Consider the following 144179-nt stretch of genomic DNA (forward strand, 5'->3'; position numbering starts at 1 on the left):
TATCATGGTTTGGTTGTGATCTTTTATATTTTTTCCCTTTTTACCATTTAATTCATTTGAAATATCTAGTGTTTTCATTATGCTAAAATTTTAAATGATATATCATTTCAGATTTCATTTTCCTTGGGTCCAGGATATATTGATCTAATTTTTATATTTTAATAATGTCTAGTTTTTCTTCATTGTGCCTAGAGACATAACATTTTTAAAGTAAATGTTTTCTTTGCAGTTTATCAAATCGGTAATGTTATACTGATATAACATTTGGTAAAGCTGATACAGCTACTCTTTTATATATATTACTTATATCTCTCTAACACTTCCCTATTTGATCTACCAAAGCTCAAAGACATCTGTTGAAAACTATTAATATTTTGTGATAAATATCTAAATTATTTTTTACATGTTTGGAATCTTTTAGTTTAACAAAAAAAAGATTCAAAACTACTATAACTCAATAGAAAGTTAATTTTAACATTATACTAAAGGCTTGCTTTACCTATAAACATAATTTTAAAATCTTAAATTTTAAGTTACAGTTAACCAAACATTATATGGATGGGGAAAATTGATATTGTAGGAATACACGGTTTAGCATCAGAAAATTCATCACTGACACTCAGCATGAACATAATATAAAGTTTAAAAAACCCTATGATAATTCTAACTGGTGGAAAAAGCAATTTGATGAGTTTTAACACCCCCTGATTGTAGGCATGTTTATCTGGATTCCTCAAATGCAGAGCCTGAGGCAGGGACTTAGAGACAGGATATTTATTTAGGAGGTGATCCCAGGAAGAAAGAATGAGAGAGTGGAGAAAGTAAAACCCCAAGTAGGGAAAACTAGTAAAGAATGTGTTTTGAAGCTGATTAATGGCATTTACAACTGGGAATCCTAGGCCTTTTCTGAGGAATCTGACTCAGAATAGTTCCTGCAAGAGATGAGAGACTGTGACAAAAGAGTTTTTAAGCTTTTAACAATTTCCCATGCTACTAAAATGTGAAAGATATCCTTTCATTAAGTTGAGACTAATAAAATAAAATCTATTATGGAATGATGTAGCACATCACAATATGTTAAATCAACAATTCTATGTGATCTCTGAACATGAGAAGATCCCTTTCACTGAAAAGAGTCTCATCCTTTGAAGGAGAAAAATAGAACCTTTCATACAGTTGCATGTTTGTTTCAGAAACCAATTTTAAGATTAAACAAATGCTCTGACATTTCTAACAAATTATATCAGTTATCACAAGTAGCTGAATGGAGATGATTTTTATGACATCAATACAATTTCTTTTAAAGAGAAAATGTTGGCATGACTATCTAAATAAATCAACATCCTGTTTTCAGCTGATTTTTGTGATGAAACAAATATGGCTATGAAACCGATGTGAATATTTGAAACCTAATATAGATTATTTTTCATCTCACCAATAGCAGTGTTTGGTCTTTTTTTTTTTTTTTTCATAGTTTTCATGTGTTTTAAAGCTGCATGTGGCATTTTGTGTAATGTGCCTGAAGAGAGGTTGCAATGATAGAAAATAAGGAGCATATAAAGCTAAAGCAGTTACACAAAAAGTGGTAAAGAATTAGAAAGAGAAAGAAAGAGAAACAAGAAAAAGAAAACAAATACAGATCTTCCTTGACTTACAATGAAGTTATATCCCAATAAACCCATCTTCCTTGACTTACAATGAGGTTATATCCCAATATAAGTTGAAAATATCTTAAGTCAAAAATGCACTTAAGCGGGGGGACCTTCAAGATGGTGGAGGAGTAAGACGTGGAGATCACCTTCCTCCCCACAAATACATCAAAAATACATCTACATGTGGAACAACTCCTACAGAACACCTACTGAACCCTAGCAGAAGACCTCAGACTTCCCCAAAGAGAAGAAACTCCCCACATACCAGGGTTGGGCAAAAGAAAAAAGAAAAAAGAGAGACAAAAGAATAGGGACAGGACCTGCACCTTTGGGAGGGAGCTGTGAAGGAGGAAATGTTTCCACACACTAGGAAGCCCCTTCACTGGCGGAGACAGGGGAAGGGCGGGGTGGGGGGGAAGCTTTGGAGCCACAGAGGAGAGAGCAGCAACATGTGTGCAGAGGGCAAAGCGGAGAGATTCCCGCACAGCGGTGAGTGCCAACCAGCACTCACCAGGCTGAGAGGCTTGTCTGCTCACCCACTGGGGCGGGTGGGGGCTGGGAGGTGAGGCTCAGCCTTCAGAGGTCAGATTCCAGGGAGAGGACTGGGGTTGGCTGCGTGAACACAGCCTGAAGAGGGCTAGTGCACCACAGCTAGCCGGGATGGAGTCCGGGAAAAACTCTGGACCTGCCTAAGAGTCAAGAGACCATTGTTTCAGGGTGCCAAAGGACAGGGGATTCCTTCCCTATCTGCCCACAGAGGCAGAGCACCACCTAAATGAGCTCGAGCCTCGGCTATAAGCGAGGACCCCAGAGATGGGCATGAAATGCTAACGCTACTGCTGCAGCCCCAAGAACCCTGTGTGCAAGCACAGGTCACTATCCACATGCCTCCCCCTCACCCTGGCAGCCTGTGCAGCCCACCACTGCCAGCGTCCTGTGATCCAAGGACAACTTCCCCGGGAGAACACACGGCGCACCTCAGGCTGTTGCAATGTCACTCCAGCCTCTGCCACTGCAAGCTCGTCCTACATTCCAGTTATAACTCCCATAGCCCTCCCGCCTCCTGGCATGAGTGAGCCAGAGCCCACTAATCAGCCACTGCTTTAACCCCATCCTGTCTGGGCAGGAACAGAAGCCTGAAGGCAACTTACATGCAGAGATGGGGGCAAAACCAAAGCTGAACCACAGGAGCTGTGCAAACAAAGAAGAGAAAGGGAAATTTCTCCATGCAGCCTCAGGAGCAGTGGATTAAATCCCCACAATCAACCTGAGATACACTGCATCTGTAGTATACCTGAATAGACAATGAATCAACCCCAAATTGAGGTGGTGGACTTTGGCAGCAACTGTACACTTGGGTTTTGCTGTCTGTGACTGACTTGTTTCTGATTTTTATGTCTATCTTAGTATAGTTTTTAGCACATGTTATCACTGGTGGCTTTGTTTACTTGTTTGGTTGCTCACTTCTTTTTTCATTTTTTTAACTAATTTTTAATTTTTTTATTTTAATAATTTTCCTTATTTATTTTATTTTATTTTTTATTTATTGTTTCCTCCCTTTTCTTCTGAGCCATGTGGCTGACAGGGTCTTGGTGCTCCAGCCTGGTGTCAGGCCTGAGCCTCTGAGATGGGAGAGCAGAGTTCAGGATATTGGACCACAAGAAACCTCCCAGTACCACATAATATCAATAGGTGAAAGCTCTCCTAGAGATCTCTGTCTCATCGCTAAGACCCAGCTCCACTCAACAGCCAGCAAGCAACAGTGCTAGACGCCCCATGCCAAACAACAAGCAAGGCAGGAACACAACCCCACCCATTAGCAGAGAGGCTTCCTAAATCATACTAAGTTCACAGACACCCCAAAACACACTACCGGATGCAGCCCTATGCACCAAAAAGACAAGATCCAGCCCCACCCACAAGAACACAGGCACCAGTCCCTTCCACCAGGAAGCATACACAAGCCACTGAACAAAACTTGCCCACTGGGGGCAGACACCAAAAACAATTGGAACTACGAACCTGTAAGCCTGTGAAAAGGAGACCCCAAACACAGTAAGTTAAGCAAAATGAGAAGACAGAGAAATATGCATCAGATGAAGGAGCAAGGTAAAAACCCACCAGACTAAACAAATGAAGGAGAAATAGGCAGCCTACCTGAAAAAAAATTCAGAGTAATGATAATAAAGATGATCCAAAATCTTGGAAGTAGAATGGAGAAAATACAAGAAACGCTTAACAAGGACCTGGAAGAACTAAAGAGCAAACAAAAAATGATGGACAACACAATAAATGAAATTAAAAATTCTCTAGAAGGAATCAATAGCAGAATAACAGATGCAGAAAAACGGATAACTGACCGGGAAGATAAAAGAGTGGAAATAACTACTGCAGAGCAGAATAAAGAAAAAAGAATGAAAAGAATTGAAGACAGTCTCAGAGACATCTGGGACAACATTAAATGCACCAACATTGGAATTATAGGGTTCCCAGAAGACGAAGAGAAAAAGAAAGGGTCTGAGAAAATATTTGAAGAGATGATAATTGAAAACTTCCCTAATATGGGAAAGGAAATAGTCAATCAACTCCAGAAAGCACAGAGAGTCCCATAAAGGGTAAATCCAAGGAGAAACATGCCAAGACACATATAAATCAGACTATCAAAAATTAAATACAAATAAAATATATTAAAAGCAGTAAGGGAAAAGCAACAAATAACATACAAGGGAATGCCCATAAGGTTAACAGCTGATCTGGCAGCAGAAACTCTGCAAGCCAGAAGGGAGTGCCAGCGCATACTTAAAGTGATGAAAGGCAAAGACCTACAACCAAGATTACTCTACCCATCAAAGATTTCATTAAGATTCAAAGGAGAAATTAAAACCTTTACAGATAAGCAAAAGCTAAGAGAATTCAGCACCACCAAACCAGCTTTACAACAAATGCTAAAGGAACTTCTCTAGGAAGGAAACACAAGAGAAGGAAAACACTTACAATAACAAACCCAAAACAATTAAGAAAATGGTAATAGAAACATACATATCGATAATTATCTTAAATGTAAATGGATTAACTGCTCCAACCAAAACACATAGACTGGCTTAATGGATACAAAAACAAGACCCTTATGTATGTTGTCTACAAGAGACCTACTTCAGACCTAGGGACACAAACAGACAAAGTGAGGGGATGAAAAAGATATTCCATGCCAATGGAAATCAAAAGAAAGCTGGAGTAGCAATTCTCATATCAGACAAAATAGACTTTAAAATAAAGACTATTACAAGAGACAAAGGACACTGCATAATGATCAAGGGATCAATCCAAGAAGAAGATATAACAGTTGTAAATATTTATGCACCCAACATAGGAGCACCTCAATAAATAAAGCAAATGCTAACAGCCATAACGGGAAATAGACAGAAACAAAATAACAGTAGGGGACCTTAACACCCCACTTACACCATTGGACAGATCATCCAAGATGAAAATAAATAAGGAAACACAAGCGTTAAATGACACATAAGACAAGACGAACGTAGTTGATATTTATAGGACATTCCATCCAAAAACAACAGAATACAGTTTCTTCTCAAGTGCTCATGTAACACTCTCCGGGATAGATCATATCTTGGGTCACAAATCAAGCCTTGGTAAATTTAAGAAAACTGAATTCATATCAAGTATCTTTTCCGACCACAACGCTATGAGACTAAATATCAATTACAGGGAAAAAAATGTAAAAAATACAAACACATGGAGGCTAAACAATATGCTACTAAATAACCAAGAGATCACTGAAGAAATCAAAATGGAAATCAAAATATACCTAGAAACAAATGACAATGAAAACTTGATGACCCAAAACCTACGGGATGCAGCAAAAGCAGTCCTAAGAGGGAAGTTTATAGCAATAAAATCCTACCTCAAGAAACAAGAAAAATCTTAAATAAACAACCTAAACTTACACCTAAAGAAATCAGAGAAAAAAAAAAAAAAAAAACCCAAAGTTAGCAGAAGGAAAGAAATCATAAAGATAAGATCAGAAATAAATGAAAAAGAAATGAAGGAAGCAACAGCAGCAAAGATCAATAAAATTAAAATCTGGTTCTTTGAGAAGATAAATAACATTGATAAACCACTAGCCAGACTCAACAAGAAAAAAAGGGAGAAGACTCAAATCAACAGAATTAGAAATGAAAAGAAGTAACAATCGACACTGCAGAAATACAAAGGATCATGAGAGATTACTATAAGCAATTATATGCCAATAAAATGGAAAACCTGGAAGAAATGGACAAATTCTTAGAAAAGCACAACTTTCTGAGACTGAACCAGGTAGAAACAGAAAATATAAACAGACCAATCACAAGCATTGAAATTGAGACTTTGATTAAAAATCTTCCAACAAACAAAAGCCCAGGACCAGATGGCTTCACAGGCGAATTCTATCAAACATTTAGAGAGGAGCTAACACCTATCCTTCTCAAATTCTTCCAGAATATGGCAGAGGGAGGAACACTCCCAAGCTCATTCTACGAGGCCACCATCACCCTGATACCAAAACCAGACAAAGATGTCACAAAACAAGAAAACTACAGGCCAATATCACTGAAGAACATAGATGCAAAAATCCTCAACAAAATACTAGCAAACAGAATTAAGCAGCACATTAAAAGGATCATACACCATGATCAAGTGGGGTTTATCCCAGGAATGCAAGGATTCTTCAGTATATGCAAATCAATCGATGTGATACACCATATTAATTAATTGAAGGATAAAAACCATATGATAATCTCAATAGATGCAGAGACGCTTTCGACAAAATTCAACACCCACTTATAATAAAAACTCTCCATAAAGTAGGCATAGAAGGAACTTACCTCAACATAATAAAGAACAAATATGACAAACCCATAGCCAACATCGTTCTCAATGGTGAAAAACTTAAACCATTTCCTCTAAGATCAGGAACAAGGCAAGGATGCCCACTCTCCACCCTATTATTCAACATAATTTTGGAAGTTTTAGCCACAGCAATCAGAGATGAAAAAGAAATAAAAGGAATCCAAATCGGAAAAGAAGAAGTAAAGCTGTCACCGTTTGCAGATGACATGATACTATACATAGCGTATCCTAAAGATGCCACCAGAAAACTACTAGAGCTAATCAATGAATTTTGTAAAGTAGCAGGATACAAAATTAATGCCCAGAAATCTCTTGCACTCCTATACACTAATGACGAAAAATCTGAAAGAGAAATTAAGGAAACACTCCCATTTACCATCGCAACAAAAAGAAAAAATATGTAGGAATAAACCTACCTAAGGAGAAAAAAGACCTGTACGCAGAAAACTATGACACTGTTGAAAGAAAAGATGATACAAACAGATGGAGAGATATAACATGTTCTTGGATTGGAAAAATCAACATTGTGAAAATGACTCTACTACCCAAAGCAATCTACAGATTCAATGCAATCGCTATCAAACTACCACTGGCATTTTTCACAGAACTAGAACAAAAAATTTCACAATTTGTATGGAAACACAAAAGACCCCGAATAGCCAAAGCAATCTTGAGAATGAAAAATGGAGCTGGGGGAATCAGGCTCCCTGACTTCAGACTATATTACAAAGCTACAGTAATTAAGACAGTTTGGTACTGGCACAAAAACAGAAATATAGATCAATGGAACAGGATAGAAAGCCCAAAGATAAACCCACGCACATATGGTCACCTTATCTTTGATAAAGGAGGCAAGCATATACAGTGGAGAAAAGACAGCCTCTTCAGTAAGTGGTGCTGGGAAAACTGGACAGGTGCATGTAAAAGTATGAAATTAGAACACTCCCTGACACCATACACAAAAATAAACTCAAAATGGATTAAAGACCTAAATGTCAGGCCAGACACTATCAAACTCTTAGAGGAAAACATAGGTAGAATGCTCTATGACATAAATCACAGCAAGATCCTTTTTGACCCATCTCCTAGAGAAATGGAGATAAAAACACAAATAAACAAATGGGACCTAATGAAACCTAAAAGCTCTTTCACAGCAAAGGAAACTATAAATAAGACGAAAAGACAACACTCATCGTGGGAGAAAATATTTGCAAACGAAGCAACTGACAAAGGATTAATCTCCAAACTATACAAACAGCTCATGCAGTTCAATATCAAAAAGATAAACCACCCAATCCAAAAATGGACGGAAGATCTAAATAGACATGTCTCCAAAGAAGATATACAGATTGCCAGCAAACACATGAAAGGATGCTCAACATCACTAATCATTAGAGAAATGCAAATCAAAACTACAATGCGTTATCACCTCACACAGGTCAAATTGGCCATCATCAAAAAATCTACAAACAATAAATGCTGGAGAGGGTGTGGAGAAAAGGGAACCCTCCTGCACCGTTGGTGGGAATGTAAATTGGTACAGTCACTATGGAGAACAGTATGGAGGTTCCTTAAAAAACTAAAAATAGCACTACCGTATGACCCAGCAATCCCACTACTGGGCAAATATCCTAAGAAAAGCATAATTCAAAAAGAGTCATGGACCACAATGTTCACTGCAGCACTATTTACAGTAGCCAGGACATGGAAGCAACCTAAGTGTCCATCGACAGATGAATGGATAAAGAAGATGTGGCACATATATACAATGGAATATTACTCAGCCAAGAAAGGAAACAAAATTGAGTTATTTGTAGTGAGGTGGATGGACCTAGAGTCTGTCGTACAGAGTGAAGTATGTCAGAAAGAGAAAAACAAATACCTTATGTTAACACATGTATATGGAATCTAAAAAATAAAATGGTTCTGATGAACCTAGGTGCAGGACAGGAATAAACACACAGACATAGAGAATGTACTTGAGGACATGGGGAGGGGGACGGGTAAGCTGGGACAAAGTGAGAGAGTAGCACTGACATATTTACAGTACCAGATGTAAAACAGATAGCTAGTGGGAAGCAGCTGCATTGCACAGGGAGATCAGCTCGGTGCTTTGTGACCACCTAGAGGGGTGGGATATGGAGGGTGGGAGGGAGACGCAAGAGGGAGGGGATATGGTGATATATGTATACATATAGCTGATTTCCTTTGTTATACAGCAGAAATGATCACAACATTGTAAAGCAATTTTAGTCCAATAAAGATGTTAAAAAAAAAAAAAAAAGAGTGCCTATCTTACACTGAGAGACCTGAATTCAAAGTTCAGTCAATAGCAGTGTAAACTTAGAGAAAATATTTAATTTTCTAGAACCTCAATTTCTCCATCCAAAATTTAAAAATGACACCTACAAAACAGGTCATGTTGAAAGGGAAATGAGATAAAGATTATAAAATGCCATGTATACAGTGTTTGCTCCATTCATATTAATTCCTCAGCCAACTAATATGAATAAGTATATGTTTACGTTAAGCCATGATTTCTCTCAATGACACAGCTCTGTTCAGGCCTCCTGAGAGGAATCTCCATTTGTGGAATCATTACTGGCATTCCCCTCATGGCTTCTGCTTGCTCAATATTGGGATCATCTTATTACTCATTGCTTATTTAATTTATCAGTGCATTTATGATCTTTTATGCCAGTAATTTGTAATGATTAAATACGGTATTAAAAGGACATCATTGCTACCAGTGTTAAACAGTTGAAATGAATTTCCTTTCGTGATCATGTCTACTTCAATTATTTGAAATTTCTTTCTAGTAGCTACAGTCAGTGCTCTTGACCAGATCATCCAGAACCCCCTTAATGGTTCTGTACACCAGATGCCCACAGAGTCAGATGCCCCCAAAGATAACTGTGCCTGGAATTTCAGCTCTCCCACCCCCAAAATTGCCTGGCATAGGATTGTGAAAGCAATTGTGAAAGTCCAGCTCCCTCACCTCAATGGAGAACAAAGCAGTGATTTTTACGATCCTGATCCCTGCTTCATCAGCAGAAGCATCACCTGATGGTTCTTCCCCCTTCCCCATCCTGCTTTCCTCCACTCTCTTACCAATTCTCCTTGGAGCATTTTTTAAATAACTCATTTCCATAAGAAATGATTCTGCTCCAGGAGACCATTAGACACTATTCACACTGTTAAAATACCGTGATCTAACACATTTAAAGAGAAACGTTCTCTTTAAATTATAAGCCATAATCAAACCACTGGAAGGTTATACCTTTTTGCAAAGATCTCAGTGATTCCACATCTATTCACCAAAAATAGTGAGCATAATATTTATAAAATTTGTTCGTAACTGTGTGCTTAATATATTATAGGTGATATGATTTTACTTCACCAGGAAGTATCTCATTATTATTAGCCACTGGAAGAGGCAACACAAATTATATCCACCTCACAATTACAAATTTATACAAATAATTTAACCTGACTAAAGTTTTCTGGAGGCCTTGCTTATATTTATTTATCATTGGCTTTACAAATTCGGTAGCTCCACCTTCTTTATTATTTTTATTCTTTTTTGTTACTCTCTTTTACTGATATGGTATAAATATTTGCTGTATTCATGCCAGACAAAAGACATAGCACAAGGATTTGTGTTTATGGATTCATTTATAAATATAAAATGAATATAAGTTCTTCAATAATTTTATAGAATTTTAAAAAATGCATTTAATACATCTAACATATCAAACATCATAGCTGAGCCTAGTCTACCTTAAACGTGCTCAGAACATTTACATTAGCCTACAGTTGGGCAAAATCATCTAACACAAAGCCTATTTCATAAAAAAGTGTTGAATATCTCATGTAATGTATTGAATACTACACTAAAAGTGAAAAACAGAATGGCTGTAAGTGTATCAGTTCTTCACCCTTGTGATGGCGTGGTGGACTAGGACCTGAAACTTGCGGCCACTGATAGTTCACGTGATAGCATCATGAGATAGTACCTACCACATGTCACTAGCTTGGGAAAAGATCAAAATTCAAAATTTGAAGTACGCTTTCTACTGAATGTATATTATTTTTGCATCATTGTAAAGTTGAGAAATTGTAAGTCAGACCGTAATAGGTCAGAGACTGTCTGTATTTGTGGTAGGAGAACTTTGAATTCATCAAAATATAACATTAAACTGAAACTGCTTTTTTTAAAAGTCTTAAAACAAACAAACAAACAAACAAACAACAACAAACCCAGAGATATTAAATACTGTGTGTGGCAGCATAACTCCAATTTCTGCCTCTGTCTTGGTATTCTCTTTTTGTCTCTTTTTTCACATGGCCATCTTCTTATGAGGACACCAGTAATATTGAGTTAGGGGTCCATCCTACTTTAGTATGGCCTCATCTGAACTTAATTAATTATATCTGTGGCAATCTTATTCCAAATAAGGTCACATTCAACGTAACAGGGGCTATAACTTCAACATATGATGATGGGGGTGCAATTCAACCCATAACAATTGTTAAATATATTTTAGAAAAAAGATATGGTTGCTCAGTGAGACTACAAAATTGAAAATAAGTTGCACTATATATCTGCAGAAAACCAGGTGTTCCCTTTACAGGCTCCTCCTTTTCAGTCTGAACTCCGAATGTTAGAATGCCTCAGGACTCCATCCTTAGCCCTCAATTCATTCCTATCCACCCTTTCTCCCTAGTTAATCTCATCATTGCTGATGACCACTGGACTGAACTCATTCTGTTGCATATGTCTAATTGTTCTTAGGTTTAAACGAACATCTGTGGAACATTTGCCGGTACATTGGGAGTGTTAGATGAGGTTAGGTGATTATTATTACTTTTCAGTATAAAAGAGTTCAACTTAAGTGACATTTTAAAAATGAAACTTAAGAGACTAGTTCAATTAATTCTAAATCAATTGAGATTTCTCACTCTCTAATACTGTCTCTTCCAAATAAACTCAGTGTCAAAAAAGTATTCTGTGAAGTAGATAGGTGTCACCTGATGTGATACAATAAACACGAACAGAAGTGATATTCACCAAAAAAGCAGAGTGTGAGTCCTTCATTTGAAGAGCTAGAAAATTAGGGCACATAAATTAATGTAGTAGTGCTTTATAAAAGTGGTAATAGTTAAGAAGGGGAAAAAAAACAACAAACCAAGTTTTCTCCATAAAATTACTGAACGCTTTACAACACATGAATTTTACAAGTCAGTAAGACTATTAGTGAGGGGAAAGCTTTTGTCTTTCCTTGTAGTTGAATTTTTTAATTGATCGGCAAACTTTACTACTATGAAGTTTGGGTTTAGGTTTATCAACCACCCCACTAGCTCTACCCCGCCACTGTGGATGCATGCATGCATGCATGCATACACACACACATACAGACATTTTTAATTGAGAATCAAAAAATTTGATACAGGCATACCTAATTTTATTGTGCTTTGTTTTACTGTGCTTCGCAGATATTGTGCTTTTTACAAATTGAAGGTTTGTGACAACCTTGCATCAAGCAAGTCTATTCATGCCATTTTCCCAACAGCATTATTTTTTAATTAAGGTATATACATTTTTTTATACATGATGCTATTGCACATGTATTTGGCTACAATAGAGTGTAAATAAAACTTTTATATGCACTGAGAAACCAAAATATTTGTGTGACTCGTTTTATTGCCATATTCACTTTATTGCAGTGGTCTGAAACCAAACCCACAATATCTCTGAGGTATGCTTGTATTTATATGAGTTTTATTATTTAAGACTGTGGAATGAAGAATGTTGAATGACAGCGGGAAATCATTGGAGACGATAAAGTCCCTGAGAAAAAGCTTCATCTGCTAGCTTAGTGGGGTTCCTGACTGTGGGTAAAGGAGAGGAAAGATAACGTGAGAGGTTGATGTGAGACAGAGACAGAGAGAAAAAGAGAAAGAGAAAGAGAGGCAGAGAGAGAAAGAATAGAAAAAGAAGGAGGAGGAGGAACAATGCTATTTTTTAATGTACTACATTCACCTTGCTGTAATATGTGGTCAACAATCTGAAGACTGATCTATATTTTTCACAATTCAGATAAATCATTTCCTCCAATGAGATTAATAGCAAAGCTAAAAAAATGCTATTTTTATTCTAAGAAAATTTTACTAAGGACACGAGAGAAGTAAATTAAATTTCCCTCTAAATGTGTATTATCAAACACGATACAGATAAATTGTGAGTGTTGTCTTGTTTCAATAAAAAGAGAATGAAGGAAAACAAACATTTAAAAACTCCACCTATACTTGTCTTAACAATGATTTATAGTAGGTAAAATGTCTTCTACAATTACTTATTTTCTAGTCAACTACTGAAAAGTTAAATTTAACTGGAGAAAATAGATAATAAATTGTGATAAATCTCAGCTTAACTCTTTAAATAAAAGACCTGGCTAAGTTATAAACACTGTTTATTCTAAATTAAGAAGAAAATTTTGAAAACGTATTTATGGTCTACATTATATATTTCATATATAAATATGTCCATATAATTCAAATTAAATACTCTGTAGCCCTTTACACTTTATAAAGCTTAACTTATGCTAATGCCTGGCTCAGAGAATCAAGTAAATTAAATGTAGCTCAACGTTCCTATTTAAGATAAGAAAACTAGATCTTAATGAGTTTATGTAACTTAAATCAGATACAAATAATCTTCTAGAACATGACCCCCATTTTTTTCCCCCCACTGTTTAGAGTGTGTGTGTGTTTACCTGTATTTGTGTGTAATAAAGAAAGGTAAATGTATTTTGGTCAGACCTGGGAACACATGAGAATGATGATTATGAGCCTGATGATGATAGGAGTATGGCTACGATATAACAAAAATAACTCAAAGTGGATTTGCCCAAACTGGCTGAGTTTTCATGTAAGAAACCTGAAATGGTGCTACCCATCCTAACAAAGTGGAGAAAAATATCTTCTCTGAAAAACAAAGTCATTCAGAAAATATACAGGACAAGGAGAATAACTTTGACTTTTGGAGTACAAAATGCACATATTTAAGAATAATGATGTATAATTGAGCGGACAGAAAGAAACCATGCTCAGAGTAGCATTTAAAGCAAGCAACCATTATCTTGCAGAAAAGAGAGACACACACCAGGTGAGAGATTGTATATTCCTCCTTGACTTATGAAAAAGGCCATATTGGACTCTCCTTCCCAGCAACTCGTCCAGTTTAATACACCTGTATAAATGAAGCCAGGTGAAATCAGCAAAGAAACAATTCAACCAACACACACAATAATAAGAAATAAGAAATAGCTATTGTTTATAGCCACTAAGTTTTAGGCTCCTTGGTTTAGTAGCAATTGAAAACCAATACACTGACTAAGCCAGGCATGGAGTGAGAATAATGTAATTTATGGAGACATCCTTTAATAAATGTATGTTGGCCACCTACATTCTCTGTGATTATCACTGATTATACAACAACATAAACTAGAGAGACTTCCTGCCCCCATAGAACTACCATATAAACCCGCAATTCCACTTTTGGGTGTACATTTAAAGAAAACAAAAACAATGTGTTGAAGAGATATCTGCACCCCCTGTGCATTATAAGTTTATTTATAATAGCCAAGACATGAACATAACTTAAGTATCCATCAGTGGATGAATGGATAAAGAAGTTGTGGTATATTCAATAGAATATCATTCAGCCATAAAAAAGAAGGAAATTCTGCCAATCACAACAACATGGATGGACCTTGAGGGCATTATGCTAAGTGAAAAGTCAGACAGAGAAAGACAAATACTATATGATCTCACTTATATGTGGAATCTAAAACAAACAAAAAAACTCATAGAAAAAGAGATCAAATTTCAGATTTGCGGTTATCAGAGGCAGAGGATGGGGGGAGAGTTCAATGAAGGTAATCAAAAGCTGCAAACTTTCAGTTACAAGGTAAGGACTGGAGTTATAATGTACAACATGATGAATTATAGTTAACACTGCTGTATGGTTAATTTACGAGCTATTATGAGAGTAGATCCTAAGAGTTCTCATCACAAGGAAAAACCATTTTTCCCTTTTTTGGTATATATATGAGATGATGGATATTAACTAAACTTATAATATATATGTCATTATACTGTACATCTTAAACTTATCCAGTGATGTCTATCAGTTATTTCTCAATAAAACTGGGAAAAAAAGAACTGAATAAAATTTAATAGCCAATGAAGAAGAGGTCTTGGTGGAGGTGGTTCCCTTCCTTGTGTCACATTTACAGTTTTACCAGAGTTCTGTTTTTGACAGATGGCCAAAGAAGACACCTGTTGTTCCAGATAGGGGTAAAATTTCTTCACCGATGTTGGTGGTAGAGTGGATTTTGTTTCTCCCTTACACGTTGAGTGATATTGTAAAGGCCAGAGAGTAAACTTTGGGTGAGGGAGCCAAATGGCCATCTGGGTGTCTCCAAAGTACATCTGGGTGGATGGAACATCCAGCTTGTTTCCAGTTGATCTTTTCATATTCAGGGCTTTCAATTGGGAGATTTTAAATTCCTCAATTAGGGGGTCAGTGGGTAAGTAGAGTAGATTCAAGATCTTGCCTGATTGTGATGAGGTTGGAATGGATTTATGAGCTCCGGCTTAGCATATTTGTCAGAGGCTGAATTTCCTTTTACTTTGGGAGTTTCTACCTTATGTATAGCTAACTCCTTCGAAAATTTTTAAAAACCCAAAAATTTTTAAGAAGACAGATGCCTGTGGGGAAAAGAGAAGCCTGACCCAAATTTAGTGAATACAAGGCAAAAGGTAACAAATGGGCAGTAGTGAACACTTAGAGTTCTTACAGTAAAGGGGACCAAGGATGCAGTGACTAGTAATTTCTTTATATTCTAAAAAAAGTCTCATGGAAAGGGGGTGAAAGTTGTAACGCTTTCACCCAAATATGGTTCGTTCAAATTAGAGATTTTAATTGAATCAAGAAAGGGAGAGAGATGGGAGAGCAGGTGAGATAGTAAAGAACCACAGCAATCTAAGAAGCAGGCTGGAAAGGAATTGTGATTATTTATTATTACTTTACATGTTATATCCATCCTGACCTCCTTATAGCTATCAAAATTCTCATTTAGAATTCAAAACTCAGTGCATATTTCATTTCATCTGGAAACCATTCCCTGTACCCAAGTTTTATCTATTTTTTTCGTCCTCAGAACTTCTGTAACTCTGTGAATAACTTAAAAAATTTATTGGATTAACTGGTTTAGATTTTTTTTCTTTCTCTCAGTAGACTTGATTCCTTGGAATAAAAAACCACTATTTTCTCAACTTTATCCTAGGGGCTGACACCTTGACATGCAATATATGTCAGGTTTTGCTCTTGTTTTTGACAACCCTTACATTGTTGTCTTCATAAAGTTGAGGAAAACATTTTTATTGAAAATACCCATACAGGGAGCACTACGTACATTGTAATTTCTCGCATTTATTATTAAACAAGAAATATACCTTCTAGAATGTGACTTTAACAAGAAAGATTTCCATCTGGGTTTTTTTATATATTAAAAATTCACTTAGGTAATTATGTTATACTTTCTACTACTATCAAATTGAATGCAGGGGAGTAATCTAGGAATTATTTTTGTCACCAGAAATCAAAGACTTTCTTTTGCAGAAATAACATATGCCCTGCTCTAGTCTAGCCGCATGACCCTTGTGGATGCTTGGTTATTTGCAGATAGATGTAGAAGGATACAGGGGTATGCTGGTTTCAGCAGTTCTACTATGGTCATTCCTTACCTAAGACTTTCTTCCTTTACAGAGAATTTCAACCATTCTGGATCCTGTGCCTGTGATCCTAGCAGTAAGCACAAGGCTGAGCACAAAATACAACTCCAGTGAGTAGATCTGAACTGTAGAAATGATTGCAACTTTATTACTTATACTTAAGAGACTTGTCTATTCCCAAATACTTATATTTCACGTAGGGCATAAATTACTATAAATGGTGTTTTTAGTATATTAAAACTTAGAGATCTCTCTAGTATTTTACACATTTTTCTTTTATCCTTATATATTATGCCTAAATCACAAGGAAATCAATAATTATTAATAAATGCTATTAATTTCAGGCAAAAATTAGATGAAATCCCTTATTCCACATTGCATAAATGTAGAATGTGGAACCATGTATTTAAATGTTATTTTCCTGTTAGCTTATTTCTGTGAGTTTTGCTTTTCTAAGCGTTTTTTTTCTACCTATTCTGCTTCATCAAAGGATCACTTTGAAAATTAGTTCTACTTCTGTAAATATGATTTAAATTCCTTAGGGAGAAAGCACTCAGAAAATGGAATATGTAATATATTTATTCAGTAAATTGTTATATCAAATCATAATCCAAAGAGCTGTTTATTGAGTTTGCAAAGTGCAGAAACCATAAATATATCATCTTAAAATAAAATCTTATAAAAACCATTTAAGAGAAAATCATCCACCACCAATATTACCCTAATAAAGCCTCTATTTTATACTATCTTTAGTAGCTACTGTCCATTTATATTTGCAATTCCAATTACATAATTTGGATTAAACTGATTATATTTTAATTTTGGTATATTAGTGATTTTCCCTAAGAATGGTATACAGTGATATTCCTTGCCTTTCACAAACACAATTATTATACCTTTCTCTAGCTTTATAAACATTTCCAACTTATGATGCCTAAATAGAGAGCTTTCTTCCTCAAAATGAAATTGTAGACGAAATTTAAGTATTCACTGTAGTACTAAAAATGTTATTAGCTTATTACGAGCAAACCACAGGCACAAAAACATCTCCATATATAAAAATCATGAAACCAGAATGAATGTAAAACTCGATAAAGCTGGTTAACTAACAGCCTTATGTCAGACAAACAAAAGACCTCAGAATAAAGTAGCTTGTAGCCTGAACAATAGCCAGAATAACTCAAGGAGTGGGAAACGGACCCTGGAATACTGGTGTAATTACTTGGTTAATTAATTTAAAGACTGTGGAGTAATGGATTCCATCCCTTCTCTCAGAAGTGCCAGCACCCAGCATTTTCTAGAGGGCTAAAGCTACAGGCCACTTCCTAAAGGGTCAGTTTTGAAAAGGGAGAAGTAGTACAATGTCCCAGGTAACCTAAAACACTGTCAAAGCAAATAATCTTCACTCCCAGAATATTATCTCACTAACAGTAAACTTGCTTAGCCATACATACAGCAACAGATATCACTTAACTTCTCATAGGTATCTATATTTTTCCTCAGGGAAACAGAGATTATCATCTGTGGATGACCAAACACAATTGTTACCAATAATAGTCAAACTAGATGGTTATTTATAAATGTGAATACCCAATATGGCTGAAAAACATATATAAATATATAAAATGCAAATGCACTATTTATATTTGATTTGCTTTAATGAGATTAGACTATCAAGTTATCTGTTTAAATACAAAAAATACATAACCATATGTTTTGACTTTTGCCTCTTTCCATGAGGAAAATAATGTGTCAATGATCTACTTCTGATTTAAAAAATAAATCTCATAACTGCTTAAACTTTTCAGAAAAGAGATCTTAGTTTAATTTTTAATAACAACATATTCTTAAGGCGACCAAACAAATTATAGACTTATTAGGGCTTAAAAATTACCCATAAAACAAAGATATAACATTATATTTTGAGTGCATCTCAAGACTGTCGTTAGAAATAATTTCTATAAGAATAGCTCTATAATGTTGAATAGTATGTATCTTTCTGCAGCTGTATGAGGAAAAGGAACTATTTCTTATTTTAATCTTGTGAGATATCTTTCACAAGGAGGTATAGAAAGCCTATGGCTTTCAAAAACCTCAAAATTCTGGGATTCCATGAGTTAGCAATGAGAGTCAAACAAAATATGACTAAGAAATTCAGAAACTAACATATGAAGAGAAGAGAAGCAGAATCAGTCTATGAGCAAATGGATTATAGAAAATGGAATGTTTTACACACCTAGCCTTTGAAAGCCTTTGCTAAAAACTTAAATAGGTGGGTGGTATTCTTCCGAGGATTAATTTTAAGCTTCAACCTAGTCACTGAATATTCAAAAGGAGACTTTTAAAGCTAAGTTTGATAGTAAAAACTGGAGAAAGCTGTGTTTCTCTACATAATATTTGGGCACAGCTTTTTTAGGGGATGTCTTTGCTTTTATTTCTGAAGGAGGGGAGTTAGAAATCATGGATAGAGTCAGAGGAGGAAAGAGGGAATATCAGAAAGCTAAGAAATCTGATAGGAAGTTTGAACCTGCTGGGAGAAATTGCCAAAAGAATTTCTAAAAACTAGGATACTTAATAGTAAGATTCAGTTGTTTCTTGCCTAAAGATCTTTCTGAAGGTGAAGGGTTTGGCCATCATGATGACCTGCTTTCAAATCCCAGCTCTGCTACTTAGCTCCATGACCCTGGGAGAGCCATTTAACCTCTCTCTGATCAATTCTCTCATCTATAAGATGATGATAATACTAGGACCTAATTCATAGAATTGTTGTGAGGACTAATTGACCTAATACATTTAAAAATCTTAGACTGGCACCTCTAAACATTTGGAAGATATGCATACTGCTTTGAATTCCATAAATCCTTGGTGCTGAGCTTGCAGAGTAAGTACACTCTTACTTAGTTGAGTAAGATACTTTGTAATAGGGATTGGGGGATACTAGGTAATAGGGATGCGGTAAACAGACTGCCGTCTAATCCCCCTTTGGCATCAGTGCTGGGAAAAAAGGATTTCAGCCTCTGACTACTTCAGAAGCCTTATATGTTTAGTGGTTCTTGCTCTTAGATTCAAATATATACCTTTTATCTTTACACTAAACTCTTCTTGAGCTAGCTTGTTTATGGCCTTAATGACTATTTATCATGTGTTAATTTGAGCCATCCAATATACAGATAAGGACAATAAGTATGATCATTTTTTTCTGGATATTAAAGGATATTTCAATAGGAATACGAGAAGATGTAAAATTTTGCAATACATATGCTTCCAAGTGTTGCTTTTCTGTTGAATTCTGTTTATATATAGAAGCACATCCATCAGCAGTTTTGTATTGATTGCTCAGTTTTCTGCTGACAATGTCTGTGACGGAGCCAAAATGACTAAGCTAATACATGCAGTAGAAACAGGTGATACATATCTAGATATATGTTTTTTAAAAAAACATGTGTCTTGAAGATTTAGCTTAAGTTCTGTCTGTTCCCTCACTAATTTGAAAAGGGCTGTGGTTGGGGGGACACTGAGTAAAAGCTGATAGTAATAAAAATAACAACAACACTTGTTTTGCTTTTGGCATCAAACCATTAAGATTCATGATACCCAAACTCTAAGAAAACCAATGTACATCACTATCCAACACCTAACTTGAAAATAATTCTATGTACTGGTTAATATCCTAAGTACTCCTAAAAAAATAAGAGCAAAAGTTCCTCTATACGGTGTTGATTTTCATGTTTTGGAGAATTTGTATGTATCCAGCTACAGTGAATATATATATAGATATATATATTCCGACATTCAGGATGAAGGGAAACTATGATGACTTTGGAAGAAAAAGTTAAATAAAATGTGCTAAGGGAAGATCTACACATATACAAGAATTCAATCTCACAGGTCAAAGATTTGCATAATATTTCAGGGATTCAGAGATTCTCTTCCTCCTTCAGCCTTTCTATGGATCACCTTGGAATAACCTCCAGAGGATTAAATTTCCTGCATCCAAATCCAAAGAAACTAGAAAATTGTTTAATTGTGGGTAACATACAACCCGACAAACTCTTGGTCTGTTGCGATGTTACCTCTAAGTACTGAATATGAGGCTGTGAACCTTGTCCTATAAAAATTATGGGACCCAAACAGGAAAAGTACCTGAATTAAGACCATTTCAAATGGAAGTAAGTTGAGCGATTACAGGCTCAAAGCCAAAACAGGCACAACTGTTGCTTCTTTCATTATGTACAGTTGAATTCACAGTCAAGTTTTATCTCAGAATATACCTAGAATCATGTTAGCCTGGAAAATATTTAAAGGATACTTAACCAAATGACCTGAAATAATAAAACAAAATATCTGCTGGGTATCAAATCTTGGCCAACATAACTAACCTATTTACCATCCAAGGTAAAGTAAAGGTAATATGTGCCTATGTAAATTAGGGTTTTCCTTTATAGAGCTATGTACTATAAACCGCTTAAAAATTGGGAGATACAGCTATGCTGGAAAACAGTTTGGCAGTTTCTTGTAAGGTTAAAAGTGCATTTGCATGAGATCTAGAAATTGCACTTGTGGTTATTTATCCTAGAGAAATGAAAACTTATGTTCACATAAAAACCTGTACATAAAGGTTCATAGAAATTTAACTGGTTAGGAAAGAAACCAAATGGCCTTCAATGGTGAATGGATGAACACACTATGATACGGTGATACAAAAGAATACTACTCAGTAGTAAAAAGGTACAAAGTATGGTTATATGTAACAACTTGGATAGACCTCAAGGGGATTATGCTGAGTAAAAAGACAATCTAAAAGGCTACTTATTGTATTATTCCATTTATTTATAACAAGTCCTTAAGGTAACAAAACTAACAGTGATGGAAAACAAATCCATGGTTGCCAAGTGGTTAAGGTTAGAGGGAGATTGTGACTATGGAACAATAACATGAAGGAATTATTTTGTGACAAAATCTGTATCCTGACTGTGGTGATGGTTACATAAATAAATATATGGAATAAAATTTCATTAACTATAACCTCTCCTCTTTAAAAAAAAATGAGTGCATGTAGAAACCGGTAAAATCAAAATAAGGTTTTTAGTTGAGTTAATAGCAGTGTACTGATGCAAGTTTCCTGATTTTGCTAATATACTTTAGTAGTGTAAGGTGTTATCATTGGGGGAAGCTGAATAAAAGGTACAAGTGAACACTGTAAAATTTTTAACTATGAGGATAAACTACTTAAAAAGAAAGTACCAGTCCCTCCCATCAGGAAACTTGCACAAACCTCTTAGATAGTCTCATCCAGCACAGGGCAGACCGCAGAAGCAAGAAGAACTACAATACTGCAGCCTGTGGAACACAAACCACATTCACAGAAAGAGAGACAATACGAAAAGACAGAGAGCTATGTACCAGACGAAGGAACAAGATAAAACCCCAGAAAAACAGCTAAATGAAGTGGAGATAGGAAACCTTGCAGAAAAAGAATTCAGAATAATTATAGTGAAGATGATCCAGGAACTCGGAAAAAGAATGGAGGCAAAGATTGAGAAGATGCAAGAAATGTTTAATAGAGACCTAGAAGAATTAAAGAACAAACAGAGATGAACAATACAATAATTGAAATAAAAACTACACTAGAAGGAATCAATAGCAGACTAACCTGGAATAATAAGTGACCTGGAAGACAGAATGGTGGAATTCACTGCTGAGGAACAGAATAAAGAAAAAAGAATGAAAAGAAATGAAGACAGCCTAAGAGACCTCTGGGACAACATTAAATGCAACAACATTCGCATTATAGGGGTCTGAGAAGGAGAAGAGAGAGAGAAAGGACCAGAGAAAATATTTGAAGAGATTATAGTCAAAAACTTCCCTAACATGGGAAAGGAAATAGCCACCCAAGTCCAGGAGGCGCAGAGAGTCCCATACAGGATAAACCAAAGGAGAAACAAGCCGAGACACATAGTAATCAAATTGGCAAAATTTAAAGACAAAGAAAAATTACTGAAAGTAGCAAAGGAAAAACAACAAATAAAAGTGATGAAAGGGAAGAACGTACACCCAAGATTACCCCGCAAGGATCTCATTCACATGCGATACAGAAATCAAAAGCTTTACAGACAAGCAAAAGCTAAGAGAATTCAGCACCACCAAACCAGCTCTACAACAAATGCTAAAGGAACTTCTATTAGTGGGAAACACAAGAGAAGAAAAGGACCTAAATAAACAAACCCAAAACAATTGAGAAAATGGTCATAGGAACATACATCTCGATAATTGCCTTAAACGTGAATGGTTTAAATGCTCCAATGAAAAGACATAGGCTTGCTGAATGGATACAAAAACAAGACCCATATATATGCTGTCTACAAGAGACCCACTTCAGACCTAGGGACACATACAGACTGAAAGTGAGGGAATGGAAAAAGATATTCCATGCAAATGGAAATCAAAAGAAAGCTGGAGTAGCTATACTCATATCAGATAAAATAGACTTTAAAATAAAGAATGTTACAAGAGACAAGGAAGGACACTACATAATGATCAAGGGATCAATCCAGGAAGAAGAGATAACAAATATAAGTATATATGCACCCAACATAGGAGCACCTCAATACATAAGGCAACTGCTAACAGCTCTAAAAGAGGAAATCGACAGTAACACAATAATAGTGAGGGACTTTAACATCTCACTTACACCAATGCACACATCATGCAAAATCAAAATAAATAAGGAAACAGAAGCTGTAAATGACACAATAGACCAGATAGATTTAACTGATATTTATAGGACATTCCATCCAAAAACAGCAGATTACACTTTCTTCTCAAGTGCGCACGGAACATTCTCCAGGATAGATCACATCTTGGGTCACAAATCAAGCCTCAGTAAATTTAAGAAAATTGAAATCATATCAAGCATCTTTTCCGACCACAACGCTATGAGATTAGAAATGAATCACAGGGAAAAAAAGGTAAAAAACACAAACACATGGAGGCGAAACAATACATTACTAAATAACCAAGAGATCACTGAAGAAATCAAAGAGGAAATCAAAAAATACCTAGAGACAAATGACAATGAAAACACCCATCCATCTCTAGCTCTGCCAAAAAACTGCAGAGGAAGGAAAACTCCAAACTCATTCTATGAGGCCACTATCACCCTGATACCAAAACCAGAGAAAGATACTACAAAAAAAGAAAATTACAGACCAATATCACTGATGAATATAGATGCAAAAATCCTCAACAAAATACTAGCAAACAGAATCCAACAACACATTAAAAGGATCATACACCATGATCAATTGGGATTTATCCCAGCGATGCAAGGATTCTTCAATATATGCAAATGAATCAATGTGATACACCATATTAACAAATTGGAGAATAAAAACTATATGATCACCTGAACAGATGCAGAAAAAGCTTTTGACAAAATTCAACACCCATGTATGATAAAAACTCTCCAGAAAGTGGGCATAGAGGGAAACTACCTCAACATAATTAAGGCCATATATGACAAACCCACAGCCAACATCATTCTCAATGGTGAAAAACTGAAAGTATTTCCTCTAAGATCAGGAACAAGACAAGGATGTCCACTCTCGCGACTGTTATTCAACAGAGTTTTGGAAGTCTTAGCCACAGCAATCAGAGAAGAAAAAGAAATAAAGGAATACAAATTGGAAAAGAAGAAGTAAAACTGTCACTGTTTGCAGATGACATGATACTATACATAGAGAATAATAAAGAAGCCACCAGGAAACTACCAGAGCTAATCAATGAATTTGGTAAAGTTGCAGGATACAAAAGTAATGCACAGAAATCTCTTGCATTCCTATACATTAATGAGAAATCTGAAAGAGAAATTAAGGAAACACTCCCATTTACCATTGCAACAAAAAGAATAAAACTCCTAGGAATTAACCTACCTAGGGACACAAAAGACCTGTATGCAGAAAACTATAAGACACTGATGAAAGAAATTAAAGATGATACCAACAGATGGAGAGATATACCATGTTCTTGGATTGGAAGAATCAACACTGTGAAAGTGACTATACTACCCAAAGCAATCTACAGATTCAATGCAATCCCTATCAAACTACCAATGGCATTTTTTACGGAACTAGAACAAAAAATCTTAAAATTTGTGTGGAGACACAAAAGATCCTGAATAGCCAAAACAGTCTTGAGGGAAAAAAACGGAGCTGGAGGAATCAGACTCCCTGACTTCAGACTATACTACAAAGCTACAGTAATCAAGACAATATGGTGCTGGCAAAAAAACAGGAATATAGATCAATGGAAAAAGATAGAAAGCGCAGAGATAAACCCCCGCACCTATGGTCAACTAATCTATGACAAAGGAGGCAAGGATATACAATGCAGAAAAGACTGTATCTGCAATAAGTGGTGCTGGGAAAACTGGACAGCTACATGTAAAAGAATGAAATTAGAACACTCCTTAACGCCATACACAAAAATAAACTCAAAATGGATTAGAGTCCTAAATGTAAGACAGGACACCATAAAACTCTTACACGAAAACATAGGAAGAACACTCTTTGACATAAATCACAGCAAGATCTTTTTTCATCCACCTCCTAGAGTAAATAAAATAAGTAAGTAAATAAAAACAAAAATAAACAAATGGGACCTAATGAAACTTAAAAGCTTTTGCACAGCAAAGGAAACCATAAACAAGATGAAAAGACAACCCTCATAATGGGAGAAAATATTTGCAAATGAATCAATGGACAAAGGATTAATCTCCAAAATTTATAAACAGCTCATGCAGCTCAATATTAAAAAAACAAACAACCCAATCCCCAAATGGGCAGAAGACCTAAATAGACATTCCTCCAAAGAAGACATACAGATGGCCAAGAAGCACATGAAAAGTTGCTCAACATCACTAATTATTAGAGAAATGTGAATCAAAATGACAATGAGGTATCACCTCACACCAGTTAGAATGGGCATCATCGGAAAATCTACAAACAACAAATGCTGGAGAGGGTATGGAGAAAAGAGAACCCTCTTGCACTGTTGGTGGGAAGGTAAATTGATACAGCCACTATGGAAAACAGTACGGAGGTTCCTTAAAAAACTAAAAATAGAATTACCATAAGATCCAGCAATCTCACTACTGGACGTATACCCAGAGAAAACCATAATTCAGAAAGGGACATGCATCCCAATGTTCATTGCAGCACTATTTACAATAGCCAAGTTATGGAAACAACCTAAATGCCCATCAACAGATGAATGGATAAAGAAGTTGTTAAACATATATACAATGGAATATGACTTAGCCATAAAAAGGAACGAAATTGGGTCATTTGTTGAGACGTGGATGGATCTAGAGACTGTCATACAGAGTGAAGTAAGTCAGAAAGAGAAAAACAAATATTGTATATTAACACACGTATGTGGAACCAAGAAAAATGGTACAGATGAACCGGTTTGCAGGGCAGAAGTTGAGACACAGATGTAGAGAACAAACGTATGGACACCAAGGGGGGAAAGCCACAGGGGGGTGGGGATGATGGTGTGCTGAATTGGGTGATTGGGATTGACATGTATACACTGATGTGTATAAAATTGATGACTAATAAGAACCTGCTGTATAAAAAAATAAATGAAATTAAATTTAAAAATTAAAAAATTAAAAATAAAATAAAATAAAAAGAAAGTATAAACATTAAGAATGTATGTGTAACTGTCTCTAGGTCCATCCACGTCTCTGTCATACAGAGTGAAGTAAGTCAGAAAGAGAAAAGCAAATATCATATAATAACGTTTATATGTGGAATCTAGAAAAATGGTACAGATGAACTTATTTGCAAAGCAGAAATAGGGTCACAGATGTAGGGAACAAACTTATGGTTACCAAGGGGAGAAGGGGTGGGTGGGACGAACTGGGAGATTGGGATTGACATATATACACCACTACGTATAAAATAGATAAGTAATGGGAACCTACTGTATAGCACAGGGAACTCTACTCAATGATCTGTGGTGACCCAAATGGGAAGGAAATCTAAGAAAGAGCGGATATATTTATATGTATAACTGAATCACTATGCTGTACAGCAGAAACTGACACAACATTGTAAAGCAGCTATACTACAATAAAAAGATGTATGTGCCAAAATTAATTTTAGAATGATTAGTCTGAACTATTGCTGGCTCTAGTTAGATTTTAGTGTCAATTTATTATTGACACAGTTTCTAGTTTATGGCAATAAAACCAAAGCATAAGCATATGACCATTGTGTCCTTTTGTTGTTGTTGCTGTTTTCCATTAAAAGGTAGCAAAAGTGGGATGGAAGACCTCCAAATATTGCATGGAGGGTGTACTACCACGTGGTTCAGATAATTAAAGATATCTCTTGGGTGTTGGTGGGAATATACTATATCAAATATATTCCAGCATAAAAGCTTTTTTTGGTAAAAAATGTGGGTATCATGAAAATATTGATGGGTATGGGAAAGAAGGTATTTGTGAATAATTTCTGGAAATCATCCTGCTGTGTCTCAAATTTTGCATTTGACTGTTGCTTCGATTTTAAATGAACTTTGATATTATTTCAAGACTTGAAAGACCATACTCCCCAAATATTTTAATCCACTGGGATTATGTGATGCAACCCTTTACACTGTTAACAGCAGTTATAAGTAAAAGTTTTGCATAATTTCCTTAAATATAGTCAAAGAATAGTGATCCATCTCTAAAAAATGCACATAACAAAATAGCCTACTATATTCCATATACCCCTAGATCATTCTCTAATATTTTACATATACGTAATGTGCTTAATTCTCCAATTAGATTCTAAAGTTTTAAGACAAAGTGTTTTTCCTACTTCTATTGTATCTTTGTTATTCCTTAGCAAAGTTGATGAATGCATTTTTGGTCCATAAGAATTGCTTTGTTGATTATAGAAGCTGTACTATATTGAATGCTGCTTCTAGAAAACAAATATTTCAAATTATATTTAATCATTTGGTCCAAATATATTGCTCTCTCAGGCTTTTGTCAGCAAAAATAGCTCAGTTTGTGTATTAAACTGTGAATAATTGCTACAATTTCCCCTACTTATCATTTTTTTATGAAGTAACTTAATTTTCACCAAATCTTTTATGCACAAATGGTTTAGTAACTTCCATTTTATAGAATAAGAAACAAATTCAAATAGGTTACATTACTGTCAAAAACTATCCCCTACTTTTAACCACTACTATCACTATACACATACTAGAAAGGCTAAAATTTATATATATATATTTATATATGTTATATGTATTTATACACACAAATATACACAAAATACATATATATACACACAAACATACTGCCAATACAAAATACTAGCAATGATATAAGGCAAATAAAACTCCAATATATTGTAGCTGGGGATACAAAATGGTACTGCACCCTGTAAATTAGTTGGGCAGTTCCCAGAAAGTTAAACTAACATCTGCAAAATGATGTAGAAAACTCATTCCAAGGTATTTATACAAGAGAAATACTTGTATACAGCTATTTATAGCATCTTTGTTCATTTGGGAAATTTGGATCTTATTCATTTGGGAAACAACACAAATGTTTTTAACTGAGTATATAGACTTTAAAAACTGGTACATTATACAATGGACTAGTACTCAGCATTAAAAAGGAACAAAATATGGAAGCACACAACTTGAATGAATCTCAAGGTGTTACATATACGTTAAATGAAGGAAGCCAGTTTCAAAGTGTTACCTACTCCTCAGTTCCAGTGATATGAAACATGGTATGATCAAGCAATTCCACTCCTGGGTGTATACCCAGAAAAATTCAAATACTAATTCAAAAAGTTACATGCACCCCAATGTTCATAGCAGCACCATTTACAATAGCCAGGACATGAAACAACCCATGTGCCCATCAAAAGACAATTGGATTGGGGCTTCCCTGGTGGCACAGTGAGTGGTTGAGAATCTGCCTGCCAATGCAAGAGACACGGGTTCGAGCCCTGGTCTGGGAATATCCCACATGCTGCGGAGCAACTAGGCCCATGAGCCACAACTACTGAGCCTGTGTGTCTGGAGCCTGTGCTCCGCAACAAGAGAGGCCGCAATAGTGAGAGGCCCGCGCACCGCAATGAAGAGTGGCCCCCGCTTGCCGCAACTAGAGAAAGCCCTAGCGCAGAAACGAAGACCCAACACAGCCAAAAATAAATAAATAAATTAATTAATTAATTTCAAAAAAAAGACAATTGGATTAAGAAGATATAGTGCATATATATATATATATATATATATATATAGTGGAATATTACTCAGCCACAAAAAAGAATGAAATACTGCCATTTGCAGCTATGTCAATGGACCTAGAGAATATTATGCTTAGTGAAATAAGTCAGACAGAGAAAGACAAATACTAAACAATGTCACTTATATGTGGAATCCAAAAAATAATACAAATGAATTATGAATGTATGTATGTATGAATACAATACATACAAGATAGAAACAGACTCAGTCATAGGAAACAAACTTGGGGTTACTAAAGGAGATAAGGAAGGGGGGAGGGAAAAATTAGAAGTATGGAATTAACAGATACAAACTACTATATACAAAATAGATAAGCAAAAGGATATACTGTATAGCTCAGTAAATTATGCCCATTATCTTGCAATAACCTACAATGGGATATAATTTACAAAAATACTGAATCACTATACTGGACTCCTGAAATTAACACAGTATTGTAAATCAACTATACTTCAATTTAAAATTAGAGTTAAAATTAATGTTTCAAATTTATAGAGCTATTTTGTTATTATTTTTTAAAATATTCTCTTCTTCTTCTCCCCACCCACATGAGTATGTAACTAAACAAATGGAAACTGAAGATCTCTACAACCATTTCTAAAATACAACTATTTTTTAAAAAGCAGTTTAAAAACTCATAAACAAATTTCCAAAGGTTCTATTATTTTGTTCTCTATTAATGTGATTTTAAATGTGACTATGAATTTTATCTATGTGCAACATGAATGTGAAATATCTATATAAGAGTTAATTGGATGAAAATACTTGTTAACCTGATCATTAGGCTTCCTGCAGTTAATACAGAATTACACTTGGCCGTTGGAATTGACTTAAATGTTCAGAAAAATGTTGTTTCTGATTCTACTGACCTTTCCACTGTGATTTATCTTTATTCAAATCAAAAGGATACTGTGGAACAAGAAAAAAAATTACAAGGATATAGGACCAGCCTCTGACCATTACTACTGTATATCTACCGTTGAATTCGCATCACAGCAATACCATCGAGTAACTATGGAGGTCACAATAGATGAGTGACAACAGTTTTGTAGCTCAGTTTGCTCATCTTTACCATGGGATGTAGAGTGTCAATTACCATTTCAGTGCTTACTGGGTGCTGGCTACCTGTTAAGTGGTTTTAGAGTTTGAAAAGGTGGCAGGACAGTGTACTATGTGAGCATACAAGTGATCCAAGTGGCAGAGACAAGGAGAGTTTGATGCAGGAATCATATATGTACATAATGTGTCTGCCATTTAGTCACTTTGTCATCTTACACAAGTCACAGAATCTCTCTAAGTGCCATGCCTTCCCTTAACATGGGGAAATAATAGTAAACCTTAGCTCACAATGCTGCTAAGAGGATCAGAAACAGTTAATGGAAAAGCATTGTCAATTATAGATAAAATATATGTTTTGCCTATTTGGGAGGGTACTTTTTAGGTAATCCCATTGTTTAAAAATACATGGACACTGTATACATACAGTAGGAATTCTGATTATAATACAATTACAGAGAATACAAAAGAACACAGCAATAGAGAATAAAGAAACTTTCACTGTTTAATATTTTCAGTGAAGTTAATCTATATCATGCATAAAGTTGTAATTAGACAGTGCTTATATGAAAATAATTACCATTATAGGGACTTCACTTGAATCTTCAGGATCTGCCAACTAATTAGCTCATTCCAAAGACAAAATGATACTGTAACATCATCCACTTTCAAAAACTGACCCTTGTCACCTAGACAATTAAGTATTCATGAAAAGTATGACCTTGCTACATTCCAGTAAATGCCAAGTAAACAAACTGAAGTGAGAAAAACATTTTAGGAGTAGTTAGCTAATTTGAACACACCTTCTGATATTATTCACAAAAGCATTTAGTCTGTATTTTTTCTCTTAAATCCTATGTGGTAATGATTAAAATTTAGTTTCTTATTTTATCTCCCTTAATAATAATTCCAAATTCCTAAGCACACATACTTTTTCAATTAAAAATATTAATCAAATTAGATACATTTCATTAGTAGCCAAGTGAACTCAACTAGTATTTAATAAGTACTCATACATAAGGTGCACTAGGTTTCCAAGCGGATCCATAAAAGGAATAAACTATAAATTCTTGTCTCAAAGGGTGACAAGAATGAGTGTGGGCTATAATCTGAAAGTAAGCTAAGAAAGCTTTATAAGGGGAAATTACCAAGTCAGTACTTAGAGAATAGATATGCAGAGACTATGATGAACCTATTATCAATTGGAGGCAAAAAAATCACAGGATTTACTGAGAATGATGTTAGACTGATTTAACGACTTTGGGAGAGGCAATAATGGGAGATGTAACACAACAGGTTGCTTGGGACAAGATTGTTTAGACTTTGGAATGCTAGGTTTAGGTGTTTTAATTTGACGTTTTCCATTTCTCTAAATAGAAAGTCACTTAAACTTTCCGAGGATAAATTTTTTATCAGAGTAATAATGAAAAAACAAAAATGGAAATGTCAGTTAAACTGGAGGGTTTATTTTTTCTTTTTTTTTTAATGTGGGCAAAACATAACTAATGTTGTAAGTACAGTGGTATTAGAAGAAAGGAAAGAGAATATGTATGTGAGAAATCCTGAAGAAATAGAGTCATTAGGATTTAAGAATGGAAGAGTTAAGGGAGAAGACAGAATTAGCTATCAAAATAGAAAAGCTTTTAACTCCAGGCAGCTTTGAGAATTGGAATATTAAGAAGATGAACTCCTCTGAGTGTGCAGGGAGAAGTATTTTTAAAGCCTGTTGAACTTGAAGAAGCAGAATATTTAAGTGGGAATATCTGAGGAATCACTGCAAATTGGGAAATGCAGACTAAAACTCCAGAAAAGTCAGACTGGAAGGAATAATTTTAGGGTCCAGCACATAGAAGAGAGAGCTGAGGCCATTGACCTAATGAGATCTCTGATGGAAAGCTAGCAAAGAGAATATTCTCCAAGAGAAACCTGAGGAATATTTATACATTATACATGAGAATTTTGAGAAGAAGCATCAAGGAGAGTTATAAATTATGAGATTTAGAGGAAGCAGTATTTTTAAAAAGAATGAAATGACCCATTGTGTTGCCCTCTACAGTGAAGCCAAAGAAGGTGAGACAAAGAGGAGAAAACTGTTTGACTATTGGAAAGTCTGTGTTGATAGAATAAGTTCAGAGAAGTAGGGAAGAAAACCAGATAAAAAGGAGTTAAGAAATTAGTATTTGATGAACAACTGGAGGCAGCAAACAATGTACCATGCTTTCTAGAATGTTTACAATTCAAGATTCAACTAATCAGACAATTCTTGAAAGTGTTCTATCGAGCCAGAAAACAGAGTTGTCATTGAAGCCTAGAGTACACAGAGCCAACATTAAGGAGTATATGCTCTGGTGGCTAGAGTAGGGTCAAGGAGGGAGCACACAGAGCCTAGGGAGAGCCTGCCTGGTCATCAAGGGCAGATTAGGCCTCTCAGAGGAGGCAGCCTGTTAACCAAAATGGTGCTCCCAAAAGTTTAAGTAGGCATTTGCCTGGAGATACGGAGGTCGATATGGAAAAGGAAGAGTACCTAGTGTCAGGTAAGTATCTCAGGGGAGAGAGACAGAGTATCAAATAGTTGGGAAACTGCACACACTAGGGTGACTGGAAAGTAAAATATTGTGAGGGGGTCATTGAGAATTTACGACACTGGTACAAAATGAGACTAAACAGGAAGTCATGACCTTCGAAGTATTGCTAAGAAATTATAACTTTCCCTCGAGTAGAAAGAATTATAGGATCCCAAGCAGGGGAGTGCTATTTATCTCAGTCAATCACAAGATTAGCCAAGCTATTCCCTTAAGTTGACGCAAAAGGAGAAAGGCAGAGAAAATGAACGCAGTCAACTGTCAATCATGGGACAAAAATTTATGTCTGTTTCTTCTAGTTTTGAAATTTCTGAAGCCTCCAAGGATGGGAATTATGAAACTCATAAATACCCTGAGTTTTAGGTTTATGTTATAGCCTGCCTCTAAGTTAAAAAAAAAAAAAAAAAAAAAAAGTCTGGGTGATCTCTGAAGTTAAAGTAAGAGCAACTGTAAAAATGGTGGGAATGATTATTCATCGTACAAGGGACTTTATTTAGATCTGAGGCGTAAACCAGTATGACTCTGAGCAAGCCAATGGGCACAAAAAGGAAGGAGGCCCAACAGAAAGGGCAGCATAGAACACAGAGGCTCAAGTGAATTCCTCCCTGCATTTGAAGATATTGAATAATTTCTCCACAGCAGTAGAAAAAAATCCTCTTGCTGGAAAATACCATGAATAAAAAATGACTGACTACGGTGCAAAGTAACCAGTCACTGGGGAATGACTTGCCTATACTACTAGCTTACAAAAATGGGCAAAATAAAATATAATCTTACACTCATTTATTTCATTTGTTAGCACTTTCTGAAGAAGCACTTTAAATCCTGATGTGTATCAAGAATAAATACATCAATGTAGCTGTGCTATACATTTTATTGAATCCTATATGATGTACCAACACCCATAATTTTCAAGAATTACCACCCAGAGGGAAAAATCATCAGTTGTGAAAATAAACACTTTTAAAAATTACTGTGGGCTGGTTATTAGGGACAAACGTTCCTAAAATGAATGATCACACTTCAAATTCATGACCCAAAACTGTTGCTCTTCTTAGCTGTGAGATGGGCACCCACCAGCACGGTGTGTGTTAGGAGAAAGATACCTTTTTAAAGATATGTTAGTTTAACTTATATAAATTAATTGGCTGAAACACAAAGTAAGAGTGTAGAATTTTACCATTTGGATGGCTTTATTAACTGAAAAGTCAGGTGTTGAAATACATTTAAAGATCTGTTTTTCTGTTCTCTGCTGGTGTGATGTGGGCAGATTCTCACTTGTTAATTATATTGTGTATAAAAAGTAGAAAAACTAAATTGAAAGAAATAAAATATTCTATAAGTATTTTTTGCATGGAAGCTTATGCCCACAAAGAAATATGGCACTTGCTGTCACAAAACTAGCTTTGTCCTAATCGCAACCCCACAGTCACAAATCATTATGACAGAATTACTTCCTTTTTCAAATACTGCTTTCTACTGTAATAACATCTCTTATTACTCTACCATCATTATTCATCATTATGCAACAGCTACTTAAACATACCTACCCAGAAACTCTCTAGAAAATTATAACAAACCTTGACTCGTCATTTCAGAGAGCCAACTTTCCAAAACAAAGTACTGACATCACTTAATGAACAATTCAGAATTGCTTATTTTTCAAACTATGCATGGTCGCAAATTCCAGCTTTAGAACTATTCTTACACCAGTAACCCACTGTTATAACACTAAGTTAAAAGACTAAATTTCAACTCACCAGTTACTCCTAAAATTTATAATGATGTGTACTTGTGAGAAACTGTGATTTCACAATTACTATTTCATAGACCTGATTCCTCAAACATGTTAGACATACAGAAGTTTACATCTCTTTTAAAAAACATTATGAACCTGCATCTTTTCTATGGATTTTAAACATCAAGATATACTTTTAAAATTCCTGTTCTGATTTAGATTTGGCACACTAAATATTGAATAATTTATAGATATATATACATATATAAAGAGTTATCAAATTAGATGTATCTTTTTATACCTATTTCCAGATTCTAGTACTCTTGAGAATCTTTCAAATATATGTAAAAATGCATATAACATTTGCTTGAAAATATAGTTAATCGAAAGGTAAAATGAGGATAATCCTAATCTCATATTTCAGCAACTGGAAAAATATGAGATGATATTTATAAAGTAAATAATAAACAATTATGATTAAATATTTTAGTAAAAAAATAAAGGAGGATGAGAAAAACAGAATCACTGTAAGGTGGAGTACATACTCTGATTTAAATTGCTATGAAGAGTCTTTAGAGAGTATTTAAGAATTGAAAGAAACAAATTCAAAACAAATATAACAAATTGCCATTTAGGAATTAAGTGAACAAGCGATGACCGGTGACCAGTTTGCAGCTGAGCTTTTGCTGCTGAGCATTAGCCACTCAGCTCACAGTTTTCAACAAGGCAGGCTATTCAGTGCATGCCTGAAATAGAGGCCAGGCACAATCGAGACAAACAAGACATCCATCATGTTTTCAATACCCAGAGTCTGTGCTTTAAGTTACCTCCATCTCAAACTGAAAGGACAAAAGGCATAACTGCCCTAGGAGAAAATAGTGCCACATGTGTCTGTGGTTCAGGGAGAAGTCTTCACTTGCTGGAGGTACTGGGAAAACGCTTGTAACTCATGCAGATGGGGGATGAGAAAAAGGCAGGATGTCTTAAAAATGGAAACAGTAGAAAAGAGTTCAGGATAATGTGTTGGAAAATAAAGAGGGATTGTGTTTTGATTAAAAGCATGAACTCTGCACACAAAAGGGAGCTTTGGGGACCTTGCAAATGAGCCCAGGTACCCCTGTGCCTGGCAACCCTGACCTACTAACACTGTCTGTCTAACCAACCCAGCTTTATGAGAAAGTGGATTAGTTAGTAGTCAACGAAGTGGAATATGAAGGGTGATTTCTCTGAGATTTATTTGGTATGCTATGTTAACATATCAGAAAGCTCCATAGATGGGAGCAGCATTGTGAGTTCAGGAATATTAACCAAGTCATATTATAAATTATACATCTTCACATTCCTATGTTATTTAATCCTTATCTCCCACATTCATTGTAGAGGTCAAGAAATTTTATACAAAAGTTTATTTATAAATAAATAGTGTCAGACGTGTATGAGACTTTGGACAAAAATTGAGTCAAAGAAAAATAGGGCCTATTTTGTTGAAGTTTAATGATCACAACAGATATTTATTAATCCAACAAATACAGAATAATACAATTAGATAGTTGATTCTTTGAAGCAATGTATAGGGAGATATGAGAGCTAAAGCAAAGGGGTCTGATCTAGTTTCCGGGCACATGGCATTTAAGGGGAGAAATGATATGTGAGTAGGAGTTAAATTGATAAAGGGATGAAGTGGGGTGAAATTCTCACCAGAGGGATGAGCAGGCCAAATAGACTGAGCCTGACGGACATGCGGAGTATAATCTAGTGCAGGCAGTATAGGTAGTAAGGAGAAGAATATTTGCCGATGAGCCTGAGACATCCATAGGGTCTTAGAGGTCAAGAAGGCTAGGATCTTTGAGTGTTAACCTAATAACTGGCAAATGATTTTAAATGGGAAGGTAACATGACTAACTGTAGCCGCCTTTATGAAGATCATTGTGAATGCAGAAGTAAGTGGATTGGATTAGGAGGACTGGAGTTGAGAAGGGATCATCTATAATTTTGTCAGTAAGAATGCTTAGGTGCTTGTTATAGTAGAGTGACAATCTTGGCTAACCACATCCTTTTCTTCATTTCTCCAAGCTCTGAACACTGAATGACTCACGTCTCAGTAGTCTCTTTTCTCCTTTATGTATGCTTACTATCTAGATGCACTCACATCTCATGGTTTAAAAATCATAGATCATGATATCTCCCAAATTTGCACCTAATCCATCAGCAAATTTTATCTCTGATAAACACACAATCCAACCTTGTTTTGCCATCTCCATTCTTAACACCATGGTCCAAGTCACTAATTCCTCTAACTTAGATTGACAGCTTCTTAATTATTCTCATTTTTTCTACATTTCACCACTAAAGTGTATCTCAACAACAAAAACAAAAACAAATCATCTTATATCTTTTCCCATCCCAAAAACCCTCCAGTACATTTGAAATACATTCCAAATAAAATCTAATATCCCTACTCTGGCACATTCTGTTTTCCACAAGGGCCTGCAATATTTACCATTTCACATGATCTTCGGGATCTTGCCACTTCTCCACTAAGAAACTAAATCCATATCTCTACCTCCTTGACTCCAGATGGCTCAATGACTGGTTTGACCAAAAGAATATGGCAGAAATGATGCTGTGCCAGTTCTAGAAATAGCCCTTACCTAACTCAGCTGCTTCCTCTCCCTGCTTCTTGGAATGCTCGATTTTAAAACTCTTGTTCTTGAAACACTCCTTTTGAACCCAGGCCCCATCTTAGAGCTAGTTCACGACACATGAATAAGCCACACATAATAAGGCTCTTTGTTTGAAAGTCCTAGATAAGCATCTAACCAATAGCCAACACCAGCCCAGCCAAGTGACATCTACATACAGCTCAGATGAACTTTTGAATGAGTACAGGCCCACCTGACATCTGAGTAAACACACATAAGAAACAATGAGCAAGAATACCACCTCCTAAAAAATGGTGATGTAGGAGAATCCAGCTTCCCTGTCTCCCCACAAAGATCAATGATTGGACAGCTACCCAGGAACAAAAACTCCAGGCAACCTCTAGAGTTCACTTTGGAAGTTTTAGCACAGAAGAGAAAGAAGGCAACTTCATTTTACCTGCAGCCTCCCATCCCCCAAGCCATCATTGTTCAGTGCCAATAAGGAATTTCCCAGCTTGAAAGATTTTTCTCTCACCAGAAAAAGAAGAGGTGGGTGAGCGATCAGCCTCTCCAGCCTCACATGCAGGGCACTATACAAAGGTTCAGCTTCGGTTTCACTCCACTCAGACCAGCAAAGCTGAGATGCATTGAGACAGCTAGGGACAAGGAAGAAAAGCAGAGGCTGTTAGCAGACATGCAGTGGGAGCTATTATAGTTCATATAGACCTTCTCTGCAGACAGACTCAGCAGATTTTGCCTCTGAGGGAGTCAATGGCCAGCACTGCCTCATGGTCCGACTGCAAAACTCACCCCCTTTTGCCCTACAGTTATCTGCATTTACTGGTATCAGCTACCCAAGTACATAAACACTCCCTTGCCACCACCACCCCTGCCAGAGCCCAGGACCCACACTGGCAGCCATCCAAGTTTTCTATAGCTGTGCAAGTATAAGAGGCCAGCTGAGTTCCTTCCCACACCACTACCCCTCTAAACTGAAAGCCACTTTTGTAGCCAGTTGAGGCTTCTGCAGCTGTGCGAGTACAAGATACTAGCCTGGCGCCCCACCCTCTGGCTGACCCCTACACCATGATGCACCCTCATGTCTGTGCTTGGGTCTAGCCCCTCCAGCTATGCACCCACATGCCACCCGCCTGATACCTGTCATTGGTCTCCACTGCAGTGTGCACACACAGGGGAGTGGGTGTAGCCACAGAAGAGCACCCTGTGAGCCCACAGTTGGCACTGGTCCTCCATCACTATGAGGATGTCTAAAACTAGCCCCTGCTGCTACATAGGCACTTGCAGCTGGCCTCCACAGCTGAGTGTGTGAACACCACTTGCTTTGGCCACTATCACTGCCTGCCTTTGTCCCTTGTTACTGGACCTGGAGGTGCCACTGAGAATCACAACAGCTCTTACAGCTACTGTGGATCCTCTGCAGTGCTGGCCAAGAACCACATAGCTGTTGATACTGTGAACCAGAGTGGCCAGAGCTGAAGAAATATCATGCCTCCCTGAACTCATTGCTACCATACATCACTGCACACTTCATTCTGCACCAGTAGACCCAGGGCCACATCATCATCTAGCATGCTCCCACCCACAGGTAAAAGGCTTCCTTTGCTAAAGTCAGTCCATAAAGTCTGGAAAAGGTGAACGCTTCTTCAAATGCACAGAAGCCTGTGCAAGTCTACAGAGACCCAAAAGAATCAGGGAAATATGTCTCTGCCAAAGTAATAGAGTAAACCTCCAGGAACTGGCACCAAAGAAAAGAAGAATCAGAAATTGCCTGACAAAGAACTCAAAATAATTGCTATACAAATGATCAGAAAGCTATAAGAGAACACATATAAACAATTTAACAATATCAGAAAAACAATACAAGAACAAATTGAGAAGTTCAGCAAAGAGGTAGAAAACAAAAAAGAAACAAACAGAAGTTTTGGAGCTGAAGATACAATGAGTGAACTGAAGAATTTAACAGAGAGCTTCAACAGCAGACTTGAACAAGCAGAAGAGAGAATTAGTGAGCTTGAAGACAGATCAACCGAAGTTATCCAATCAGACGAGCAAAAGAAAAATAATAAAAAGCAATGAAGAAAGTCTACATACTAATGGAATACTATAAGAAGAAATTATATATGCATCACTGGAGTCCCAGAAGGAGAAGAGAGGAGAAAGCAGTAGAAAGCCTATTTGAAGAAATAACGGCTGAGAACTATTTAAATCTGGGAAGAGATTTGGACATACAAGTTCATGAAGCTAATAGGTAAACTCATAATTTCAATCCATAACACTTTTCATCAAAATATATAATAAAACTGTCTAAAACAAAAGACAAAGAATTTTAAAAACAGCAAAATGGGAAAAAAACAAAACAAAACAAAACCTCTCTCATAAAAGGCAACCCTCTTAAGGCTACCAACAGATTACTCAGCAGAGACCTCGCAGGCCAGGTGAGTATGGGATGATATAATCAAAGTACTAAAATCAAAGTACTAAAACAAAGAAACTACCAACCAAGAATACCTTACCCAGAGAAACTGTCTTTCAAAATTGAAGGCAAAATGAAGAATTTCCCTAATTTAAAAAAATGTTGAGGGAATTCAACACCACTAAACCTGCCTTACAAGGAATGCAGAGAGGAATTCTTCAAGCTGAATCAAAAGCATGCTAATTAATTACATTAAAATATAGGAAAATATACAACACACTGGTAAAGGTAAGCATATGGTCAAATTCAGAATACCCCAATACTCTAATATGGTGGTTTGAAAACTAATTCACTTTGGTATAAAGGTTAAATGACAAAAGTATAATAAATAGCTATAGCTTCTACAATTTGTTAATGGATTACACAATATAAAAAGAGGTATGGTGATATCAAAAACATCAAAGGGGGAACAGAAGGATAGAGGATTTGAATGCAAATGAAGTTAAATTGTTATCAGCAGGAAATATAATGAGAATATACATATACACAAATACATATACATATATGTTTTATGTAAGCCTCATGGGAACCACAAAGCAAAAATCTACCATAGATATGCCAAAGAAAACAGAAAATAATCAAAGCATACCACTAAGGAAAATCATCAATTTAAAAAGGAAAAAAAGCCATGGAACTGCAAAACAGCTAGAAAACAATAAGATGGCATTAGTAAGCCCTTATCAGTAATTACGCTAAATGTTAATGGATTGAATTCTTCAGTCAAATGGCATAGAGTGGCTGGATAGATTTAAAAAACAAACAAACAACTAAACAAAAACCAAAAAAACAAGACCCAAACTTTGAACTGGCTACAAGAGATGCACTTCTGCTTTAAGGACACACATAACTCAAAGTGACGGGATGTTAATAGATATTCCATTAAAGTAAAAACTAAAAGAGAGAAGGCTTAGCTATACTTATATTGGACAAAATGGACTTTAAGCCAACAATGGTAACAAGAGACAAAAGTGGTCATTATATAAAGATAAGGAGGTCAATTTATCAAGAAGATAAAACAATCATAGATATATATGCACTGAACGTGAGAGCAACTACATGTACTAAGCAAATACTAACAGACTTGAAAAGAGAAACAGCCCAAAATAATAGTATTATTATACTATAATATTATATTATAGTATAATATAATATTATAATACTATAATATTATATTATTATAATTAATATTATATTATTATACTATACTTCAACACTCTGCTTTCAGCAATGGAAAAATCATCCAGACAGAAAATCAACAAGGAACCTTGGACTTGAACAATACTTCAGAACAAATAAAACTAATAGACATATACAGAACATTTCATCCCAGAGTAGCAGAATACACATTCTTCTCCATCACACACATAACCTTCTTCAGGACTAATCACAGATAATAAACCAAATCCTAGCAAATTTAAGAAGATTGAAAACATACTAAGAGTCTTTTCTGACCACAAAGATGTAAAACTAGAAGCCAGTAACAGGAGAAGTTTGGAAAATTTACAAATATATGGAGATTAAACAACATGCTATTGAAGAACCAATGAGTCAAAGAAGAAATAAAAAGTGTAAACAAAAAATATCTTAAAACAAATGAAAATGGAAGCAGAACATATCAAAACCTGTGGGATAATGCAAAAGCAGTTCTAACAGGGAAGTTTACAGCAATGAGCACCTACATTAAGAAACAAGAAAGATAAAAAATAAACAACCCCACACCAAAAGGAACTAGAAGAAAAACGAACAAAGACCAAAGTTAGCAGAAGAAAGGATATAAGAAAGACTTGAGCATAAATACATGAAATAGAGACCAAAAAAAAATAGAAAACATTGACACTAAAAAAATTGGTTTTCTTAAAGGTAAAATTGACAAAATTTTAGCTAGATTAATTTAGAAAAAATAAACTCAGAAACGAAAGAGAAGACTTAACAATGATTCCACAGACATACAAAGGATCATGAGAGACTATTATAAATAAATATACACCAACAAACTTGATAACCCAGAAGAAATCAATACATTACTAGAAACATATAACTACCAAGATGAAATCATGAAGAAATAGAAAACATGAACAGACAAGTTATGTGCAAGGGAATGAATCAGTAATCAAAAAACCTCCCAACAGAGGAAAGAAAACTAGAAAACTAGATGGTTTCACTGGTGAATTCTACCAAATATTTAAAGAAGAATTAATGTCAATTCCTTCCAATTACTTCAAAAAAAAAAAAAAACTGAAGGGTAAGCGACACTTCCAAATTCATCTTATGAGGCCTGTATTACCCTGATATTAAAGACAGATAAGGACACTACAGGAAAAGAACATTACAGACCAATATGCCTGGCAAAAATAAATGTAAAAATTCTCAACAAAATATTAGCTAACTGATTTCAACAGCACATTAAAGGATCATTTATCATAATAAAGGGGGATGTAACCCTGAGATTCAAGACTGGTTCAACATCCACAAATCAATAAATGGTATACACCACATTAACAGAAGAAAGATAAAAATAATATGATCATCTTAACAGAGGTAGAAATATCATTTGACAAAACATAACATCCCTTCATGATAAAAATGCTTAACAAATTGGATATAGAAGAAACATACCTCAACACATTAAGTGCCATATATGACAAACCTAAAGCCAACATAATGCTTAATAGTGAAAGTTTCAAAGCTTTTCCTCTACAATCAGGAGCAAGACATGGATGCCCATTCTCACCATTCCTATTCAACATAGTGCTGGATATTCTAGCCAGAGCAATCGGACAAGATAAAGAAATAAAAGGCATCAAAAGAGGAAAGGAAGAAGTAAACTTATCTTTGTTTGCAGATAGAAAATCCTAAAAACTTCCCCAAAAGACTGCTAGAACTAATCAATATATTCAGTAAAGTTGCAGGATACAAAATTAACATACAGAAAAGAGTTGCATTTCTATACACTAACAACTTGACATTAGTCTTTGCAGAAATTTCCTTATTAAGACACCAAGAGCACAAACAGCAAAAGCAAAAATAAATAACCAGGATTACATAAAACTAAAAAGCTTCTGCACTGCAAAAGAAGCAACCAAGAAAATGAGAAGGCAACGTATGGAATGGGAGAAAATATTTCCAAACCTTCTATCTGATAAGGAATTAATATCCAAAATACATGAAGAAGTCATAAAAACAACAACAGCAACAAACAAATAGCTCGATTAAAAAATGGGCAGAGGAAGCAAATAGTTTTCTAAAGAAGACATACAGGTACAAGAAAAGGTGTTCAGCATCACTAATCATCAGGGAAATGCAAATCAAAACTACAATGACCTATAGAGTGAAGTAAGTCAGAAAGAGAAAAACAAATACCATATGCTAACACACATATATGGAATCTAAAAAAAAAAATGGTTCTGATGAACCTAGGGGCAGGACAGGAATAAAGATGCAGGCATAGGGAATGGACTTGAGGACATGGGAAAGGGGAAGGGTAAGCAGAGACGAAGTGAGAAAGTGGCATGGACACATATACACTACCAAATGTAAAATAGATAGCTAGTGGGAAGCAGCCACAGAGCACAGGGAGATCAGCTCGGTGCTTTGTGTCCACCTAGAGGGGTGGGATAGGGAGGGTGGGAGGGAGACTCAAGAGGGAGGGGATATGGGGATATATGTATACATATAGCTGATTCACTTTGTTATACAGTAGAAACGAACACAACATTGTAAAGCAATTATACTCCAATAAAGATGTTAAAAAAAAAAAAAAAACTACAATGACCTATCACTTCACACCTGTTAGAATAGCTATCATCCCAAAGACAAGAAATAGTAAGTGTCGGTTAGAGTGTGGAGATAAGAGAAGACTTCTGTAATATTGGTAGGAATGCAAATTGTTACAGCCACTATGGAATACAGAATGGATGTTCCTGAAAAAGTTAAAAATAAAAATATCAAACCACCCAGCAATCCCACTTCTGGGTATATATCCAAAGGAACTGAAATCAGGATCTCATAGAGATAATGCACCCCCATATTCACCGCAGCATTATTCACAATAGCCAAGATATGAAAATAATGTGTCTGCCAATGAATGAATGAATAAAGAAAATATGGTATATTCATACACAATGGGATATTATTGAGCCATGAGAAAAGGAAATCCTGCCATTTATGACAACTTGAATGAAACTTGAGGGCATTATTTTAAGTGAAATGAGCCAGAGAAAGACAAATACCATATGATATCACATATGTGGAATCTAAAAAAGCTAAACTCGGAGAAACAGAGTAGAGTGGTGGTTCCCAGGACTAAGTGTGGGGGGAAATGGGAAGATATTGTTCAAAGAGTACAAACTTACAAGATTAAGTTTTGAGATGTAACATACAGCATTGTGATTATAGCTAAGAATACTGTATTATACACTTGAATGTTGCTAAGAGAGTAAATCTTAAGTGTCCTACAAAAAAGAAATGGTAATTATGTGATGGATGAAAGTGTTAGGTAGTGTTTTGATGGTAATTATTTTGCAATATTAAAATATCAAATCAACTTATTGTATACCTTAAACTTACTCAATGTGACCTGTCAATTATACCTCAAAACTGGCAAAAGTATTCTACCCCCAACTGAATCAGTCCACAGAACAAAAGAAATTAATAATTATTTTAGGTGATTTATTACATATCAATGGATAAAACAATATTTACTATGACCTACAAAACCTTACTTGATATGGTCCATACCTCCATGATTTCAACTTCTACCACTGTTCTCACTCACCCAGTTCCAACCATGCTGACCCCTTAACATTCCGTGGACTTGTCTAGCATACTCTTACCTCAGGACCCTGATGTTCTTTTCTAATTATAATGCTCTTGTTTCATAGGGTGGTCTGTAGGGCTGGCATCTTCATTCCCTTTACTGATCTGTTCAGACGTCATCTTATTAAAGAATTCTTCCTTGACTCTCCTAAAAAGAGTAGGCCCACTTCTCCCCAGCACACATTTTGCTTTTTGATTTGGTTTATTCTTCTTTACAGCATTTATTATTGTATCTCATACTATGCTTTTACATGTTTGTTTTAATTATTTATCTTTCTCAACAAAAATGCAAGTGCTATAAAGGCAGGACCACTTTTTCCGCCCAAGTTTTTAACTACTGCAGCTCCAGCACCTAAAATTGTAGCTGGCAGATCAATACTTGTTTTTTATCAGTGAATTAATTAACTAATGGATGATGGATTGATAAATGAATATGAATTCCATAGGAAAAAAACACAAAATTGCCTTACTGTATGTATAAGAGAAGAAATTATTAATTTAGAGAACACAAAAGGAGGATCCCAGGCTTGGGAAAAGGATCATTTTCCCTAAATGTTGAATATAAGGCTCTTGTAGGACATCTAATAGTAAGTTAACAATTGGAAATAAGTGTCTCAGAGGATATCTCTTCTCAAAGCCTAGTAAAGTCTAGGCTTTTATATTACATACACAGTATATAGATATGGAGATTTAAGGCATTGCTACAGATAATTTTTCTAAGGGTGGCATCTTAGTCCATTTGGGTTGCTACAGCAAGAATACCGTAGACTGGGTAGCTTATAAGTAACACAAATTTATTTCTCACAGTTCTGGAGGCTGGGAAATCCAACATCAAGTCACCAGCAGTTTAACATCCCATGAGGGCCTGCTCTCATGGGCAGTCATCTTCTAGATGTGTCCTCACATGAGAGAGGAGAATGAGGTAGGCTCTCCAGAGTCTCTTTTACAAAGGCACTAGTGCAATTCACCAGGGTTTTGCCCTCGTGATCTAATCACTTCCCAAAGGCCCCACCTCCAAACACCACCACAATGGGTTTTAGGTTTCAGCATATGAATTCTGGGGTGACACAGTCTACTGAAAGAGGAAAATAGAGTGTTAAGAGAAGGCAGCCTAGAATGCAATATGGAGAGGAAAAATGTTTATCTTTTCTAAGTCTTAAACTATGCCAATCCTTGCTATTTACAGGTGTTGTTGTATCAGTTTGTCACATGTCACCGAGGTTATATATTTAACGAATGAAATATATGTCTGCTTATAAAAAGAATATCAGGCATGGAGTAAGGACCTCTGCACTTCAGAATGCTCTTATTTGTTATTTGATTTTTGATTCAATCATGTAGCTTCTCATGGTTTTACTTTGACTTTCGAGGCTTCTTTTTCTCTTAGCTTAATTTCTGGCTCTACCTTCAAGTGCCTCCAATGCCAGGCTATTAGTTAAAACCAAACTCCATTTGCTGAGAGCTGGACTTTGACCAAAAAACCACAAGTTTTGGCTTGACAATTGTACCTGCATTCACTCTGTTGCTAGGAAAATCAGGAGAAACAAAAAGTGATGCAAGATGCTTCCAAGGTTCTGTCTCTTACAATTCCTTTATGAAAACAAAGTCCTCATCTGTTTGTTGTTACTGTTTTCTGTTCAGTCAGTATTGTGTTCTTATGTTGAAGGAACTCTTCTTTCTCCTGAGAAGTCAAAACAAATGTTCTTGAAAGTGTTATTTTAGATTTGTTTTTGCTGTTTTATGTCGTAATGGTCTATTTTGTCATGATTTTTTTTTCTTACTGTGCTTTTTGACTTTTAGTATTCTGGGGATTTTAGGAGAGAAGCAAAATATATAGTATAAAATTGTATTACCAAGGATGGTTCTTATTGTAATGTTTCATAAGAGGTTTATTGCCTGCTGTAAGCTTTTAAAGATGCCATGATTTTTGTGGACTTCAGTTCAAAACTGTTAAATAAGGTTTAAAGAGTCAGAAAAAATGTCTATAACTGTACAGTTCTTGATTACATTCCTTTAATACAAAGTTCCTTGTTCTCTTTAGTGAAATTAGCGCTTAGTACATAAGATGCTAAAAGTGATTCTAGTACCAATTACAATGTGTGTGAAGGTATGAGTTTCCCCACACCAAGCAATGCTCAGGCACCAGCTGGATTTCCCAAATTCAACTCAGTTCTAACACTATTGGCCCCGAGGTAGCATTGTATTCCACAGATGAGGGGCTCCATCCAAAAAGACTACCCTCCACTTCAAACTTTAAATACAAGCCCAGGTTGTTACCTGTACTTCTGACTGACTGGCTATAAATCACAGATTGCCATGACCCCCTCCTTGGGTTCCCCTCCTTGCAGCTCACAAATTTCAGGAAATCTGTTTACTAACTAGATTATCAGTTTATTTCAAAGGATATTAGAGGATATGAATCAACGGCCAGATAGAGAGATACATGGGTGAGGTCCTGAACAAAGGAGCTTCTGTCCTCATAAAACTTGAGGCCCAGAAAGATGGAACCTGAAAGTATTCTGTTTCCCCAACCTAGAAGCTCCCAGAACCCCATCTCTAACTCAGGAGCAGCCAGATGGAATAAATGTTTCGGGCAAAATTATGGGGAAAGGACAATGAGTTTCAATGCTCTCTCCAGGCAAGCCACTCTCCCTGTATCTCCACAAGTTCACCAACGCAGAAGCTCTCCAAAGCCTCTGCTTTTGGATTTTCTATGGAAGCTTCATCACATAGCCATGATTGATTAAATCATTGGCCCTTGGCCAATAATTCAACCTCCAGCCCCTCTCCCTTCCCTCAAGGAGGTCTTGGGATGGGACTAAAAGTTCCAACCTCTAGTCACATGGTTGGTTTTCCTAGCAACCAGTTCCCATCCTTAAGTGGGGCCCAAAAGCCACCTCACTGACATGACAAATGACACTTTTACTGAAAGCAGCTCTTTTGCCCCTTTCCTGTTTGCCCATTTCTGTTCCCCCCTTTCCTTAAAAGAACCTAATTAGAGGGATGAGATCACTAAGCAATTGAAACTAACTCCTGACATGCGCTCCTGAATGTACACCATGCCCTGTCTCACCTGTTGATTATTTCCCTAGATAAAAAGAAGAGTGAAGAATTAAGCAGTTAAAAAATGACTAGCTCTCTACCCTCAACAGCCCCCCTAAGTAATCCTGCAGGCAGATCATGTAGGCAAGATAACATCTGAAGAGCGAGTCAGCCAGTCTGCACTCAACGGAGCATGATGCAGAACCCAACCTCCTGCCTTGATGATTCACTGAGATTCTTCCCCCTGCCCCATTTTTCCTTTTAAAAACTGTCATGGCTGAGCAGAATCTTCAGGGGTGGTCTCTGGACACGAGTCCACAGTCCACCTTCTCCCCACATGGCTGGGTTTTCTGATTAAAGATTAAAACACCTTTCCTCTCTACCTACACTTGTCTCTCGAATTATTGGCTTATGAGCTGAGAACAGCCGAACCTGGGTTCAGTTACATTATCACTCTCTCACTCAGGAAATCTCAAGTGTTTCAGGAGCTGTGAGCCAGGAACTGTGGATGAAGACCAAATATACATGAGAAATATATCTTTGGTCATCTGAATGGCAAATATGCATTTCTTATAAATCACAGATGCCAAATGATTTCTATTGCTTTGTGTAGTAATTAACATCTAAACGAAAAATATAGTGGAGGTAACATGAATTTGGGAATTAGGTGGACCTGAATTAGCACCCCCTATAGCCATGTCTTGTTTGTTTCTTGAAGCCTTCAAATATTGTTTTTATATGCAAGGACACAGAACTGTGCATTAAAATGACAATCAGTGAGGCATAGAGTTTTCCTTGAGAGAGGAAGGTCATGGGTTTTTCTTTTAACAGGGATTCAGGATAATCATCCTGAGCCAGAAAGGACTCCAGAAAGGACTCCATTGGTTTCCCCTCTTCTTTGAGTTTGAGAGGACAGGTCTGTAGTACAGAAGTATGTGCACCACAGGGTTGGTTTGGCAGGCAAGACATTTGCTATTTCTGAAGCATATACGTTGCTTTCTGTTTCTAACACACCAGAGGCTCTTCTCGATGCCAAAATTTCTCCTTTGGCAAGATCCATAGGAAACTGATGTAGCCCATGCTCAAAAGACATTCAATAAAAAGCTATGAAGCTGCCACTGACTTCACATCTCCACTGGAGGAAAAAAAAATTATTGCAGAATGTCAGGTCAGTCTTAAAAAGTTATGCTTATGCTATTACAAAGGGCTGAGAATTCAGGTTTTTAAATATCCTTCTGGGTATGGTAGCTCTGTGAGAGAATGAAAAATGCCATTGAAGAAAGGTTACTAGTTCTTTCTTGCTTTTCTAATCCCTTTATACTTTTCCTGAAACATAATGTCATGCTGCTGTGAGATCTTCTGGCTGGGTGTGGATTTCATTTAATGGTTTCCCATCAGCCATCCCAATCTCAAGAAAAAAGAGTGAATGGGCTTCCATTTTAAAACAAACAGACAAACAAAAAAGCCACAACTGGAAACACATTCATTTTTGCTAGTCCACTTACACAAACCCCGGAAATGTTAGAGCTTTACTGTGAAGAAATTTTAGTACTCATCAGCCAGATCTTATGAAAGCAGTATGTAAAAGTTGATGAACTGTTTACTGCAGCTATATTTCTCCAATTAACAGTATTGTGTAGATGTATTTTGTATTAGTTTACAGGAAGAGCTGCTACAATAAAAATACCTCAAAATGTTGAGTTTTAAATGAGATGGAAACTTATTTCTCTCTCCTGAAAGAGTCCATGTTTAGTAGGCTACAGTGGCAGAGGGGCTTGGCAACATGAGATCATGCAGGGACCCACAGCCCTTCTTGCTTCTCCTCTGCCTTTACCCGGGGCGTTAGATGTGTCTGTAGGGTTGAAGCTGAAAGCCTCTAGGACTGGTTCCCAATACTCAGGGTAGGGAAAGGAATAACAGAGGAAACATGTATATATACATAAAGGTTACCTTTTTAGGGGGGGAAACTTGCCACCCCAAAACGTCTCTTTGGTATGCAGATTATTTCGAGTTGATAACAATCAAAACCCAAAAGACCTAGAAAATTTGACCTTGCCCTTAACTGCCTAAAAGACTGTAAATAGAGAACCTGTTCCAGGAAGGGAGCTATCACCATAGATAACTATAGTAGGATCCAGGTGTGTAGACAGGGAGGAACCTAGCAAAGTCTATTAAAATCCCTCTCTGTGTTCCACTAACTCTGCAGGGACCAGCAAACATTTGTTTACCAAACATTTGTTTACCAAACATTTGCTTTTCCATCTTCATGTGAAATACCTTCCTCCCCTTTAAAGTCCCAAACCACTTCCCCAACATCCTCTTTTGTCTTTAGCTGAAGATGGTATTTAAGGTGAGGGGTTCAGATACTCAGGGTTCAAGTTACTCAGACTTCCTGGGTCTCTCCCATATATACATGTTATTAAACTTTCATTTGATTTTTATCTTGTGAATCTGTCTCATGTCAATTTAGTTTTAGATCAGCGAGAAAAATCAGAAGGGTAGGGGAAAATGTCTTCCTCCCTGACACCTTCATCACTGTTGCCCACACCCCACTAGCTCTAACTTATTCACATTTCCTCAGCAAGGTGCAAAGGAGTCTGAGCAGTGAAGTCTCTGGTGGACAGGCACATTCTCAGCTAAATCTTGATCAGGGAATGAGGAAGGAATGTCATATTACTAAAAAGAAAGAGGTGAGAATGGATATGGGGAGATTTAATAATCTTTACTGTGACGTGATCAGAGAATTTCCCCTAAGAAATATAATTACTATCTTAGGAATATTTAGTTGTGGAATATCAAGTTATAGTACTCTGGAATGCTGAAAGAGGCAAACTTTTGGACTAGTGGGCTTACAGATTATATGGGCTTGATATGCTTCTTACCAAGTCTCCTCTTATACACACACACACACACACACACACACCAGCAGGTTTGTGCTAATGTAATTAAAGAAAAATAAAGAACATATGTACAATTTCATTCAGAATTTAAACAAATGGTGTTGTTGATGGAGATGAATTTAAAAGTATATCCTCGAAACACATATCACATCCAACTACAGTCTTATGAAGCAGAACAAACATCGAAAAATAAAACAGGAAAAGATTCTGATACCGCTAATATATGACATTCGACTGTAACCTTAAACCAGAATAGTTGTCAAGAAGAAAATAAGACCATGACACTTTCCCCCAAGTGCAAAGAAGTTATCATTTTATCCCATCAGAGCTATGAGTTCTGTCCCCAACCTTTGTGAGCAGCTCTTTTCTCACTGGCATTGGGAGACTGCCAACATACATCACTGCAAGAAGTAGGCATATGCAGTGCTTCTTTATTCCCTGAAATGCTTACATATCTTAGGGAATGCACTGTAAAAGTGCTGAGACTAAGCTTAGAATGCTGAGTGGGGGGGCTCATGAACTGCAGTGCTGAAATGACAATTTCAAACTAGATCCTACTCTCTAGTCTAATCAAAAATACAAGAAGAGAAGAGAAAATGAGACTTCAAGCCAGTAGAACACAAATGACTCTGAACAAAATTTACATACTGACCTACAAGAAAGAACTTTGTACATCAGCCTAACCATCTTATTGAAATTTGGAAGGAGGAAGTTGCTCAAACATGGATGGTGGTGACTACGCACATGTACTACTTTTGCACTAGACTGATATTCTGAACTCAAAAATGAAAACAGAAACACCAACACGCTTATGAACAGAAACTACAGAAAAGGGGACAATGCCTTGATGAGTTTGAGGATGTTCATATCTTTGAGAAAATTCTCTATAAATATGATTAGGGAGCTATGAAGAAAGAACACCTTGAAATAAAAGCAGAGATGAAATGAGAGCTGACTATTAGAAGGAAAGGCGAGTGAAGGGAGAAAAAAAGACAGAGAAGGAAAACTTAAAATATAAAATAAACATGAAAGTCTTATTTGGAAGCAATGAAAGTTTGAGGTAAATAAAGGTTTTTATTTTGGAGAACACATTCAGTAATTTCACTTGTAATGCACAGGAAAGTTTAAAATGAGAAGAGAATAATAGATGAATGATTAAGAAAGTAATAAACATTTTATTTAAGAAGATGATTGAAATTCTAAGAATTATAAGTTTTCAGTTGAAGAAATCATGAATGGCATGAATACAGCCAACAATCACAAATAATAACCACTAACATGTATGAATGATTAATGATTTACATCTACCATTAGCTCATTTAATCTGCAAAAAACCTCTATACAATACAGTCTTATATCTGTTTAACAACTGATAAGAGAGGCTAGTAGAGAATTTTAAATAACCTGCCTCCTAGTTAATAAGAAGCAGATGTTGCAAAGCCAGCATTTCTACCTCTAGAGGTGATGTACTTTATATCAACTTCCATGGAGCTGAAGAAAAATTTGATTCTAAAATTTGAAACGGTTTGGTGTTTTACAGGGTAAAAAATTACAAAGTAGTTCCCTCTCTAGATATATCCTGGGGAGGAAAAAAATTTGAATTTGAACAAGTTAAAAAAAATCTGAAGGCATCTATTAAGGAAAAATACTTTAGCTTAAAAATTAAAACTAAAAGTTTTTAAAAAATTCAACAACTCCTTTCAGAGTTCTATTTTCTGACATGGAGCACTGTGGAGATGACACTGGAATTTTGATGGAGAAAGTTTAGGATCTAATTGTCATTCACATGTAAAAACCTCAGAGGAAAATGCTGTTTCCCATGGACTCCTTGTCTTTGTAAGAAAATTATTTAAAGAGCTAATCTAACCAACAAAATGTCAGTTATAATAAAGTATCTGAGTGGAAAAGCTGTAGTGACAGAGGAGGCTTAAAACAAAGGAATGAGAACATGAATTAAGGAGAGTTACCACTGGAGTTTAAAAGTCAATGACATGCAGTTAACCTGCTCTGGTTTATAAGGCCTGTCTTTGGTTCTCCCAGATTAGTATTTTCATAGTTTTCTCTTGTTCTATTGTGGTAGTTCAGCCACAGGCTCAAAGTAAAATTTCAATAAATATTTGTTTGATAGATTAATAATAATGCATTATATTTCCATACCTGAGTACAAGGCTCTCAAATAACAATGTGAATCCCCCTTTTCCTTTGAATGCTTGTAAGGGAGACTGGAATTTTCCTACGTATGTATCATTTACTAACAATGGTTTAAAATCATCAGGATGCCTTGATTCACATGGGGGCTTTTCAATGCTGTTGGTTGATATACATCAGGGGCCCATAAAATCAATGGATGAGACCTCTGAAAATCATCCTCCCTGAAACAATTATCTTTACTTGGGATTTGGAAGTTTGGGGAACTACAGGTGCTCTCCATTAGTCCTTCCTGATCTTATTCATCACACCTGCCATGAGATGAATGCTGTTGTTTGGAGAGGGGTGGTAGTTGGTGGGGAATGAAATGGAGGAGGATTGAGTAATGTATATACAGTGTAAGGTAAAAATGTGTGTGAGACTGTGCTCCTTGGTATTGAGCATGAGAACTATAATGGCTCCATGTCATTGACAAACACCATAAGCACGTTGAAATTTCCTAAAATTCTCTGGCTATATTGTTCTGTCATTTAGTAGAATGAAGACAAACACGATTATTAACGTAGCTGGGACTGGCTTGGCATTGGATATGGGTGAGAGGAGGTTACAACAGAGGAAGTAAATGGTACAAAAAGACTGACGAGAGCACTGAAATGAAATATTAAAAGAATTCTACAGTTCTCTTGCGTAAGATGCTATTGTATATATGGGTTATAAACTGAAAATTCATTTTAAAGACTTCATAGAGTAAATAAAATTTGAGTCCAATAACATTTTTATAAGCTAGGCCTATGATTGAATATTACTTTAACTTACACTTAGAAATAAGGAACGTACTAGCAGAAGAAAGTAGGATAAGTACATTATTTTGAAAGTTATAACATTACACTGTTTTTGTTCATTAGAGAGAGAGAGAGATGTTTGCATTTAGTATACTGAAAGGCAGCTGGGATAGCTAGTTTTCAAAATAACATTTATTACTTCCCCACAACCTTCAGAAAACACAAGAAAACAAAGCATAGTTTCTATAAAGTCAAAAGAAAAGCAAGCACAAAAAATAGAGTAAAATGAATAAGCAGATTGCCAAATTGTTAAATATTAAACAATAAATATACATGAACTGACAATGTTGAATTTTATCTCAGCCCAGTACTCTTGGAAAATAGCAACAGTTAAGAAATTCTCCTCAACTTTAGGTTCCAGAAGATGCTTTACAGCAAAGAACCACTTTTCCCCACATGACTTAGGTAACACTCGTTTATGACCCCTTGTTTATCTACGACAAGGCCAGGAACAGACCCTTCAAATTCCTGTTCTCTGTCTCATAAATGATTAGCTGAACTATTTGTCCACCCCACCACCCCCAGACTAGCCAAACCCAGAGATAAACATTTACTGGTTGACAGAGATTCCCTGATTACAAAACAATGCCACCTGTAAAATCACCCCACATATAACTTTCCTACACCTTCCTGTAAAAGTCTAAGGCAAAACCACCCTCTGAGACACTCAAATATTCAGATCTGGGGTTCTATTCCTACCGCAGGAGCCAGAATAAGGTTCATTTCCCAAGCTGTTTGTTTTTTGTCTTTGATGGTTTGGGGTCATAACTTGCACTCTATATCAGATTCAATGGGCTTTTTATACCAAAAGCCTCCCCTTTACCCCTATCTTCTGCGCTCAGGTACTGGAGTAACACACTCAGAACTGGGGCCTCTGGAGCCCCCATGTTCCACAATTTGGGGAGCCCACAGTGAGTCCAGCTCCTGACCCCTGTGTTTCAGACATCTGATGGCCACACAGTAAAGACTGAATTTCAATTCACTTTTTCAGTTCTCTTTTGGCTTGGTTTGGTTGCCAGTGTTTGCTTAAACTTGTTATAAAAGAAATTTCAATTCACTTTCCAACACCCTTCAAAATCCCTGTGAATTATAAATTTCACCACTACAGAAACAATTCAGTTGATTACCTTTGTTTGGTAGAATTTTACTCAAGATTGTCTCTCACCACCAGTGGACTCCTCCTGCTCTTCCTTCACCTCCGGCAAACTCAGATCCTTTCCTCACTCAAAACTCTCCACACAGATCATTCCCAGCCCTTTTTCTTGCCAAATATTCCTCTTTAATCTACAGTTTGCCCTGTTTGCTTTTAGCCCCTATTACTCCTCATTACTTTCTCCTGGCTCCATTAAATGCCCGTGCTTCCCAGTTTTCCATCCTAACTACTGTTATTGGCTTGTCCCCACCTGTGATGAAAGGTCAATGACCTTAGCACCCACCTGAAGACTTTAAGCCTTGGTTGCATTCAGATTTGCATAATATTATTAAAGATTTTCCAGAATCATGTAAGAATAGGAAAAAATTTAGTAATCAATTCAGGCAGGTCCTCAGGATATATTTTTCTGGGCTCCCTGATACACATCTACTTGTGCAGCTGCTGGTGAGCCTGGGAGATGGACCATCAAAGAAACTAGAACACCTCTGAAGCTTACATACAGGCTAAAATCATAAAGAAGAACAAAAATGTGTTGAAGAAAGATGCAAGACTGCAGACAATAAAGAGATAAATTCAACTCTAGTTATAGGTATATATTAGCCTATGTTTGAAAGAACTATCATGGATTTGCTCTCCATAATTGAGTCAAATCCACCATTGGCATTAGTTTTATTAAGAGCTTACAACAAATATTAGGGGTATTTTTTTTTTAAATAAATTCGTGAAATATTGCTATCTCTGAAACACACACACTAGCTCAATACCATGAGGACGCCACTGCAGAAAAAACTAAATCAACACAATGTAAACTCATGGCTTTACAACTTAAACAACGTGAAGGAAACAAGCCAGGGAAATCTGCTCCCTACAAAAACTCTATAGGTAGGGACACTTACAAACGTTATAAAAGAAAGAATCATGGGTCTTGGCCTTAGAATGCAAAAGGGAACAAGAGTACAAAAATCCACTTCCCCATTGATTTTTCTTTAAGCTACCAACTTTGCCACAATTAATTCTCAGTGGGCAAGGGAAAATAATCATCCCCATAAATGTGTACCCCTCTGTCTTCCTAGTGGACACAAGGGGAACACACTTCTCTTACTCTCCCACCACCCTCTCTTGGAGTAAGCAAACCATATCTGTGATGGGACTTGAGAGTCAATCTACCCTGTGACTTGACTTTAAACATCCTTTTATCTCACTAGGACCTCTCACTACTCTGCATAGCTTTCTGCTTAACTCTACTACTTCAGTAAACGTTCTGGGAAAATATGTACTTTCCAATTAGATCATCTGTATTCTTCACTTTTCTCAATGTCTCTAACTCCACACCTATACAACTTTGCCTTTTAATGCCTCTCACTGACTCTAAGACAATTCTTGTTCCTGGCAATGCTCCCTCCTCCCCCACAAGCCTTTAATGGACATAAATGAAGTTAATGGTAGCTGCAGGGATATCTATCAAAAAAGAAACCTGAGTCACTAACCTACTGGGGGCTTTACCCAAGGAATTAGCAAGTATCCCCCAAAGCTAAAGGAAAATCTTTGGCTGGCAAATGTACTAAGATAACCACTTACCAAGAAAGCTATTCTTCAATCACCAGCATACATTCCTTTACTCAACCTCCTTTAGAGTCAAAATTTAAGGAACTTAAGATGTAACATTTTTAGCACCTGAGACTAACAAACATAATTGGAAATAGGCTGGATTTTTTTTTTTTTTTTCATTCAAATAATCTTTGGAGATACCCACACAGCCCCGGATCTCTCCTTGGTCTCTCATCCAAAATATAGTCCATAGTCTACTTAATATTATACATCATGGTACAGAAATTCTTAAAGGTCTCCGTCACAAATATCAGTGGAGATGCTTTAGCTACATGTTTTATCTGTCATTTTGAGAGAGTAACTTCAATTTGCCTCATCTGTAAGAAATATAATCCTGCAAAAATATAAAGGTGAGGCAAAAACAAGAGTCAGCTCTTTTATGTGAATCAGTGAATTTAAAATTTAAGCTATAAACTATTGTGTCTGTATGCTTATGTACGTGTGTTTATATATGTGATGTATGTATATTATCTTACTGCCAATGATATGATCAAATTAGATTATAAAATCCCTTAAAGGAGATCTATTCTGATTGGTTTAGAAATAAGCACTTACATAAACTGTATATTCTTAAAATTTCCAGAAACTATGGAAATTAGTATTTTCACTGTACATAAAAAAGTATTTTTATAGAAATCACCAAAACGTTTTAAGAGTGCAAGTTCACATAATTTTAGGCATGTCTTTGGCAAACAAGACTTATTTAATATTATCGTTTTAGTAAAAATGTCTTCTGAGTTATCAGTGTTAAGTACAATTCAAGCATACATTTTTTTTTTCTACTTGGGCATATTCTCCCAACAAAAACAGGTACATCTGTACGTGTTTACTAATCAAATAAGCTAGGCTTACACATACTAGATTTTTAAACTGATAAAAATGTAAATTTGTGTTTAATCAAATTGAATCATTATTCTGACACACTTTAATTCAACAGTAATTATCTCACCTTGAAGATAGTATCCAAGATCACTGGGTAACTTAAAACCTTAGACTTAATGTTAAATTAATTAATGAGTAGTCATTAAATACCTAGATTATTTCTAGTAAGAGAATACTGAAGTGTAATTTTAAGTATATATCCTTTTTTTTTTCTTTCTATTTTTACGGTACAGAAAGGCTGTGTACATTGTATCTGAAGAAAGCGTATGGCTATAAAAAATTGTGGGATGTATATTCATGAGCTCTGTTAGTCTGCTACAAAAGTCTGCTGTATGAAAGAAGTTTATAATTATCCACCTCATAGTTACTGTGGGAAATAGAAGTTACTGTGATTAAAAGTTATACTCAATAAATGTCAAAGAGACTCTACTAGGAGCAATAGTGGCAGAGAGGAACAATTTTATATGCAAGGTGTACAGGATGTATTTTTGTTAAAGAAAAAGAAAATAGTTATATTCTAAAGTAAGATGACTTTTTTTCCCTAGAGTTAGAAAGAGGAAAACGTATGACAAGACCTAATTGAATATATAAAGTTGTAGAACATTCATGGAAAGGGATTTTTATTTGCCGTGGTCAAAGATGGCTAAAGTTCAGTGGATTTATTAAGATTGTTTAAATAGAGCTTTAGTTTAAAAAGTATACTGATGCAAAATTAGAATTTAAGTTTCTCTCTGTAAAAATGACAAAACTTTCTTGAATAATTGGTCTTCTCTCGATGAGAGGTTAAAAAGGGTTTCTCTTTACATTCTATGTAATCTTTTAAGGCAAAGATACTGTGTCTTAGGATAATTAACTGTACTTTATGCTGACTTTTAGCATGTCCTTGACTATTTAAGAGAACAAAGTCTAACTTTTGAAAGATCTAAGTTTCTTCACAGTTGTGTTACTTCTTATTTTAAAAATATTTTTAAATATTTAAAAAATATTTTATTGTCACATTGGTTAAATAGGTAGCTGAGTGTTGTTACTCATTAACTCATGATCCTATTTAATCCTATGTTCAAACTTCCTGACAACTTTTGACTTTTTTCCATCCCCAAATCAAATCCAGAATGGTATATTTTGCACCTAAAACTGTCTTTGAGATCTCCCAAGGCCTCCAGGAAATTACAAAGAATTTGTTCTTTTGCCTTGTAAAAAGAGAAGTGCTAAAAATAATTTTGTTTATTTCATATGATGTGAGTTGCATAGGGAATACTGTCAAGTCAAAAGAGACGCTTAGTCTTCCCTATGTTAAATCTATATGGGTAAAATATTATTGATATAAAAATTCCAGAAATTATTTATTATATGGGAAGTTCCTAGGGAATCATCAGTCTCCTTGCTGTCCATGATGTTTCTGTTTATGAGTCCTCGTGCAACCTTGCCTGAATTTATACAAAACTATGGTATTTTCAGTCATAGTTTGTTATTCTTTAAAATATTAAATTGGGTGTAATTTTACTTCTTTAATTTAAATCCAGAATGTTCGAGTGCAGTAGTTTTCAATTAGGGACTCACATCACTTACCTATTAAGTTTTATTAATATATAAATGTTTAAGACTTACTCCAGACTTACTGGATCTCTTCACTTGATAATCTTGACATATTCTAGCTATAAATGCTTGGTATATTCATGGCATATTAAGACTCAGGACTATTAGATGTTGTATCTGAAGACTGTTTTCTCTGTAAAGGTTATGTTCATCCATTTATTATATCTAAGTTAGATGTAATATTTACTGTTCTTTGAAAATAGTCATCATTATGTTTATAGATATTTTGTCTAAACTTTTCTGCATTAACTATTTTGTTTTGCATGCCATAGAAAAGATCAAATTTCCTTACCAGCTGAATTATTTGTGTAATGAACTTGTGTCAGATCTTTCACTTGTGCAAATTATAGTAATAACCTGACCACAACCATTTTAAGTCTTGTTGTCTACAAATAGATTTCTGTTTTACTCTGATGCTTCCCTGAAGGTGCTTGCAAATATGTCATAGAGACCCAAAAGAATGGACTGTGCCAGGTACTCTTGGCCTCTTTCCTCTACTGCAATAACCTTGAATAAAGTCATTCTTGCCTGTTTAACTTTGGTGCAATTTTTCCTTCCACAGGAGCCAAGATTAATTATGGAAGCAAAGCTTGCAAAGCCCTCTTGGGAAAACTAGCAAGGTTCCACAGTACAAATTTACTAAACCTTACAGGTGAGGAAGGAAGGCCCAGGAAATTTAGGATATTTTAGGGGTCTTGAGAAGAGAGGAATTTACCCAGTCCCTAAGTATTGCAGGTAAAATATCACAGGTAGTTCAAAGGTTGGCTTCCTAGCCTCAAGAGATTTTAAAAGTCCAGTCTAAGATTTCTTATAAAGATTTACAGCAAAGCAAACTTTAAAAGCCTATATGGTTAATACCATTCTTACTTCACCTCTGTAAACAATCAGGGCAAATCTAATGAAATCAACTTTATTTTATGATCAAGGTCAATATTTCTTTGAGATTATCTTTGAGCAAAAATAGGAGTTACTGTAGAGAGAAATTTTGCTTTTCAATGAAAAAATGATAGCACATTATTTTAGGTTATCAGATTCTGATCCTCTTCATTGTCTTTGTGCTATTTTGTACCTCTCAGTAAATTTCAGGTAACTGATGGATATGCAAACTATCTTCTCTGTTAAATTTAATGGACTTCCTCTCCCACTGTGGAAAACCCACATTTTTACTTATTTATTGTGATAACACTTAAGTTCTACTCTCTCAGCAAATGTCAATCATAAAATCATACAATGCTTTGTTATCTACTATAGTCATCATGTTATACATTAGATCCGCAGACCTTATTCATCTTATAACTGAAAGTTTGTACCCTTTTACCAGTCTCTATTTCCCCAACCCTATGTCACCTAGCAACTGCCACTTTACTCTCTGTTTCTGTGAGGTTGATTTTTTTTTAAGATGCCACATGCAAGTTATACTCTGAAGAATTTATCTTTCTCTATCTGGCTTATTCCACTTTACCATAATGCCCTTCAGATTCTTTCATGTTATGGCAAATGGCAGAATTTCCTTCTTTTTAAGGGCTGAATAATATTCTATTGAGTATATACATTCGTCCATCACGAGATACTTAGATTGTTTTCATACCTTAGCAATTGTGAATAATGCTGCAATGAACATGAGAGTACAAATATCTCTTCAAGATCCTGATTTCAATTACTTTGGGTACATATCCAGTGAGGTTACTGGACTAATATGGTGGTTCTATTTTTAATTTACTGAGGAAACTTCCTATTGTTTTCCACAGCAATGTGTCAGTTTACATTCTCACCAACAGTGTACAAGGGTGCCCTTTATTCCACATCCTCACAAGCATTTGCTATCTCTTGGCTTTTTGACAATAGACATCTTAACAGGTGTGAGGTGATATTTTATTGTGGTTTTGGCTTGCAGTTCCCTGATGATGTACAAATATTGAGCACCTTTTCAGTTACCTCTTGGCCATTAGTATGTTTTCTTTCTTGGAAAGCTGTTTATGCAGGTCCTTTACCCATTTTTAATTGTTTTGTTTTGTTTTGTTTTTTTGTATTGTGTCACATGATTCTTTGTATAGTTTGGATATTAACCTCTTGTTTAGTATGTGGTTTGCAAATATGTTCTCATGTTCCATAGGTCATCTCTTCACTTTGTTGATGATTTCCTTTTCTCTGCAGAAACTTTTTAGTTTGATTGAGTCCCACACGTTTATTTTTGCTTTTGTTGCCTTTGGTTTTTTGTGTCTACTTGAAGAAATCATTCTCAAGACCAATGTCAAGGAGCTTACCTACTATGTTTTCCTCCAGGAGTTTTATGGTTTCAGGTTTTACATTTAAATTTTCAGTCATTTTTAGTTGATTTTTGTGTATAGTGTAAGAGTGGGGCCATTTTTATTCTTTTGCATATGGATATTCAGTTTTCCCAATGTCATTCATTGAAGAGACTATCCTTTATCCATTGTGTATTCTTGGCTACTTTAAGAGTAATTGACCATACATATATTGATTTATTTCTGGGCTCTCTCTTCTGCTCCATTGGTCTCAGTGTTTTTATGCCAGTACCATACTATTTTGATTACTGTAGCTTTGTAGTACAGTCTGAAGTCAGGAAGTGTGATGCCTCCAGTTTTCTTATTCTTTCTCAAGGTTGCTTTGGCTGTTTGGAGTCTCTTATGGTTCCATACAAATTTTAGGATTCCTTTTTCTATTTCTGTGACAATTTCCATTGCCATTTTGATAGAAATTGCATTGATTCTGTAGATTGCTCTGGGTAGTATGGGCATTGTAACAATATTAATTTTTTCCAAGCCATGAACACAGAATATCTTTCCATTAATTTCTGTTTCTTCAATTTCCTTCATCAACGTTCTATAGTTTTCAGTGTACAGATCTTTCACCACCTTGGTTAACATTTTTCCAAAGTGTTATACTGGTTTTGATGCTAGTGTAAAAGGGACTGTTTTCCTAATTTTTCAGATATTTTGTTGTTAGTGTATAGAAACACATCTGATTTTTGAATATTGATTTTTGTATCTTGAAACTTTACTGAATTCCTTTATTAGATCAATCAGTTTTCTTGTAGTGTCTTTAAAGTTTTCTACATATATAAGATAATGTCATCTGAAAACAGAGACAATTTTATTTTTTTCTTATTTGGAAGGCTTTTATTTCTTAATTCTGCCTGAATGCTTTGGCTAGGACCTTCAGCATTATGTTGAATAAAAGTGGCGAGAGTAAGCATTGATCATTCCTGAGCATACAGAAAAAGCTTTCAGCTTCTCATTGTTGAGTATGTTAGCTGAGGGCTTGTCATATATGGCTTTTATTGTGTTGAAGTACCTTCTTTATATACACAACGTGTTGAAAAGTCATCTCAGCCTTGAGTTTCCTTTTTGTGGGAAAGTTTTTAATTACAAACTACCTAAATGTTTAACAGATATAGGGTTATTTACATATCTCATTTTAATTTTGGTGATTTGTATCTTCAAGGGACTTATCTATTCTACCTGAGATTTTTAAATAATTTATTGGCATAAAGTTGTTGTAATATTCCTTTTAACATCCATTTAGTGTCTGTAGGATTTGACATGACCTTCCTCTTTTAATTCCCAATATTATAATTATAATTTATCTTTTTTTTTTTTTTTTTTAGAAAGCTGGCCTTTGTGCTTTAATGAACATTGGTTTTCTTTTATTCGTTTTATTCTTTTATTCGTTTTTTTAAAAAAATTTTTATTTATTTATTTATTTTTATTTTTGTTTGTGTTGGGTCTTCGTTTCTGTGCGAGGGCTTTCTCTAGTTGCGGCAAGCGGGGGCCACTCCTCATCACAGTGTGTGGGCCTCTCACTATCGTGGCCTCTCTTGTTGCAGAGCACAGGCTCCAGACGCGCAGGCTTAGTAGTTGTGGCTCAAGGGCTTAGTTGCTCCGTGGCATGTGGGGTCTTCCCAGACCAGGGCTTGAACCCGTGTCCCCTGCACTGGCAGGCAGATTCTCAACCACTGTGCCACCAGGGAAGCCCCAATTTATCATTTTTATATTTGTGTCTCCTCTCTCTCTCCCCCCACCCTCATTATTCCATTTAGGGTCTTATTAACTTCATTAACTTTAAAAATAGTAACATTCATTTCACCGACTTTTGCAATTAACTTTATTATTTTCCCTCTTCTCCTTACTTTGTTTTTTCGATAGCTTTTTAAGGTAGAAGCTCACATAATGAATTTTAACTTTTCTTCTGTTCTAATGTAAGCATTTAGAGTTTCTAAGCACTGCTTTAGCTATATTTTGTAAATTTTTACCTTGCATTTTCATTACCAGTTACTTTGAAATATTTTCAAGTTTTCATTTTGATTTATTCAACCTATTAGTTATTTATGTATGCTGTTTCATTTCTAAATCTCATGGGGGATATTCCAGCTACCTATTTGTTACTGATTTCTAATATAATAATTCCACTGTGGTCAGGGAAAATACTCATGACTTTGTAATTTATTGAGACATGTTTTATGGTCTTGAATTATGGTCTCTCTTGGTCAAAATCCCAAGCTATTTTTAAAGACAGCATTCTGTAGTCATTGGTTATTATGTGACATTAACACTAAGGAGATTAAATTTCATGATAGTATTCAAACCTTCTGATTCTTAATGACTTTTGTCAGCTGATGAAGGAAGAAAAGAAGATTGTTAAAATTTATAACTGTGGATTTGTCCTCCTATCTTTAGATCTGGTGGGTTTTGCCTTATATATTATGACAATGTCATTAGGTGCATAAACATTTAGGTTTATTTCAAATTCGTCAATGAATTGGCACTTCTATCAGTAGAAATGACTCTTTTTACCTTTGATATTACACTTTTTCTTGAACTCTACTTTTCTAGCATTAATATAGCCATTCTCATATTCTAATGCTACATGTTTGATTGTATGTATTTTTCTATTCCTCTTCCTTTAATCTAGTTGTGTCTTTATGTTTGTAGTGCATTTCTTGTTGGCAGAATATATTTGCATCTTGCTTCTTTACTCAGCCTAAAAATAGCTGGTTTTTAATTAAATAATACTATCCATTTTAAATGCAATTGTTGATATGCTTGATTTTAAGTCCACTATCTAGCTGTCTTTTTTATTTGCTTCACCTGTTCTTATTTCTTCTTTCTTGATTTCAACCTTGTTTTTGAATAAGCAAGTATATTTTGGATTTCAATTTTTCTCTGATCTTATCTTTTTAGATATATGTATGTACTTTTTTATTTTACTGCTTCCACTGAGATTACAATATTCAGTCTGAATTTATCCTGTAATATCCTTTAAATTAATATTACACAACTTTACCTATGAGGTAAAAATCATACAGCAATAAACAACATATTCATCAAATTAAAATATAGAAAACAAAATTAAATTGAATTTGGAAAGTAATATTTACATTCATGCATTCGTGACAAAATATTGAGTGAGTACTAAACTGTCATGAGAAACAATGAAAGGAAGAAAATAATGGGTGAACATCATTAATGTGCTGAAAGAAAAAAATGTAAAAAAAACACTTGTCAACTTCTAATTTAATAGCTAATACAAATATCTTTTTAAAATGAAGTTAACATAAAAGCATTTAAAAATAAATAAAAACTGAAATAATTATTCACTCACAGAAATGATCTACAGAAATCAATAAGAACATTTCTTAGTTGAAGGGAAATATTACCAGAAAGAAACTTCGAGCTATTCAAAGAAATGAAGACCGGGGCTTCCCTGGTGGTGCAGTGGTTAAGAATCCGCCTGCCAATGCAGGGGACATGGGTTCAAGCCCTGGTCCGGGAAGATCCCACATGTCATGGAGCAACTAAGCCCACGAGCCACAACTACTGAGCCCACCTGCCACAACTACTGAAGCTCGCATGCCTAGAGCCTGTGCTCCGCAACAAGAGAAGCCACCGCAATGAGAAGCCCATACACCGCAACGAAGAGTAGCCCCCGCTCTCCACAACTAGAGAAAGACTGCATACAGCAACAAAGACCCAATGTAGCCAAAAATAAATTAAAAAATAAAATAAATAAGTTTATTAAAAAAGAAAAAGGAATGAAGACCATTAATGATGTTCAGTATTTGGGTTAACATAAAATATGTTTTATTGTTTATTTTTATTAAGCACATGTTGTTACATGCAATGGTAATAACATATAGAATAATTTATAGTATTTCTGAGAGTAAAATGCATGCAGTAACACATAGGATGAGTAGAGCCAAATATTCCTTCTTCTGCATATGTCTAGTAATTTTTACTGTATGGTGGACATTGTGGATGCTATTGTTAAAATTCTGTTGTTGTTGTTGTTGTTGTCCTTTCAAGAGTTTGAAGTTTGTCCTTGTTGGCAAATAATTTACTGGTAGACTCACCTTGTCAATGTTTGTTTTTAAACTTTGTTAGAGTCCTTAGTTTAGTCCTGTTATTACACTAGAGTAGCTCTACTTTTGAGGTTGTGCCTTTCTAGGGCTCAACTGAATGCCCATGTTATTCAGTAAGGTTTACTCACTCTGTATAGTCGGAAATTCAATGCGTGATTTCTATGTGATCCACAGAATCTCTGCCCTGAATATGTTTAGCTAATTATTCCGCAAAAATTTTAAGGAGACATATTTGTAGATTCATGGAGTTTCCTTTCTTTACGGATCCCTCATTTCTGGTAACTTGCATGTGAATTCTAGCCATCTCAATTACCCTAAATGCTAATCAGTTTTCTCTGCCCAGTAATATTAGCTGCTATTTGTCTGGATTCCAATTCTCTGTGTGTATTTTGTAAAATATATTTAGATAGAATGTTGGGATGAATGTAGAGCTCACGTTGTGTGTTTCTTTTCTTTCAAGAATCAGGGGTCCGTTTGCTTTTTATTGTGAAAATAGTTGATTCATATATGTTTTCCAGTTAAAAATGATTTACAAAAAGTGTGTCAGTCTGATACACATTATTCTCTGATGACCAGGAAAAAGACCCTGCAATTAGTTTTCAACTAGGCTAAAATAGTTCAGAAAAAAAAATGATAACAAATAGAGTACTGTTCTATTCAGTGTTCCTGAAGCGATTTACATAATTTAGTACATACTAAAATAAAGGAAATACCACTTTCTAGAAATTAAAAATTCTACATATTCTCTGATCAAGATTAAGTAAAATCCAAAATAACTGCCAAAACTTCAAATAAAAGCATTCTTGATAGAGATTTTTTAATTCCAAATGTGAGTTATGTATTAAGCCTAGAAAGAAGTCAGTCTAAATTAGTATAAATAAGAGAAGATTCCAAATGGAATGATTTCAAAAGGAAACAAATTTCAGTTACTTATAATATGATAAAAATGCAAGATGATATTAGCAAGAAGTTGACTATTAAATAAAATTTAAATTTTAACCATGGTTTTTATGAGTTTTTCTTTCCCTTGCTTTCTCCAAATTTCCATTAGGTACCTTTTTCTTTGTGATGCTGAATTATAATAACATAGGATCACATATCCATCTCTATAAGTCCAAACTCACTATCTCATTTCTAGAGTAAATGACATTTATAGCCAGAATGTTGTCTTTGAAAATTGGAATCGACCTATGAACATACCCTGGAAGATATGATTTTATTCACCAGATTACAAATTCAATGAATTCTGTGGTATAGAAGAAATAGTAAAATGGGGAGATATGGGGAATAGGGCATGGTAAAATAGTGTTTGGAGGTGGGTATGTTGACCTCCTCCTACTAAAGGACAGAAAGTTGGGGTACTGTCCAAAACTAGCAGGTTGTGACATATGGTGATAAATATATAATATAATCTATAAAAAGGACAAGGAACGGAGAGGAAGAAAGTGTCAGTGATATAAATTCTTAATGTTTCATAGTGGCAAATAAATAAACTTTGTTTATAATCAGCAAATCAAGAACTAAATATATAATTATATTATTTAGAGTTACGGAGATAACCACCAACGTTATAGTCAGAAATTAAAATCCTTATTTCCTCCACTACCCAAGAACCTACTTCCCAGAGGATACGATATATCTTATTTAAAGAAAATGAACAGCTTTTTGAATACCACAATGAATTAAAAAACAAATGCTTGCAGATACACAACCTGATAAAATTTCAAATATCCCAGGATAAAAAAGTTATAAAAGCCTATAAAGTAAGAGGAAAGAGAATGAGAGAAAAGATAAACATATCTTTAAGTTACAAGAGTCAGGTTGATGCCACACTTCCAAACATCAGTCTTGAAGACTAAAATACAAAGGAGCAATGGTTCAATATAATAAACAAAAATAATTTCACATTATTTTACAGTCTTACATTATCTAACCATGTCATGTTTTATTGGGAAATATGTTGTTTTTTTCTAGCTTCTAGTTTACTAAGTAAGAAAAAAATAGCTTCATATTGAAGAATATTGTTTTCTAGTCAATCAAAAGCAATTATTTAAACATTGTCAAGGAAAAAATTATATGGGGAGGTGGAAGAGGGCTAAAATATTTATAGTACAACCAAGAAAATAGTAAGACTGTGAAATAAGAATTTAAAAACAATCCAACAGCATTTTACTGGACTAAGCATGCCAAGAAAAAACTATTAAAAGATTCATGCATGTATAAGCATAAGAAACAGCATCCAGAAAACAGGAATTGTAATTTATTCAGATGTAGCTCTAAGGCTCAGTGGTATTTACTAGTATTTCTCCAAATGCCAGGCACCACAGTAAGCAATAAAAAAATAAAAAACAATTCTATCAATATGTACTTGTATAAAAATTTCATTGAAATATATTTGAAATATAAAGAACCATGGAGAATTGCCACAAAAAAGTGCATATTTAACTACATATGCTTTTAAATTGAAAATATATTTTTAACAGTCATTTTACCCTCATACTCTATTGTATTATATACATGGGTATCATATTCCTCTAACTACTACATCTTTTTTTTCTGGCAGTTAGTGACCTATTTTAGAGGAATAAATAAAATATAGTGAAATATGTATCTTAATATGCTAGCAGATAACCATGTACAAGCAACAAATGTTTGTGACAGTATTTAACACTCCCTTCTTCTGAGTATATTTAATACCAGAAATAAGTACTTGTTATATTATTTCTAATTAAGCCTTCATAACTGTGAATGCCAAGAACTTTTTTTAGACATATATTCTAGTTTAACACAATTTTAGTAGTGTTAACTGAAGTTAATTTCCCACTAATATCAGTGAGAAAGTGTAACTTCATATATAACTGACCTCTCGGAAATATATATGTATAAATGAAGTCCAGGAAGAGGCAAGCTGAGGGAGATTTTGAACTCCCTATGCTTTGTCTTTAGAACATAAAGTGCTAATTTCTAGAGGTAAGAGTGAATCAGAAAAATACTGATACTTTCAAGAAAAGCAGCACCACTTCAAATAATCTAAATTCCTATGAACAGGTTAAGGTTATCTGGGGTTGCCATTGCCCTTAACACCTGACAAGAGTAAATAAAAATTTTCTTCTAATTACAGTCCTTTAATTATTTCTATAATTTTTCTATTTGATATTCAGTACTACATTACCCATTAACTGACAAAGGAAAAAAGATACACCATTAATACAAAGCAAAAACACATACAAAAAAGAAAAAAAAAAAATAGTAAAAACAGACTCAGAAGAGATCCATATGATGTAATTATCCAGATAATGCTGTCCGTCATCGGATGAATGGATGAAGAAGATGTGGCACATATATACAATGGAATATTACCCAGCCATAAAAAGAAATGAAATTGAGTTATTTGTAGTGAGGTGGATGGAGTTAGAGTCTGTCATACAGAGTGAAGTAAGTCAGAAAGAGAAAAACAAATACAGTATGTTAACAAATATATGTGGAATCTAAGGGGAAAAAAAGGTCATGAAGAACCTAGTGGCAAGACGGGAATAAAGACACAGACCTACTAGAGAATGGACTTGAGGATATGGGGAGGGGGAAGGGTAAGCTGTGACAAAGTGAGAGAGCGGCATGGACATACATACACTACCAAACGTGAAATAGCTAGCTAGTGGGAAGCAACTGCATAGCACAGGGAGATCAGCTCGGTGCTTTGTGACCACCTAGAGGGGTGGGATGGGGAGGGTGGTAGGGAGGGAGATGCAAGAGGGAAGAGATATGGGAACATATGTATATGTATAACTGATTCACTTTGTTATAAAGCAGAAACTAACACACCATTGTAAAGCAATTATACTCCAATAAAGATGTTAAAAAAAAATGTTTAAGAGATAAAAAACAAGACAGAAAATTTAGCAGAGGACTAGAAAGTATAAAATTTAATAAAAATAAGTGGGTTTAACCAGATAATAGACTGAGATGAAAAGAGAATAATGTGTTGGAACATAGGTTTAAAGAAAATATTCAGAATGGAAGCAGAAAATAAAAATGGATATTAAATACAGAAGAAAGAATAATATAACGGAACAGTAATGTAGTCTAACATGGATAATTGGAGATTTGGAAAGATAAGAGCGATAAAATAAGCCCAAAGCAATATTTGAAGAAAAGGTGCCTAAGAATTTTTCAAAACCAATGAAAGATATCCAGAAAAAGATTTAACAATTCAAATAAGAAGGAAGGGAAAAGACAAAGAAAGGTTTATTATAGTTAAGCTACTAAATAAAGGCATAGAAGGGCATATAAGTCAGTCAGGAATTGAAAGGCCAAGACATCAGAGAGAAGAAAAATGTTCTGAAGTGAGCTCAGTCTTCTGTGAAGACTTCTTCCTCTAAATTTTCATCAGTTCTGAAATGGGCTGGCCAACCAACCAGAATTCTTAAGCCAGAGTCTTTGGTAGAGTCATGGGACTAGCGAGAGAAAGTTGAATTTCAGAGCTGCTAAGGCAGTCAAAACTTAAGGGGACAAGATCCTGTAGACAAAAGAACTACAGAGAAGTGAGACCAAATCTGTCCTATTTCCCTACCTCACACAAAGGATGTTTCTGTTTTCTTAGACTGTGCATGAGGCTTTTAGGATATAAGCAAAATTCACCAGGTAGGGAGCAACTAAACTAAAAAGAGCCTTTAACTACTCCATTGTTCTGGGAGTACACAGAGTAGAGTTTAGAGATCACCAGGTTATTATTTGAGAACACATATGGGATACATCCTAGGAACAAAGGCAAACCCAAAATGACATACTTTAAAAAAACTAAATGCAAATTTAATTATTGCTTCCTCTAATTGGAATAATGTGATCAGACTTTATAGAAACCCTCACTGTAGGAAAACAATATCAATCAAAGCCTCTAAAATAGAACTTTCCAATAAAACTTTCTGTTATTATGGAAGCTGCAATGTCCAAAAATATAACCACTAGCCACATGTGGCTACTGAACACTTGAAAGGTGGCTACTGTGATTTAGGAACATAATTTTTAATTCTATTTAATTTTAATTATTTTAAATGTTTATTTAGATAGGTGCATATAATTAATGGATACTTTACTGGACAGTGCATTGTTTTTGTTTGTCTGTTTTTGTCAATGTCTAGCATTCAATCAAAAGTTATCAGATATAACAAGAGACAAGAATAGTAATAGCTAAGAGGTAAAAAACAGGTAATAGAGCCTACAGACGATACAGTTTCTGGAGTTTTCATGTACTTGTACACTTGATTTATTAAGGGAATTAGCCAAAGAGAAACAGGGAAGAGCATGAAAGCAGGAAAGAGAAGGGAATGGAATCAAGCAAGGGACATAATGTCAAGTGGAATCCCCATCTCAACATGATATCATAGGAAACTCTGGCATGTAAATTGCACTGAAGAGTTTGTCCTATCTCAGAGCAAGAGCTGTGCTTTTATTTATTAGTTTTTTTTACCAACATGTCACTGGATACAGGCTGCTCTAGGGGGACAAAAATTACCAAGTAATTCTTGTTCTTTTCATGTCTGAGCAAAATCAAGTTATCTGAAAAGGCTGCAATATAAATTACTAAGATTGAAGTAAAGATAAACTGGGGGATGGGCACACAGAGGTGAATTAAACTGATATCCAAGTTGTGACTGCATCCTCTACAATAGGAAAGGGTTCCACACACTGACAGCATCCGCTAAAGCAGTAGTTATCAAAATGTGATACCCAGATCAGTAGCATCAGCAATACCCAGGAACATGCTAGATACACAAATTCTCAGGCCAACTTTTTCAATACTGTCTTTTACCTCTTTTTACATACTATTATTTTAAGTATAATTTTTTAATCTATGATAGGGAATTCCATTATCTGAAGCTTCCACATGTGTCACTCTATGGTCATTTTTTTTCCCTTGATTATTCTTTACATCAATATGTTTCCTTATGCACTAACTTGCTTTTAATTTAATACTGGATTTTTGACATTATGTTATTTTGAACTTCCTCTCTCTCACTTAAAAGTTTTCATTTATACATCAGCCACTCTATGTATTTCAAGTAAGAGTTTGAATCTTGGGCTTCCCTGGTGACACAGTGATTAAGAATCAGCTTGCCAATGCAGGGGACACGGGTTCGAGCCCTGGTCCAGGAAGATCCCACATGCTGCGGAGCAGCTAAGCCCGTGCGCCACAACTACTGAGCCCACGTGCCACAACTACTGGAGCCCATGGTCTACAACTGCAAAAAGAGAAGCCACCGCAATGAGAAACCCGCACACCGCAACGAAGAGTAGCCCCTGCGGGGCTTCCCTGGTGGCGCAGTGGTTAAGAATCTGCCTGCCAATGCAGGAGACACGGGTTCGAGCCCTGGTGTGGGAAGATCCCACATGCCACGGAGCAACTAAGTCCGTGAGCCACAATTACTGAAGCCCGTCCACCCTAGACCCCATGCTCCGCAACAAGAGAAGCCACCACAATGAGAAGCCTGCGCACCACAATGAAGAGTAGCCTCCGGTCGCCGCAACTAGAGAAAGCCCGCACGCAGCAACGAAGACCCAACACAGCCAAAAATAAATAAACAAAATAAAGTAAATAAATAAATAAATTAATTAATTAATTAATTTAAAAAAAAAAAGAGTTTGAATCTTAAACCACAATTAAAAGGACTGGGAAAACAAAGGTTAGAGAGGATGTATCTGTTTTTCAGAAAATTGGAAAGTTCAAGAATCTTAAGGGAGGCACCACAGGTGATGGCAGCTTCTGAAAAGCACCAGAGGGCATGATTCTTAGGGACATGCTTGAACAGCCCAGGTAAAATGTCACATCTATCATATACATATGCCACATGCCTGCTTTAAGCTTTCACCAAGAATAATAGCTTTTTTAAAATTCTACTTTCCATCTCAAGCAAGTTCTTCTTCTCATCAGTTAACTCTAACTGAAACCCTTCTGGCAAACAAGCTAGGAAAAGTAATTTCCAGTCTTTCAGAACTTTTGACACAGAAGGAATTTTAGAATGTTGGAATGAAACTGTTTACCAAATAAAGAATTTGGACACATCCTACGATTATACTGTTTTCTTCCCCCCAGTGTTTCTCTAAATGGTTTCCTTTTCACCATCTATAACCTAAGTGTGGGTTTGAAAACACGTACTGTATTTTGTAACTTCTCCTAACAAATACAAACCTGCATTAAGGAGGATTCTAAAAGAAGGGGATGCTGCTATAGTATAATATTATGTTTAAAAATAAAGATTTTTGGAAAAAAAATACCAGCTCTGCTTTTACTATTTGTTATGAGGCATGTCACATAGGGCAGATTTCTTCCTCTTTTTAGCATGCTACCTTGCACATAGATGCATCTTAGTAAATGTTGCTCTACGTCTACCATCATTTCATCAAATACCAAAGGTTTGCCTTCTCTGAGAAACAGAACCTTGATTCTGATAGGCAGATTGGGCCCATTTATTTCAAATAGCTCTATTTAACGGTACATAAATTCTTTTGTAAGTCCAAACTTTATAGAGATAAAATAGAGATTGTTAAAAAATAACCAAGTCTATACTCTCTAAAAAGAGCTATAAGTATTTTACTTTTCATGTTACTGGCCTTTAGATAAAGTACTCTTTCTTCCTGCACAGAAGCATTTCTCCCTCACTCTTCTTCCAGTGACAATTAAGTAAGCTGGGGCACAGAAAGGGCAGCCCCTCCATTTAAAAAGATTGGAAAATCTCTATACCCCACTCCTATGCCTGTATAGGACATCATGTCTTCTTCCTGACGATCTGGGTATGAAAAACAATTGATGTTTCCCCTGTACAAAAAACCTGGCTAAAAATTAGCATAAAGTTGTCACAGTAATAAAATTGAAAACCATATGAGAGGATCAATAATGGAGGTATCACACTCAACAAAAAGGAGAAGTAGCTGTACAAGAAGTGGAGATAATAAAATGTTCTGTAAAATCTGAAAAACTAGCAGTGAAAACTCCCCCCAAAAATCAAAGAAGGAGTCAAAATGATATTAAATACACTAAGAGATGACTCTAGAGACAGACTTCCTGAGTTTAATTACCAATTCCACCATTTGTGTGTTTCTTACCACCTATGTTGTTCAGTTTTCCAATCTGCAAAGAGGGGATAATTATAGTATCTACCTCATTAGGTTGCTGTCAACAAACACTAAAGATTTGAAAATGTGCAAGGCATAATTTCTGCCTATCGAAGAATAAATTCAGGAATGAATAACAAGAACAGAGACAAAAATACTTCATATATATTCTGTAACACAAACTATTATATAATCCACAGGTAAAAGAGCAATTATAAAAATTACCAAATATGTTTAAGAATGAGAAATGGGATTATTAGAATACATCTAAATTTGGAAGATTATTAAAATATATCTAAACTTGAGTTACACTAAAATTTATAGTTGTAGGTATTCTATTGAAAAATTTAAAAATTGAAAAGTAATGGGGTAACCTCTAAATCTAGAAGTTGGAAAAAGAATAAAAAAAAAAATCCCAAAGAAAGTGGATGGAAGTAATAAAGCTATTTATAATAATAGAGATTTGCAAAATGGAAAACAAATATGAAGAATGAAAGCTGGATCTTTGAAAGAATAAAAGAGAAGGCATTAAATACCAACATTACACATTAAAAGAGGATACAAATAAATAAAAGTAAAGAACGTTAAAACTTTTTTTGAAAAAAAGTAGAAAATTTTCTGACAAAATAACAAAATTTTCTAACAAAATTACAAAATTAAAAAAAGAAAATCTGATTCAAGTTATCACTGTTTAAAAAATTAAATCCATAGTTTAAAATCAAACTAAAAAAATTAACTGGAGAACATATGTTTTCATGTTACATTTATTTTATTATAGTAAAAACATATTAATATGTTAAATATATCTATGTATAATATATAATTGTAATTAAATCAGGTGGTGATAAAGTTCATGAAGAAAAAAAAGCCAAAAGCAATAGAACAAATGTGTGATATATGCAGCAGTCATGAGTGGTACCTTTGTGAAGGTGACATTACTGCAGAGACCTAAATGAAGTGACAGAGAAGGTCAAGCAGATATCTATAGGCACAACATGAGAGCATTAGAGACAAAGTAAAGAAAAAGCTCAAATACCCTCCCTGACGGTGTTGGCTCAGTGGTCCAGAGACAGCATGGAAGCCAGTGTGTTATGAGCTGAGTGATGGCGATAGAAGGTGAAAGAAAATGAGGTCAGAGAGGTAGAAGCCATCAAAGTAGTGGCCTATAATGCAGAACAAGGAACATCAAAGTGTGGTCCCTCAGGTCAAGTAAAGAGAGCAGTTCCAAAAGGAGGAGGTGATCAACTGTCCCATTTTACTTAGAACTCTCCTGATTTTATCACTGACACCACATATCCAGGGAAACACTCAGTCCCAGAGAGACCAGGACATTTGGTACTCAATGATGAAGACTGAACACTGACATGGGAATTGGCCAAGTGGAAACCTTTCTTGAACTTGGTAAGAGCTTAAGTAAAATAGTGGGGAAAAGGCTGAATTTTTTACGTGTTCAAGAGAATATAGGAGGAAGTACCAGGATTAGGTTCATGAAGAATACACGTCTTTCAGAGTTTTTCTGTAAAAGGAAACAGAAAATGGGACAGTAGATCAAGGGTTTTTGATTTATTTTCTTTGTTTTAGTTAAAAATATGTACCTCCATTCCACTCTGTCCATCCAATGACTTTCTCAATTCATCAGGTATGGTGTGTATACTATCTTTTAACATTCCTTCTGCTGTAGACTGAATGTTTGTGTCCCTTCAAAATTCATGTTCAATCCTAATTCCCAGTGTGATGGTATTTGGATGTGGGGCCTTTGGGACTTGCTTAGGTCATGAGCGTAGAGCTCTCTCTCATGAATGGGACTAGTGCCCTTATAAAAGAGACCCAAGGGAGCTCCCTTCCTCCTTGTGGGGACTCTGCACAGAGAGTCCTCTATGGAAAAGGAATCTGGCTCTCATTGGACACTGAATCTGCCAGCACCCTAATCTTGAACTTCCCAGCCTCTTGAATTGTGGCACTAGGCATAAAGTTCTGTTTTATAAGCCACCCAGCCTGCAGTATTCTGTCCTAGCAGCTGAAATCTCCTAAGACATGGCCCAAGTAATTCTTAGTATTAAGGCATTTAGGGAAAGCCACTAATATTTAATAATCCCATTTCAAAATCCTTCTCCCATCTTTCTAAAACCTTCAATCCTACATTTTCCTCAAGGCCCATTTAATATTTTATGTTTTCCATAATACAGATTCTATCATATCCTCTAATTCTTTTGGTTTATGGTGCCTTTAACTGACCTTGACATACATCACATTCCTGAACCCATAGTAGATTTTAAACTTCTCCTGGGTAGTGACACATTTCTATTTCTTCTGTCTCTGGCTCTATGTTCAGTATATTTTATATTGTTAACTGCTTGCTAACTTGTTTCACATTAAGGATGTAAATTCTAGTATATCTGCAGTGGTTTACCATGAGGCTTTGGAAACGAAGGAGGTCTTGATTTTAAGAGTAATTTATGAAGATATACTGCGTTCTAGGTGAGTTCATAGATTTACAACATAAAATCCCCTAATGGATATACCCAGATCCTCCCTGCAGTCTTCTGAGTAGGTACTGCATACAGGTTTACTGTGCTACTTTAGCTGAAAGATGCTTTGCTGCCAATAACCACTTCATTATTATTTGTCTCAAAGTAATAGAAATACATTCTTCTCTCCTTTCTGCAGTGATATACAAATAATCAAGGCACAATCACAGCACTCTCTTCTTCTCTTAGAGGTGTAATTTAAATTCTGAGATATTCACAATGAGAAATTAGAATGCCTTTTGCTTCATTTATAAAACCTGACATCTTAATTCCAAATACTTTGGAGATTTAATTAATGAGAAGTGAATCAACCTTTCAACATTAAAAAGAAAATCCATAATCTGGCTTCTTTCAGTGAACAGAGTGAAATGTCAAATTAGTTTAGGCCAACAGACAGGATTTTTCATAACTTTTATGATGTAAATGTTTCATAATAATGTCAGAACTTCTGCTCTATTAAGCCAGCATGTAACTGATCCAATACAAATTGCCCATGACATTAAACTGTATTGATGTCTTACCAAAGAGATAAACTTGGCTGTGGAGAGTGGGCCATGCTCCCTCAGCAGCAGAAGAAAGATATTTGGGACATCAAGTGACCGAGCTACTTAGCACTCCTGGAATTGCTTGCCTGTAGCAGTAACTCAGAGGTGTGCCTGCTTAACTTGGAGTAACAGGAGTAGAAGTGTCTAAATTGGAACTGACAGTCAGGTTTTGTATAGTAATTCTCTATTTGCTCCAGCTTCTCTTTTTACTCAGCCTTTAGCTATATACAGTGAATTCATTAAAAGCACTTGAAGCTGCAAATTCTGTAGGACTAAATGCCTGGCCCGGACAGCAAATGAAAATGTTGACAAATGTGATTTCCACAAGTTGCTGCGTTCACACTATTTTCCAGGGAATAGGTATTTCTCCTTCAATCACCAGGACTGATTAATAGCTACAAATAATTTGATAATACCTCACATTATAATACTATGTGCATGTATTTGCAATTATAGAAGATTTTGATAGATATCACAAAGCCTTTAGTTTGTGAATAATAGTAACTTTTTCTACAATTACCTATTTATGGACTATAAAAAATAAGACAAGTTAGGAACATGAGAGACGAGAATATTTTGTTATAAATGGTCAAATGAAATACAAACACTTAGCCAAGATAAGATAATATGGACCATAACTTTTCAAATAAGTAAAAAGGCTAAAATGTAGTAGAAGGATTAGGCATATTGCTTAAAAGGGAAGTATAAGGAGGGACAGAAATGATAGTAAGGTTTATTTCAACTCAGCATTAGGGGAATCCTCTTACATTGTTTAGAATTAGTTCAACATTGAGTTAGTTGTTGGAGGAGGCAGTGAATTTTCCATCTCTGGAGGTATTTAAGCAAAGCATATGGGGTTCAAGCAGTGGTTTTCAATCTTGTTTTGACTATGCCCCATGTTACAAAATACCTTTGACACTATCCTTAATAAACACATGTAGGCTTCATGAAACAATATTTATCATTGATAGCTATATGTTTCAATATTTTCTAGAATATATAGGTATTGCATATATGTCATTGATACTTGATATATTCTATTTTTCTATAATATTTATATTTTAAAAAACTAGTGTATGACCCTCAAATTTGATTTTTGCATGTTACTAATGTTTCATAATGCACACTTTGAAAAACACTGAAAGAAACATCCTCTTAAATCTCTTTCAATCATAATTATATCAAAATAAAACATTAGTACACAACAAAGTGATGGGGAAGAAGAAAACCTTCACACATCTATTGCTTGAATAAACTGAATCTGACTTATAAATGGCTCATAGAGCTGACAAGAGATACGTTCTCAGTCATATAGCAGGGGTCTTAAATCCTTTCTAAGATTATGTAAGAATCTTTGGAGGCCCAGTGTCTTAGTCCATTTAGACTGTTATTATAATTTACCACAGGCTACTTAGCTCATAAACATCAGAAATTTATTCCTCACTCTTCTAGAGGCTGGGATGTCAAAGATCAAGGCTGCTGTTTGGTCATGTTCTGGTGAAGGCCCTCTTCCTGATTCATAGCCAGCACCTTCTCCATGTGTCCTCATGTGGTGGGGCACAAGGGATCTCTTTGTGTTTTATAAAGTACTACTCCTGTTCCTGAGGGCTCCACTCTCATGACTTAAGCACCTCCCAAAGGCCCACCTCCTAATATCATCACATTTGGGGGTGAGGATTTCAATACATAAATTTGGGGGGCACACAAACATTTAGATCATAGCATCCAGAAATTCAGGAGAAGGCAAGGGAAGAACAACAGTCACCATGGTCAGGGTCACCATTAAAATCCTCATTGCCCAAGACCCTGTGGGTCCTCTTGAGATGGGCAGCCCCATGAACTCTAGACTGAAAAGAGACAGAGGATCTTCGATTTCAGTGTTCATGGCCATAGGTCTGTGTGTCTAGCCCCACTGACAAGATAAGCTGGAGATCTCAGTACTTTGTGGAACCAGCACCACTGACATCACAATCTTGGATGGTAACTCTACAGTGTATATTATGTTAAACATATAATCAAAATAAAATGTTACAGAAATGTGGAGAAATGTGTCAACCCACTACTCTGTTTTTGCGTATACCTTTATAATATGTCTTTTTGAAAAGTTACGTGTGGTCCTATATCCCTTCATTGTATTAACTCTTAGCCAGTTTGGGTAAAATTATATAAATAAAAGTGGCTGAGGTATAGTATAAAAATAGATGATATCAAAATCAGATAGTCCTTATTTAAACTCCTATGTCTTCTTACTTAATGTACCTGAAAGTCATGATTTTCTCATCTGTAAAATGGGCCTCAAATTTGTGGGGCTATTGTGAAGGTTAAGCCATAAAACGAGTGCCTAGAAATAGAGCCAAGAGGAGCTCATGGAGACATGACAACAAAATGTCATGTGATATTCGCATATGGAATCCTGAAACAGATGAAGGACGTTAGGTAAAAAGTTAAGAAAATCTGAATAGAAGATAGACTTTAGTTAATAATGACATATCAATATAGGTGCATGAATTATAAACAAATGTACCATACTAATTTAAGATTTTAAAAATAGGGGAAACTGGGTGTGGAGTATATGGAAACTCTTTGAACTATCTTTGCAACGTTCTTGCAAATCTAAAAATATTCTAAAATTTAAAGTTTATTGAAAAGAATGTCTAGAACAAATCACATAATTATTTAATACCCGTACAGTAGTCTGTGTATATGTGTATGTATATATGTAGATATATACATTATATATATATGCATACTCACGAGTATTTGATTAAATATATATGTGTATACACATTCAATATATGCATACACATATATTCAAGCAAATACTCATAAAAGTATACATACTTATAATGTACTTACATGCACATATGCAAACAGGAGACATGGATTTCTAAAAAGTTTTCTCAACTTTTGAAAGTTTCAAAATCTTGGAAGTTATATAAAATAGAATAGAATGAAGAGATATTAATTTTTTTCTTCAGTTTTAATTTTTAAATTTCATAACAGATTTAGTTAGTTTTTTTTTTTTTTTTGAGTTTCTATGCCTTCACTAATTAAACAGATATGGTTTACATAAATCTGTGCTAAAGCAATGACTAAATCATCTTCTGAAGATGATAGCCAGTTTGTACTCTAATGAGGGTACAGTTTTAGTAAGAGCAGACCAAAGCACTTGACTGACGGGCCAGTAGTCATAACCAGCTTATTTGGCTATTAGTAGGTTTACCCTGTTGATGTTGTTAGTTCGGAATCCTCCACTCTTACGTAACAGTTACTTACCATTTGACATTAAAGCTAATTTTATGTCACATTTTCTTTTTTAGGCCTCAAATTATTCTTTTAAATTATTAGGGTTGCACTTACTGACATAATTAAGGTAGATAAACCCACAATATTGGCATCATTTAAAAATATCCATTTAATAATATAGCCTGACATCTCTTTCCTAAGATCAAAACACCAAAAACACAAAATAGCTTCCTCCCACTCACCCTGCCTCTCCCAACACATGTGGCCAACAGATGCCATATTATTAGAAACATGTACTTTGGAATTAGAATGGAGATAAGATACTGGCCCTGCCATATTGTGTGGGCTTTGATTTTTCTCACCTGAAAATAAGCAATGATATGAAATATCAGGTATCTTAAAAGGATTAAAAACTATCTGAGATAATATGACCATCGGCCCACCTCTCTAAACTTTACCAACACCTCCTCATAACCATCCCATAACTAAGTTCTATTCCATACTTTTTCTCAAGTCTCTCAGTTTCACCTGCACTTCTATCCAAAATTCAATGAAAATTTTATTTATTATCTAGATTTTTGTAATCATCTCCCTAGTCTTCCATCTTGCCTAAAATTCAAATTTATTTTTAGTAACAGAAAACTACTCTCTCCCCCAATCAACTTTTATTGATTTACCTGTAAATTTATCTGTAGATTTATCTGCATGACCTGGCAAACATTTATTTACCAAACATTTACTCTCTCATTTTCCTGTGAATTTTTTCCCTCCCCTTTGAGACACCAGACCCCTACCACCTCTGCTTCACTCAGGTATATAAGCCTCAATTGCCTGACTACCTTAGAGTCTCATGTTTTTGTGGGTCTCCTCTAAGTAGGTAATTAAATGTTTTCTTTCTCCCATTGATATGTCTTATGTCCATTTTATTATTAGGCTGCCAAAGAACCTAGAAGGGAAGAAGGAAAAATATTTTCTTTCCTACACTTGGCTGAGGGTCTAGATTATTCTAATGGGTTAAGTGCACATGTTTATCTGGACTAAAAAAAAAAAAGCATGGATTTCATGGTAAAAAGTAGTATTAAAAGAATGCTTTTTACAGTTGTAATAAACAAGACAACAGGCCCAAAATGGAGTCACTTATGCTAAGCCCTACATAATCAAGTGGAGACTTAATTACAATTCTGGCTCTCCCATAAATGGACTCTTAAGCCAGTCAATAAGGAATCACCTGATCAGCAACAGGTAGGTAATCCACCAGATAAACCCCTGCCATTCCCTAAAGGAAAGTGACCTTGCCATAACCAATTCACATTTTTGCCTAGTATAACTTCCTTGTTCCCACTCCCTTCTGCCTATAAAAGTCTTTCATTTAATTTACTTAGTAGAATTTAGTTTTTTAACACAGTCAATATTACTCTGTAAAAATTTTCTTTAATTGAAAATCCAGTACATTACACATTACTTCATTTTTCCATCCAGAAAAGATTATGCATGCATTGTGGGGTAAAGAACAGGACTACTTTATATTGATATCATTTAAACATTAGGATTTCCTGTGTTGAACAAGGGGTAGAGAGATATAAGTTCAAAGAGGTTAAGGAAAAATCCCAGAATACTGAATTTTTGGGGAAGTATTGATATGAACTCATAATGGCATTTTAAAAATCTTTTTTTTTATTAGCTTTTAATAAGAAAGAAAGTGGCCAACCTAGTGATCAAGTTGTGGTCTCTAAAATTCTTTCTAACTAAAAATATCCATGGCTTCTCAGATATGACTGATTCTAGTTCTATGCCAAGAAATACACTAGATGACCCTGGGTTCATCTTATTATATAGTGAAGCAGAAAATGTTTTCACAGACTCCTAGGATCATGTAAGTGATCAGGAACCAACTTGAAGACAGTCTCACTGACTCAAAGATAGAAAAGCTTGATTATCAAGAAGAAGAATTGCAATGGATTGAGATACATCACAATTATTTAAATTCATGAGCTCATAATGGTATTAAAGAGAATAATAACAATAATTGACTAACATTATAGGGTTCTAGAGAAACCAGTCATTATTTTGAAAACTGGAAAGAAAGGTTAAGAATCAAGAATCTGTTTTGCCTTACTGTGCAAACTATGTTTCTGGATAACTATTTAAATGAGAATGGGATGTCTGTTTAGAAGAGTATCCTGGTCTTAATGAAAAGAAAGGATGAATTAGAATATCACCATTTGTAACCACTGGTGAAATCATGGATTTAGGCATCAATCACAAAAAGGAAGCAATTAGACATAGAGACCTCCTGATGGAAAAATACAATAGCAAGTAACTACAGCATATTCTTGCCAAAAATCAATCTTAAGCTGCTCAAACTTCCAGAGCCGAGTACTAATTTACAGAAAATGTATGAGCAGAGGAAGAAGTTCAATATGATTTCAAGGATGTAGTCAATAGAATCCAGACTATGGGATACTGATTAAACAAAAAATCTGATTATTTTTAACAGATAAATTGTAAGTAAAAGAAGTAAAAGACAAAAGAGAGATGGAGGGTCATTTATTTGATCTTCACTGTCCAATACTGTAGCCACTTTCTATATGTGGCTATTTAAATTTAAATTCATAAAAATTAAATAAATAAAAAATTCAGGTCCTCATTCACATTAGCACATTTCAAGGGCACAATAGCCACAAATGAAGACCATGAATACAGAAGTTTTCTATTATCACAGAAAGTTCTACTCAACAGCAATGCTACTGACTGAAAGAAAATTCATTGTTGTAACAACTAAATATAATGCGTGGATTTCATTAGGATCCTATTTCTATAAATTTAAAGCACACACATGCATTTATGTGACAAGCAGAAACATTTTAACAAAGACCTGATATTTAATTATATTAAGCAATTACTGTTATTTTTAATGTTTTGGAATGAATTTGTGGTATGATTTAAAAGAGTCTTTACTGTTTAGAGATGAATACACTAGTGTATATGTATATGAAATAGTATGATGTCTTGGGTTTGCTTTAAAATTCATACAATTGGGAAAACTGATTGGGAGTGTATCTGAGGCATGTTTGCCCATATACTAATAATTATTGAAGCTGTACTACATGATGATTTGATAGATGTATATACTGTGAAATGATAACCACAATTAAGTTAAGTAGCACATCTATGGACTCACTATAGTTAGTTACTGCACCATACACTTGCAGTTTTCTGAGGGTAGATCTTAAACGCTCACATCACAAAAATAATTGTTAAATTTTCTGAAGAAAACCTTAAATGTGTAGGAATGTAGGTTCTTCATATTTCTTTTAAGAGTAATATGAGCAAAAGTTTGGAGACCATTGTTCAAGTACCCAAGTGCGTGAAAATTATCGTTAATCATGCAGATTTGACATTCTCCTACCAGGGATTCTAATTCAATGGGTCTCTTCTCAGAGTTTACTTGGAATTGTATCTCTTTATATTGTGAGTTCTCAAAATGCAGCCGATGCAACGTCTTCTCTGATGCTACCCCTTTAAGAAGCTCCTGAATAGATTCTAAAGTGAGTGTTCTTTAGCAAAACTTTGAGAAATAACTTCTTCTCTAAGCATCTGCATTGTCCTCTCAAACTACCTCTTGCAACAAATAGGGTTCAAGCCTAGAAAACCACACAACAGGTGTCCCAGCGCAAATCTTCAAAACCCTGAGATCCTTTCTCAGAGACAGAGTCTACGTTAGGATGCCAAATATATAATTTTCTGCCAGTTTTAATTTACTCCATTTACCCTACCTAACTTCCTTCTAAGATTGCAGGATGTGGCTGAATAACTGTTCTCTTTATGATCTCTCCAATAGATTTCTTCTTAAATGGTGGAAACTTAGAAAATCTTGGCATATATCAATCCAAGTATTAGAAATATAGATTGCTTTTATTATTTAAACATTGTAAAACAGGCTGAAATCCCTATAAGTCTTCATAATGTACCGAAACATAAATCACCTATTTCCACATTATTTCTACATTAACATAATATCTGGAAAATATTACATTTGTCTTATTTTGGTTTTGCTGATAAGTAGATAAAGGGAAAAATAAATAAAAGTACAATTGGATTCATTGCTCACAGGTTGTATTTTACATAGCATAAAATACAAGTATTTGAGCACAATCAAAAAGTTCTTTCCCTCGTACTCTTTTTATGAAACTCATACATGTTTCACTACTTTGAATATGATCTAATTATCCATCTTCTCAGATCTCTGAATGACAATGTCAGACTTACAAAGAATGATGATCATCATTATTAATCTTTGCTAAGCCACCTACTTATTGATTAAAGAGTCAAAGGAACTTGTCACTGTCTCATGCTCTATTGACTGGGGGATTAGAGGTCAGATCAGAAGGGGAGAGTGATGTAGAAGCAAGAGATTTAGAAAATAAATTGTCACTCGTGAGTTCTAATGGAGCATTTTCTGTATTTGTAGAACTGAGACAAAAATAAGGTAGGTAACACAAAGAAAGCAGCATGATCCTGCCTTCACAAAAGCTAATGGTAAGTTTGATTTTATAAATAGGATATATGTCACTTCCATTTCTAGTTGCTCACACCTTGCTTTTAATAACTTCCTCACTTGCCTTCTGCCATCGTGTTTCTCTCCTCATATTCATTCTATATATTGAGGACGATCTTCTGAAAGCTATTTCTTTGTTAATGGTACCTTAATAAAAATCTCCAGCATGTTTCCATTTAGCTATTAATTGAAACACAAATTGCTTGCATCGCTAAGCAAGACCTCTGGTTATACAGGTTCTAACCAGTTCACCAGCATTCCTTTGCACCACTTTTCAATGAAAGCCTTTTGCTTTAGCTAAGTTGGGATATACTTTTCAAACTTCACATGGTTTGCTTGGAGTAGTATGTCTTTTTATCCCTCAAAATATAGTTCAATGCAATGGCTTCTCTGATGCTTTCCCAGAACAGACCATCCTGGAAGGGCTTATCCCTTTGATGATCTCTTATGCAACCTTGTTCTAACACTGGTATACTACTTGTCACATGGTGTCTTTACGGGAGCTCTTTGTATGTGAATACACTGACACATTCCCATGGTATGTTTGGGAAGAATCTATGACAGTTAATCTTATGTTCAAAGGATAATTAATCATTTGACAGGTGAATAAGATGTATGAAAGCTCAAGAAAGGATGTAGAGGTAGAAATGACAAAGGCAAGTATATGCAGCAGTACATAGGGCCCCTTGTTTTTACAAGGTAACTTGCAGTAGAAAGAAAACTAAATCAAGTTAGATACCATTGAGTTTCACTGTCCTCACCTGCAAAATGAGGACAGCGATTTTGTAATTATTAAATATGAGACTATATTATAAAAAAAAAAGCACAGTTACTAACACATAGTAAATGCCCACTGGCTCCTGGTTTCCTTTGTTTTCCTCCATCATCTTCTTCCCTACCTATGTCTCCCTAATTGGATCAATTTACAGAATTTAGTAGTACTAAAAGTTTGGGTAATTCTAGAGTTATTTGTTCAACATTAGAAAAATAAGTGTACTGAAACTGGGCAAAAGCTGCATTCTGGTCTTCTTTTAGCTAGCATTATGATATTGTACAAGTCAGTTCACGTCTCTGTCACTCATTTTCTTCAACTATAAAGTAAGAGTATTAGATTAGATACCTTTGAATCTTCCAGCAGCAGCATTCTATGACATCCTCACAGGTATTTTTCATAAGCAAAATGATTCCATTATGAAACACATGGAGACTCTTTTAGTCCAAAGCCATTTTCAAAGCATTTATCATGTTTCTGGGGTTCAGTCCATTTTTTTTTCTTGCCTGCAAATACATAGAAGAAAATGATGAGTTACCCACCGTGCATAATATATGGGTGGATTTTCTGAGAAACCAAGGAAGTACAAACTTCAAGATCTCTCATGTGGATCCCTCCCAAGTTCCTAGGAGTTTCTGATGCTTGTGGCAATCAACAGATTCTAAAATTTGGAATTGTGTGTGTTTTCTTCTTAATTCTAGATAAACATTAACATTTGTACCTAATTTTTAATTATAATTTCTTATTATTCTTAAAAAGAACCATCCAGAGTTTTAAAGATCTAGAACTACCAGAACTTGGATCTGCCCTGTCTTGTTAGGTCCCTGTCAACTTTGCATTCCTTCTTGAAATGTACCATTAGAAAAATAAATAAGTAGAGAAGATAAAATTCCATACCTACATGTATACGTTATGTTTAAAATACATACTAAAATTTAAAAGAGAAAAAATGAAAAAACATATTGTGTACAAAAACTAAAGTATTTTTTCATTAAGTGGTAAAGGGTGCAGTGAAATGTACCTTGCTTGAGATAACATTTTGTAAATATTTTTTTAATGTTTTTTGCAGTAGTATTTACTAAGCATTGTTTGTTTTCAATTCCTAAGTAAGCAAAAACATCTCTTAAATACACTTGAATGAAGGATGATGTTTAAAAGTTCTAATTTCACTAATTCTAAGAGACATATTTTTATGCCCAATTTAACATTTCTTAATTGATGGTGAGTTGGCAGTAATCATATAGTTGTCTTTACTTATACATGTGAAAACTTGACAAGTACATCTGATGGTATGACGGACAACTCTTTGAATTTTCAGTAAAGAGACCTCTTAAGAAGGATTTGAAGAAGGATTATAATTCCAGGGTATTGTTTTTAAATATTCCATAATATATTCTGGCATGATTTTAATAATATGGTGTCTATACATGTGGAAACTAGTTTGGTGGTTCATTACGAAGTTAACCAAAGAATTATCAAATGACCCAGTAATTCCAATTCTAGACACACATCCAAAAGAAATAAAGACACTAAAAAAAAAAAACCTTGAAAATGCACGACAATAGCAGAATCGCTCACAACAGTCAAAGGTAGAAACAACCTAAATATTTAACTGATAAATAGATAAGTAAATTAGGCAGTATGCATATAATATCAGTCAGCCATAAAAAGGAATGAAGTCTTAATACATGTTACAATCTTGATAAAATTCAAAACCATTATGTGAAGTTAAAGACAACAGACACAAAAGATCATATATTACCTGATTCCATTTATATGAAATATCCAGAATAGGTAAATCCATAGAAACAGAAAGCAGTGTGGTGGGTACCAGGGACTAGGGAGGTCAGGGGGAAAATGAGGACTAACTGCTTAATGGATACAAGTTTTGCTTGGCGATGAAAATATTTTGAAATTAGATAGGGGTAATGGTTATACAACATTGCGAAGGTGCCAAATATAACTGAATTGTTCACTTTAAATAGTTAATTTATGTGACATACAATCAAAAAAGAAAAGTGCCAGTATTAAAATTTACCAAAGGAATATTGATGACTTAGAATAAAATCCTAGAGACAGCAGGGAGCACTACTCTGAAAATGTTGCTTCAGTAACTGTCATGATGGTGCGGAAGACAATGCTATGTGAAAAAACATGACCCTGAATCACTCTGGGTGGAAAACAAGAGTTTGATATGATTGTTATGAAGCTTTATAAAGACCTTAACTAATCCCTTAATTTATATTTCCTGTTTCATGTGTATACAAAAATGATAAATAATATAAATGTATGTCTTGGGCTCTGGCCAAAAGAATAATATAAAATTCAAATTGAGAAGAAAATATTGCATCATAGTTTCATGGCCAGGTTTTTTTTTCTTCGTAGTAGAATGCAGATAAAGATATACCTTTATAGTCAAAATCATCTTTACTTCAATGAAATGCAGTATAACACACTTTGAACAGAGTATTTGCTAGTTTAAGAGTCAGGTACCCGAGGCAAGGAGCTGGGGGAAATGGAAAGAGGGTGGGCAAAGTGCGCAAGTTGTAGTTATGTAGGATGAATTAATTCTAGAGATCTAATGTGAAGCATGGTGACTACACTTAGTACTAACGTATTGTATCCTAAAAATCTGCTTAGAGAGTGGATCTCAGGAGATGGATATACTAATTAGCTTGACTACAGTAATCATGTTGCTCTGTATATTTATGTCAAAACACCATGTTGAACACCTTAAACATTTACAATCTTTATTTACTAAAAAAAAAAAAAAAAAAAAGAATCCTGAGTAGTGATTGGCAGAGGGAAACATAAACTGGGTTTTTCTCTCCTGAGTGTTCCTCTCTGGACACAGAGGAGCAGACACTTTGGAAACTAAATCTTGGTGTAGGTGGGGCCTAAGCTAAAAACGTTATTAAGAACTGTGTGCACCGCATTTTAGTTTACATGAAAACAGCTAATGGTCCTGACCCTCTGACAGCGTTGGTCACACTCTAGAATTTCCACTTTCCATCTTAATCCTCATTCAGTCATCAAGTCTAATAAAAGTGTGTGCTAAATTAGCCTAGGAAAGTTTAATCCCAATAAATGCAGTCAAAAGTTAATTTAGGGCTTCCCTGGTGGCGCAGTGGTTGAGGGTCCGCCTGCCAATGCAGGGAACACGGGTTCGAGCCCTGGTCTGGGAAGATCCCACATGCCGCGGAGCAACTGGGCCCGTGAGCCACAACTACTGAGCCTGCGCGTCTGGAGCCTGTGCTCCGCAACAAGAGAGGCCGCGATAGTGAGAGGCCCGCGCACCGCGACGAAGAGTGGCCCCCGCTCGCCGCAACTAGAGAAAGCCCTCGCACAGAGACGAAGACCCAACACAGCCAAAAATAAATAAATAAATTAATTAATTAATTAAAAAAAAAAAACAAAAAAACCTGAAAGTAGAGTTGCCACATGATCCAGCGATCCTACTCCTGGGCATATATCCAGACAAAACTATAATTCGAAAATATACATGTACCGCTATGTTCATAGCAGCACTATTTACAATAGCCAAGACCTGGAAACAATCCAAATGTCCATCGACAGATGAATGGATAAAGAAGATGTGGTATATAAATATACGTGTGTACACACACACGCGCACACACACACACACACACACACACACACAATGGAATACTACTCAGCCATAAAAAGAATGAGATAATGCCATTTGCAGCAACATGGATGGACCTAGAGATTATCATACTAAGTGAAGTAAGTCAGACAGAGAAAGACAAACACCATATGATATCACTTACATGTGGAATCTAAAATATGACACAAATGAACTTATCTACAAAACAGATACAGACTCACAGACCCAGAGAACAGACTTGTGTTTGCAAGGGGGAAGGGATGTGGGGGATGGATTGGGAGTTTGGGATTAGAAGATGCAGACTATTATATATATGTATAACTGAATTACTTTGCTATACACCAGAAACTAACACAACACTATAAATCAACTATACTTCAATAAAATAATTTTTTTTAAAAAGTAAAGAGTCTAGGTAGGAAAACAATGGCTTTTATATGAAAAATGATAGTGAATTAGAGAAATCTACAGGACTTTTTCCTATAAAGGTTTAAGTGACAAGTAAATATTATGACAGCAATATATATTTTTATACTGATAGCTTGCACCATTCATAAGACAGACAAAACAAAACTTTGCAAGCCACCTAGAACAGTTTTTAGATCTGTGGACTCTGAAGCCAGATTGGTCTTCATTCAGATCTCAAATTTTCACCGTAATAGCTGAGTGATGTTAACTAAGTTAATTCTACTTTCCGTTTAAACAGCTTCCTCTTCTTTAAGTAGATAATATGTTGTCTACCTTATGGAGTTAACGTAAGAATTAAAAGAGTTAATATTTCTAAAACAATTGGAACAGTCTTTGGATCATTTTAACCACTATATAGGTTTGATAAATGACAAGCGACTGACCTGACATCCTATTTAATGTGCCCAACTTTTTCCCTCTTGAATGTTAATTTTTTAATATATTTTTATTTCATTGCCCTTTTATGCCTTCTATATATCCTTATGCTTTTAAAAGCATTTTGCTATAAATTATTATTAAAAAATTCAGAAAATATATTCTTATTTTTAGAAGACTGTTCCATTCTATATACAGTGTCATGCATCATGACTTTTCACTTGACCTTTTAATATGAGCATTATCTATACTATTAAGTATTTTAAATTTATTTTGTGATAATTATTTAACATTACCTAGCTTCTAATGAGAGCTTTCTATTATAAGTAATGCCATAATTAATGCCCTTATGATATAAGCTTATACCTTCCTTTTTTGCTCAAAGGCCTTTCTCTATTTTGTCTGGTTCTGGCTTCAGCAATGCCTTCAATTCCATACACACTCCAGTGCCCTCTTTCCTGGGTAAACCTTCCTTCAACCATAGTTACTTTTCTGGCTACTTTTTATCCCCGATCTTCATCTAATATTTCTAAAAGGTTGCCTGCAAGTGCTGCTTATTCTTCATCACTTACCTACTTCACAGACTCTAACAAACTAAGGTCTTACTATGACCACTGCTATTTTACTGAAACTGTGCTGTTAAACCTCACAAATAACAAACTCATGTATTTTCAACTCTATAGCACGTAAAATTGCTAATTAAAACCCCACGACCTCTCTCTCAAAATTCTGTTCCCTTGGATTTTATGACTTTGTTAAAAAGATGTTTTTTCACTTGTCAAACTCCACCGAAGACTGTTTAGTCTCCACTGAAGACTAAAAAGTGACATGAATCTGTTCACATAATGTAAATGTCTAGATTATATAGCTTTAGGTACTACTGAACACAGGGCTCAAGTACTAACAGGAAACTTCCTCTCACTTTTTACTTTGGCTTCATTCAAGTGGGATCTTTCCTTGTAGTGGTAATTTGTCTAGCAGCAGCTCCATACTCATGCTTTATCCTCACAGCAATTCCAGAACAAAAGAGCCTCTCTCCTTATCACTCCATCAAATTTCCATAATACAGTCTCATTGGCCTGCTTTCACTCACATGCACATCTTTAAAGCTATCATGATGCCTGGAAACTATTGATTCACAACTATATTCATCAAAATATATTATACCTTATATATGGTATACATAATACTTATGAAATATGTACTATATATATATATATATACTTATATATATATATATACTATATATACTATTATTTTGTTAAAAAACATATAAACATGTATAATTAGCACTATATTGCTTTATTCATTGTCCTACTCGAGGTTCCATAACTCTCATTAGGAATATTACACCATTCCATTGGTTGGTTTTCTTGACACTTTGTCCTACTGTGCATTTCTACTATGATACCCTTCCTAAAGCACCATTTTAAACATGTCACTCTTAAGGGTGACATGTTTAAATTTTCAAGGGTTTCTCATTGACTATTAAAGTCTACTTGAGTTAGATTGTCATTTAGATCTTTCATAACATGCCCTTAAGTGATCGTCCGGTATTTGATCATAACCTCCAGCTTCCACTTGTGACTTTTCTGTGAAGTTGTTTTTCTTCTAATCCAAATTAAAACAAAGATACTCCAAGTGACTTTTAGCAAGATTCTTGACCTTTCAGTGCTTTTGTCGTGGGGACAAATAAAAGCGTAGCTCTTCATATTGTTCGATAGGTTGCATTGTCGAATTTCTCAGTGCTAAGAACTTTGGAGTCCTCAAATTAAATACATTTTGTGAGTGCAGAGTGTTGTGTCCAAGGAGCGAAAAATAACTGTAGGTTAATAAGCACCATAGGTTTCTAATTGAAAAACCTGGGTGTCATCTCACAAACAACATTCATTGTTGTGTTTTAGTTTACTACATGGACTGCTGGCTTTGGCAGCACATATACTAAAATAATTTACTCTATGGAATTAAGCTTTTATTCTTTACCTGTAAAGTATCCTTACAAGTTTAATGCCACCATACTGTGCTGTCCATTTAGATAGGCGTATTTCCATTAAAAACCATATACAGTTTAATCAGTCCTCTTCAGCAAGCTCTGAATTGTCTTATGGTATTGATCACAATATAGCTAAATAAATTCATTGTGAAAAAATAAATCACCAACTGGGGTTTTTGTGTTATTCCAGTTCTAAAGAAGCTCTATTTTTCTAGCTTTGCTTTTTCAGTGAGTTTGGCAATGTGTTTCCAGTTCACATCCTAAAATAAATTACAACATGAACCCTGAAAACACATCTTTGATTTATACACAGAAAACCTACCCTATTTCATTAAGTTTAGTTGTAAAGAATAGCTTTCTTGGACCTGAGAAGCTGAGCTGTGCATTCCAGAGGGACACTCTTGTATACAGATAATGATGCCTAACTACCTATAGGGGCAACATTATCATCAGTGACTTTGTTACCTCTCCGGTACCGTAGAAACTCACATAACCATAACCTCTTCTCTCACAGCTCAGTCCGCTCTTCTTGGCTACTGTACATTGGAAGAAGACATCTATGAACTTTTGACACTTTCTCAGATATCTGTGACTCATGTTCCAGGATACTTTCTTTGTACCTGTATTTTTCATACTTCTAGAATACTTTATCTGGTCAAGCCAGATTGGTCTCCCCTCTCTAAATATACTTCTCACTTTATTTAGATAATTTAAAATTACTATTTTCAACTGATTACTGTAATAATAAGAGTAAAACTTGCTATTATTATTTTTACTATCATGATTGTTATCAGATCACATAGCATAGGAGAACGGTTAACAGCAGAGTGTAGAGAAACAAACTGCCTAGAATTGAAGGCTGGTTCCACCAAGCATTTGCTATATAATATTGATAATGTTACTTAAACTTTCTAAACTTTCTGTTATTTTCTCCTCTAAAAAACAAAAATTTACAACATAGAATCTTAATAATCAAATGAAGACACATATGTTAGGGAACCTCCAGAGTGTCTTGTTCATGTTAAGAACACACTAAGTCTTATTTATTTACCTCAATTTACTCATTGCATTTAACATAAAGTTCTCCTAAGACCTCCAGGTTTGTGAGAAAAAAATGTAGCTCTCTAATCTTGGATGACTGTCTCAGGAGTAGCATGGCACAGTCCAGATTTAACCCTAGCCATTGTGATTTCAAATCCTATTCTTTTCCCATGCTGACTATATCCCCTCATTATTTATAATAGCTAGCCAAAGGAGGGATATGGATAGATAGAGATTATAAGCTTTAAGGCCACTTTTTGGTTCCTATTTTCTAAGTGAAAAGCTAAGGAGGCATCTGTATATATTGGTATCTATATGTCTAAGAAATTCAACTGTACTGGAGGCTGTGATACATCATTCCAGTCCCCATTCATGACTGAAATATATATTCCGCAAACTGCTGACAGTGTTTCAAACTGACAGCCTCCAGCTGTCATCCTTCTTCAAAAATGGCCCTTGATTTGAGAGAGCCCAGTGTCATATCCTATGCCCCCAGGAAAGCTTGCATCCAATGACTGATCCACCCTTATGTATAAATGTCCATTCCCTGCACACAATGCAGGGTGACTTTAAGAGCCAGTCCAGCTTCACAGCTCCTCCATCTCAGCCCAGTTTCTCACTCTGCCCCGTCTGATTCCCTTTCTTTTTCTTCCCAAGAGCACTCTAGGACACCCAACCTGCAACAGTAACAAATACTCTTCTTAGCAATGCTAAAATCATTAAGGAATCAGACTGATTAAGTAAGAGCATAATTTATTCCCCTCAAACGGTATGGAGACACATCTTCAAAGTTGTGGTGAATAAGATCATTTTTAGTCGGTCATGATTAACTTTTATTTTAAAGTAAAAAATTTAAGGATGTCAGTGGTCCTCCCAAGTAGTAAACACAAGAATTTTTGGGGGGAAATTTGGTTGCAGTTTCACAGATTGATTTCTCCAGAAAAATCTAAGAAAGTATAAAATCGATTAAACTTTTTTCAGGAAAAATAAAACAAAAATGTGGATGTAAAAAAAATCATAGGACAATAATTATACCAATAAACCATCTTACACTTTATAATATTTTTATAACTTGCAAAGTTATTTCACTGGCATTGCCAAAAGTATATGCAAAAGTTACTTTGCGTTTTTTAAAAGAAGGGGTTATTTTCCATCTTGTTACAGAGGTTTTTTCAGGGTCTTTCTTGCACTGGGCACTACGCTTGGCACCTTTTTTGTTCATGACTGTCATCCCCAAGAGTTAATCTGGTGCCTCGAAGATCATTCAGGCTGTTGAAAACTACTTCTTCATGTATAAGTGAGTAATGACAGCACCTGGGAACATGACATCTGAACCGAACTGCCAGTTCTGTCATGTGTAGGAGTTGTGGAAATTTCTCTTAACCTTTCTGTTCTGAAGGATGCTTAGCTGTAAATCAAGACTGAAAATGATAATAGTTATATCACAACATGTGTGATGAGACTTCAGTAAGATAGTTTATGAAAAGAATATAAATAATAAATAACAGTACAAATTCTGTATTCATCCTTATTCATGTGATATAGAATAAAATACTAAATGGCATATTATTAAATGCTTATCAAGATGGCCTTAATGTTCCCCTCAGCTAGCTTATATTGTAGACAGGCTTCTTCCTGACTCTACTCCCCTCTCCTCCTTTTTCTTAGGAAATTTACTTAAGAAAAACTTGTAATTGAAAACACTTTTTCATTCTCTTTAAGATGTAAATCTTTTAAAAAATTCTCTTGCCAGTTTTACCACCCAGGGCTATCTTTTGCAAGGACCCAGGAACCATTTCTTTGAAATGTAACCATCAAGGAATATAGGGCTCCCGTCCCCCAGTCTCCGTGGGAGGGTAGGAGCCTAACTGAGATGGGATCCTTGCTCCAAGCGGTAAAACTACCTCCTGTCATGAAGATATGAGAAAGCTTACTACTCCTGGGGGAAAGCCAATTAGTAAACACAGATGGCCCATGACCTCTATCTCACTCCAATGTTTAAAAAGCCTCCCAGCTTTGTTTCAGTAGACTTAAGACTGAGGTCTGGCCTCTCTCTCCTATTGCAATAGCCCTGAATAAAGTTTTCCTTCCCTATTTAACTTTGGCTGGTGCAATATTGTACCTTGACGTACCAACTAAAATTTATTTCCAAAAGCTCTCCTTTCTGAAATGTTTTAATATGTGTAAGGGAAAAAAATCAGAAGGATAAGATATGTAGTGGAGGAATCCCATGACAGCCTTAAAAGCAGGTAGAAACTAGTTGAAAAATATTTTTATCAAACACTGTCTGTTACCCATGAAGTTACAGAGATGGAGAGGTGAAAGCACTCTCAGAAATTATTGTACCTCAGGAAACCACAAATTTTTGCTAAGAGGTTCAGATTAAGAATACACATGCTCAGTGTTCCAATGGTCATATTTTTCCCCAGACATATTTAGAAAAATAAATAATGAAAAGGCGGTAGTATTCCCCTCCCAAATTGTACAAATGTCAAAAAATATAGCCACCCTCCTGAGTGTTATTGTGCCTTGCTGTCTAACCCAGGGAGAATCATCATTCCTTTTGTCAAAACACACTAAAAATAATGTGTGAAGAATTGGAGGGATCCTTTCATACTCCTGGTGATGAATTAACACCACAATGGTCCCCATACTCAGCTACCTATTCTCAGCAAAGTCAAGCAAACTGAAGGATTATATAGAGGATGCCAAGAATTAATAACCTCTAGAAAGGGTAGTTACTTTTAAGTCATGCTACAAAGTCACTGCGATTTGCAAGAAGGCTGACTAAGAAGAATTGTCTCACTATAAATATTCATATGTATAATTATGTCTTGCTTCCCAAACATTGGCACTGTTTGAGAAACTGACATTAAGAAGCTTAGTAAAAATAAGTTTTGTTATAATTATTGCAAAAGTAATGCTTATATGTAACAAAAAAAGAATGCAAAGTAGGAATCTAAAATCATCTATACACCCACAATTTAGTGATGACTATAAATATCTCTGTAAAATTTACTTCCATGTATGTGTAGAATATTTAGCATAGTTTAAGGTTTTAGCTCATACTGTAAAGTAGGGATGGTTGTAACTACTATACCAATATTAGTTTATTTAATGCTCAGAATAGCCCTATAAAGTGGGCACTATTCCTATCCACGTTTTACAGTTAAGGAAACAGGCACAGAAAGGTTAAGTGATTTGCTCAAGGTCACAGAGTTAGTAAGTGATCAAGCCAGATTGTGGTTAGTTAATGTGGCCTCATGGCCCATGCTTGTATACAACATAATGTCTATAACCAAACACTTATTTTGAAAAAAAATGTGGTTTGCCAAAGTTTTTCACTATTATATACAATTTAATGGTGAATTTCTTATAGTTACATTTTTTTTGCCTACTTTTCCAGTTATCACCTTAGATAAATGTGTAGAAGATTGCTTAGTTGGAGAGCATGCCTATTTTAGAAACTGATACATATTGTCAAATTTCCCTCAGTAGTGATTACCAATGTTATTCCATTTGTACTGTAACAAAGAGTTCCTTCATTTTTGCCTTCTCACAATGGACTGTTTTCTACTCTACCCTCTTCCCACTGTATCTGACAATTTAGACCAAGGCAACACCTATTGGATATATAAATTACATTATAATTGTTCCTTATTTATTAGTTAAAAAGATGCTATATAGCAACACTTGCACAAACCTCATTTTCTAGTTATTTCTCCCAGCACTTTGAAAAGAACTCTTAAGTTCATGTTAGTTTAATTATATTAATTTTATTAATTCAGAACATAGTAGGTACAGGCTACTCTGCTAGGTACAGTCAATAATGGAAAGATAAATAATGTTGTTTCTTCCCTTAATTAGCTTGCTATGTAAGAGGAAGTTATCCATGTAAACAGCTAAAGAATAAGGCAGAGTAAGATTTTGTTAATTATAATACAAGCTGAGTATTATTATATTACAGAGAGGTGAATAGAAACATGCCATTAATTCTGATTGAAGTGGTCCAGAAGCCTTCACTGTGTAGTTACCTTTAGAATTGAGACCTAAAGAGACAGAACATTTGGGTAGATGTACAGAAGGTTGAAGGACATACCTGAGCCAGTGAACATGAAGAAGCAAGCCCCACACACATAAAAGTGTATAATGTTTTCTATTTTATATTATGAACTGAGGGCATTTAGTGGGAGGTGGACTTGATTTTTCCAGCTATAAATACAAATTTTATCATCTATTTATGTGAACAAATTGTTCTATCAGCTTTCTAATCAACACTGCCCCCAAGAGGACCAGGCATTTCCATTGATAAAATTTGCTGCACACACCCCAAAAAATATATAAGCTAGTCATTAGAAAGAAAGTGTATTAATCAATTGCTTTGTGCTCAGCACTGTTATAGGCACTGGCAAAAGAGTGATCTGCTCAGACCCTTCTTTCTGGGGCCTTATATTCTAGGGGTAGGAGATAAAAAAATAAGCAAGTATGTCAAAAAGATTACTAGTAAGAGCTGAATGATGAAAATATAACCAGCAGTTGAAATAGATAAGATGCAGCCAGCCAGGCAAAGATCTGGGGAGCATATTACAAGATTAGAAAGAATCTGTGGTCAGGAGGTAATTGTCACAAAAGGACAAGGCTAGGTATTTTGACAGAGACAACTGCTACCTTCAGTCTATTTGTCTAAATGAGCATCACCTTTAGCCTCCTTTGCATGATTGTTTGATGTCTCTTCATTCATTTTTAGTTTTTGTTTGCTTAGGGAGTGTGTTCAGCAAATTGAAAAAAAAAAAGTATCATTTCATTTTTTATTCACATGTGCTGAAGAGTTACTGGAATTCTTCCCCAGTCATTAAATACCATCTATCTTATCCCTAGACGCCCAGTAATCAAAACCTATTGTCCCTCTTCATCCTGCCTTTCCAATCTAGCCTCACATTCCAGCCTCTGCCTTATTCAGTCAGGTCATGTAAGGGTTCAAAAATTCTTTAAGTATTACACTCAAAACGCCAGATAGAGTTTGTTTTCAGGATTATTTTTTCCTTGAGAAATGACTATAAAATGAGGTTTCCCATCAAAATCCACCTTTTATTCTGCATCCAAAATTGGAGTTGCTCTCTTCAACATAATTTCATCTCAATTTGATATATATTGATATTAATCAGTAGCTTGATGCATTCTTTTCACTTCTTTTCCTTTTATCCTGGGTTATTAAATATTTTTTAGAATACATATTGTATAATAATATTAATATAAAACTGTATTTTTAAATTTTCTTTAATGCATTTTTATTTATCTAAATGTAATAATAATGCATGGAATTTATATATATTGTTATTAACTATTTTGAATATTTTTTTTACCCTATGGGCCCTTAGCTATATACTGCTGTCATCACCATATATGACCATGGAATAAGTCTAGTATTTAAAATTTAGGAATTATGGTGGGGACTTGTACTCAATTTGCATCAATATTCCCCTTGAGGAAAAGAGACAAATTAGCTAACTATTTCTCAAAAAGCTCACTGTACATCAACCTTTGCCATTTGAAACTATGTTTCCTAAATTTTTGAAATACTCTTGCCAGTGCGAAAAAAATGAATACTAAACGTTTGTGCTTGTCTAGCTTGGGGAAGGAAGTTCTTTGGGGTTTTCAAGTTGTTTGGAGATTGTCACTTGATGCATTGCTTTAATCATTTTGCTGTTTTAATCAATGTGCACATATGCTCAGAGAGATCTGACAAACATAATATAATGAACGCCAAAAATAACAAGCAGGAAAACCTCTGGGTCCTCTCCAATTCCAAAATATAATGTAATCTCTGAACCAAATGAAAGTGTCCCTGGTCCAATTTGTTCAAGGGAACATGATCAATTTATCTCCTCCCACAGAGAAATGAAGGGAAAGACAATGTAAAGGCAGTTGAAGCCTCAAATATATTCAGAGATGCTCTGATATGTCAAATAAATGTCACTTTCACCTGAGGGAAAAAATTTTAGAAATAAAGGTTTCAGAGATACACAGAAGTGTCTTTTTAGTTAATGTTCTAAAGGAAAACAAAATACGTTTAAGCATCTAGAAGTGAATAAACCATGGTAGAATCTAGTTTTTAAAGTTTTTATTCAAATGGCATATATAATTGCTCTAATGGTTATGATACTAATTACCATTTTTTATGCTTGCCAAGTGGCAGGCAGAACATTAAAAATGTTACCCCATTGGGATATAATGTACAGCATGGTGACTATAGTTAATAATGCCATATTGCATATTTGAAAGTTACTAAGAGAGTAGATCATAAAGGGCTTCATCTCAAGAAAAAAAATAAGAAAAATATTTTATAACTATGTATGGTGACAGATATTAGGTAAAATTATTGAGGTGATCATTTTGCCATGTATACAAATATTGAATCATTATGTTGTATACCTAAAACTAATATAATGTTTTGTGTCAATTATACCTCAATAAAAATGATGAGAAATTAAAAAACTATTCCTCCATTTTAATCTACACAAGAATCTGAGAGGAGAGGTGGTTCTTATTATCTCCATTTAAAAACGAGCAAACTAAGACTTAGAGATTTTAATCAACAGAGATAGAACTAAAACAAACAAAAAACTGTTCAATTAAGCTCTTAGGTCCTTTCCTATTTTCAGAAAGCCTTTCATTATTCTAATGTTTTGTGTGTGTGTGTGTGTGTGAAATTATGTTTTAACAGGAGGCCCAGATACTTCATCTTCAGGCCTTCCACAGTCCTCACTTTCTTCCTTCTCCCTACTTTACATGGTATACCCCAATTTGACAGGTCTTTAAACTTCCCTGGATTTTTGTACTTTCATTTTATTTGCTTATTCATTCTTACCAGAACAATATTCATTTGTTCCTCTTCTCTACCTTTGTGCCTATTCCTGTCTTTAATAAATGGTTCAAGGATCCTTTTTTTCTTAAATCTTTCCTTGAGTCTCCCAGTCTCTCATGGGATTCCCTGGGTATTTATGACGTGTTGTAACTGAGATTTTCTTTACTATACACCCCTGGGTTCTTCAGTGGTAGCGATTTTCTTTTTTTCATCTCCATAACCACATCATCTAGTTAATCCCAAATGTATAAATCAAAATAAATGAATTATTTTCTCTCTTATTGCTTTACTGTGTCTCTCAACAGAAAATCTATTAGGTTAAAGCAGAGAATTAAAAAGGAAAACATTTCTAACTATTACTAATAAGAATGCATTATGTTTGCCTTTCTCTTTTAAAACAATGAATACTTGGTGCTGGCACACATCTAAATCAATTGAAATGTTATTTTGTACTTATTTCAAACATGTGTGAATAGAGTGGTTGCATTATACATAATGATTTGGAGACCCTCTTTTTCTTCTGGTCTTCAGTACTCATGCTCCTAATTTTAGTACATAGATAAGTTAGTTTTCTGAAATTATTTTAAAATAAAGGATTATTTTCAATTTTTAAGGAGAGTGGGAAAGAATTCAGGAAGAAGTAATTTTTTAAGAAAGATAAATTCAACAATAGGAAAATGACAAACCCAATTTAAAAATGGACAAAAGTCCTGAACATACACCTCACCAGAGAAGATACACAACTTGCAAATAACCATGTGAAAGGATGTTCAATATCAGATGTCATTAAGGAATTGTAAGTCAAAACAACAAGAAACCACTATGCAAGTATTAGAATGGCCAACATCCAAAGCATTAACAACACAAATGCTAGCAAAGATGTGGCACAAAAGGAACTCTCATTCATTAATGATGAGAATGTACCATTTTTAGCTATTTTGGAAGATAGTTTGGCAGTTTCTTAGACAACTAAAAATACTCTTACCATATGATCCAACAATCATGTTCCTTAGTATTTACCCAAATGAGGTTTAAAACTCATATCCACACAGAAATCTACAAACGGATGTGTATAGCTGTTTTATTCACCCTTGAACTACATATAGATGGACTAAATCCAAGTCAGCACAGCAAAGGCATTGATCACTAAACTGCAACTTGAAGCACTGCTCAAACTTCAGACTAACCTGTGAACCACGTATGCTCAGAAAGAATGTTTTGCTACATTCAGACCAATGTAGCAAAGACAAAGAATTGATGTGCTATTTGAACTGCTGCCCACAAGAGGTGAGACAAAACTTACAGTCCAAAAGTACCTGCACTGGTAAACTGCTAAAACAAAAACAAGATTCTCCAGAAGATTTTCGACTGGAACCACAGTTTACACAACAAAGGATTCAAAATTTCCAGGATATAACCCCAAATTACACAACATACAATAATCCAGGAAAATGTGGCCAATTCTCAGGTAGAAAGAAAATTAAGACATATTTCTGTCAACTGCATGTGTCCCTTCAAAATTCACATGTTGAAACCCCACCCCCAATGTGATGGTTTTAAAGGTAGGCCCTTGGGGAGGTAATTAGGATTAGATGAGATTTTGAGAGTGGAGCCCTCATGAATGGGATTAGTGCCCTTATAAGAGTCACAGGTGAGTTTGTTTCCCTCTCTTTCTTCCCCATGTAGGAACAAAGGAGAAGACGGCCTTCTACAAACCAGGAAGTGGACTCTCACCAGACACCAAGTATTCTAGTGCCTTGATCTTTGAACTCTCAACTTCCAGAACTATAAGAAGTTTTTATTGCTTAAACAATCCAATCTATGGTACTTTGTTATATAGCATCTTGAACTAAGATGTCAACTCCAAGATGATCCAAATGTTGAAATTATCAGATAAATATTTAAATCAGTTTTTATAACTCACCAACATGAAGCAAAGGGAATTACATGAAGCACTTTCAATAACTGGAATACTCAGGAGAGAAACAGAAACTATAGAAAAGAACCAAATGGAAATTTCAGTACTGAAAATTAAAATTTCTGAAATTTAAAGAAAATGTGAGATATCAATAGTAGAATATAGGCATCAGAACAAATAGATAGTGATCTTAAAAATAAGTCAATAGAAATCACACAGTCTGAAAAAAAAGAGAAACACAATTCAATAAAATGAACACAGCTGCAGGGACCTGGGGTAAAGTATTACCAAAAGAACTAACAAATGTGTATTGGAATACTAGAATGAAAGGAGAAAGAGATTGGGGCATAAAAAATACCCAGTGAAATACCCTTCAAGAACAAAAGCATTCTCAAATGAAAGAAAACTAAGAATTCAGCAACAGCATAACTGCTCCGTAGGACTTGCTAAGTAAAAGTGGTAAATACCTGAGTAAATATACTTAAAAAAACTATTTTCCTCTTAAGTTCTTTAAAATATATGAGACTGGGACTTCCCTGGTGGCACAGTGGTTAAGAATCTGCCTGCTAATGCAGGGGACGTGGGTTCAAACCCTGGTTCGGGAAGATCCCACATACCACGGACCAACCAAGCCTGTACACCACAACCACTGAGTCTGCGCTCTAGAGCCCACAAGCCACAACTACTGAGCACAAGTGACACAACTACTGAAGCCCATGCACCTAGAGCCTGTGCTCCGCAACAAGCGAAGCCACCACAATGAGAAGCCCACGCACTGCAATGAAGAGTAGCCCCCGCTGGTCGCAACTAGAGAAAGCCTGCATGCAAAAACGAAGACCCAATGCAGGCATAAATAATAAATAAATAATTAAATTAAATTAAATTAAATTAAATATGTGATTGCTTACATCCAATATCATAACATTGTCTGGTATGATTCTGAATATAGGGATGTAATGTACATCACTCCTCTAGCATAAAGGTCATTGCAGGAGTCATTAAAGGTATAATACCTATAAGTTTGCAAGGTATTTTATATCCAGTGTTACTATATTAGTTCTAAGTTAATTGTGAAAGTTTTTGTGTTATAGTATAATTCCTAAAGCAAATACACACACATACACACACTGATGTGCACATGCTCTCACACAAACACACTAGAAATACACCAAAAGTCAAGATAAATTAAAATGGGATAACAGTGACAATAACAGATAATCCAAAAGAGGGCATGCAAGGGGGGATGAGGAACAAAAGGAAAGGGAGCAAACATAAAACAAATAATAAATTGGTAGACCAATCCAACCATATTGATCATTACATTAAATGTTAATAGCCTGACCACTACAATTATAAAGAAATACTGATAGAATGAATAAAAATCATGACCAATCAAATGTTGCCTTTAGGAGAAAAATTTTAATAAGACACAGATAGGCTGAAAGTAAATGGATGGACAAATAAACACCATGAAAACAGTAAGGATAAGAGGATTGAGCTAACAATTTCAGTATCAGGTGAATTCATGACAAAGCTTATTACCAGGGATAAATATTGACCTTACATAAGGATTAAAGGGGCAATTCATTAGGAAGACATAACGATTATAAATGTATACACATCTAATAACAGCGCCTCAAAAATACATGAAGAAAACTGAGAACATTAAGGGGAGAAATAGACAATTGCACAAGTACGGTATAAGTCATTGAGACCTGTGTCTCAGTAGTTGATATAACACCTGGATAAAATATCAGTAAAGACACAGAAGCTCAGAATCAACCAGCTGAATCTAATTGACATTTATAGGACACTACAGCCTGCAACTGCAGAATACACATTCTTTTTAAGTTTACATGCTACAGTCAATTAGACAATATGCAGGATCAAAAGTCAATAAAATGTAAATTGATCTAAAATCATATAGTGTATTAGACAGCTGGGGCAATGGGGAAATGCGAAAATATTGGCCAAAGGGTACAAACTCCCAGTTCTAAGATTAACAAGTTCTATGGATCTAAAGCACAGCATGGTGATAATAGCTAATAACACTGTATTATACAGTTGACCTTCAAACAACACAGAGGTTAGGAGCATAGACCTTCCACACAGTCAAAAATCTGCACATAACTTATAGGTGGCCCTCCGTATACTCGGTTCCTTCAAATATGTGGTTGCTCCACATTCAAGAATCCATATCCGCAGATTCAACCAACCTCCGATGGTATAGGACTGCAGTATTTACCATTGAAAAAAAAAATCCACATACAAGTGAACCCATGTAGTTCAAACCTGTGTTTCTTCAAGTGTCAACTGTATACTTGAAAGTTGGTAAGAGAGTAGATCTTAAATGTTCTCACCCAAAAAGGAAATGGTAATTATGTGACAGGATGGTGGTGTTAGCTAATGCTATGGTGGTAATCATTTTGCAATATATGAATGTATCAAATCAACACTTTGTACACCTTAAACTTACACAAGGTTATATGTCATTTATATCTCAATAAAGCTGGGGGAAAAAACGGAATAAATGACAATTAGATAAAGTTTTTAAAAAGGAAAGCAATATCATAGGAAAATCTCAAATTCCTGGAAATTAAATTTTGTTGAATACTATATGCACCAAATACAGAACAGAACTTTGCATTAAATTACAATTATCCTATTTTGATTGTGTCATCTCTAGCATTGTTATTTGTGTAATTTTTTGTACAAATTATATTCTAATGTAGCCCAGCTTATACCCAGGACACACAAGCAAAGGGGGCTAGTTTTTAAGTACCATATCTAAAATAAGTGGAGAATAATGTAGATACACAATATAGTTACTTATTCTAAGTAGTCTAAAGTTTCAACCTCAGAGTCAGCTTCTGGGAGCCAAATTAGAGAGAAAGGACCAAATTCTACCTGATAGCTTCATCAGATCCTTTTCGTTGTTGGGCCCCACTGTTGGTCTGAAAACAAAATTTAATCCTTTTATAATATATCCCTTTTAAAAATCAAATGTCATTCATTTAAAGTCTGATATCACTTTCTATAAATATGATAATATCTAATATATATTGAGTGCTCAATATCAGATATTTAAATGGGTTCTAGATTTTAATTACATAAAAAGTCTTCTGAACACCCATACAAAATTTATTTTTGTGAATATTTTCTTAATTATTAGCTCGTTATCTTATGACTTACTTTCAACCTTTCTTGGAAAACCCTTTCTATTTTCTACTCACCATGCTTTTTCTCTTGTTTTTCATTTCAAGTACGGAAACAAGAGTATAATTATTTATGCAACAGTTTATCCAAGTGATCTTCACTGGGGACATGTGTTACTACTCACATATAATAAGAAAAGTTCAAGCTAATTTATTGGACATTCTTAAAGCAAAAATTACACTGGGCAATGTTAAACAGGCAAGATCAAATTCATTCTAGGCAATAGGGGAGAGAGACCAGAATGAATTCTGAACTCAGTTCCACTGAAACAAAGGAGAAGAGTTTTTAAGAGCTGGGTGAGGGGCATTGTAGTTCTTCAGTGTTTGCTAATTGGCTGTACCCAAAGGAAAAGTAAACTTTCTCCTTCCTTCAGAACAGGTGGTAGTTTTACAAGCTGGAGCAAGGCTCCCTCTCAGGTAGGCTCCTACCCTCCCACAGAGACTGGGGAACAGGGGCCCTATTTTCCTTGATGATTACATTTCAAAGAAATTGCTCCCAGGTCCTTGAGAAAAACAACCCCTGGTGGTAAAACTGGCAAGAGGAATTTATACATGTATGCATGTATGTATGTATTTGAGATATAATGGACATAACATTATATTAGTTCCAGGTGCACAATGTAATAATTTTACATTTGTATATATTGCAAAATGATCACCAAAATAAGTCCAGTTAATACCTGTCACCATATGTAGTTACAGTTTTTTTTCCTTGTGATGAGAACTTTCAAGACCCATTCTCATAGCTACTTTCAAATATAAAATACAGTATTATTAACTATAGTCACCATGCTGTACATTATATCCCTATGACTTATTCATTATGTAAGTGAAACTTTGCACCTTTTGACCCCCTTCACTCATTTTGCCTACCCACGACCCTGTGCCTCAGACAACTGCAAATCTGTTCTCTACATCCATGAGCTTGCTTTTGTTTGTTTTTTAAGATTCCAAATATATGTGAGATCATGTGATATTTATCTTTTTCTGTCTGACATATTCCACTTAGTGTAATGCTCTCAAGGTCCGTCCATGTTGTCTCAAATGGCAAGATTTCATCATTTTTTAATGACTGAATTTTATTGTATAATATATTTATTTTATCACTTTTTTTTAATCCATTCATCTATTGATGGATGTTTAGATTGTTTCCATGTCTTGGCTATTGTAAGTAATGGTACAATAAACATTGGGGTGCAGATATCTTTTTGAATATGTGTTTTTTTTTTTTTTCCTTCAGATAAATCCTGGAAGTGGAATTGCTGGATCATGCAAGAAGCTTTTTGAACTATTTAAATTCTCAAAGGGGCAGAGAAAGAAATTACAATTACAAGTTTTCTAAAGTAAATGTTCTAGGAAAAGAGAGGGGAGGGACCTCTGTGGTTAGGCCATCTTGAGTCCTTAAGGGTCAGGGTGGGGGGAAAGTCAGGAGTCCACAGGCAAGAAGCATCCTATTTTGTTTTCAGTCAAGATGAAGAAAAGGTTAAGGCCTTGTTGTCCAGTATCAGCTGTTAAACAATTTCAAATTCAATTATGAATAAATTTAGCATTTCAGGATTCTTGGAGTTCAGATTTAATAACTGCAGTGGGTTAAACTAGAGAGGAATGAGTGAAATTTTCGCTGCTTTACAGCAATTGGATGATATAAATTATTATTTTTTTAGGTTTTGAGGTAAAATAATTTAATTACAGTAATTAATAATTTTTACATATAAAATTCATGGAAGATGCCATCACACACTTTTTGCAAATAATAATGCTAATGGAAGTAACCTAAGTTAACACAATGCCTGTAAGAATTTCACTTAGTGCTTGCATTCTGAAAGAATTTGATTTAATTTGGTTAGCAATTTGAAAATATAAAAATTGTACTATAGATAATATTGCTGGAAGACCCCCTTCTACATTTTGATACCCCTTTTTCTTAAAAGGACATTGGTATTAAGAACACTTCTCCATTTTTTTTCCAGTAGGCTATATCAACACATGGCAAGTACATAGTTTATCTGATCAGGTTTTTTTAAGAACCATCAATGTAAATAAATATTACAAGAGGAAAAGTTAGGCGATGCATATGCAGATCCAAATTCAAAGTAATAATTTCCAATTACCTGCTATGTTTAAAATATTGTAAAGATTAATGTGATATATTACTATTATTATTATCTCAATTTTTTGGATAAAAACCCTCAGGATGACAGAATAAATAATTTTCCCAAAGTTATGTTACTAATGTTTGTAAGAACATAGGTTTAATCCAAGTTTGGCTCACTGGTTTCCCTTATGGTATACCCACCATCTGAGACAAACTACTACAGTAAGTATATTTTTATTTGTTTATATACAGTGACCATTTTACTTTATAAAATACAATAAGAATAGGACTTCCCTGGTGGTGCAGTGGTTAGGAATCCACCTGCCAATGCAGGGGACATGGGTTCCATCCCTGGTCCAGGAAGATCCCACATGCCGTGGAGCAACTAAGCCTGTGCGCCACAGCTACTGAGCCTGCACCCTAGAGCCCACGAGCCACAACTACTGAGCCCACGTGCCACAACTACTGAAGCCCATGCGCCTAGAGCCTATGCTCTGCAACAAGAGAAGCCACCTCCATGAGAAGCCTGGGCACTGCAACGAAAAGTAGCCCCAGCTCGCCGCAACTAGAGAAAGCCCACATGCAGCAACGAAAACCCAACACAGCCAAAAATAAATAAAAATTTTTAAAAAGTCTTTCTTAAAATAAAAATGTATATATAATAAGAATAGGCTTAATAAGTTATTGATAATTAGATATTTTTAGGTAATAGATGGGAATGTCAATAAGGATACTGCAGCCCTCAACACTGAGATATAAATTGACTTACTTACAACAATCATTTTTAACAGCTTTCAAAAGCTAGAAAGAAACACTGTATTAGAAAACAGTACGTTTTCAGAAAGACAACATGTGAAAAAACAAAAACAGCAATTTTTTTTTTTTGTATACAAGAAAGGAATTGAAAAGACAGAATGAATGGTTTATAGTCTGTTCACTGCCATGCCACCACACCCCCGTCAAGCAGAACCAAACCAAAATAATATACACACACACCTCCTGTCTCCACACACTCAACGTACATTCCCACACAGATCAGCACTATTGCTGCCAAGATCAAACCTAGCTAGTCCCTGAAGTTCTCTCACTGAGAGCACTCAAGTCAGCAAAAAATCTAAATAAGATTCTTGGGCTTTGTATTAAAGAATTCTGAAAATAAAATTAGTGGGCTGTTTCCAAACATAAGTCTCCAGCTTCACTAAGTTCAGGATGGGTCACTTCTGAGTAAAGTAGAAATTAGGTTTGCTTTAATGAACTGTTTTTTCACTCAATTCACTAAGTGGTCTCCTAGCCAGACACAATCAAGAGGATGAAAATTAAGATTATGTCTTTAAATATACTAGCAAGTGATCAGTGCATGGAACAAAAAAAGAAAGTCATTATGTCAAGCTCTGGATGATACCCGTGTATCATCTGAGCATGTTTTGGATCAGCTGCAGGCGTGTAGATGAGGAAAACTTCATGTGATTCAGTAAAACACTCAACCACTGTCCACTGGTCCATTGCCCCTATGTTTTTATTCTTATTGACTCTTTTGCATCTTATTTATAGATATAAAATTTTTAGATGAAACATTTGTCAAAAACCACTTTCTAGAAAATATTTGAAAATAAATATATACAATATTTTAATCTTCTCAGGAAATAGGTTTAAAGTTATTCTAAGCTGATAGGAGCCCATTGTGTATCCACTAAGTTATGCCTCAAGACAGAATTTAGTGAAGTCAAAGGATTAGAGTTTTAAGTATGAACCCTTGCGAGTAAAGTGAGTGTTTGATTTTCTTTCTTTTTTTTTGTTTTCTGCTGCCACAAGGTGGGGTATGTTAAAGTCAAGGTGTAATTTTCCCTAAAAAGCGGCTTCTTCAGAGTAGTTTAATCTTTGAACTATTTCTGTATTGACAAATTATTTTTCCCAAGGGTTCTAACTATTTATGTTTAAATTTATTGCACCTTATTACAATAAATGATTTTTCGCTCTGGAGTTCAGGGACAAAATAGAACTTTAGTGAGATTCAGCACAGCAAGAGCTGCAACAACAAAACCCTTCTTTATTGGGGGTGATTATTTATTAGCCAACAAATGCTATTTGGCAAATTTGGTATTTTTGTGAATAAAGCGATTGGTCAAATCTCTTAAGAGAAAGTGTGTTTCTCATTCTGACAATCAAGTTTAATTGTCCTTTGTATAAATAGATTATCAGGGCTATGAGTTCAGATATTCTCAGCGAGAGAAATTAATTTGTCCAAAATATTAGTCAGGAGTCAGGAGCAAGAGTCAGATTCTAATATAGCTTGTCAAATAAACAGTAACCACATGACTGTTACATAGTCATATGGATTAAGCTTCTGGTACTATATACAGTGAACTACATAATTTACCTATTATATTCTACATAGATTTCTTAGAGGTTTTTATTATTGTATTTCATAACATATTTCAAATGTTAGTAACATATACTTTTGTTCTCTTGATCTCTCCCTTCCTCTGTAAAGTGTTAATAACAAGAATGCAGGTGAATATTTTCATTTGCTTCAATATAAAGTAAGTGCTTCTTTTCAAAATCAACCTGAAAAAATACGAGTTATTTCATGCAGCATGAAAATGATAAAATGTAAGAAAGGCTTACATGACTACAGGTCCCAGAAGAAGGGTGAAAAATACTTGTAACATCCTACAGTGGATTTACCTACCTACAACCACACAGGGACCAATTATACAGATTGAGGATAGTTTGACAGAATCAAGGATGAGTTCAGCAGCCCCTGAAAGAGAATCGAAGATTAGATCAATACAGTTCTGGCATAAATGAAAAGGGAGGTATTAATACAGGAGGCCAACCAATAAATTAGGCAATTGTGTTAAGGAAATGGTGTAGGACTTTTGCTGCCCTAAAATTTCCTCTGTAATCACATGGAAAGGTTTAGTTAGTCTGGATTCTTTTCCGTAAATAAAGTTTCCTCACTTGACATATAAGATCTATGAGCTAGAAACATGGTAAAGAATGAAAATTAAAATCAGGACTATAAATATATTAATAACTATTTAGCACAGAAAGAAAAGCAAAGAAAAAAGAAAAAAATCACAATGCCAAACCATGGTTGATACCTCTGTGTCAGTATCAAATGGATATTTATGAACAAAATCTTCATTGTAGATGATATTCTTAATGTCTGAAAATTTAACCTGTAATTCTAAATATATAATTCCTCATAAAATCACAAAATTAAAATACAGTATAACTAAGTCAAATTTTATAATGAAAAATTAGCAAGGGTTCAAAAAAAACAATTTTTCAAAATTGATATGAAGGATTCAAACACGTGGGGACTGTATTTAAATTGTATAATTATAAACTTTATCACAGATGCATCAATAGAGATGTGAAAATCACATATGAAACATTGATACCATCTAAATAATATTCCATAAAGCTTTGGGAAGACTTTAGGAAGTCTTGTGTCTATGTTCTGAGGTCATCCTTGTCATATGGCAAGGCTATAGTTTAGATAAATGGTCAACTAAAGAGTACATATCTCTCTAAGCACAGATTGCTGAAGTGTCCAGAGTTGACTGTCAAATGACATATATTGCTCTACTTTCCCCAAACTATTACTGCTTCATGACATCAGTGTAAATATTAACAAAATTATTTAACCAAAAAAATTAAAATAAGAAAATATGAGAACAAAATAATGTCTGTATAAATTATCTAAAAATTTGGAACTGAATTTTTACTTTAACTGACAATGTTTTCCACAAATGTGCAAGTCACTTACATTAGTAAGAAATTGCCTGTTGTATTTGTTTTCTATTGCTGTGTAACAGATTACCACAATCTCAGTGGCTGGAAATAACACCGATTTATCTTACAGTGTTTATGTCATAGATCTAGGCATGTCTTAACTGGAATCTCTGTTCAGGGTCCCACAAGGATGAAACCAAAGTGTCAGCTAGATTGCATTCTAATCTGGAAGCTTGACTACAGAAGCATCCTCACCTAAACTCTCTCAGGTTGTTGGTAAGAATAATTTCCTAGTAGCTATAGATTCATGGCAACTTGCTCCTTGAAAGTCAACAACACAGAGAATCTTTGCCTCTCAGGCCGCTAACTTCAAAGAATGCCCGACCCTCTTTTGGAGAAATCATGTAATTAGATCAGACTCACCAGATTAATCACTCCCTTTTATTTAACTTGGAAGGAACTGATAGGGAGCTGTATTAAATTTGCAAAATTTCTTCACTTTCATCATACATGGTGAACATGTTCACAGGTCCTACCCCCACACAAAGGGAGGGACTGACACAGGGTGTATACAACAGGAAACAGGAATTTTTAAGAGCATCTTAGAATTCTGCCTACAACACATGTCTAAAGCATCCTTTCACACTGTGTTTTCTGTCTCTGAGCAGTTCACCTAGCTGGAGGAGGTCTTGCAATTTTTTGTAAAGAATTTCTTTTGTTTTCACGGGTTTGATATTTAATTTTAATTTTAGGAAACTGTTCTTGAATGGCAGATTTTTAATATATTTGTTTCCTTACTTTGGTTCCTCTTCAAGGACTGCTATAATTCATATGTTCATTCATTTTTCATAGATTTAATAATTGTCATGTTTTCTCAAATATTTGAACACTTTATTTACTTCCGATTTTTAAGTTTTTGTCCCCCTCATTTTCAATCTTCTATTTATCTTGAGTCATCACCTGTTATCTTTATTTGCTCTTGTGTTCTTTATAATTTAATTGTTATGGGTCAGTTTTCTAAGGCGCCTGCTTCTGGCCTGTTTTCACCATCAGTAAGAATGTTATTCTGCAACTTATTCTCTTTTTCTTTATAATGATTTTGTATAGGACTTAATTTTGACATATTTCTATTGCCGATTCTTAGGTAAAATTAATTTTCCTGAACTTTTGGAATCACATGTGTTTCAGGAAACTTCTTAACATCACTGAGCATTCTTACCTGTTACTTATGTGTGGTCTTAAATAATCTAGTGGCTTGCTTTCTGAGCTTTCCTTGTTTTGTTTAAGTATCAGTTTGCTAGAGTTGTCATAAAAAAATACCATGAATTTGGGTGGCTTAAATAACAGAAGTTTATTTGTCACAGTTTAGAGGCTGGAAGTCCAAGACCAAGGTGTCAGTAGGTTTGGTTTCTTCTGAGGCCTCTCTCCTTGGCTTGCAGATGGCTGATTGTCTCTGTGTCCATACATGGTCATCCCTTGGTCTTTGTGTCCTCTGTGTTCTAATCTCCTCTTCTTATGAGGACAACAATCAGATTGTATTAGGGCCCATCCATATAATGTCATTCTAACTTACTTACCTCTTTAATGGTCTTCTCTCCTGATACAGTCACATTCTCAGACATTGAGGGTTAAGACTTCAACATATGAATTTTTTTGCACGGGGAGGTCTTACTCAATCCTTCTAACCTGAGGTCAGTATTGGAAAGGGCAAAACTAGTATTGGAAAGGGCAAAACCCCTCCAGGTTTCAGCTGTTGTTCTCAGATTGGAGAAATCTACTCTCCAGGAAATACTTCCTGACTATTCTGAGGTTCTTCTGTTCTTGGATCAGCAGATACTCTCTCAGTTCATTCCTTCTTCTTCCCACATAGAATCAATACCATGCAGACCTTTGGTTCTTATTCGTTTGTCCCCACCTACTTATACGTTAGAGCGCATTAGGACTTCCCATCTAGTTCTGTTGTAAATGCTGTTTATTGTTTGATGGTTTTACTATCTTGTTCCTCTGTACTTCCTTATATTGGTATTTTATGTTTTCTTTTTTTCTTGATCTGTATTGTGACAGGGTTATCAACTTTAATATTTTTAAAGACACATCCTTTGGTTTTATTTTTCATCTCTACTGTTTCTCTGTTTTCTATTCCATTGATCTCTGCTCTTTATTATTTCCATCCTTACACTTATTACTTACTTAAGATTTAACTTGCTCATATTTTTATAGAATTTTTTGATGTGTTATGTTTTCATTATCGTTAATCTTGAAATATTTTGTGATTTCTCTTTGGCGTTATTTGGAAATACGTTACTTAATCGTCAGATAATTGGGGATTTTTCAGCTGTCTTTTTTTTATTGGAATATAATTGCTTTACAAGGTTGTGTTAGTTTCTGCTGTACAATGAAGTGAATCACTATATGTGAATCACTATATGTCCCTCTTGGAGCTCCCTCCCATTCCCTCCATTCCACCCATCATCACAGAGCACCGAGCTGAGCTCCCTGTGTTATACAGCTGGTTCCCACTAGCTATCTTATTTTACACATGGTAGTGTACTTATGTCAAACCTAATCCCCCTATTCGTCCCCCACCCCTTCCCTCCCTGTGTCCCCATGTCCGTTCTCTACGTCTAAGTCTTTATTTCTGCCCTGCAAGTAGGTTCATCTGTACCACTTCTCAAGATTCCACATATATGCCTTAATATACGATATTTGTTTTTCTCTTTTGGGCTTACTTCACTATATATGACAGACTCTAGGTCCATCCACATCTCTACAAATGACCCAATATCATTCCATTTTATGGCTGAGTAATATTCCATTGTATATATGTACCACATCTTCTTTATCCATTCATCTGTCATTGGACACTTAGGTTGTTTCCATGTCCTGGCTATTATAAAAAGTGCTACAATGAACATTGGAGTACACGTGTCCTTTTGAATTATGGTTTTCTCAGGGTATATGCCCAGTAGTGGGATTTCTGGGTCATATGGTAGTTCTATTTTTAGTTTTTTAAGGAACCTCCATACTGTTCTCCATAGTGGCTGTATCAATTTACATTCCCACCAACAGTGCAAAAGGATTCCCATTTCTCCACACCCTCTCCTGCATTTATTGTTCGTAGATTTTTTGATGATGGTCATTCTGACTGGTGTGAGGTAATATCTCATTTTAGTTTTGATTTGAATTTCTCTAATAATTAGTGATGTTGAGCATCTTTTCATGTGCCTCTTGGCCATCTGAATGTCTTCTTTGGTGAAATGTTTATTTAGGTCTTCCAACCATGTTTTAATTGGGTTGTTTTTCTTTGTTATTGAGCTCCATGAGCTGTTCATATATTGTGGAGATTAATCTTTTGTCAGTTGCTTCGTTTGCAAATATTTTCTGAGGGTTTGCTGTGCAAAAGCTTTTAAGTTTCATTAGGTCTCATTTGTTTCTTTTTGTTTTTATTTTCATTACTCTAGGAGCTGGGTCAAAAAGATCTTGCTGTGGTTTATGTCAAAGAGTGTTTTTCCTATGTTTTCCTCTAAGAGTTTGATAGTGTCTGGCCTTACATTTAGGTCTTTAATCCATTTTGAGTTTATTTTTGTGTATGGTATTAGGTAGTGTTCTAATTTCATTCTTTTACATGTAGCTGTCCAGTTTTCCCAGCACCACTTATTGAAGAGACAGTCTTTTCTCCACTGTATAGTCTTGCCCCCTTTCTCATAAATTAGGTGACCACATGTGCGTGGGTTTATCTCTGGGCTTTCTATCCTGTACCCTTGATCTATATGTCTGTTTTTGTGCCAGTCCATAGTGTCTTGATTACTGTAGTATAGTTTGAAGTCAGGAAGTCTGATTCCTCCAGCTCCGTTTTTCTTTCTCAAGATTGCTTTGGCTATTTGGGGTCTTTTGTCTTCCCATACAAATTTTAAAATTGTTTGATCTAAATCTGTGAAGAATGCCATTGAAAGCTTGATAGGGATTGCACTGAATCTGTAGATTGCTTTGGGTAGTATAGTCATTTTCACAATATTCATTCTTCCAATCCAAGAACATGGTATATCTCTCCATCTGCATATGTCATCTTTGATTTCTTTCATCAGTGTTTTATAGTTTTCTGAGTACAAGTCTTTTGCCTCCTTAGGCAGGTTTATTCTTAGGTACTTTATTCTTTTTGTTGCAATGTGATGGACAACCATGAAGAAATGGACAAGTTCTTCAAAAGGTACAGTTTTCAAAGAGTGAACCAGGAAGAATTAGAAAATATAAACAGACCTATCACAAGTAATGAAATTGAAACTGTAATTAAAAATCTTCCAACAAAGTCTAAGACCAGTTGGCTTCACAGCTGAATTCTATCAAACATTTAGAGAAGAGCTAACACCTATCCTTCTCAAACTCTTCCAAAAAATTGCAAAGGAAGGAACAGTCTCAAATTCATTCTACAAGGCCACCATTACCCTGACACCAAAACCAGACAAAGATATCACAAAAAAAGAAAATTACAGACCAATATCACTGATGAACATAGATGCAAAAATCCTCAACAAAATACTAGCAAACAGGATCCAACAACACATTAAAAGGATCATACACTATGATCAAGTGGGATTTATCCCAGCGATGCAAGGATTCTTCAATATACGCAAATCAATCAATGTGATACACCATAGTAACAAATTGAAGCATAAAAACCATATGATCATCTCAGTAGATGCAGAAAAAGCTTTTGACAAAGTTCAACACCCATTTATGATAAAAAAAACTCTCCAGAAAGTGGGCATAGAGGGAAACTACCTCAACATAATAAAGGCCATATATGACAAACCCACAGCAAACATCATTCTCAATGGTGAAAAACTGAAAGCATTTCCACAAAGATCAGGAACAAGACAAGGATGTCCACTCTCACCACTCTTATTCAACATAGTTTTGGAAGTCCTAGCCATGGCAATCAGAGAAGAAAAAGAAATAAAAGGAATCCAAATCAGAAAAGAAGAAGTAAAACTGTCACTGTTTGCAGATGACATGATACTATACATAGAAAATCCTAAAGATGCCACCAGAAAACTACTAGAACTATTCAATGAATTTGGGAAGGGTGCAGTATACAAAATTAATGCACAGGAATCTCTTGCATTCCTATACACTAACAACGAAAAATCAGAAAGAGAAATTAAGGAAACAATCCCATTTACCATCAGGTATCTATTTTTTAATTGGTAACTAATTTAATTCTGTTATGGCCACAGAATATATTGTGTTTGATTTAACTCTTTTAAATGTATTAAGTCTTGGACTAATATATGGTATCTCTTTGTGAACTTCAAAAATATGTGTATTATATGTTTGTTACTTACAGTGTTTTATTAATATTGATTAGGTTCACTAGCTCTTGGTATTTTCAAGTCTTCTACTGATTGTCTAATTGTTTTATCAATTGTAGGATAAGTGTTGACATCTCCAGCTATGAACTGACTCCATTATCATTATCAAATGTCTCTATCTCTGGTAATATTCTTTATCCCAATGTCTACTATGCACAATATTTATAGAAGTATTCCAGCTTTCCCACAATTCATGCTTGCATAGTATAAACATAGAAAAAGAACAAGTTCCTAACAACCAGGATCAAGCTAGGTACTAAGAGATATGCCTTGGTATTCCTAAGAACTGCCCTAGCCTCTCAGCTAGGTTCATAGTTTTCTGTTTATTAATGTACTTGATTCTAATAGCTGTGTTAACATTCTTTTCTGTTGACTCCATTGCCTTTGTCATTTCTTAATCTGTTTCTGTTGACTCGTCCTGTTCCTAGTTCTTGGTGACATTTTCTGGATTCTTCACAAATTTAGCAATTTTTTTTATTGTATTCTTGTCATTATGATGCTAAGTTCTTGATTGCCTGAGTTTTTCTGATGTTTGACAATTTTCTTTTTTTTCTGCAACAGTTAGTTGATTTCCGTGACGTTAAGCTTGATCTTTTGATGCTTGCTTTTAAGCATTGTTAGGAAATATCAGAGTAGGCTTTGCTGTGGAGTTAAATTAGTCAATTCCAAATTATGTATTTTTTTGCTTTTGTTTTTATTGCTGTATAGTTAATGTACAATATTATATTTGTTTCAGATGTACAACATAGTATTGATATTTTTATGGATTATGCTCCATATAAAGTTATTATAAAATATTGTCTATATTCTCTGTGCTCTACATTACACCCTTGTACCTTGTTTATTTTATACTTAGTTGTTTTTACCTCTTTACCCCCTTCACCTTTCTTGCCCACTCTCCCCACTGGTAACCACTAGGTGGTTTGTTCTCTGTATCTGTGAGTCTATTTCTTTTTTGTTATATTCATTCGTTTTATTTTCCAGATTCCACATACAATTGAAAACATACAGTATTTGTCTTTCTCCGTCTGACTTATTTCACTAGGCTTAATACCCACTAGATCCATCCACGTTGTCAAAATGGCAAGATTTCATTCTTTTCTACGGCTGAATCATATTCCATTGTGTATTCATATATGCCACACCTTTTTTACCTATTCATCTGTTGATGGACACTTAGGTTATTTTTCTCTCTTGGGTATTGTAAATAATGCCTCTGTGAACACTGAGGTGCATATATGTTTTCAAATTAGTGTTTCCGTTTTCTTTGTGCATTGGCAATGGTGGTTTTCACCTTAGCTGGGAGCAATGCTAAGGTGGGAGAGGCTGGAACAGGAGCCCAATGTGGAATGGGATGCATTGCTGGTGTGGTCCTGGCAGGGTGGTCAGAACACCAGGCAGTTTTCAATCTGGTGCCTTTGTGCTGGAACTGGGAGCAAGCAAGTCTGTGTGTATGCTCTTCAAGAGTGAAGTCTCAGTTTCTTACAGCCCTTTGGTAAGCCCTCCTGGTTTTCAAACCGTCTAAAAGAACTTCTCTTCCTGGTGTCAGACCCAAGGGATGGGGTGCCTTATATGGGGCTTGTACCCCTCACTCTTAGGGAGGATGCCCAAGCTGGTGATATTCCCCTCCTCTTCTGGGTCACCCACTAGGGGTGTGGTTCCCAACTAGATCTCTTCTCTTCTTCTTCCACCAGGTTCCTTGTGGTTGTTTCTTTAAAGTCTTGGTTGTAGAAGAGCTGTTCTGCTAGTTTTCAGGTCATTCTCAATGAGAGTTGCTCTATAAGTAGTTGTAGATTTTATGTATTTATAGGAGGAAGTGAGTTCAGGGTCTTCTTATGCCACCATCTTGATCTCACCCCCTATCCAAATTATGTGTTTTTAAGAGAGCTATTAGCAGGAGCTTTCCTTATATCAGGTTGCCTTTGAATCCAGCCTGTGAAAGTACCCCAAGTTAACTAAATGGTTTTTAACTTAAGTCATCATGTATTTATATTAAAATGTATACACACACAAGATGGATAAATTAAATCCAAGATTGTGTAATGTATTCAATCTTGGAAAGTATAGGTTCAATCTTTACATTAATTAGTTCACTTTAACATATATCTAGAAGAATGACTATGATCTTACCATATGAGGATAGAAAGATTTGTAGGGCATTCCATCCACGCAAACCTTGTAACATGAATAAAGGTTTAAAAGTCTGTTCATTCATGAAGTCTTGAAGAAATATCTATAAATTTTATATCGTTAGATCTCGGGAATCATGGGCTGTGCAATGCAAAGCTGCTGTTGTGGTGTGGTAAGAGGAGAGGTCTTTATTACAGGAGCTAAGGCAAGAAACTATTCTTTGGGCTAGACATAAGCCCTTCAAAAGTATTTTTATTGTGACTTCAATTTTTGTTTTGACTAGTGTCATAGATTTGTGACAGAGCCTGGCAAAAAATGTTTAGTTCTGAAAATGATATCTCTAAAGAGTCATTCATGAGCTTAACCAAATTTCTTGGTGTTACCATTTCAATAGTCACACATAGCAATATTTAAAATTCATGCAAAGTCCCTAGAAAGAGGGCAAGATTCTCCCTGGAAATGCAAAAAGAAAATATTTGAAGAATTATTTACATTTATTTTATTCCTTTTCTCCTTTGCCTCAAGAGAATTTTCTATAGGGAAGAATTATTTAGACTAGATTAATCATTTGGAAATATGACACTGGTATCCATCCAATTGTTATCATTTTCATTATTTCCGACAAACTCCGTTTTCATCTTTCACTAGGAAGACTCTTTGATGTCAAGATGGGTTGAACTAAAGCCAAAGACAGGGTTTTGTATGTTTCCTATTAGACTGTTAGTTCCCCCTTCTCCAGATGACTAAACTTACATCTAATTTTAATATGCTAAAGTTTCAAATTCCTCTCTTTCTCTAGTAGCATGACTTGCATCTAACTTATGCCGTATGTTCTCATCAAAGCACTTTCAAATACATGAAATTATAATGCAAATATAATGTAAATAAGGTATTAATTCAGAAATTTTAAATTAAAATGAATTTTAAAAAGATAAAACCTTAAATTAAAACTTTTCTTGACAAGAGAAACCTTACAAGAAAGAAAGGGATATCACACAAGGCCAAAAATAAAAGGGAACTACAAATCATGGCAGTATTTATGTGAGTGGGTTGTGACTACATTGATGAGATATCACCGGTACCCAGAGCAGCTTTTCAGCCCCTGAATAAGGTTGAACACTGCCTTGGAATGATGCAGTAATATCTTGCTCTTGTAAAACTAGAGCATAGAAGTAACACATTATTTTGCATCATCTGTAAAACGTGAAAAAATATCAGCACAAGGACATTGAAGATAGCCTTTGGTAAAAGCTAAAGCGTTACTAAGTGCCCTCGTTAAGGCATCACAATCCAAGCTTTCTTTTCAAACCAGATTAAAAAATGCTAATGTGGGCTTCCCTGGTGGCGCAGTGGTTGAGAATCCGCCTGCCAATACAGGGGATACGGGTTCGAGCCCTGGTCTGGGAAGATCCCACATGCCGCAAAGCAACTGGGCCCGTGAGCCACAACTACTGAGCCTGCGCGCCTGGAGCCTGTGCTCCGCAACAAGAGAGGCCGCGATGGTGAGAGGCCCGCGCACCGCGATGAAGAGTGGCCCCCGCTCGCCGCAACTAGAGAAAGCCCTCGCACAGAAACGAGGATCCAACACAGCCAAAAATAAATAAATAAATAAATAAATTTAAAATTACCTTTCTCTAAAAAAAAAAAAAAAAATGCTAATGTATTTCAGAGGGTTCAGATAATTATCAAGATGCATAAAGAAAACTTTTAAGACACAGCTTTTCAGAAGAATAAAGATTTTCACAGATACTTCAAAAGAAAACAACTTGAAAAAGTCTATAAATAAGCACAAAAGATATAATTAGCTATGATCCATATAATACAAATACCCCCAAACAGTTTTCAAAAGGTATTCTTCAGTTGTACCTTAGCAAACACAGGATCACTTTAAGCACAAGAACTGAAAAATGCAAAACAAGTGTCTACCTTTCGAAAGCAACAGAAGTTGTCCAGTTTATTGCTGTGTCTAAAGGGAATTAACTAGTAAAGTTTCTCCGTCACTACCAGTTTGAAGTCATGGGAAAGGAGAAAGGAGTATAGACCTGGAAAAAAGAAAATCCTGCCGGCATAACATGAAAGCAATAAAGGGTAATCGTCATTGAAAGAAACCTATCTTGTAGCTTAAAAGAGATACTAGTAAGTTAAAAACAGGTCATTCATTTTAGATGTTCTTTAGTGTGGATCAAAGTATGCAAAAGAAACATTCACCTTTGAAGTTAGGTTTTCTTCTTGAATTCACATACGCGTAGTTCTTTTCACTTTTAATTTGCCTTAATGAATTTACCAGTTATATATTAAGTAATTCTATATGCAAGCACTCTGCTAATTGCTGCAAGCATACAACAGATCAGTGTAAGTTTCTTAAATCTGGGAACTCACAGTCTAGCAAGTGGGGAAGAGTATGAGAGATTCACATGACCACTACAAACAGTTTTTTAAGTTGTACTCTGAACATTGATGCCATATTTAAGGGGGTACTGTTCTCATAGACATCATCAATTTGTATATTTATTAAAACAATTTTTGGCTAATGACAACAAATTATCTTACTCTACTGAGTCTAGTTGTTTTTTTCTGTTTTTCATTTTTAATATAGGTACTTGGTGGGCAGCAATCAGAAAGGCTATGGAACCACCAGCAGAAAACTTTCCCAATACAGTCCAAAAGGATTTATTTTGATAAGTTAGGTATAGCCCAAATGCTAGCCTCATCTTTTCATGCTCACAGACTTGATTGGGTAAAAACATTTCAATTATTCCTTAGAGGGTCAACTAAGATGCTTCCAACACTGATAACTGAAAGCATCGTGAAAATGCATAGATTTATGTGGGCAGCAGAACTATCATGTGAATCAAAATATTTGCATTCATAGAACTAGCAGATTCTCTTCCTGCATGCACTGTGACAAGGAAAGCCAAGTACCTAATTAACAGATGGTTTGATGAGAATCAGAATAAGAGTAATAACACAGATAAATAGATATTTGCTAGCAACAGGGTTAAGATACCTAATGTGCATAAATACATATTTATAATTGGATATCTCTTGACATCGAGTCCATAATATTCAAATGTTATGGATAAATGCCTAAACCAACCTTGTACAATTAACATGGTATCGTTAAAGGAGTAGTAGTACCTCACATCTATAGATGCAGCCTTCTTGTTTTATTTATATATATATATTTGGATGAGCATTTATACTGTTAGCCTCTCTGACTCTCTTTTTCTTAGTTTTCGTTCATCAGCTCTTCTGATTCATTTATATTTTATGTGTTAACCCCTTTCCTTTGATCACTGGTACAACTGCTGGTTTTCTGACCCATAAGAAGCATGACTACCATTTAATACGTTGCATGTTGACTTTTAAATATGTGTCAGAGAACATACGATTGGTGAGTTGGGGGTGAGAGGGAGATGATCCAAAACTGCAGAATAACCATAATTCATATTCCCTGAGCATCAGTCTTAATAATGATTAATAATGTGAAATATTACTATGGCTACTAGCAAATATCTCCCTATTATAGAAGTTATGACACTGAGTTTCTAATTTATTTATAATAAAATGAAAACTATTTAGATAGAAAAATGAGATTTCGTGTAATACATGCTTTCACCACATATGGGAATCAAACGATAGTTACTGACACACAACATAAGAGAAGGAAAGGACAACCAAAATGTTTTCATAAAGATTTTGAAGCCCAAAATATTGCATTATCTTTCTAGTAGTGTACCTGACTATCTATATAACAAAAAATGTATGAAGAAAGGTTGCTAATGCTGTCTTGTCTGAAGATGTACCTCCTCTAAGTTTCCATGAATTATTACTGAAAATACTAAACTACTGACCTTTAAAGACCACATTAATTGAATATTATATGCCAAAATGGACTGATACCAGTAACATGGATGGGTAAAAAATGAGAGTGGTATCCCAAAGTAATTGGTCCGGAAAAAGAAAGAATTAACAGCAACAACAAAAAAGCCATTACAAAAATACAAAGCCATTTACAAACTTTGAAACCATACATTCTTTAGGCGATAATTAGATTAATGGGAAAATTGGAAAAATTAAATATTTTCTTCCAGTATAATGTTATTTCAATTTCTATTTGATTATTAAGTCTATAAAATTATTCATATTAATTATCAAAGGAACAAATATACCCAACAGCCACATTTTGGAGTGAAATGCAAAATGTGCATGCTATATTAAAGGAAATCATAAAACTTCAAAGAAATTCGTGCTTAAGCTTGTTTGCTTTGATTAACATTTCCAAGACCCTAAAGCATGTGTATTTATCTTATCATCCAATGGGTGTTCCCTAATAGAAAAAAATCAAGTTTAGATGAACTCTAAGGTCATATCTAGCTTCAAACATCAATTTTTTTTTTTTTTTTTTTTGATCAAGATCTTTTAGTTTCAGGTGACAGAAATGCAACTAACACTTATTTAAGAAAAAAAAAAATACCTTGTAAAAAGTACAGTGTAATACTGGTTTGGGGCACTACCTGGCACTGGGGCTAGATATAAGACTCACTGTCATTTCTTTCCTTCATTCTCAGGCTACTTCTTTTTGTGGTGGCCTCTGGAAACTAACCCTTCATCATCCTCATGCCTACCTTCTATTTCCCAATAGTTTCAACAAAATTCCTGGCATTAAATTTCATTCTCTTCATGCCCATCCCTGAATATATCACCGTAGCGAGTGGGAAGAGCTACATGATTTGGCAAGGTCTGGGGTTATGTGCCAATATCTTGGTTAAGAGTAGCAACAGGTATATCCACAAAGGGAAAGTGAGGTGATATATCCATGTTTCTAATACTGCCTCTCAGCACCTGGCACCTAGTTGGGCCTACACAGAAGATTTACAAATGATCAGTCTGCATCCCTGTTCTTCAGTATTCTCAATTCCAACATATGCTGGGTTATAGTTTATTTTCTTTTAACTGCTATTTTTGCTCATTCAATGTACTATCAACTAGTGGACAAAAATTATTTCTTTGAATCATACCAAACCTATGAGAAAACCACTATATGGACCTGATAGGGTATTTCTGTCACTACCAGTGGGCTCCTAGAGTGATTCATCTTAGTACAAATATTCCCTTAAAAGCTTTACAGTATGAGAATGGTACCTCACACCTGGTACCATGAGGAATCTTGATCGAGTGTTATATCCAAGGAAACTAAGGGAATGGAATGTCTAGAGCAGCTTTGTCCAGCAGAATTCTTTGTAAAGATGAAAATCTTTTTAAATCTGTGCTGCGCAATATAGTAGCCACTGGAAATATGTGGTTATTAAGTACTTGAAATATGACTAGTTTGACTGGAGAACTAAATTTTTAATTTTATTTAATTAGTCTAAATTTAAATAGCACTATGGGCTATTGGCTACATATTGGACAACACAGCTCTAGACAAACTACATGAGGTCACGTCTCTGCAGTTCACTGTCATATTCCCACGCAGTACAGTTTCTGGAGAGAACCAGGCACCTAATAGTTGTTGTTGCTGTTGATAATGACAGCAATAGCTGACATTTCTTAAGCACTTCCTATAAGTCAGGTACTCTGTTAAGTTCTTTAAGCACTTCATATAAATATCTTCTCAAAGATGTTCCACATCTAACTTAATATTACAGGGAATATCTTAGAAGTCCAGAAGGTTGTGGTAGACAATGAAAGACTCCAGCTCATTATAATGTATGAATTGAATAACCTCAATTCAACAGTATAATCTCCTAAGAGAATATGTATACTACCGTCACTCTCTTTTTTATAAACTTTACAGAGGTATAATTGATAACCAAAAATTGCACAAATTTAATGTATACATTGTAAGCTTGGGCATAGGCATACTCTCATGATACTATCACCACAATCAAGGTAATAAACACACCCGTCACCTTCAAAAGTTTTTCTATGTTCTTGTGTGTGTTCAGAATACCTAACATGAGATCTATTCTCTTAACATGTTAAGGTGAACAATATTGCATTGCTAACTATAGACATTCTGTTGTACAGCAGATCTGTAGAACATATTTGTCTTACATAGCCGAAACTTTATACCCTTTGAGCAACAACTCCACATTTTCTCCTCCCCCCAGCTCTTCACAATCCATTTTATTCTCTAGTTCTATGAGTTTAATGATTTTAGATGCCTTATATAAGTGGAATCATGCAGTATGTGTCCTTCTATGACTGGCCTATTTCACTTAGCATAATACACCCCTAGGTTCATTCATGTTGTAGCAAATGGTAGAATTTATTTTTATGGCTGAATAATATTCCATTGTATATATACACCACATTTTCTTTATCCATTCATCTGTCAATGGACATTTGGATTGCTTACATATCTTGGATACAGTGAATCCTGATACAATGTACATGGGGGTGCAGATATCATTTTGAGATCCTGATCTCAATTATTTTGTTTATATACCCAGAAGTAGAATTGCTGGGTTCTATGGTATTTCTATTTTTTAATTTTTTGAGGAACTTCCATGCTGTTTTCCATAGTGGCTGTAACTATACAGGGATTCCAATTTCTACACATCCTAACCACACTTATTATCTTTTGATCTTTTGATAGTATCCATCGTAACAGGGGTGAGGTGATATTTCAATGTGGTTTTGATTTGCATTTTCCTGATGATTAGTGATTTTGAGCATCTTTTCATATCCAGGTTGGCCATTTGTAGGTCTTCTTTGAAGAAATGTCTATTTAATTCCTTTGCTCATTTTTAAATTGGGTTATATTTTTTTTTTGATATTGAGCTGTAGGAATTCCTCATTTGAATATTTGGGATATTAATCCATTATCAGATAGATGTTTTGCAAATATTTTTCCCATTCCATAGGTTGCCTTTTCACTCTGTTGAGTGTCTCCTTTGCTGTGCAGAAGCTTTTTCATCTGATGCAATCCCACTTTATTTTTGGTTTTGTTGCCTGTGTTTTGGTGTCAAATCCAAGAAATCATTGCCAAAATCAAGGTCAAGAAGTTTTTCCTTATGTTTTCTTCAAGGAGTTTTACCATTTCAGGTCTTTTGTTTAAGACTTTAATCCATTTTGAGTTAATTTTTGTGTATAGTGTATGATAGGGGCCCAATTTTATTCTTTTGCAGGTGGATATTCAGTTTTCCCAATGCAACGGCCATTCAAAAAAATCAAATACTGATTCTTCAAATTCGGCAATGAAAGGATATTCATATGGGGTGGATGTTTACACTTGCAGGTCCAGTTCTTTTCATGAGTTAACTTACTTCTGATTCATAATTGCCATATACTACATCTACTAAATCATTAACAATTTGTTAGTCATGGCTATATTTCCATGATTTTTCACCTTAATGACCTCTCATAATTTAAATTTGCCTAGCATTAGACCAGATTTGGGGTGAAGCTCTTTCTTCTTTATTGCACTTTGCCAAAATTAAATGCAGGATTGTACTTTGACAGAGAAAGAGTGAGAAAAGACTGCGACATTCAAGTAAGACTTTACAAATCTTGGGGATTCAAAAACAAAACAAAACGAACAAGCAGACAAAAGAAATACATTGGCTACGAAAAGGAACATAGATAATCTTCTTTACAAAATTAGGCACTTAGGATAGGTATTAAGAAATAAAACTGAATTGAGAATGCCTGGATTTATATCTCAGCCCTGTAATTTATTTGGTATGAGACCTTCAACAATTTCTTAACCTCTCTATGACTCAGTTTTTCTATCTGTAAACTGGGGATAACAGCTGTGGCAACCACATAGTATTATAAGGATTAAATTTAATATGTGCAATATACTTAGAATAGCTTCCAGGAGGTAGTCAATGCTTAATAAATATTCAATATTACAATAATTATTAGAAGTATCAATATGGTTTCTATAGAAATGTTTCTCTGCCTAGGTTCTGGACATTTCAGCATGTGACAGAAACCATCTTCTCCGACTAACTCTGGATTATACTCAAGCACAACTGGATCCCTCAAAGTCCGGAGCATAAGACAATAAGGTCTACCCTACCATTATCTTGTCATTATCTTATCATTATCTCCCCAAATTCCAGAATTCCTACTTGTTAATCTTTAAGATTAACATTGGTATTAATAATAGCCTTCCAAGAGTGACTATCTCTCCTATTTTCTAAGGAAGATCATATTCCATGACTTCCATTAGACAATCATATCAGAATATTCAAATAACCTCTGAAAATTATAAACATGAAACCAGTCTCAGAAGATTTCTTAAAAAGTTTTCGAATTTTACAAAGTAGCTATACATTCACTACTCATTTGATCTGGTCTTCACAACCATCTGTGATAGAAGTATTAGCATATGTATTTCATAAATTAAAGAAAAACTAAAAATCGAAGACACCAAGACATAGAGATGGGGTTGGTGTCATGAGTATGAAAAAGGGAGTTCTATTCTTGAACCCAGGTCTTAAAAGTCCAAATCCAGAGATATTTTTCTTTTTCTCTTTCTAAACTTTAGACTTTCTAATGCTGAGTTTTAAGTGGTCAGGTTTACTTTGTGGATAAAGCAAGACATGAGGGACTTCCCTGGCAGTCCAGTGGTTTAGACTTCGCCTCCCACTGCAGGGGGTGAGGGTTCGATCCCTGGTCGGGAAGCTAAGATCCCACATGCCTCACAACCAAAAAGCCAAAACATAAAACAGAAGCAGTACTGTAACAAATTCAATAAAGACTTTTAAAAAAGAAAAAAGAAATGAGAGGGGGAAAAGCTTAATTTATATCTCTTTACTAGGCTTCAAGGTCATTTATAAAAAAAAATCAAACTGTATATTTGGCTATTTGGGTTATTTTCCTGTACCTCCAAAATCCAAATAAACTCCATAAACTTTTCAGAAAGAAAAAAATATCAAGGAGGTCACGGTTGTACTAAAAACATGCAGTTTTAACTTTAGTCTACTCTAAATAAAAATAGTAGGAAAAAAAGACCATTAATTACATTTTATTTTTTACTCAATGTCTTGTTTATGCTACATATCTGCTGCCTAATAACATATGTTATTGCTATTGAAACTCAGATGTTTATGTGCTTACTTCCATATCAAATATTGTTTTCTCTTTGGGAATAATTAATTTTCATTGCTGTACTTTCATACATATATTGTTTTCTTACAGTTTCTTCTTCAATCTCAAATTCTTAACTAGGAATTTTACTTAAAAGAAGATGATAAAAGGCACAAAGAGATTTGATGTTGAAGCAAAGTGACAAAAATATTCGAGTGCATTCTGTATTTGTTATATTAAAACTTCAAAGAAGGGCTTCCCTGGTGGTGCAGTGGTTGAGAATCTGCCTGCCAATGCAGGGGACACGGGTTCAAGCCCTGGTCTGGGAAGATCCCACATGCCGCGGAGCGACTAGGCCCGTGAGCCACAACTACTGAGCCTGCGCGTCTGGAGCCTGTGCTCCGCGACAAGAGAGGCCGCGATAGTGAGAGGCCCGCGCACCGCGATGAAGAGTGGCCCCCGCTCGCTGCAACTGGAGAAAGCCCTCGCACAGAAACGAAGACCCAACACAGCCAAAAATAAATAAATTAGTTAATTAATAAAAACTTGATGTGCTTAAAATAGCTTCAAAAAAAATTTTTTTTTAAATAAAACTTCAAAGAAAATGATGGAAGATTTCCGAGCTCCTAACCCTTGTATATTAAAAAAATATATATTTAAATGATGAAAAGCCACATAGATGAATAGGTCTTTATAATTGCATGTGTGGTTGCCTACTGGACTCCTTCTAGCTTTTCATTTATTTCTGGTTTTCTTTGGGTGGAGAGAGATTATCATTCTTTAATAGAGGAGCATTCTGAATAATTTTAGTACAACACTTAAATATACTACATAAAAGGGTTTATTTAATCAAGGGCTACGATTTTGTGATACCATTCCTGACCCATAGTACAAGAACTGGCTTTTAATGCATAAAGGTATCTGGTTACCATGACTATAATTACCATAATTTTACACCTATTAATTTTGTCTGTAGAATTAATTTCCATAACTTATGACTTGAAACAAAAACATCAGCCTTGTTCCATAGTGTCCAAGAGCAGAATTATGATAAACCTCATAAATGCCAAATGTTATTAGTATTTCTCCCTTTTTGCTCTCTCTGAATCCTCCAAACTGGTTCCCTCTTATTAAAATTCAAACAGCTGTGAAATGGCCAGGCGATTTGAAGATGAAAGTAAATGTGAAGTGACCTTCATCCATGCCGAACAAATAGAATATTATAAACATACTTTCCAGTTGAAGTTACACAAAGCAAATTAAGAAATACCTAGGGCTATAATTTACTACAAAAATGTTTCTTAGATTTCTGACAGTTTCATTTAACTGACTAATTAAACTTGCTTGTAGGCATTTTAGAGATGGAGTCTAATAACCGCACTGTCATTTGGGAAGAAAATGAAAATTACTTTTGTGTGTGTGTGATACGTTTGTAATGGTCCAGGTCTTGTACTAAACATTTGACAAATATCTGTAAGTATTTATGCCTACTTGTATTAGATAGTAATGCCAATTCTATTGGAAGGTGATTACAAGAAAACCTCGCATGCAATAGCTTGGAACTGTAAATTTGCATTTTCTAAAGGACCTGCCAAGGAAAGAAGTTAAAATGTATTTCTACAACATGAACAATATGCCCTTATTGCATATTGTTTACTCGTTTCATAGAAATTAACATGAGAGTATGACCCATTTTACGATTCCCCCACCTTTGACTGTGCTACTTCTTCCCATGAATGATCCAGATAAATCCCGTCCCCAGGAGACTGCATTCTTAGACGCCAGCCAGAGACTGTTGTGGAGGACTTGGAATTCAGTTTCCCAGTACACAAGCTTATATGTTGAGAGAGCTAATCGATTTTTTGATTTTCCTCTAAAGAAAACCAAAAATACAAACTCTTGAGGCATGTTGTAAGGCTGCAAGGAAAAACATTCAAATAAGAGTTTCGCAAACAGTGTCTTCAGGTGACTTAGAATAAAATACCCTACAATCTTCTATAATTATACCCCCAGATTGTGGATAATGGTCAAAACACTAATTTTTCTCTTTTTATTGTCTTTAGAAACAATCCAGAATCTTGGCATGTAAAATATAAAACACCTGACAACGTTTAATAATCATCTCCTTTCATTATGTGTAATTGTGTTATTCATCCCATGAAAATGACATTTAAGAGAAAAATGTGAAAGCCACAATTATATAATTATTTTGCCAAGTACCAGGGCTCTGTGAATATCAGACTAGATCAGGGTTTAAAATTTCATTGAATTTATGTGCAAAATTATCCACATTTATTTTAGTTCCTCTCTTACCTCCCATTAACCTGTGACTCTCTGAAGCCATGAAGTGGTATTAGCTCATGGTGGAATACGCTTCAGCCCCTCGTATAGTACCAGATACATAGAAGTCATTCAATATGCACTTGCTGAATTGAATTGACTGAAATGTTTTAAAATGAAAGTAAATTAATAGGGTGTGGCATTCAGGGAAGGGGAAAGTTAAAAAAGATCAAGTCTCTGTGGCCTTTATTATTCTTGCTGCTCTAGTGATTTCATGTTTTTTCCCCTAATTAAAAAAAAAAAAAGATCAATGCTCAAATCTGTAGCAAAAGTGAGAAAATATCTTCATTATGGCAAAACTGACACCAATTTTGATGTTAATTAGAGAAAACTGGGAGGATTTTTACATTTCTAATTTCTCTTGCTGTATAGAAAATTTGCAACAACACCGCTGAAGCCCCTTCTACCATCCTAACTTCATTTCAATAAGGAACCAAATCATAAGCTATAATTTCAGGCTACACTTTAAGCCATACTTTACACAGACAATTTAGATGGTCCGTTTTTGCCATATTCCCAGTGTTGAAGTCAACCGACCAAAGACTACTAGAAACCTGCAGTCACACAGTTAGGTTTATTTAGGCTTCTGCAGTGAGTGAAAGCATGTATCAGAGGAACCATGGGAGTCTCAGCACCAGGGAGTTTGAAGGGGTATCTTATAGTGCTTGTGCTTGTTCTGGTTGATTTTAAGGCAAATGTAGGGAAGCGGGTGTCAATTTTGGATTAAGTGCCATCAGGAAGTGAAGGCAGTGTGGTCCTTGCTTATCTTGGTAATTTTTTGTCTAAAAGACCTGAAAATTAAAGAAGAAGTATAGTTGTCAAGGGTAGAGAAATAACAACCACTAAATTTAGCCAGAAGAAGGTAGCTGACTAGTGGCTATTACTGTTACATGTTTTGCTTGCTTAAGATACTTGTCTCTGTCTTGTTCCATCGCGGTTACAGAGTGACGTTTTGTGAATGTTGTTTATACTCCGTAAACATCTTTTATGCTCAGTTAGAAGCACAACAGCCTAATTGAGAGCTTTTAGCTGCCAGTTCCTAAGCTCATTTTTCCCTTTCTTACGGAACATTATTATAATTATTTGTAACTATTTTTTTAATTTTTAAATTGTGAAATAAATCTATACAGGTGATAACTTTTTATGGAAGAATGGAGTTTTGCAAATCCTTGCTCCATCTTTCTGGAAGTACTTACCCACTACATCATTTTCAGAATTTCCTTATATGAAAATAAATGTAGATGTTACAGGTGTAGAAATAATATATAACAAACCTTAATAAACCTGTGTTTCTTCATGTAAACTATTATTAGCTTCATTAATTAAAAACAGTAAGACAAAGTAAAGTGATTTACCTATATTCAATAGTAGGCATAAAAGGAAAGCAAACAAGAAAAACTATATGAATAAATATATAGAGTGAAAAAGAAAACTAGACAGGTGGTGAGGTGATGAGGAGTCCTTCTGTGACCACTTCATCTACATAAACACACTCATTATGAAGGCAACCTTGTTCCCTTTATATCAGATCTCTCTTTCAGTCCAGTTGGTCAGGAAAACTCCTATACACAGAAAAAAAATGATCTGAGTCCCCATTCCTATGGCATAAGCAAAAGCAGAATGTTTGGTAACAGAAGTCTGGGGTTCAAATTGAAAATCTCCTATTCATCTTGGGCATCTCTCTTTCCGCAGGATTTCATAAAGACTCATCGGACTAGAGTTCAATCTAGATGTGATAGTTACTCATGTGATACTGTACTGTATAATTCTTGGTATGATAAACCCCTTCCTTATCTTATGTAAAAGTAGGCTGAGGTAGCTGTTTTTATTTTCCACACCTCAAAATATAGGAAATTATCTGGTACAGATCAGGAAAAAGAAAGATTGCTCATATCAAATCTGACTCATTGACAACAGGAGCTTGGATTCAGCAGCCAGTGCTAGATAATGGTGAAATAATGCCTGATCTAAATACCTGAGGATATGAAAGGGAACCATGTGCTTTTGACCAGAGGATCTCCTGAATCACACTTGTTGGCTCTTAAGCAGTGTGCCTAGGAAGCAAGTAGAGATAGGAAATGTGATGGAAAATATATGTGGGTCCAATATTACTGGAAGCAACTAACTGTAAATGACATTTTCCCATGAACATCAGTGACTCTAATTCAAGACATATACACACACTGACTTAAAGCCCAGGAATAATAAAAATTTCCAGGAGAAATAGAGGGCTTCTACAATATTGAGTAGGAAACTAATTATTTAGGGCACTTTTCTATCTCAGTGGTGTTCACTTGGCATTTCGCTTTATGTTTATCATCATTCCACTAAACTAGGATGAAAATCCTTCTGATACTTCGGATCAAGAATTCTATTTTACCAGAAGTTAGGTTCAAGAATGGGCTATGGAAACTTACATTAAAGTGGAAGCCTCACATATCATGCTACTCCCAGGTGACCAGTACTACAGAGCAGTGGATCGGAGTGTTAAAGACCCAGTGAAGCAGACTTATTTAATTGTGAAGGCATCTTGCCAGTAGTAGTTTAATTCCTTAGAGAGAAAATTTTATATGACTCAGTTTCCCTCTGAAAAGGGTTACGGGTCTAATAATTAAAAGGATATAGAGTAAAAGCAATTCTAGCATAAATATTACTGCAGTTATAAAAATGTTAATAATTTCAAAATATCTTTTTTCCTAAAAATTTTATTTTACATTCAGTATCTTCAAGGGCTTTTTGCTATGCATTTTCACATTCTTCAAAGCTGACAATTGCAGTAATTTCCTTAGACGTTCTGCCTGTCTTACGGACTAGCACAGCATCTTTCAAAGCCATTCACCAAAGCAGCAAAAAAAGGGGGTAAATGTTGACCACGTGCAGAGAATTAAAAACTAAAGACAGAAATAAAATTCATAAAATAAAAATAAAGAGACGGGAGAGTTTCCTTAGCAGCAAGCAGGGGGCTCTTCCTACAAAAGCTGGTTCCACCAAGATACAATTAAGATTTTAGAAGGCTCTGGGACTAAAAATCATTAGGGTGGGTATATAAATCAAGGCTTATTTTGATTATGAGTTATAGAAAAAAAAAAAGGAATGTAGTGGTTCAAGTGACTAGGATGTCTAGAGATTAATCTTGAAATACACCTGGGTCTAAGGACTCAGCTAACATTCAACCTCAGTTTCTCTATGTACCTTTTTTTCCACTTTACTCTGGTTCTGATTTTTTTTTTTTTTTTCATCTTTAACCTCGGTTAGGTTCACTACACACAGAGATCCATACAGTCACCAGCTGCCCAAGAGTCTCTTCCTTCCAATCTAGCAATGTACTGGATGCTCTTGGTGCCTTGCCTATATCCCCTTGGCACTCGTAGTTCCTACACATGTCAGTGGCTTCTTATCCCAAGCATCTGCAATCTCTCTGCCTGGGGGCTTTCTGTGGCTGCTAGAGCAAGGGCAAGCTGGAAGTGTGGAGGAGTTAACAACCCCTGGAGCAACCCTCAACTTTAAGGTTTGTTCCACACTGTTGCCCAGAAGTTCCCTATGGGACTGAGCTCCCATTTCCCAAAGCAGTCATCTGCTCATTAGCTCACCCTTAAGTGATTCTTCTTCCTTTCCTGATCACTCCCTGTTCCCTACCAGTGTTTCTTTGGATAATCTCTCAAGTAAACTGATTTCTTTCAAATCTGTGCCTCAGGGTCTGCTCCTGAAGAAATCCAAGCTAACACAGGCAGCCTCAAAAGGTAGATTTTCCTCTATATACCAGAGAAAGATGCTAAGTCTGGGGTACTCTGAGGGCTGGGTCCAAGTCACATGCCCTCCCTTTTGCTAAGGAAAAAACCGATATATGTGTTTGTTACATAAATGAATGTGTCTATTATCCAAGGAATAATACATGTGGGACAAGCAAAATGCATTGTTTTCATAAGAGTTTGGTACATCTCATGAGTGAAAAACAATTGTATGAAGCAGAGGATAAGGAAGATCTATTTCTGCCTTACAAGGGACATCAACCAAATTATTATTTAACTACTCACACCCTTCACAATTGTTTACAGTAACATTCTGTAAAATAGCTCAGTATCATTTATAACCTATTTTAGGCTATTAATTTGATACATGTATCCTGATATTTAATTAAGTTCCTATTGGAACATGAGTCTTAAAAAAATCAATATGTGTAATATTATAAATTCCTATAGACTATGGGAAATACATTTTTCTATTATTTTTTGTTTTAAAAAATAAATATGTGAGATTCTGAGGAAAATCAGAAACAATGGAAAGGATACTGGTAAATTGGATGTATAGATTCTGATAGATTTGTGGAAAAACTACACTTAACCAACTTTTTTTTTATATCAATTCTGGAAGAAAGCATTATCAGTAATCTATATATATTGTGGCCCTCAATGGAAATATAGAAACATACTAGAAATTTTTTTCTTTTTCTTTTCTTTTTTTTTTTTTTTTTTTTTTTTGCTTTTGAAGTCTGAGTCAAACCCTATAGCATACTCTGAGACTTGTCCCTATTGAACAGCCACTAAATCCTCATGTGTGACCCATCCATGGGGTTCATTCTGGAGTCAGACACAGGAGTAGAAGGGCATAATTACCAGAATCACTTCTATTGATACACTGAAAATTTTACTTGTTGACTGGAGGGGACAGAGAGTAAGATAAGTATTCTAAGATGTATATGTATCAGAAAGAAGCTACTCAGTATGTAAATGAGGCCTAGGGATAGAAAATAGCTATACGTGAATAATAAGGATTATCATTCAAAGCAGAAATTTATCCTTAACAACACCAATACATTGGCTGGCTAATACATCAATGGGAAGCCACAGTCATTGGATATCACTGGGAGAAGCTGAATAAATTCAAGTTCACCTCTGAAAGCTTGAAAACTATTTTGTTAAAGAATCCTTGGGATGATATAGTCAGTGCAATTCATACTCAGCATTAGGATAATGAATTTGCTCCCCTGACATTAATTGTCCTAACTGGAAAGAAGCCCGCCTCCCCAGGATAGACATACGAGGAAGTTCTGTATCAAAAACTGTGCCACGTGCTTCACATCTACAATGTCATGGCTCCCCAGGCATAGGCTACTGAACAGAGTACAGATTTAACAGAGCTGAAAAGCTATCATTATCCCACTTATAATACAAAACAAACAATACAAATAAAAACACTCTTAATTTTAGAAGAAAAAAGTATAATCCATTTGGATACTGCAGGGTTGCCTAACAACCCTCTGACTGAATACTATTAATGGGGAAGTGAATGATAATCTTAAAATTATGAAACAAAGTGGAAATTATACATAAGGCACATATGACTGACAGTTCCCTGTAAAAAAAAGAAATATTCAAGGTGTGACCCTGAGCAAGTAATATCACCAGGTTGATCCACATCTATAAAATCTGAGTGTTGGATAAGGAGGTCTTCAAAGTTCCTTTCAATCCTAATCTTCTCTGGGTGACCTTCCATGAACAGAATTCCTATTCTTTTGTAGGCTACAGGGAATTTAAAATAAAATGAACATATTTCATGACGATATTCAATCAAATAAGCCATTTTGGGAAAATGTTCCTGATGCTCTGTGTCTTCTGAAGGAATGAAGAGTGCCTTCACTTTGCTTTACGGTGGTTTTAAGGGGAGTGGATGCCGATGTGATCAAACATGACACCACCATGCTGTGTAATGCCTCTTAGCCTCCCCTCCAACAATGCTGAACTTCAGAAATAGCTAGAAAAGCTACCTCGTGTTCGAGGTAGTACAGAAAACTGAGACTCAGAATGTCAGGATTTCATTTGAGGTTTGGCATTGATTTGAAATGTAGCCTAAAATAATTTAATCATTGGTTTATGTCAGCGATTTTTTCACATGCAAACTTTGAGGTTAGTCCTTATCTGCTGCTGTCTTTGGCAGACATACGAAAGAGATTGGAAAGACAGTCTATGAGAGGCCTTGAGCGGCAGCAAGGCACAGGTACACAAATATAAGGCTGTTTGTAATCATCATTATGCTGCTATTTATTTTTGCTTAGTGACTTCATTTGACTCATAAATTCAACATAACATCAGCAAAGCAGATGTACTTTCTCCTTGGAAATGCACTTCATGTGCTCTTAGGGAAGGCAAGATTGCCCACTGGACAACATTTCAAAAGGTGCAATTTCATGTGAGTTCTCATGTTATTTAAGCTGAAGAAGCTATTTAAAGTTCTGTTTTCTAATTTTCTTTATTTCTGACATTGAAACCTTATTTCAATTAAATCTTAAAAGAGCACCAAGGATACTTTTATCTGCAGGTTTCAGACAAAAGAGATAAAAGGGGAAAAGAAAAATAATGATCAGTAGAAAATTGTGTATCATCAAGATTAACATATAAAAATTGCCTGCATTTCTTTTTTTTCAATTAATTTATTTTATTTTTTTTAATTTTTGGCTGCATTGGGTCTTCTTTGCTGTGCGCGGGTTTCTCTCTAGTTGCAGAGAGTGGGGGGTACTCTTTGTTGCAGTGCATGGGCCTCTCATTGCAATGGCTTCTCGTGTCATGGAGCACGGGCTCTAGGTGTGTGGGATTCAGCAGTGTGGCTTGCGATCTCTAGAGCTCAGGCTCAGTAGTTGTGGCTCACAGGTCTAGTTGCTCCACAGCATGTGGGATCTTCCGGGACCAGGGCTCAAACCCATGTCCCCTGCATTGGCAGGCAGATTCTTAACCACTGCACCACCAGGGAAGCTCCTGCCTGCATTTCTTTACACTAACAATGAAATATCAGAAAGGGAATGTAAAAAAAAAAAAAAACCCTTTTAAAATCACATCAAAAAATTAAAATACTTAGGAAAAAACCTGACCAAGGAGGTGAAAGACATATATGCTGACAACTATGAAACATTAATAAAGGAAACTGAAGATGATTCAAAGAAATGGAATGGTATCCCATGCTCTTGGACTGGAAGAATTAATATTGTTAAAATGGTCATACTACCCAAAGCAATCTACATATTTAACGAGATCCCTATCAAATTACCCATGACATTTTTCACAGAACTAGAACAAATAATCTAAAAATTTATATGCAACCATAAAGACCCAGAATTGCCAAAGCAATCCTGAGGAAAAAGAACAAAACTGGAGGCATAACTCCCTCCAGACTTCAGAAAATACTACAAAGCTACAATAATCAAAACAGCATGGTATTGGCACAAAAACAGACATATGGATCAGTGGAATAGAATAGAGAGCCCAGAAATAAACCCACACACCTATAGCTAATTAATCTTTGACAAAGGAGGAAAGAATATATAATGGAAAAAAGACAGTTTCTTTAGCAAATGGTGTTGGGAAAGTTGGACAGCCGCATGTAAATCAATGAAGTTAGAACACACCTTCATATCATACACAAAAATAAACTCAAAATGGCTTAAAGACTTAAATATAAGACATGACACCGTAAAACTTCTAGAAGAGTACATAGGCAAAACATTCTGACATAAATTGTACCAATATTTTCTTAGGTCAATCTCCCAAGGCAATAGAAATAAAAGCAAAGATAAACAAATGGAACCTAATTAAACGTAAAAGCATTTGCAAAGCAAAGGAAACCAAAACAAAATGAAAAGACAACCCACAGAATGGGAGAAAATATTTGCAAATGATGTGACCAACAAGGGATTAATCTCCAAAGTATATTAACAGCTCATGCAGCTCAACAACAACAAAAAACAAACCCAATTGAAAAATGGGCAGAAGACCTAAATAGATGTTTCTCCAAAGAAGACATACAGATGGCCAAGAGGCACATAAAAAGATGTTCAATGTTGCTAATTATTAGAGAAAGGCAAATCAAAACTACAATGAGCTACCACCTCACAATGGTCAGAATGGCCATCATCAAAAAAATCTACAAATAACAAATGCTGGAATGGATGTGGAGAAAAGGGAACCCTCTTACACTGTTGGTGGGAATGTAAATTAATGTAGCCACTATGGAAAACAGTATGGAGGTTCCTTTAAAAACTAAAAATAGAACTACCATATGATCCAGCAATCCCACTCCTGGGCATATATCTGGACAAAACTCTAATTCAAAAAGATACATGCACCCAATGTTCATAGCAGCACTATTCACAATAGCCAAGACTTGAAAACAACCTAAATGTCCATCGACAGATGAATGGATAAAGAAGATGCGGTACATATATACAATGGAATAGTACTCAGCCATAGAAAAGTATGAAATAATACCATTTGCAGCAACATGGATGGACCCAGAGATTATCATACTAAGTGAATTAAGTCAGAAAGAGAAAAACAAATGCTATATGATATCACTTATATGTGGAATCTAAAATATGACACAAATGAACTTATGTATGAAACAGAACAGACTCACAGACGTAGAAAACAGACTTGTGGCTGTGAGGGTGGGGGGGGAGGGCTGGAGTGGGAGTTTGGGATTAGAAGGTGCAAACTCTTGGGCTTCCCTGGTGGTGCAGTGGTTGAGAGTCTGCCTGCCAGTGCAGGGGACACGGGTTCGAGCCCTGGTCTGGGAGGATCCCACATGCCACGGAGCAACTAGGCCCGTGAGCCACAACTACTGAGCCTGCGCGTCTGGAGCCTGTGCTCCGCAACAAGAGAGGCCGCGACAGTGAGAGGCCCGCGCACCGCGATGAAGAGTGGCCCCTGCTCGCCGCAACTAGAGAAAGCCCTCGCACAGAAACGAAGACCCAACACACCCAAAAATAAATAAATAAATAATTAAATTAAAAAAAAAAAAAAGCAATACAATCAAAAAACCAATTTATTAAAAAAAAAAAAAAAAGAAGGTGCAAACTATTATATACAGAATGGATAAAAAAACAAGGTCCTACTGTATAGCACAGGGAACTCTATTCAATATCTTGTGATTAAACCATAATGGAAAAGAATATGAAAAAGAATGTGTGTATATGTATAACTGAATCACTTGGCTATACAGAAGAAATTAACACAACACTGTAAATCAACTATACATCAATAAAATAAATTTTAAAAGATTGTGTAACATGTTCAAATGTCCGCTCAACACATTGTCAGTTAATATAAAATACAGCAAAGGTTATTTCTCCTTCAGAATTAAACCATGCAGCTCAATTTTTTGCCTCACAGAAAATTTCAAAAAACAAAAGCGTATTTTAAATTCTAACTCATATCTATCACATTTAATTGAAGCTTAAATTTTGCGGCTGTGCATGTGAAACTGGATGGCCATAATAACAGTAGCTACTTATTTGCCAGACACCAATTTAATAGAGGGCTTCCTATTATTATTTGCCAGGCACCTGTATTAACTAATTTAATCTTTACATAAAACTCTTGAGTCAGTGCTATTATTATTTCATTTAAAATTTTAGGGAACTACATCACAGTAAGATTGAGGAATACATTATTCAAGTCTTATAGTGACTGAAGGCACAACTGGGATTTGAACGTAGGCAGTCTTGGCTCCAGAGTCCATACGCTTATTACAATTCCACAGACAGTCCCTCCTGTAAGAGACTCCAGATGTTGTGGGGACCTGTTCCTGCATGTAAATAGTGACTGTGTCACCATCATCATCTACTATATATTCACACACAGTGTCAGCTCTGAATTAGGGTGGGGAACGGGAATATGACACTTGGATGAGAGCTAGAACACACAATTTTAGTTCTGGCACTTTTCTTGACTTACTGTTTGATCTAGAACAAGTCACTCAGCCTCCTTGGGCTACAATTCCTCATGGGTAAAATTAATTAATTAACTAATTAATTAATTAAATTGTTGGGACAGGGGATTGATGAAGCTTTTTCCAAATGATTAAGTGAAGATTCTATAATTATAAAGTGCTTAATTTGTTTAAAAATAACTGATGTGACCTTATCCAATTTAGTAGTGAAATAAATTTTATTGCTATAAAAATATGGAAGAAAATATACATTGTATATTCCATGGACTTGATTTGGATTTTTAATAAAGACCAGTTTGGTTCTTAAGAAAAAAACAAAACAAAAAGCAAAACATCAGGATTTCCATCAAAAGAGAATATATGTAAGCAATAACAAAGAAGCAACTGGTTTACATTTTGATTTCAATATATTTTTTCATTGAAGAAAAGAAAAAATATCTTTACAGGAAAAATGGAAAATGTTACAACAATGATACAATAAACTCTCATAAAATTATAACTTAATCAAGACAAGGAAAGGGACTTTTTCCTGACTTGCTAAAGCTACAATCACTTGGAAGAGACACATAAGTATTATGCTGATTACTCAATAGGCTTGGCTACATAGCATGCTTCAGTTGCCAAGCAGTAGGCGTGGCCAGAGCAGAGGGTGAAAATTACTAAATGCTCTGATACTCTGGCCCATCACTGTGGGGCAAATAAGCACCAACTCACAAGAAGCAATATAACTTAGGAAACATTGGATATTAGCTATTATAAATATCCAAGTTTTATAGTTTTTCTGTACTGTTTTTAGTATTGGTAAACGACATAAAGTGGAGGTGTGGAGGTGAACTAGATGACAAAAGAAAACATGCTTGCTGTAGTAAAACTTTAAGAGAGATAGGCTCAGACTCTCTATACTTGTGTAACAGCATCCCTGTGATAGTGATCAACAGGGATAAAGGAACACTGTCTTGGGATTCACTGTGCTCTGGCATATCTTCCTCTGTGATCAATTAAAGCAATATTATCTCATATGTCAGCAAAAGAAAGAGGTTAATGGAGTCTCTAGGCGTGCACAAGGAATTAGTCTTTAGTTTACATAAACTATAATACATTTTATCAAAGCATTCAAGCTTTCCAGTAACATCATCATGCCTATAGGACAAAATCCTGGAACATACCATATTCAAAAAAGGGGCCTATCATTATGTTCTTGTAGGCATAGTTGTCAAATGACACACTTAGAAAAGAATCATGCCATGCTATAAATCCCACAAGTCTCAAAACACTCTCATAGACTTTATGGACTAGGAAACAACCAAGTGAAACAGATAACAGTATCACAATTTTTTGGAAGCGGAAACGAAGGCTCAAATAAACTGCAAATTATACATCATTTAACTTTACAATAGAACTTTTAACCAAAGTATTTTGTTTTTAAATTTAAATATGTTCTTATCCCACTATAAAAGTAAAAATCAGTGGCTCCTTCAAAACTTCCTGTTGATATAAAAATATCTTGAGGAATAGGCCCAGTAAATTCATTTATTTATTAGGAAATTTATTAGGATTTTATTAGGGAAAAAAATAGCTTCAGATGTAGTAATAAAACGATTCTCTAGAATGTATAAAATTGTTCCTAAAAATACCTGGCTTACAAATTTAATGCAAGATAGACATCTTTTTATTTTTTAATTGAGGTATAGTTGCTTTACTGTGTTGTGTTAGTTTCTGCTGTACAACAAAGTGAATCAGCTATATGTATACATATATACCTTCCCCCTTGGACCTCCCTCCCACCCCCCATCCCTCCCATCTAGGTCACCACAGAGCACCGAGCTGACCTCCCTGCACTATACAGCATGTTCCCACTACATGCTATCTGTTTTACACATTGTAGTATATAACACACTGTAGTGTATATACATTTTACACACTGTAGTGTATATATGTCAATCCCAATCTCCCAATTCATCCCACCCCCGCTTCCCATCCCCTGTGTCCACACATCGTTCTCTACCTCTGCGTCTCTACTCCTGCCCTGCAAATAGGTTCATCTGTACCATTTTTCTAGATTCCACATATATGTGTCAATATATGATATTTGTTTTCTCTTTCTGACTTACTTCACTCTGTATGACAGACTCTAGGTCCATCCACTTCTCTACAAATGACCTAATTTAGTTCTTTTTATGGCTGAGTAATATTCCATTGTATATATGTACCACATCTTCTTTATCCATTCGTCTGTCAATGGGCATTTAGGTTGCTTCCATGTCCTGGCTACTGTAAATAGTGCTGCAATGAACTTTGGAGTTTCCTTTTTCCTTTCTCTTTGAAATTTCCAAATTTCCGTTTAAAGAAAACAAATATCACATACTTCTCATTGAACAAAATGTAGATTTCAGGAATATAAAAATGCATTTGCTTTATTACATACACTATTAACCTCTCTCTCACAAATGTTCTGAATATTCTGTTTGTCCTCTTAGGTATATTTTCCACTATTCCTCACATTACGCATTGACCCAGAAAGCTGAATTCTATGGATTTCATCATCAGGCTACCTGGCACTCTGGCTTTTAGTTTGGTTTGGCCAATGGAAGGTTATACTGGCAGGAAACCAGTGTGGGATAGTAGAGAGAGGTTAAGTTATCTGTGCCCCAATCCTTGCAAGGCAGAGGGTAGACAGAGGCTGCATTCCTCTAGTTGGGAAGCCCCTTTCTTACAACAACAGCTCTGACTAGGTCATGAAAACCACTCTGTCTCCTTTCCCCTCCTCACATTTGCTAGCCCTTTCTCGGCTTCTTTAGTCCTACATACACTTTAGTAAATAGTATCATCATTAAATTCTCCTTACTCCTTTTGTATGTGTCACCTGCTTTTCATAGAATCCTGACTGATAGTTTCCTCGCACCAAGTTTAACTGAGCCATGTCTACTGCAAGTGCTCAGTCCACTTTTGAGAAATAATTGGGACCTGAACATAAAGCGAAGAGGGAACTGGTAGAAATAGTTTACAATGCTTCTGTCAGAATTTTAAAATGCAATTTCTTGTATAAGATAGTCACACCCTATATATATATAAAGTAGTCACATTTAATAGAACATCTTATATACTTTAATAATGTTTAAGATTTAATTCTATAAAAGAATATTTGACGTGAAAAAAAGAAATGAGTGATATTTTTCCTTTCTTATTCAGTTTCTTTCACACTCAGATTTTTAAAAATCTTTTTCAAGTCTGGAAATTCCCTGCTCAAAAATCAGGTCTATAATTATGATCTTGGGAGTCCAATGATTTTAGTTTTCCTCTTCCCTGTAGCCCCCTTTGAAGCTGCATCATTAAATGATCACTTGCACATCCTTTTTTTTTTTTTCTTATATAATTGATGAATAGTACATGGAATTTCTGAATAATCAGGCAAGAAGTCACGTTAGGCTTTCAGAGAAGACATTCTGGCCTTCGCTTGGGTAATTGCAAAAGAGGACACTTTTTTCTAAATACTTCAGTAATCATCTAAAGAATTGTTTCCTACTATCCAACCCAAAATTTCAGCTTTAGATATATTTCTATTCTGCTTTATCATACAACTTATAAAAATGATTAATAACATCTGCTTTAGTAATTATGTATCAGCAAACTCCTTCAGCTTTCTCAAAAGGTATTCTGATAGACTTCTAAACCATAATAATTCAAGATATTGCTGTATGACGTTGTAGCAGATGCAGTGGCTCGTCTCCATGATTGGTTTTTCCCTTCGTCCTGAGCACGTTACTAGCCCCCATTTCTCAGGCTCTTGTGGTCAGTTACAGTAATCTGACAGGATTCTAGCTCACTGTGAGGGTAAATGATGGCTGCCATTCTTAAACCTGGTTTAGGAAAAACTCAAATCATGCAGTCCTCACACTCTTTCCTTTTTTGGGCTGAATCATATGGAGATAACAAACAGAGTGATCATGAAAATTATGTGTCATACACAATAGAGAGACATCATCATAGGTTGCTGAATAACTGCATGGGACAGAACCCCCACCTGCCTGCCTGGAATTTGCCTTTTATTATAACTGAGCAAGAAATATACTTCTTTTTGTTTGAGCCAATATACCTTTTGAGTGTATTTTTACAAATGTTGGCTTACCCTAATACTAATGATATGACTAAATTAATTCTTTCTCAGGATGGTTTAAAATAGTTTTATCATTTGTCTAGTAAATTTCCTTGATCCTATATTTTCCTCTAAATATTACCAATTTCTTTCCTTTCACATGGAAGCTTTCAAAAAATGTTTCATAAACACATTTAATAACTACTTGAAGAGAGCACAGTAAGATTCATGCATTCTACTTGGTTCTTGGGATGAGCAAAAACAGATATATTCCTTGACTCATAGATCTTGTAAAGGAGACAAATATTAATCAAATAATGGCAGAAAAAAATGAATATTTACAAACAAAGATAACTATTTTGAAGGAAAGAGTAATATGAAACACTTGGCTTGGTATGGCGAAGGGACAATTCTTTGATAAAGCGAATGAGTGAAATCATATAAGAAGTAGGATTACACCAGGTATACAAAGGCGGAGATTGCCTCCCAAGCAGTTGAAACACTATGTGCGAAGATTGTGTGGATGGAGGGAGCAAACCAACACAACAACTTGGTGAAAAGCCATTGTGCCTGGAGCACCGCCAGCTGTGGAATATGAGATAAGGCCAGAGAAATTGATGGGAGCCAGAGTATGCATGACTCCATTGGTCATATTCTTCTTTCCCATTCACTTTGTAAGTCACCGTGACCTGGCTTCCATATGTTTGGAAAACTGACTTTGCCACCATCATCCATCAGTTATCACCACTGATTTCCATTACTATCAAACACTAGCTCCTCCTATTCTCGAACACGACTTCCTCTTCTGTTGGAGACTTTAGTGCCTCACCCTCTTCATTCATCTCTAACATTATGACAGATTGCTATTTCCAAACATTGCCTCAGCAATAATTCCAGTCCATGCTCTTCTAGAACCCTGTCACTACCACACCAAGCAGGTAAGTCTATTTCTTCTTTACTTGAAATGAGGTAAGCTGTTTGGCTACCCCAATATGCAGAATGTAGCAAAAGTGATGCTACTTCACTTCCAAGGTTAATTCATAAAAAAATAATACAATTTCCATCTGGCTCTCTCTCTTGAGATGATCACCCTTGCATCCAGCCATTATGTTGTAAGGAAGCCAAGTCCACATGAAGAAACCACATTTAGGCATTCCAGCCAGAAACCCAAGCTAAGGTACCAGCCAGCAGTCATCATCAACCACCAGGTATGAGTCAGCAAGCCTACAGATGATTCTAGCCTCTAGATTTCACGTTGCTCTAGTTGATGAGTGAAACGAAGACAAACTGTCCTTGCTGAACCCAGTCCAAATTCCTAATTTATGAGCAAAATAAATGTTGTCATTGTTTTATTCTTCTAAGTTTTGGAGTAGTTTGCTACACAGCAACAGGTAATAGAGCAAATATTCTGACTCCTTCTCATTTTTCTGTATTAAGTAATTTTCTTCAGTGTAATAGTTTAGTAAACTATGTTTTCCAAACTAGTCTTCCTTGGTTCAAATCATCACTCTATCACTTTCTGGCTATGTAAGAGTACAAATTACTATACCTCATTTTACTCATCTGTAAAATTGGGAAAACAGTGGTAAATATCCCGCTGTGTTATTGTTAGGATTAAGTAACATAATTCATGTAGAGCATTTATTACAGTACCTGGCACATAGTAAGTGCTCAATAAAAGTGTTATTTTTATTTCAACTCTGAAACTTTGGGGTTTCCCAGCATTTTAGCCATAATTCTATTATATTCTTACTTGGTATGCTCTTGCCAGCATTCTTAACTATTCCCATTGCTTCAACTATCGTGTTTTTTAAAGTGACATT

This window comes from Eschrichtius robustus, chromosome 10, assembly GCF_028021215.1.
Source record: "Eschrichtius robustus isolate mEscRob2 chromosome 10, mEscRob2.pri, whole genome shotgun sequence".
Taxonomy (NCBI): domain Eukaryota; kingdom Metazoa; phylum Chordata; class Mammalia; order Artiodactyla; family Eschrichtiidae; genus Eschrichtius; species Eschrichtius robustus.